Source organism: Apodemus sylvaticus, chromosome 8 (genome assembly GCF_947179515.1).
Source record: "Apodemus sylvaticus chromosome 8, mApoSyl1.1, whole genome shotgun sequence".
Taxonomy (NCBI): domain Eukaryota; kingdom Metazoa; phylum Chordata; class Mammalia; order Rodentia; family Muridae; genus Apodemus; species Apodemus sylvaticus.
The window spans coordinates 56,594,206-56,711,671 of NC_067479.1; the positions used below are offsets into that span (position 1 = coordinate 56,594,206).

Consider the following 117,466-nt stretch of genomic DNA (forward strand, 5'->3'; position numbering starts at 1 on the left):
GAGACAAACAACATTGCTCCCATGATGTACAGAACATTGAACTCATGAACACAGACCTCAAACCCCCACTGTAGGCTTCCTCAGACCTTCAACCTGGTCTGGTACTGCAAGACCAGAGACTTGATGAGTCAGGAGCCAACAGAAAGCTGACATCCAGGCTCTTGTCTGAGTAGAACCACCCATAACAGATGTTTCTTCAGCAACTGGGGAAGCATTGAGATGCAGCTTCAGATTTGCCTCAGTCTTGGCATAGAGAACATGAACTATGGTAGCTTTGCAGACAGACATATTCCCTGGATGAGGAGTGTTCTGGAACCAGTAGCTAAGGAAGCTAATGTTATGATGTCTAGTGGATGAGGTAAGCACACAGGGATCTAGGACACCAGATAATCTCAAAGCAACTTAAAATCACTCTCTGGGTCCTTCTGCCTGGCCCTGGTCCCAGCCTCTATCTCAATGCCCAGGCTCCAGCATTCTTTCGATGGGCTCTGCTTCCTGCTCCAGCCTTCTTTAGATCCCCTTCCAATTCTGTGAGGCCCCCATCTTCCAGAGCCTTCAGGACGTCCCTTGTAAACCTTTTTAGTCTTTGCTGTCACTCTTTGCTTAGACTCAATATGAACATGGGTCTCAGACCCAAGTAAAAGAAAGCTCTTATGTGGGCAAGCTCGGGAGCCCACCAGAGTGTTCCGTGCACACGTCCAACTCACGTCTCCCCAGCCCCACTCAATAGCCCTTCTCCCCAAGAGAGACCCACCAAATAGACCCACAAAATAATTCAAAAACAAACAAACAAAAAAAGCCAACAGAGGCTCATTTCTCTTTGACTTCAAGATTCCTGGCATGAAGGAAGAAGAACCATGTATTCACAACTGGCCATCATAGCAATGCAGAGGTGGCTGGGAAGATGGCTGGCTGGCTGGTTGTCCTTCCTCCAGGCTGAAGCTGAAACATAGCATGCCAGTGCCACCATTGTGAACAGATGTCACTAACATGGGTACAAATCAATAAGAGCCATTCGAGCAGAACCAGGACTGAGAAACTGAAAATAGATGTCACCCAACTGGGTGACAAGGCAGGATCATGGCAGCCCTAAAGACATAAGCTAGTCTTTCTGTCTCCATCCTACTGATCTTATGAACATACATATGTATATATGTGTACACACACACACACACACATACACACACACAGAATCCCAGTATTCAACTAGGACCTTGTGGCAAATGAAGAAAGATGGACAAAAGGGATAGAAAGAAAGAGAAAAAAGCCTGCTTGCTCTTTAGGACCCCAATCCCAAAACACTAAAAATATCTTTCTGTGGTAAGACTCAAGGATTAAAGTTCCTGTCACACACACTTCAGGTAGACTAGAAATCCTAAGGAGACCCCATTCCATTACATATAAGGTAGACAGGACCACCCAGACTGCTTAAAAATAGATGTATAACCCAAGACTGAGGTCAGGGTCTCCCTCAATTCTCCCACCCCACTACTGTCTCCACTCTCTTGCAATCACCCAGCCACAGACATCAGTGCTGACTGGGAGGGTGAGGCAGGAGGGGACAAGACCCCCATAGACGCAATATGAACATGGGTCTCAGACCCAAGTAAAAGAAAGCTCTTATGTGAGTTCCATCCACCATTCACACCCTGACATGTGGTTCAGACACACCAGTACATGTACATGTGCCAGTACACACATACACAAATATACAAACATCCCACAGCTGAGCAAGACCCTCAGATAAGCATTCAGTAGGTGGTGCTGGGCCAAGAACAAAACATTGGCAAAGACACACAGGAATGAAGCACAGGGCAACTCTCTTCCTAGTACGTTTATTGGAGCTTGGTTAAGAGTGAATGCAATCGGGAGTCCCCGGCCACAGCCCCATCAGCCCAACTGGACCAGAGCTCAGGGGTCCTGGTACCTTTCTTCCCATCATAGACAACATTATTAAAAAAAATAAACTTTACAATAATACATTTTCGCTCATCTGTAGGGTATTATTTCCATAGTTTTGTTTCTTTAAAAAAATGAAAGAAAAAAATCACAGGATATATGGATATGGATATAAACATATGCTGAGAAAGGAGGTGCAGTATGTACAGACAGTGCATGAATGTCTCAGACATGAAGAGAGAGAAAGCAGAAACAAGGAGAAGAGCGAAGGGGCAAGCTCGGGAGCCCACCAGAGTGTTCCGTGCACACGTCCAACTCACGTCTCCCCAGCCCCACTCAATAGCCCTTCTCCCCAAGAGAGACCCGCCAAATAGACCCACAAAATAATTCAAAAACAAACAAACAAAAAAAGCCAACAGAGGCTCATTTCTCTTTGACTTCAAGATTCCTGGCATGAAGGAAGAAGGCGCCTCTTGGAGCTGGTGCCAACCAAGGCTTGCTCAGTCCCCAGAGAAGCTTCTTCCTGTGACAGCTCCCATCCCCACCTATGCTACAGGAACCTCAGCCTGGAGCAGCCACTGGGGTTTCTACTCCAGACTCAGACCCACTAGGCCATATAAGGGCTAGGAATGGCAGCAAACCATTTCCATCTTTGAAGCCAAGAGGAAGGGGTGACAAAGTCCTTGTGGCCAGCCCTGCTTCCTTGCTGACTGAGACACTCTGTGAAGCCTTGGGTAGGTCCCCAGAGTAGGCAGCTGCAATTGTCCTTTCCCCAGTCCACACCAGGCACGGCAAAGTCCCTTCCACAGCAGGGTCTCATCTGGTCCAGAGAGAAAACACCGGTGAAGAGAAGAGTCTCTCAAGCGCCTGAGCCCTCATTGGTGCTGGATGTCCCTGGTAGGGGACTTCTGGACAGACTTCTGACTGCCCGCCTGCTTGTCTGTTTGGTTTAGAAAAACTTCTCCAGAGAAGAAACTTGGGAGGAGAAAGGTTCAGAGACAATGTAGGGGGGACAAAAGTGTTTTTGCAAGGGGAGTGTGTGTGTGTGTGTGTGTGTGTGTGTGTGTGTGTGTACACATGGGTGTGTGCGTTTGTGTACACATGTGTGTGTGTGTGTGTGTGTGTGTGTGTGTTTCCATTCTGTCAGGCGGGAGTTCGTATCTGGGTTGCTTGAAGAACTTTTGTGCTGGGTTCCAAAGGCCTACAAGGCCAAGGTCAGCATCAGGAGTGGGAGGGCAGTCAAGGCAGCCGACAGTCTGGCTCTGCTGGAGCCTGAGTAAAGTTTGATCACCTTTTTACTCCCTGGGCTGATATTTGTCGTGAGCTGATCCACAGCAGGCAGAGAAGGAGACACATACAAAGAAAACAGAAATCTGTCAGTAGGGCTCTGGTCAGACAAAGAAATAGACAACCCCAGAAAACTGTCCGCTCTGAGCCTGCCTCTCTAGGCATGCAGAGACCCTCCCTTGCTTCTCCCTGGCACTCTGAAGGCAGAGAGCTGTGTCTCCAGGGAACTGGGCAGGACAGGAGTAAATGTTAGATGCTGTCTCTTCTAAGCCTTAAGGCCATGGGCAGCCATCTCAGTAAATGGAGGGGTGTACACGCACACACACACACACACACACACACACATTGGGAATAGGGCTGTGTGCCCCAGGGAAAAATAGGAAAATAGGCATGGTGGCACAAGCTTGTAAACCCAGTATTCGGGAAATGGGGATAGGAAAATCATAAGTTCAAGGCAAGCCCTTGGGTACAAAGTGAGTTCAATGCCAGTAAGGACCATAAGGTAAGATTATATTTCAAAATCAGTAAACAAAGAAAAAAGATTCCAAAGAGTTGAAGCTTCACGGTTCATAAGGGTGTGGTTATTGACAGGGAAGGAGAAGGTCACCTTCACCCTGAGCCTCGTTGCTAGGATGTTCTTCCTCCACAATCCCCTCACCCTGCACATCTGACAGAGCTTCTCCCTCACCCTCCTGCAGAATCTTGCACCACCATTCTCTCACCTAAGTTATTATCCTGGGTCTATGAGTCAGTCCTATACCCTGGGCAAGGGGCTCCTTCAAGAGTCAGGGTCTTTCTCTACTTCTTGTGCCCTGTAACCATCACAGAACTAGGACCAAGCAAGTACTCAACCCATTTGTCTTAGAGGAAACTGGGTGTGTGGGGCTCAGCTCAGAGTAGCTACTTGTTACCCACAAGGAGACACCCACACCACCCCAGAAGAGTGAGTTCTCACTCAGGCCCAAGTTGGGTCAGAAGTTCCGCTGACCCAAGGGCTCTGAGTTCAAAGTTCACTAAATAACAGTTCCTCTGGACCAGCCTCAAGTGCCCATCCCCCCATCCCCACCTACCCACCCACCTCCACCCACCTCCCACTCTCCCTATCCCCACACACCGTGCCCCTACTCACCTCTGTGAAGCACATGCTTAACTCTTTGGAGTTGTTGGCCTTCAGCCCTTGCTCCTAGGGAAAGAAAGCAGGACAGCTTAGCAGGCTGTTTGGGTCCAGGTTTTATCCAGTGTTGTCATTTACTACTGGCACCCTTCAGCACAGGGTCCATACCAGACAGCAATGACTGAGTCCCATGCAGTCCAAAGCACCCTCCTCACTCTGGAACACTCCACATTTTTATCCTGGCTCCTATGAGCTCCTGGAGAAAACTTTGATCTCAGGTGTGTAGTATTCTGTGGTCACCATCCATCCATCCTCATCTCCAAATACTACTCGCTGCTGCCCAAAGACAGAGAGCATGCCTTTGCCTTGCACTGAGCGATGCTTGGCTCCTAACAGCAACTCAGCAAATGTCTTATTAAGTACATGCAAGTGCAAAATGAAGAAATGTCACCGAGACAAATGGCTGCCGGGGGCCAGCGTGTCACTTGCCATTGCTGCTGGAGAGCTGTGGTGGAAAAGATTATGAGCCCTCATCTGAGTTCAGGAGAGAAGAGAGATGTGATTGATTAGTGATGCCTGTCACTGATGTTAGGGATGTGGCAACTGTGCTTAGTCATTTCCACCCCCAACAGATGTGTACACCTGGGCAATATGCGGATGAGGGGGGAATGAGAAGAAAAAAAGCACGTTCGGTAATTCTCCAGAATTCTCTACCTTGACTTAACTACTTGGCAGCAGAACCAAAGGATATTCCCAATCAACAGTTCTCTGATACCAGCACAGACCCAAGAGAACAAACTGAGGACATGAAGCATCTTTTTGGCTTCAAAAAGCTTGGTTCTCACAGCAATTGTGGGGATACTCTGGCCACTAGAAGCACCTCGGAAGCCCAGGAAATTATGCAGAAGTCACTGTTTTTGGCCAGAATTATCAATAATCCCTTGGACACAATAGACAACTGATCATCCTGGGCATCTGGTCAATTGAGTGCAGCCCCAGCTGTCACTTAAACCCAAGCCAAGAAAGTGTGGTGATAATCCAGTCTGGAGGACCAAGGGGAACCAGACCCGGGAAGAGCCTGCTTAAGAGCACAGAACCGGGGTCCCCAGGTGACAAGCTCCGGCCCAGTCAAGCCACCCACTGCTGTTCTCTTTAGAGGGCCCTGGGCTCTAGGCCCTTGAGTCCCCAAAGATGGGCTTCTCTTTTTCAAGGCCAGTGCCATTCTAGTGGCTCTGGACGGCCACTGCAGCGAGAACATGTCATCCCACCTCTGCAGCTGTGTACTGTCTTCACAGGTACCATAGTAGGCACCTTCCCCTACTCTAATCCTCGCCATGTCACATCTGTCCTTCCTGTGTATCACCAGGAATCCACTTGCACCCGTCATCGCTTTCTATTTTAATTACCAGGTGTGGCAAGCCTGGCCTGCCTTCAGGGGTTCCCTGGCAGTCCTGTGTCCTCTCCCCCCCCTTTCAATGTTTGATAAATATGGAACCCCTATAACTCAGAGTCACAGAGCTCCATGGGATTCAAGGTCCTGGTCTCATTCCAACTAAAGGCATCCCGCGTTTGTTTCATTAATGTATGCATAAAATCATTTTTAAATAGTCTATTACCTTAAGAAAAAATCTGAGAGAACAACTCAACTAAACAATTACTGAAGGTGTTAGGTCACAACACTGTGACTGGACAGATGCTCTGGTAGCCCATGCAGGCTCTTAGACTTGAACACTGGTGGCCATACAGGATTCTAGACCAGGATCAAGCCACAAAGAAAAGGCAAGAATGTTCCCAGGCCCCGAGCCAGAATCCTGTTCTCCAGCTTTACCAGAAATGAAGAGATAGGATTTGAACACACATGTTTTCCAGGGTCCCTGACCTAAGCCTGCATTCCTCCACAGAGTGATCAGAGCCCAACAAATTATCCCAACCAGAGAGAAAAGTCATTCAGAGCTTAAGGACAGTAGACTCCAGGGTTGTGAGAGGCCACACCCACGAAGTGAGGATTACCTGTCAGATCTGCCCACACTGCCCATGTGCTATAAGACTTAGTTCTAGAACCTCTACCTGCCTAGTCCTCTTCATTGCCCACACCTCAAGACCTAAATCCTTGGTCCAAGGTAGTCTGGAACAGAGTAAGAAGCAAGGACCCAAGAAGACAGAGTCCTGCACTAAAAACTTGGTTGCTCATAGCCTAAGACAAATTTACTGAGTCCAGTTTTTCCAGCTATAAAATAGCCTAGACATATGTGCACATCTCACTAAGCTACTGTGGCATTCATGTGAGATAAGTGAGACGGGCATGGGTGACCCACAGATCTCAAAATTGCCTGCTTGTAGCACAAAGCATGAAGCAGGACAAAGCAGTTTTGTATCCAGAAGCGGAACCCAAGAGCCGAGTGCCCAAGTGACAGGGAAGGAGCCTTAAGGTCAGCAGGTGCAGCCCAAGTAAGCCTGCAGTCTGGAGTCACTGAGCAATGGGTAACACAGGGCAGCATCCTGCTCACTCCAAGAACTCCTCTACCCTCTCCACACAATGACAACTCTGAAGGCAAAAGGCTAGAAAAACCTCTGCCCTCCTGATTTCAGAAAACAGTAGAGAACAAGAGACTGCAGTGGCCTCCAACAGCTGACCCTAGGCCCCTCCACCCAGTCCTAGTCACACAAAACAGCAGGGGCGAGGGGCCCAGCCTGGCTTTTCTAAAAGTGGCACATGGGTAGGGGGAGTGCAGAGATAGAGGCTCTACTACCCAACACCAGAGCACAGAGGCCCAGATTCACTGCTTCCCTCCCTAACTGGATGTGGCTGCTCCCTTCTCTTCTTAAGGATCTCAGACCCAGGACTGATGAGGTAAGGGTGCTTGCCACAAAGTCTAATAACCTGAGTGTGCTCCCCCAAACCCCATGGTAGAAAGAGAGAACAGACTCTTACAAGTTGTCTCTGAGGTCTACATTCGTGACATGGCATGAATACGTACACATAAAAATAAATAAAAGCAAATAAAAGAGAATATCATCCCTGTCTCAAGGGACTTACACAGAATCAGAAAAATAAGCTTATACACAAGGGTCTGAGAGCAGACTCAATCCCAGGGGCCCATCCTCCCCCAATCCTGCTCACACATACATAAGCACACACACACACACACACACACACACACACACAGGCGCGCCATTTCTCTGTCCACTGAGGCTGCTCTGAGTTCTGATCCTGCCCTGCTCAGAACCTCTCATAGGGCAGGATCAGGGCCTGTAGATGTTGAATGTCCCAGAGGACACAGGTCCAGGCTGCTAGGACAGACAGACATAGCACTTCCAATAACTACTCTTATTACCTGAAGGTGGGACAGAGGGGCTTTGTGGGAAAAGCTAACTCCTGAAGGCCACCAGAAGCATGGGGGGATTAGATGGGGGGAAGCAGGTGCCAGTGACACAGGGAAGGAGTCACACACATGCAAGTTTCATCCTTCTAGAACTTTCTCCCAGGGAGGTCCTTTTTGCCCAGGAAGTCCCCAGGCTACCTCCCAAAGTCAAGTCTTGAATCCCATGAGTGTCTCTGGCTTGACCCAGATACTGGTGACTAAGGCCCAGTGTCAGCCTGCTATGCAAGCAGAGCCAGCTCTTTCCTGTTCTCCCACTCCTGTTCTAGGCCCTTGGCTTTGCTCTCACTTATACATTCTCTCTTTTCAAGCCTGTGAATATGAGTATCACAAGAATCTCTCCCTTGCCAAATGATCTCCACACACGGTCAGATTAACTCCTGTAATCTTGGCTCTGAGCAGATCCCACACACACCCTTGGCCAAAGTTTGCCAAGACCTCACTGTTCACTACGTTTTGCCTACACCAAGTGTACAAGATCCACCCCTCCCAACACAGTACTACCTGTCCTGACAAACTATCATTTTTTGAGATCAAAGCCATAAGTCTGTAAATGTTTTCAGTAAACAGCCAGTGGCAACCAGTTTAGGCTTTGCGGACAGAATGACTGTCACAACTTCCTACAGTGCTGCCTATGGCACAGAGACAACACCCAAATACCCTAAGGAATCAGCTCAGCTCTTCCCTCTGCCTGCCACACCCTTGTTTACTCCAAACTATGAACTCAATGCCCATCTAACTTCTCCAGCCCTGGCAGCAGGTTCCCCTCATGGGCTAGTCCCCAGCTTTCACTGCTACACAAGGCAAGCCCTTCAACCCTAAGTCCAAGTAGATCACTCATCTGAATGGGACTCCTGTCTATCCCACTGTTATGAGGAACAGGGTGCTGACTAAAGTTCTCAGACTCAGGAGTCAGTATAGAGTTAGCGTTTCTATTGAACAAATGAAGACATGTGCTGATGGGTCCCCAGTCCCATGCTCCAGTCAATGGGCCTGGGGAAGAGAGCCATACAGTAAGAGTATAGGATGAGTAAAGACAGACATGCTGCTCGAAAGGCTCACTTCAGGCATCAGGTGAGGGTCTTACAACAGTCATTTAGTCCTCTTTTCAACTGTCCAAGATAATTGTGAAAGGGCAGCCTCCTGCCTTAGACTTCAAAAACAAAGACTTTGATTATCTAAGACTGGCCTGTCTCCCAGCCAGAGACCCCAGTGGAAGAGGGAGGAAAGGCGAGGACAATCACACAGGGTTCAGATATGGACAGATCTTGAGACTGGAGACCACCTCAGAACATAACAGAAGCTCTCAAAGTCCCAGAGCCAGAGCGCCATATAAAAGGGGCCAGAGTCAGATTGTTTCTAAGAAACAACCTGAGGCTACATCAAAGACAAAGTACCAACTCAGGGATCCCTGTGCTATGTAACATTCCTGCGTGCCTATCTAGCAGGCCTTCAAATAGAAAATGACATTTCAACCCCATATCAATCTGCAGAGCAGACTTGAGAGGAAGGATGCATAAGGCAACTAGAGTCCTGGCCCTGCCCAACCACCAAGTGGCCATGAAGTCACAAACATGTTTTGCCCACCATAGGACCCTCTAGTTTGGGGACGAAATGTTAAAGGATCCATGCAGGTTTAACACCTAGACACACCTTCAAGCTGCTATCTCTAAGGGCCCCTTAAATTTCCCCCAAGGAAAGAAAGATAGATGAGGGGAGATAGGAAACAATCTTGCCTCTCCCAAGCTGTATTTTGGAGTACACAGGTTCCCCAACCCTACCTGAGCTTCCTGCTCTGCCCCCATTCGGGAACTCGTTCCATAGTCATATATTACTGAACTCTCAAGTTCATTAAGACCACCTAGAGTCATAGATCAAAGATGTCGTACATTAGCAGAGTGGTAGACATAAGAGGGGTATAGAATGGGAAGAAGTAGAGCCCCCAGCCCAGCCCCCAGCTGAGGCAGAACAAAGCAGCCTGGCATGGGTGGAAGGGGGTTCCCTAAAATAGATGGTAATCAGAGATTCAGAGGTGCTCCCCTTGCATTTCTGAGAAGGAATTTAGGGAGAAATAGTATGCAAGTGTCTCCTAAGTACCTAATTCTCTTCCTTGTCTTCTAGAATGATTGTCCCTGGTATCCTGTGAGTGACTTAGTCAGTCAACAGGTGCCAGGTTGATGATCCCTGGGGCTATGCCTGAAAGAACCACCTGGTAAGCTTCCCACTCCTCCCCCCAAGCCCCAGGGCTTCCTAATTCTTGCCTTTGGGCAGCAAGCCTCAGTATACACTGCATTTTCACATCATCTCCCATACAGCTTGGCCATCATCTCCTCTAGAATGAAATCAGGATTAAGACAAGGCTCCCCAAACTAGAGCCTGCAAAAGTCCATGTTTTAGGTGGAAAAAAATACTAAGTAAGGAAGCTTTAGCAATCTAAAACAAAACAAACAATGAATGGGGATCCAGGAGATGGTATAGCTAGTAAAGGTGAAAACCTAACAACCTGAGTTAGAGCCCAAAAAACTCACACAGTGGTAGGAGAGAATCTATTCCACAAAGGTATTCTCTGACCTCTACATATGTGCTATGGCATGTGCACCTGTGTATACACATCATACACAGATATCATTAATTAATTGATTGATCAATATGTGAGAGTTAATTTTTCTAAGAAGAAATAATGAGACATGGAGTTATTAGGCACTGAAGAGTCTTGGGTGAAAGCTCATCTCACAGCACAGAACTCCATGCCTACAAGGGATCACAAGGAAGGTATAAGAACACCATCTTTGGGCCAGTGTAGCTCCTCCACAGGTGAGTTTTCCCCAAAAAAGCTTGGGATCAAGGATACCTTCTGGAGTCATGTAAAGCATAGAAGGTCAGAAGAATCCTGCCTGAGCCTGGTCACCTGGCTCAACTCTGACCAACCTAACCATCTATCATGTTAGCATGAAATTGAGCTGACAGCTGTCTATGGAGTGGGAACCTGAACCCTTCCCCAGGCAGGCATTCAGGTAGGCCCAGTGTGATTAAGAGGAAGCAAAGATGGCATGGGTACGTGCACCCAAATCAGGGAGGGTGGCTTAATGGAGGAAGTAAATAACAAAAACACTCCAATTGAAAGCATTTAAAGGTGACTGTTGCTAAACTCCCACAAGGAGCAAAAGAAACAGTGGTTTTCCTAACCATGAGGGTCTCTAGAACAGAGCTGTGATTGATGAGTACCCACGAGGAACTTATTCAAGTTCTCATCCTAGTGCTATGAATGTTAGGTTCTACTGGCCAGAGTAGTCCACCACCAACTATCTCAGGTCCTCCCAAACCTTCTCACAGGCTGTGTCGTGTCACTGCTCATGTTCCAGATCCCGCAATGCATTCAGCCAGTCACTGTCAACTCCTGTACCCTCCACCCACACCTCACTGTTTTTTTTGCATTTGTTTGTGGATTCTGGACTAGATTTTTTCCAAACATTTTGTTCTAGATGTTCTAGATGATCCAGTATGTACTGGGTCTATAAACCACAGTGCATGGATGGGTGGATGGATGGATGGATGGATGGATGGATGAATAGATGGATGGATGAACACTGTAAGTCTTGAGTCAAATGAAGGTTTGAAAATTCAGGTCACCAACAATCAGCATAGGTATAACATCTACCTCTGGATTACTCTCCTGAATATTGAACAGGAGTGTTATCACCTCATTGTAAATTCAGTGAGACGAGAATTATCAACATACTAGCTGATAGTTCCCCGACAGAAGTTGTATAGTCACTATGCATTTCTCTTGTGTCCCAGTATGTCTAATACCATACTGTTAGGTAACAGGTGCTTTCATATTATCAAAGAAAATGCATAAATTAACAAGGAGGTGAATAAAGTTCTTTCCTAACTCCCTATCCCTTGGGCTCCTAAACTCAAGGAACCCCCAATGTTCCTTCTGTGGCATCAGGTGAGTGGTTTCCCATATCATATCTGACACCATGATGTATTCTGGATCTTAGGCCATCCCAAGCTTCATCCTCAAGTTTCAGAGGCATATCTCTCACCTGGATAGATGTGCAGGTGGTGATGACACTGGTCCCCAGGCTGGTGCTGTCACTGAGGTCATCTGGCAGTGAAGGAGTCTTCTCCACCCGAGGGGCCTGGGTAGCTGGAAATGAGGGGCCTTTGGGAGACATGTTCACATCTGTGCCATTGCCGAAGGCCTGAATGGCATTCCCTTGAGAGAGGACAAATAGAAACAGCAAAATCAGAACCAGAACCCACTTCCTTTCCTAACTTATTCCTAGAAACAGCAAAATCAGAACCAGAACCCACTTCCTTTCCTAACTTATTCCTAGCCACTGCCCTCCCAAAAGTGCCCAGAAACTGAAGACATAATAGTAGGGTATTAGAATTTGACTTTGCTAAGGTTCCTTTCAGACTTAAAATCTCCCAGTTTGTGAGGAAAATAGAAGAAAGCTAGACAAGGCTCTCTGCTCTGCAGTCTCCTCAGTCTATGTTCTTCTAGGGAGCCCTGGAACCCTGTCAAAGTAGACCATCCTCTGTTTCTTGCCTTTTCAACTGACCCAGTTGTCCTCAAGAAATACAGCCTCTGAGAAGCCTTGAGTCCTCTCTTGTCCAGGAGGACTTGGGTGTCTGAACTCTGACACCACAGAGAACTGTACCCTATAACATCCATCTGTGCTGGGGTCACAGGTTACTCCTCAGTTTACCTCCATCTAGCTATACATCCTCTAATGACAGGCACTCATTCCTGAATCTATCTCTGACTTCCTGAACATACAGGAAAGGAGAGAAAAAGACATGAGCAGAAGGAAGAAAGGAGAGAGGCGGGTGGGGGAGGGGAGATGCACTGGTGGAATACTCAGCAAGGGATATCAGGCTGTAAAGAAACAAAGGCAGGCTGTATTAGATTGGGACCTCTTCTCCATGCAGCCTTTAGACCACTAGTTAAATGGCTTTCTTTTTTAAGTCCTCGGTTCCAATGGCCACTACATGGAGAGTATGCCTGTGGTCCTCAAGAGAAGACTCAGTCTCCAAGAGAAACTGGCTGATGCTGTCAGGACAGCCAACTGAAGTCTTTCTTTATTGATCTTCCATGGGCATAGGGTCTCTGACAGTAGACTTGGGCAGTCCGCTGACACTTCTAGTATGAAATCTCTAAGAGATCAAAACTATAGAAAGCCCTATATGGTGCAGAAACCCCACAGGTATCACTGGCCATCCTAACATGGTGAGAGAAAAATGATCAGGGCAGGCAGCTCTAGGTTCCTTCCCAGGTAGCAGAAATGTATGCTGGGTAGGGGACAGAAGGGACATAAAGGCATGGGAAAGTTTTCTCAGACTTACGGAGGCATGGGTTTTCTGTGAAGTCCCTGAGGAACTTCTCACACTCTTCTTCCATGTTCCCACTACCACGGCAATTGCACCAGGGAGACACCACGATGCCCGTGGGGTTGGAGTCCACATAATTTGGCGTCATATCAAACCCTGGGAGGGAAAAAGAGAAGGAAAAAAAGATGAATAGGCATAGTAGGACAAAGGTTTCCCACCTGCCCAACCCCCCAAAAAACATAGATAGCCTAACTTACAGTCCTAACTCTGGTGACTATGAGGTCACTGGAAACAGAAAGGCCAAAGGCCCAGAGAACCACCAGACTCTGTGTCATCTTCTCAGAAAGGCAGAAAAGATTCCAGTAGCTCCTGCCCAGCTTTCAGTCTTCCTTTCTATCTACCTCACAAATATGCAGAGTGATTCTTCTAGAATCAAGGAGTTGAAGGCTCCCATTCTAGGTTGTATCTCAGTGTTAGCATTTGCCAACTAAGTGATCCTGGTCAAAGGAACTTGGTTTCTCTTAAGCATCAGTTTTCTTGTCTGGGAAATAGAAACATCAACCAGCTCTTTAGTGGGAGCTCCACGCTGACTCGTTAGCAGTACCTAGAAGGCTGTAGTTAATTTCCAAAGCCCTGTTACAAAGACACAGGGCCCCTCCTGTTAAGGAGGTGGTCTCCCTCTCCTCTAGATACTCTGCCTGAATCTGCCACAGGCAAGGTTATGCTGTCAGTTTCTTCCAACAGCCTTGGGCTAGGCTGCAGTAACCCCACCCCAGTGAAATTGGGAGTGGGAGTGAGAGAAGAAACCACTGAAAGCACAGAAAACATAAGCAGGGCTTACCGATCATGCCAGCATAGGAGCCCAGACATGCCTGGTAGTTGTCCGCAGGGCAGCTGGTGATTGTCCGGTAGGAGGCTCGACAGTTGGCGTGGAAGTCTGCCAGGCGGGACCTGGTGTCGGGAAAAGACCCAAGGAGGAAACAGTTTAGTCTGGCAGCCTGCTCCAGCCTCCTCCACACTGCCTGGGGCTCCACACTGCAGATCCTAGAACCTGAGGAAGCCAGGAAAGGGGGGGAGTAGAAAATGAAGGGAGACCTATAGAGTCGGGCATAGTGCAATTTAAAAGCCCGAGCCATGTACCTGTAATACCAGCTAAAAAGGGAGGCTTTGAGGCCAACCGGGGCTACATAGTGAGTTCCAAGCCAGCCTAGGACAGGGCACAAGGTTCTACTTCCTGACAACTAGAGCCTTGAAGAATGTTGTCCATCTCCTGGAACACAGTGCTCTTCCCAACCCAAAGTGGATCTAATGATCCCTACCCTTGCCTGTAGCTCAAAGAAGCCAGAACTCAGAGGGAAGGCAGGGTCTCCTTAGTGTGAGCTAATTCTCACCTGGACTCTTCTGCATCGTCACGGAGCAGACCCCTCCCTACCTCCCCGGCTCACCAGGCATAGCCTACCTTTTAAATGCTTCTCTTCATGACCTAGCAAGCCATCACCCACTGTCATCAGTACCTGTGACATGACTTTGTAACCACCTGTGCACAATTCAGTCATACTCATCCAGGATCAGGTCCAAGCCTGTTCTCTAACCCCAGCCTCAGAGCTGAACATGACACAAAGTCACACCCTTGGTTAGCTCCCTCTTGCCCTCTTGCCCTTCTGCTCTGGCAACAGAGGTTTCAATCAGCCTAGACTGAGGAGGAGGCTTCTCCCTTATGCTGTCTAAGACAACCATCACCCCCTACAGGGCAGTGTCCTGCCTGTGTGACCCCGTTGATCAGCCCCCCTCAGTCTCTGAGAGCAAAAAGAAAGAATGGTCCCACTGACACTTCAGCCTCAGACTTCTGGCTTCTACAACTGTAAGAAGAGTCTATTTCTGCCATAAGCTGCCAGGTCTCTGGCACTCTGGTACATCCCTGGGAGACACTATAGGGTTTTCGAAGACTCCACTTTGGCCAAATCTCTCTCCTGAAGGAAGCAATAGGAAAAGATAAAGGCAGAATGAAAATCCTGTATAATCCTATATTGTGAGCAACTACTGTTTACCATCTTCTATATGAAGTTGTTTAAACATCTTCTCTATGGGTTATTTAAACACACCCTCTAACTGGAATGCAAGCATCCATTTCAATCCCATGTGGGCATGTATAGATCCTATCTCCCACTTCCTGTGTCCCCAAAGCCACCAAAACCTTTCATACTGAGGCATTTTCCCATGATCATGTGGATTGGTCCTTTTTCTCAGTGCAGCTACACAAAAAGTCTAGACTGGGCAACTTAACAGCACAGAGATTTGCTGGCATGGCTTTGTTTGATCTTCCCAATAAAAATATCCATTGCTAACAAGGCAACTTTGTTTCATTCTTCATCTATATCCTCCAAGACCCTGTTAATCATGGATGGTAGATATTCCTCATCTTTGTTCCAACTTGGAGCATGTGACTAGCATGTGACTGACAGAGCCAAGATGGGAACGGTAAGCATGCCAATATGGAATCAGAAGGGAGCCTCAGCAACATGGCCAAGGCAGCATGCTCCCCACACCACTGATTATAGAGCAGGGATTTGGTGAAATGTTACTGTCCTCTCAGTTCCTTGCAACATGATCTGACCAGAACTGAGCTGAGGGTTCCAGCTAGACCTGTAGCTACTGGAAGCCTCTTGAACTGCTCCCATCGCCACCAGCATCCAGAGCAGCCTTCACCTCTCTAACAAGTTTGGCTCCAAGATCACGCGACACTAGGAACCCTGCATATCTTTTGTCTGGCTTCAAAGCACAAGGTGCCTCTCAAAATCACCAACTCAAAGGCTGAAGAAGTAGAAGCATAAGTGGGAGGAAATGACAAAATGTCGTCTGAGAGATCTGGGACATTTCACTAGCAAACGAGAGATCAGCCAGGCTCTGGAGGAGAAGTGGGGATGAGGATGCAAGTCAGAGAACAGAAGGTGAAGGAGTGCAGACCCCTCCAAGGGCGGTAGCCAGAGGGGCTCCTGAGCTGGCCATAAGGATGCTGGTCCAGCTGCTGGGAGAGCCATCTGTCACATGATGGTGCTCAAGCCCTTGTTCTGTTGTATGACCTGCGGCTCACTGGCTTTGTCTCCGGTACTCAGTGTCCCCACTTAAATAGAAAGCTATGCTTGCCCAGAGCTTCAATAAAGCAGTGAGAGATACTAGACAAAGCAGTTCCCCACCGACGTAGATCGGAATCATCTTCTTTGCTGCCTTCTCCCCCGGCACTCTGCCTGGCAAGTGCAAACAGGAAATGACTATTCATGACCCACAGAGAACAGAAACACACCACTTTATCCTGCGTGGGCACCATGAGTACGTCATGGGAAGGGCGGGCTCCAGAGGCAGCTTGCTGGAACCCAGGAAGACCCTGCCCTCCTGAAACCACTGATGCTTCCCATGCCACGATGAATGCAGGGGGAAAAGTAGAGGCTCTGGAAACTAGGAACTATGCACAGAGCCCCCATAGCCAGGTCCCCCGGGCTAATGTAGAGGGGAAAACACCATCTTAGACTCGTGTGGCTCCAGCCTACTGCCCTCAAAGAAGTCTGGTGGTTAGTGCCAGGAACCCCAGACGTGCCACTGTGGATTTGGACCACCGGTTGGCGAGGGGATGGGACGGGAGGGAAGCAGCTAGGCCTTCTGCTGTCATCTTCGCCACTCTCAGCAGCAAGGCAGCTTGGCAGGCAAATGGGACAAATGGGGCCATTTAGGTGGTTGCCAAGTCCAAGCCTCCAGAAGGCCTCCGATTGCTCAAGTTTCTCTCTGCCTCTCAATCTGTGAGAAACCCCCAGCAGCGAGCTTCCCCTGCCACAACAAGAGACCAAGTGGAGTCAGTTTCCTTCAGGGCCTTTACATACTCCAACTCCAGCACAATGAAAACCAACCCCACAAGCACTCCAGCCCGAACCATTATATGTGGGGTGCCAGTTGGCAATCGCCACCTCCTCTAGGCAAAATGTCACTCATCCCCCAGACCCTGGGATATCACCAGTCTCTTGGATTCTGTTTCTGCTCCCAAGAGCTGATCTTTACTGGATCAGTCCCCCACTTCACAGATTTAAGACCCCGCAGAAAAGAGATGGTGTAAAGAAATCATTGATAGGAAAAAAAACAAAAAACGGACAAGCAGAGAGAAAACTGCCGAGAGCCAGTGAAAGCCAAAATCACACAAACTAAATTCCTCTCGCCTGAGCTCAGGGGAGCAGGTGGATTGCCCCAAAACCACAAGCCGTCTCTGGGCCTGGCTCATCAACAGCTGTGGCCTTCAATCACATGGAAGCAGCAGGGAAGAGACACTCGACCCTAATTTGATGAAAAGGTGGCCATATTAGACGCAGCATGTTCATTTCATTTGAATTTCAGATAAATGTTGTCATTATTGCCATTAGTTTACATCTCAGACATACTTACACTAGAAAAAAAGTTTTTTTGAATCTGGAATTCAAATTTTACTGGACATCCTGTCTCTTTAATCTGCTACCACAGGTGCCCTGGTTGAAGGAGAAAGAACCGAGCTGGGATGCAGAAAGTAACCCACACAGCACACTTCTCAAAGTGATTCTCAAAGTGTAGTACACAGACTACCAGCACTGTCATTGGCCAGGAATTGCTATGCATGCAAATTTTCTAGGCTCCACCCCAAACATATCCTGCCTAAAATTGCTGCAGTGGAGCTGGGAGCCTCACCACCAAGCCTCCAGATGCTAGAATGGCAGTTCCTGTGTCTGAAGGGTAGCAATCTGCACGGGCTACAGAGTTGGGCTTGTGGACGCCTTTCAGATCTTGCCTTCTGACCTCAGCTTTAAATACTCCTGCTTTATGCCCCAGACATGGAAGAAAGAAAACCCTAGGAGGATCATAGTTGCATGCAGAATATCCATGCTCCTATACACATGTATACATTTGTGTGTGTGCAAATACACACACACACACACACACCTGCATCCAAAGAAATACATAGTACACAGTTTTAGGGAAATGCTCTTCTGACTGCTTTGTATGTGGTGTTATCCAAAAGAAAGGACACAGGTTCGTGTCTTTTATTAGTGACATTCTGTCTTGGCCCAGGCTACCACACCTTTACAAGTCTGCTTAGGAGGGCTACATTTGGATCTGAAGGGTCCCCACACACCTGTGCGTTGGGCACAAGTTCCCCAGCTACTGGTGCTATCTAAAGAGACTGTGGAGCCTTAGGATGTGGAACCTAGCAGCCAATTTGAAGTGGGGCTTTGAAGGTTTTAGCCTCGTTCCCTAATTCTGGCCACTCTCTGCTTCCTGTGATGTGAGAAGCTTCTACCACATGCAGTCACCCAATGAATTCTGCCCCACCCTCCCTTCCATAATAGCAGAGACCCTCACAATTCATGAGTGAAAATAAAGCCTTCTTCATATCAACTATTTCTAGCAGGTAATTTGTCTGAGTATCACAGAGAAACTGGCACAGGAGGTGAATTTCTCCGTTGGATCCCCAGACCGTTCCAATGCTGGCCGATGCAAGGCTTCTGGTTTGCAGTTCTTTCGACTATCAAGTTGTAGCTCCTAGGTGGCTAGAATGGAAGCCAACAAGCCCCAGCTTGTAGCTGTACGCCATGGCCAGGGGCCTGCCAATCAGAATGGTATCATCACCAGTACCGGTAACTGCCAATGACACCACATACAAACATTTCGTGGAAGGGTAAAGTGTTCCCAAGAAGAGAAAACGGCTCAGGATAGACTGTATAAACAACATCTTCCAGAACCTGGAGATGCCTGGCCCAGATTGGATCAAATGTGAAAGCCTTTCTCTTGGCCATTATGGTCCAAAAGGAGCCCCTGCCTAAGCGTCTCCTTCCTGATGGCACAGGCAAGAAGGAGCACTATTTGTTTCCTGGTTGTCCAGGCCTGAGCACAAACCTACCAGGTGCACAGTTATCGGAACCCTTACATAGCAATCTGAATAAAGAAAAGGAGGAGGAGAGGGAAATGGAAACAGAGGAATGGAGAGAGGAAAAGAGAGAAAGGAGAAAGGAAAAGGGGAGGAGGTTTCCTCCCCCGCTCCCTGGGATACACTATCACTTCTATGTTTAATTTTATAAACCAATCAATCATTTTATTTTTAACCTAGCAGGGTCTCTGATAGTTAAAATTTTAAAAAATGACTACTACTTAACTTCATTCTCTGATATTAAAAGGCTTTCTCTAGCCAAGCTTGAAACAATGAGAAAAAAATAGCACACTATGAAAAGGTTACACAGAAGACCAAGGAGATGGCTCAGTGGGCAAAGTGCGTGCTTGCCTCACTAAGGAGGACCTGCTTCCAATCCCCAGCACCCACCCACAACACACACACACCCACAACACACACCCACCCACACACATACACACACACACATACATACACACATACAACAAGGCATCAAGGCATGACATCACCTGCTTGAAATTCTAGGGCTGAGAAGACAGAGGCAGGAGGATTCCTAGAGCTCATTGGAAAGCCAAAACTCCAGGCCAGTGAGAGACCCTTTCTCAGATGAAGGGACCAGCATCCCTGAGAATGACACCTGAGCTCATTCTCTGACTTCCACACGTACACATTTTCTCCACCCCCAGAGACCCCCAAACACGTGCTTCTCCCCCAGCTAACCCTCAAACACATTGCTCTCACCCCCACCCAGGCCCCCAAATACATGCCACCCTCCCAAAGACACACATTCAAAGTAATATTAATAAATTCCAAAAACCTGCTTTGGGAGCCCACACCAGCCAAACTACCACACATAGCCCAACCTGGAATATCAGACTGGCAACCCCTCAACCCTACACACCTGCAGCTTTTCCTCAGGAGCACTCTCCAAGCCAGTATTCAAATACAGCCCGGCTTAAAGCTTTGCCCTTCCCCCATCCCAGAAGCGTCCTCCAACAGAACTTACTACACAGGATACAACCCAGCAGGAACCAGACAAGCTGCTTCCCACCCGCTGCTGCAAGTGTGTACAACTGCCAACACCTGCTTAGAGTACTCTGCTACAGAACCAACACAAACTGGCCTGGCCTGGCCTGGCCCAGATCCAGATCCAGACTGCAAGTACTCCCCCAACTGACCAGCTTTGAGCAGCTCTGCCAGCAAGGACCAGAGAAGCACACCCCCATCTTATTACCTGTTCCTTCTCTGCCTAGGAGTCTCCTCTAAGTTCCTCAGTCCTCTGGTCACCTCCAGGCTCCAGCTTTGTGGGTAGAAAACACTTAGCAAAACACATCAAACAACCTAACTTCAGATTTCCAGGTCTCATCAGAAAAACACAAGCAATAAATGAAATTAAAAACAAAAAAACAACCAACCCCCCCCCCAAAAAAAACAGTCCACAAGAAGAATTATTTAAATGAAATTGAAGAACAATTATAAATAACTTCAAAGAAGTCAGAGAATTTAAAGAGAGTACAAACAGTTGAATGAACTCCAAACAGGAATAAACTGAATAGAGTCCAAGTAAACACAAGAAAATATCTTAATGAAATAAGGGAGTTCATTCAGAATATGAAAATAGAAGTCAATGAAGAAGCAGGAATACCAAGGAAAAGTCAACCTGAAATAAAGCTAGAAATGGAATTCTCAACTAGTGCAATGAAAAGTACAGTGGATGGTTTCACAGACCAGACGGATCGCAGGGAACACAGAATATCAGGGCTTAAGGACAAGTTAGAGGAACTGAACCATTCAACCAAAGTAAATGGAAAAATCAAATTTTAATGCACAAACAGACCATGCAGGGTCTGTGAGACTCCCTCAAAGACCAAATCTATTAATTACAAGTGTAGAGAAAAGGAGAAGAATTCCAAGTCAAAGGCTTAGAAAGTATTTTCAATAAAATATAAAATAAAAATTTCCAACCTTGAGAAAATATGTCCATACAGGTATAAGAACCCCAGAGAACTCCAAACAGACAAGACCAGAAAAGAATATTTATCCACACATGATGGTTAGAATATATTTAAAACAAACAAACAAAAAAAAAAAAACAAAAAACAAAAAAACACCACAACAGGACATTGAAAGCTCCGAGAGAGAAAGAAGCTCTAAGAAAGGTCAAGACACTAAAAGACAAGTCCATTTGAATAGCATCTGATTACTCAGAGAAACTTTTAAAGTCAGAAGATCTAGGGAAGATATATTCCAAGCTCTGAAAGATCATAACTGCCAACTCAGAATATTAAACTCAGGAATGCTATCTTTTATAAGTAAAGGAGAAATAAAAACTTTCTGTGATAAAAAACAAACTAAAGGAATTTATGACCATTAAGCCTTCTCTACAGAGGATGCTGGAAAGAACACTTGGGACTGAAACGGAAAATAAATACATCCAAGAGACTATAGAGGAAAATATACAATACTAGGACAATTCATCACAGAAACCAAGGAAACATCACAAAGTCATCAAAACTACAGAAATTAATATACACCTTTCAGTAATAACTCTGAATATTAATGGTCTCAGCTCCCCAATAAAAAAAAAATTGCAGACTAGCAAACTGGATTAAAACCCAAGATCTTTTTTTTTTCTGCTCCAAGAAACATACCTTACCATCAAGGGAGATACCACTTGGAATAAAGTTATTGAATGGAAAAAGGTACTACAAGAAAATGGTACTAGGAAACAAGCAAACATAGTTATTCTGATATCTTAGAAAATAGACTTCAAACCAAAGCTGGTCACAAGAAATAAAGAAAGACACTGCATACTTACCAAGAGGACAGTCAATTAATTATGAGGATATCAATTCTAAGAATATATGCACTGAACACAGGTGCACTCAAGGTTATAAAACAGGGGCTACTAGAAGTAAAACAACAAACTAACCCTGCGCGGTGACTGTGGGGAACTGGATACAGCAATCTCATCAACAGGTCACTCAAACAAAACTTAGATACATAAATATTGGAATTCAGAGGCACCATAATCAAATGGACCTGATAGACATCTCTAAGACATTCCACCAAAACAGCAACTAATACATGTTCTTCTTAGTGGCACATAGAATGGTCTCTAAAACAGACCACAATTTAGGACACAAAGCAAGCCTTAACAAATATAAGAAAATGGAAATAACTTCCTGTATTTGGTCTGAACACAATGGAATACTCAAAAACAGAATTCCAGATCACCTGAAAAAGATCACCCATCATGATTGAGTTAGGTTTGGTCCAGTAATGCAGAGATAGGTCAGCATCCCTAAATCAATGAATATGAATTCACAGAAGTACTGCAAACCAAAACTATGACTGAAGCTTTTAGGCCCCAGGAAAGAATCCACTACTGCTTAGCTAAACTGACATGGAAGCAAATCATCTTCTAAATGTATGGGTTTGCACCTACAGTCAAAGGATACCCTTGTCCTTCTCAGAGAAGCCTTCCTTTGCAATGAATGGAGATGGATGCAGAGACCGTTGGCTGCACAAGATGCTGATAATAAAAGATGGCTGAGGGCTCAGCCCTGGGTGAGCTTTTAATTCTCTCTTGGTTAGCCTTAATTACTAACTTCACATAGACTAGAGTCACCTGAAAGAGAGAGACTCAGTTGAGGGACTGACCAGATCAGATTGGCCTGTGGACTCTTTGGCCCACTCTCTCAGGGAAGAGCTACCCAGAAAGCCCTGAATACTGAGGAAAGATGCATCACTATCAAAAATAACCAGGATGTGAGCTGTGTCTGTATTTAAATTTTTAAATATGAAATCATGCTAATAAATTAAGAAGCAACCGCCAGCAAGGTTGGTGGCCCCTGGTTACAAACAGGGAAAATGGTACACTGAACACTGAGGGAATCCATAAGGGAATTTCAAAAGACAGAACTCTTTGTATTCTCTTTTACTAAACTTGCTTAGAAGTCATAATTATTTCTTGAAGTTTAATTGAATGAAGCCTTGGGAATCCTGCCTTATTATAAACAATAATTTTTCTAGGCCTTGTATTAGAGAAAATGTCCTCGATTCTGAAAGTATCAGCAAAGTCAAACCATTCTGTCTTGTGATGAAGAGACAGAGAAAAGCCCCAGTCTTGAGAAGACCCGCTCTTCACTCTGGCAGCCCCAGTTCCTGGGAGTGGCCTTGTTGGGGAGAAACTTGATGCTGGCCTGCGGAAGGCTGCCAAAGCAGTCTGAGCAGGAGCTGCCAAGAACCTCCCTCTTCTTCTCTAGAGCCTCTGTGGAAGAATCCAGTCAAGCACCCAGTCACTGCCATGACCATCTGCTGGGTTTGAACCTTGGCTGAGTTTAGTCTGAATAACCTACTCAGGTCATTCAATGAGGCCCTGTCTTCCTCTCCTGCTAAATGGAGGTAGCAATGACACTGAGCTTGTGTGGCCCTTAGGAGGATTCAATGAACTATCTGATGTGGGTGTGGAAGCATCTAGACAGATTCTAGCACAACCAGTACCCTGGCAGGATTCGCTCTTATGAGGACGAATATGATAGGTGCCACCAAGCTCCAAACCCAGTAAGTTTTTCCTTGCTGTGCAGGCCAGAACTTTCCCACTTTCCCCAGCTCCTCACTTCTACCCTACAACAGTCTCAAACCACGGAAACATAGTTCTCTTCTGGGGCAAAACCAGAAAATAACTAGGTGCCACCTTCCTCCTTTCCCATCATCCAGTCTGGAGTGCACACCATCTCTCCTCCAGGTGAGCCAAGACAGTGCCCATGGCAAATAATGACCCGGAAGTGGTTGTAGTTACAGCCACTGGACCCCAGCTAACCAGAAGCAATCAATCAGACCTAGTCTACCACAGGAAGACCTGTATGCCAACCCCAGTAAGGGAACCACACCCTTCTCTTGGAAAGAGCCAGCAGGACCAAGGTAGGGCAAAGGAGACCCAAGCCCTCCTGGATCTCCACAAGGAGAGGCCCAGGTACAGCCCTCAGGCAACTTCTTTCTCCAAGAGATTGTCACTGGATACACCCTGTTGTGTCCTCCCAAAACACATCCTTGTTTTTCCACTTCTTCTCCATCCCTTCACCTGTGCTCCAAATCTATTATTACTGGGTAAGAGGAGAAAGGAATTAAATGTATGCATCATTTGATTTTAATTGAAGGACTGTTCTATTTCATTGAACTGCTAAGTAAGCTGAACAGGAGATTGTGTTTACATAAGCAAACCCCAAGTCACTATAGACTTGCTGTCACATTAAGTCAATACTTATGAAGGCTCTCTATTTAATTATTCAGTGAGGATTGACTTATTATTGTGTTAAGAGTGTGGTTAGCCTTGAGCTAGGTAGCCAGCCAGCTGAAAGATTTCTTTCAACTTTCTCTGAATGCTGATATGGTTCTTGCTAGTGGTGTTAACTTACATTTCTTCCTTTCTCCCTCCCAACCCCTGCCTCCCTCCAGCCTCACAGCAAGGCACTTCAAGTCCATCTCTCTTCAGCTTGGGGGCAGCAGGTGATCCTGCGTGGTTGACCTTTCAAATGGTCTTTCTAGGATGAGTAATTTGCCCTAAGAACCTTAACATTGGAATTCTCACCCAATCAATTCCCCTCTCCTTAGTATAATAAGCCCAGGCTTTATTCTTCCCATTTCTGACTCTGAGGTCCTCCTACTAAAAGCCCCAAAGCCTTCACCTGCCTTGTTATTCCTAGCAGTTTCCCTCCCTCAGAATATGTTTCTCCATCTTTGCATCCCAAACAAATGGCATCACTCCACAGCATATTGTCTTAAAGGTATAAAGATTTGGCCATGTTCTTACAACAAACTTAACAAAGGAAGGCAAATCCAGATTGGAAAATTCACCTTAACTTCAGGCCAACTAGAGAAGCAGAATGATACAGTAACTAGGAGTGGCTCAAATCCAAGTCACCTTCATTCAAATGCCAGCTGTTGGTCACAAAGGTACATCTTGGATTCTGCACTCATACACCGTTCAGTAAGCACCACATTCATGAAAGGATAGTGGATTCTGGAAAGAGTAACAGAGATTACCAGAGAGCATCTAGGACTAATGCTTAGCATGCCCTAGCTTTCAAGAGTAGCCTCTGTGATTTGAGAGTAATACTCCCAGATAGGAGAAACCCTGGACTTCTATAGCCAAACATACACCACCATGACCTTCAACCATAACTGGAGTAATCTCCATCATCTTCTGTATCCTCAACCCCTCCCCACTCCCACCCCAAAGCCAAGTAGCAACATAGAGGTCCATTTCCCAACCTTGTTTCATAAATCTCCTTTATCACTCCACTTGCTAAAAATACCTTCCTCCAGCCATGTCCTCCTTTAAAACTCTTCTAGTTCCAAAAAGTCTAAATTCAGGTCAGTTACATACCATCTCTTCCAGAAAGCCTGAATACCTTTATCTATCTCTGAACGTGTTCCAAAAATTTCAGTCATGGCTTGTATCCTCTATCATAATTTACATTTTTTCCTACGTAGCCAAGGCTGCCCTCAAACTCCTGACTCTCCTGCCTCTACTTCGCAAGTAATAGCCCATTATTTTTTGCCATGTTTCACTTACTAAACTATGGATTCTCTCCGAACAGAAACTGTTTCATCCATGTTAGAATCTTCAGTGCCCAGAGGTATATCTGCCGCGCGGTGATGACTCATTAGCCACTAATGGAGGGCTAGATGAAATAATGAACGGATGAACTGGTAGACAGAAGGATGGGTAGGTAGGGATATAGATGTAAGTGGACAGATGATGGGTGAGTGAGTCGGTGGGAGATGGACTGATTAATGAGGGCTGTGCTTGAAAGAATGGAGACCTTTCCTCTAAGCAGCAAGAAACCTGAGAACCCTGCTTCCCTTGAGAAATAAAACTGCAGGCAGATCCTAGCTGTCAGCATAGCAAAGTGTGTCAATGCTGCACATACTTGGGGACAAGCATAGCTTAGGCCCCAAACACTCCCTACACTGACTTTTGTATTTTCACCTCCCTGTGATCCTGCCTGGTGGTTGTTAAGACTTAGAAATGTCTCTCTGCCATCTCTGGTAATAGCCATCCACTAAAGGAGACCCCGGTGGCCTACAAGAATTAACACGCGTCCTTAAGCACCACTTTTAACATGAAGAAGTGCCTTGGGGACCTACAGAAGGGAAGCCAATGTGTCCCTGTGGGGAAGAAAGGGTAGTTAAAGTATCCATTCTCCAACCAGCAGAAGAGCTAAGGGGCTACTGATGGAGCGGAGTATTGGGGTCAAACACCTGCGCTTTCATACCACAAACACTCAAAGCATCACTGCACCCTTTTAGTGCCTGGTAGCTGTGACACAAATGCCCAGAATATACACTGGGGTATAAGACACAGCCATATACTAAAGTACTTCTACAAAGTGAAATGTACTGTGCACACACAGACCACACTTTTCTTCTAGGAGCAATAAAAAGGGAATATTCAGTTCAATTCTTGTCCTAGCCTGACTGGACAGACAAGATCCCTGTGCAGGAGCTGGAGGGAGGGGAAGGGACAGGTGAGGGTGGAGCATAGGAGAAGCCTGTGTGTCACAGCCTGGAGCCACCAGGAAGCAGGAGAGAGCACGAATGGCTGGGGTCTGCTCTGAGGGGGTACAGGAACCCTTGGACCTCCAGCCCCCGCCTCTCAGACCTCCATTCGGGCCTTTTAAAATGGACCGCATAAACAAATATTTTCCAATCAGGCAAATATCCGGGCAGCTATGGCACCGCTAGTCGTCCTTCTCATTATATAGACTAATGAGAACACTGTGCTTCTCGGAGCAATTTATCAAGGCTACATCCATTATAAATGACATTTTTTTTCCTGAACTAACAAAGGATACGAGGCTAGAGAAACTGGTTAAAAGGAAATGTTTAGCTGATTCCAGAAACCATTTAGAAATTAATTACCAGTCCCTTTGCTAGCCAGTACTTTCTCCTCTCTGTGCTGTTTTTCTGCCTTGGACCTCCTACCCTGTCCACCCACCTCCAGGCACCTAAGTCAGGAGCCTGGGAAAAGGAGTGTTGCTTCCTCCTGAGAGAGTGCTGCCTTTTGGGAGGGCAAGGTCTTAAGCAGTACGGCCAGAGCATAGAAGACCAGATTATTTGTGGTCCCAACTTGCTGATGCAAGAAGAAAAATACAGCAAACTGCTGCTGCTGAACTCAGCTTTTTTTTTTCTTTTTCTTCCTTCTTTCTCCTTCGCTGAGGTTAGTGTTTTACAAAAAGGGGGGCTTTGAAACAAAATAAAATCTATAAACTAGGGGTTTCCAACCTGTCAGCATAAGGTCAGCACACAGACATGCAGGATAGAGAACAGGTTCTTCAGCTTACCTGCACACAGGAAGTGCTCTCTCTCTCTCTCTCTCTCTCTCTCTCTCTCTCTCTCTCTCTCATACAACACATGCACACACACACACACACACACACACACACACACACAGAGAGAGAGAGAGAGAGAGAGAGAGAGAGAGAGAGAGAGATGTCTACTTGCAACATGTGCCCTGCTACCAACCCCTTAGAGATCCAAGGTCACTTACCCTTCTTACCCTTAGATCAAAAGCCCTCAGCCCACCCCACCATACCACACCATACAGCAATCAGAAGCCCTTTCCCTAAGTCCTGCATCTCAAGTCCTCTCTCCAGCTCTCCCTTTAGCTCTCTCCTTCTGGGATCACAGGAAACCCCATGGGCTGTGTGCATAGTGATGACTGTATAGGACTAGCAAGAGCCTGGAAACTAATGGTCAGCTCCCATCAGAGAGTGGACCAGATGCAGATCAGAGGGGACACAGCAGACCACTCAGGCCAGGACAGCAAGTAGTCACTAAGACCCAATAAATTAAGCGTTTGTTATGTTAGTGTTCTTGTGATTGTGATGAAACCCTGACAGAATCATATTGAGGGAGGAAGGGTTTATTTGGTTCACAACTCAGAAAACAGTCAATCATGGCAGGGATGGTATGGTGGCTGGAATATGTCAGTCCATGACATCAAAAAGTTATGGCATGGTTTTGCCCATATGTTATTAAACAGGAAGCAGAGAACTAGACCAGAAGCTGGGCAGACTATAATCCTCAAATCCCATCCCTTTGGTCCTGAGTCCATCACGATACTATATACATAAGATTTCACAACTCCCAACGCTTCCTCTTGTTGGAGATCAATGGTTCAAGCATATCTGGAGGACATTTCACGTTCAAACTAAAACCTATGTCCTCTAGTAAGCATCAGTTCCCTGGCGCTTATAATTACACAATGGAGTACTACTTAGCTATTAAAAACAATGAATTCATGAAATTCTTAGGCAAATGGATGGAGTTAGAAACTATCATCCTAAGTGAGGTAACCCAATCACAAAAGAACACACTTGGTATGCACTCACTGATAAGTGGATATTAGCCCCAAAGCTTGGAATACCCAAGATACAACTCACAGGCCACATGAAGCTCAAGATGAAGGAAGGCCAAAGTGTGGATACTTTCCTTGATCCTTATTGGAAAGTGGATCAAAACAGCCATGGCTCACAGCCAACCCAATAGAATGAGAATAGGGTCCCCAGTGGAGCAGCTCAAGAGAGGATCCAAGGAGGTGAAGAGGTTTGCAGCTCCACAGGAGAAACAATAATAAGAACCAACCAGTACCCCCAGCGCTCCCAGGGACTAAATCACCAACCAAAGAGTGCACAAGGAGGGTCCCACAGCTCCAGCTACATATGTAGCAAAAGATGACCACTTCAGACATCAGTGAGAAGAGAGAGAGGCCATTGGTCCTATGAAAACTCTATTCCCCAGAATGGGGGAATGCAAGTCAGGAAATTGGGGGGGGGGGGTGGTGGCAGGTGGAGGGGAGATGGTATAGGGGGTTTGGGGTGGGGTAACTTGGAAAGGGGTTAATATTTGAAATGTAAATAAAGCAAATATCTAATAAAAAATGAATAAATAAAAAATAAAACATCTAGCTTCATCCAAGCAGGCTTCAACCAAAGATGTTGACAGCTGAGTGATAACATAACCTGTGCAAGGCAGAGCAAGGAGGCAATTCTTCAGCCTATTAAGTATTTTCATACATTTGTCTTAATGCTTTCACATTCAAGTAGTTCGCAAACTCCTCAAGTCTACTGACGCCCTTCATACATGCCACATAGGACCATGACATGGCTAAGGCTCAAGGGATAGATGCAGGACATAAGAACAAGGTACAAATGAAAGAAAATCCAGAGTGGAAACTGAGGCATGAGTGGGTGTGGGGCCCCAGCAAGGCCAAAGGTACTAGAGAGAGTTGGAAACTGATCAGGCAATGGGCAAGTATGGTGGGGTGGGTCCTGAAAAGAGAATCAGAAGATGCTGCAGATGATGCAGAAGCCTTTCCAGGCCAGCTAGGCTCCAACACTCAGGAAGCCCCTGAGAGCCCACCACCAACCTTTCATTCTCTCCAAGAACATAAGTAGTAGGGAATCTCTGGGTCAACTCGGAAAGCCTTAGGTCCCAGTAGAAACTTTCCCTCAGAAGGTACATCCCAAGACTGCTCACTGCATGCTTTTCTCTGTCACCTGACAAAAGGCCAAGCTCAGTACTAAATGGACATTGGTACTTCCTGTCAAACAAAGCAGTTCCTCCATCCCACCTCTGAAAAGGGATCTGAGATAAGAAATGGCATTTTAGTGTATGATCCAGGGTGAAGTCCCTGACGGGGCAGAAAGCAGGGGCTGATTCAACAAACAGCCTCAGCAGAGAATGCCAAACAAGGCAGAAGAAACATGGGTGGGTGGAGCAAAATGGGTAGAAAGCCAGAAACCACAGCCAAGGACTGGGAAATGAGAGAGTGGCCTACACAGATGGACTACATCTTCAACATCACAGGGGCAATGGGTGGGCGCGGGGAGTAAATCATGCTGATAACCTCTGACCTCAGGCCCCAAGGAAGAATCCTCCTACCTCCTACACAGGAAGTGAGCCTAACCCTGCAGATGGTCCTCTATAGGACCTAAGCATTTCTTAAAGTTCCCTCTTACTATTCCTGACTAAGCCTTCTCTGTATATTCTAATAGGAAGTCTGCATTTATACAGATATTTCTGGAAGTGGTCTTATAGGAAAGCAAGAATAGAATTGAGTGATCATCATTCTGGCTTGGAGGGCAATGACCTCTGATATGCAAAAATCTACAGCAGTGAGGAAGGTAGCGAGTCACATGGCCAACCGGAGGACTCATCTTTGAATAGCTTATACAATCCCCTGCAAGTGGGCTGATGCAAGTGGTCCATCTGCAAGTAATGGGCTGATGAACATATTGCCGGAAGCCTTAAACTCTTGAGCCCTTCTCAACTGTAGGACAAACCTGATGTGACACATCAAGACCAGGTACCTGCTGGTCTGCATGCTACCTGGTGGCATCTGTAATGGGTTGGTATTGTATCAAGGCAGATCTGTGTACACATAATGGAACATAAATGAAATCAAGAATAATGGTGTCTGGGCACTTAGGAATTAATAAATCTGGTTACTCTCTCTCAAAACACACCTCTAACTGTGACTCAAAAACCAATGCATGTATAATAGTATCAGAGAGAGAGAGAGAGAGAGAGAGAGAGAGAGAGAGAGAGAGACTGACTATAGGATACTTTTGATGGCTCAACAAGGCTATGGCAATACCACATGGCCCCAAGCATAAACCTAGACCACTGACTTTTCAAAGTAAGATTTGCCCCACTTAAGTCTGCATGAGTTACTTTTCTGTTACTGTGGTAAGATGGCCCCAACCAAGCAACTTAAAAAAAGAGTTTATTTTGGCCCACAATTCCAGGGTTCAGTTCATCTTGGTGGGAAAGTTATGGCTGCAGGAGCTTGAGGCCATCTATGTCAGGAAACATGGATGGAGTTGGTAATGAATGCTGTACAGAACTCACTTTCTCTTTTTTGTACAGCTCAAGATTTAATCCCAGGAAACAATGCCCCTCCCAATGAGTGGGTCTTCCTACCTAATCAAGATAATCCCCTATCAGGCATGTCCAGAGGCCTGGCTCCCAAGGGACTATAGATTTTAGGTTGAAAATGGTGAGTATTAGTATCATATTGTTATACCTTAAACCTTTGAAAATTCATCATTCCTGATTGGTTCTACTCCAAAAGAGAACAGAGGAGGGGCTGTATATCCACTACATCTATCCAGTCTAAAGATGTCAAACAGATAGAGATTAGTATCCACTGATAGCCAAGAAAATTCTAGAGTTCTTCCCAAAATTCAGCTCTGACTATAAATCAATGGGCTGCTGGGGTCAATGACAGGAGATCGAGTGGCTTCAAGAGAGAAGAAGACCAGATCAGAAGCCCTACAGGGAAGCCTAGTGCCCAATACCAGGCATGGGATAGGGCCAGGAGGAGCCAGCCCAGGTACTTGAACTAAAACCTGTACTTTGCACACTGACACTTTTATACTGTTTATGTTTTCTATAATTATTTCTTTATAGCCCTGCCTTTGCATTTGCTGAGAGCCCTACCAAACTAATAATAAATAATCATAGCTAACAATTTTGAGTGTTTACTATATTTTGCTAAGCACTTCTAAAAGCATTAATATGTGTAATACTAGTAAACACCCTGAGATAGACAGGCATTGCAAAGTGCCCCTGTTGACAGAGAAGAAAAGTGAAACTTGCAGTTTCTCACTGACTCACAGATCCACTGCAAAGTGCTGGAGCTGGACCAGAACCCTGCTCTACGGGCACAGCAGGGGCAAGGTTGTGTCCTCCTTCAGAGGGATGGAGAGGGTAGTCTGCTACTGTTCAACATCCATCAAGCATTGCCTTTGAGGTAGGGAACAGGATAGTGATACCAGAATCCTACTGAGATACTAGGATGGGGCTAATAGTCCCAAAGGCAGAGCCACAGCTGCCTGACCTTGAACATCATAGCCCTTCCCTTGGGCCACATCTGAACTCCACCCAGGGGCTTCTGAGACTTTTTTATCATGAAGAAAGTGACTTACAGTGACAGTGCACAACCATTCTCTAGATCTCTGCCCTCAAAAATGACGCTTCCTCTAGCCATTTCCTCCGCCTAGGATACTCCGCTAGGAATCCCTCCTCTCCAGCACCCGTTCGTGGGAAAGCCTTCCCCAGCTCTCTAGCAACGCCTATGCTTATCTACACCCATCCCAGGAGCCCTTGGAGCCATAGTCGTTATTAGGTCTGCCATGTTCCATCTTAAGGGAAAGAACACACAGAGCCAACCATTCATTATTCTCTGGCTGGAGACTCCCATAAAGTATGGGATTACCTACCCCACTGTACAAACCTAAAGAATTACCATGAAGTGTGCAGCTTGAGATGACAGTTCCTGGTCCTCTCTTAACTTGGGAGACTAGATGTTCAAGCTCCTTTTGAAGGTCTGGCCCCCTTTGTTGGTTCCCTGGTGGATCCTTCCCATCTCCAGCTGCAGGTTTCTTGGTTTTTGGTGTCATCTCTCCAATCTCTGTTGCCAGAGACTTTTCTCCTGTGTCCCTACATCTTCCCTTCTCCCAACAATGCCACCAGCCATTGGATTTGGGGCCCATTCTACAGCAGGATACCCTCACCCTAACTGATTCTGTCCAAAAAGTTTGTTTACAGATAAGGCAAGTTCTGAAATTCTGGATAGACATGAATTTGGGGAGAGGCTACCCAACCTGCCACCTTCATGGATCCCCTCCTAATCCCAGCAGACCTTTGACATCCTACTCCCAACCCATCTTGAATCAGACCTAAGTTTAGACTTCTGTGTTCACAGCCTCCACCAGGACCAGAGTTTCAATTCTCCAAGGGTCCCAGTCTCTGCTGCCCATTTGTGACTGGGCCCTGATAAGGACCACCTTAACAGCTCTAGGTGATACCCTGGGGAGTGAATTCTACTTTGATTTCCCACTTCTCTGAGTTCTTCCAGGAAGGCTGTGTGAGAATCTGACCTTTAGACTCCCTCCACAACACCTGAAGAGACAAAGCAAAAAAAGGCACCGTGTATACCTCTCATGTTCCTGCACTCTGATTCTAACTCCCTAAGGTTAGCAGTGTTCGTTCCCACGCAGGACAAGGGTAATGGCCAGCCAGAGAAGAAAGGCAGATATTGCTAAGGCCTGCCTGGCCACAGACTGAAGCCTCCATGCTGGTTCTTGCTCAGTCTTTGAGAGCCCATCTGTTCTGAACACAACACAGTTAATCGCAGTGACATTCCATTTCCAAGGTCTGTCTAGACTCACAGAAAATATTTTGATTTGTTTTCTCAGGGATATGCTAATGAGGTTATTTGAACAATAAGAAAAAAAAACTTGAACTGGATGATTAAAACACGTCTGGATAGTGCATAAAGGTGGGGAAATCTGGGCCACACTGCAACCCAGGTACACTTCATCTCCCATGGGCAGACTTGAAGAAAATTCAGACAGGACAAAGTTAACCACAAGCAGATCAAGGGACATGAACTAACTTGCTGGGTTCCCTAAGCCACTGGGAACTTCCTTCCCACCCTGGGTAAAGAACTGACCCCAGAAACAAGACCTGAAGCTTATAATGTTCTCAGCCTTCTCCAACAAAAAGAAAAAGAGCCAGAAAGCATGGGGCAAAAATGGATTCCTTAGCCCAATAACCCAAGATGTTGTTTCCATAAGTTTTTAGGAGAAACTAGAATCAGGGATTTATTAAGCTCCTCAACCGACTGATGTGTGAGGTTAATGGACTTTGCCTAGGGAAAGGGTGGAGGTTATGAGGCTCCTGAGCCTGTTCAGATTTCTTTTCCGCCTTGTAACTATGTACCGTGATGGTAGTCAGCAGCCGGCTGGAAGACTTCCCACATCGCCCAGCACTTAGAGCAAATCAAGGCCCAACAGGTAGATCTGCCAGCCCCAGGGAGCAAGCGAGACCTTGTGACAGGGCTGTATCAGGATATGGCAGCCACTCTATCACCTCATCTCCTGCACCTTGATATAGCAACAAATTAGCCTCTCCGGCTATTCTGGTTATACCCTGGGGCATTTTGGACAGGCGTTCCTTCATAGATGCCTACATACTCCACTTCAACTCCATGGGGAGTTCCTATGGTATCTGTAAGCCATCCTTAAGTTGGGGAAAGATCCTAGAAGATAAAACTGAGGTCTAAGAAACCACTACCCTTATTCCTCCTTCCAGACTTTCTGTTTCTATAACCAAAGAGGATCACTGCTTCAGTATAGAGATGCATTTTACAGTAATGTTTGAGTCAACACTTGACAGCACTTAATCCCAACAAGATTCCATTACTCAGTGACATCACAGCATCTTTGTCTGAGTGGCTGTGCTCCAAGATGTTCACATGACAACAAAATTGCCTAGTAGCACACTTTTCAGGAGGATTCTCACCATTAAGAGGAATGTGAGTGTGATTATTAAATACGTGGCCATTTCCTTACAGGTAACACCTATAATTCATAGACACTTTGGGAAGACACTGGCAAATCTATAGACATACTTGCACAGATAACCTCTCTCATGAACTATACACTCTGGTTCTCTTAGGACAGTGACCTCACAATGGGCTTCATGAACATAAGTGGGATCACCAGAAAACCTCTCTCTGATCTTCCAGTCCAAAAGACTTAGGGATCGCATCTCTCCCTAACCTGCATGGACCTATGTTTCAGGGCTTACACAGAAGGTGGCCCCAGTACCTGCTGTTAAATATGTGAAATCTAGTCAACTCAGAGATGCAAAACCCAGGATGCCCTAGAAAGGTTACCTGTCATGACTAAGTTACCCCAGAAAGTCTAAAAAAAAAAAATAGAGGAGCTGCAGAAACGCCCTCAGCCACAAGAAAGATGGGGTACAAAGAAGCTTCCTGGGGTCCTTAGTGTTTCAGCTAAGAAGGAACATATGAGATCAGTTAGCAGTCCCTCATTCCATTAATGAAGAAGCAATGTCCAGAAGGGAAGTGGCCAACCCAAGGTCTCCATTGCAGTTCTGCCCTGCACTTGAGTCAGGCAAGGGCAAGAGCATGCATGAACGCTGAGTATGAAGTCTTTTCCTCAGTTTGTCTCCTGAAGCACTGTCCCCATATCCATGTTTTCCTTGGTGTGCACACCACTGTTCATGAGAGTGCACCTGTGTGTGTGTGTGTGTGTGTATGTGTGTGTGCATACACAGACACAGATAAACACACAAAGACACACATACACTCAAAGACACACATACACACATGCACACACACATATGCACTCAGACACATAGACACACACACGGATGCACACACACACCAACACATATACACTGACACACACTCACATTGACATACATACATATACACACAGACACATAGACACAAATATACACACAGACACACAGATACATACACATAAAGACATACATACACACCTGCGCACACATACACATACGCACCCAGATGCATAGACATACACACAGACACACCGACATACTCAAGATACACATAGACACACACAGACATATAAATACACACATATACATACACAGACACACACAGAGAGAGAAAGAGATAGACACACACATAGTACTAACAAACACATGCTATCCTACACAAATTTCCAGAATCACAAAGCACACAGAATGGTGATGAGATTCAGAAGTCCTCACTTTTCTACCTGACTGGGTAGGAAGAAAAAAGACCTTATAACTTCAGTTCTAAACCCATGATTCTCCTCAGATCCTGTGATGATTAACCATCAATCTTCATTGTCCACTTAACTGGCTTGAGACTCACCTGGGAGACTCATCTGTATTTAACTGAAGGAAAAAGGACCCAACCTTCAGGTAAGTGGTATCATCCCATGATATGGGATCCCAGACCGAATAATGAAGGGGAGAAGAGAAAGTCAACTGAACACCAATATTCTCTTTATTCTGTCCTGATCCACCAAGATGTGAGGAGCCCCATCGTCATGTTCATTGATTGAGTCCACCATGATTGATTCCACCAGGTCTTTCCTTCCATGGCAGGCACTGCTCTCTCAAGCCATGAGCCCAAAGAAACCCCCATCCTATAAGTTGCTTTTGGCCAGGTATTTAGTCATAGAAATGAGACTCTGTGTTCACTCATTTGAACTCCGAAATTCAAGTCTTCATTCAGGAGATATCGAATATGTATTATCTGATTCCAACTCTCTGTTGTTGAACAAGGACTGAGAGGTGGTATGCATTTATTCCCTTCGATGTTTAACTGAGGTGCACATCAACAGATGATCGGATAATGAAAATTTGATATATGCATATAAAATGGGATACTACTCAGCTCTAAAGACAAAGGGTTTTAAAAGTGTAAGAAATGGATAGGCTTGGACTATATCATGTCAAGTGGGGTCATGCAGGCTCAGAAAGAGAAAATCTGCATGCTCTACCAACATATGCAGAATCTAGCCCACAATATAAGTATATAGTTACACAAATGTACGTATGAATACAGCAGAACAAGGCGAAACCAGGCCAGGAGAGGCTGAAGTAAATAAATGAGGATGCAGGTAAGGGATCTGACTTGTAACGAGAACACAAGCTACTTGATTTTCTTGTTCTAATTCTGTCATGGGATTTCTGTTCTGGGTAGTAGCAGAGAACATAAAATATATTCAACACTGAAAGTGTAAAACTTAACGTGATCCTCCACAAGATTCATTCAGAAAGACTATTCTAACTGTATAGAAGGTCACTGAGTCATAAAGACTTTGGGTCTGATCAATTTTGGTCTATGATGTTTTTATTTATTTGAAAAACATTATAATAAAGTATAATTTTAAAAAATACTTTAAGGCTTCAGATGGTCAGGTTTAGGCTCAGGTAGAACCTGACAGTTCTGACCCAGCCTCTTCTCTTCCGACACTGCTGGCCCTCACTCTGCCCACACTTCAGTCATCTGCAATGGGAAGTTTCATGGTGCAGCATCTCTGGTGACACCCTGGTGCCCCTGAGTAGAATAGGTGTTATTGTCATCCTCACCCACACCCAGGCATCATTTGGCAAGGCAACAATCAATGATCTGTGCTGACATCACCATTCCACACAATGAGATCAAAACTATCTTCACTCTGACTCCTGGACCCACAGAGGGTGAGCAAAGGACAGAGTAACTTATCCTAGTACTGGGCACCTGGGGACACTAAGGACACTGTCATCCTACGGAAGGAGGCATGAAGGGAATCCGAGAAATCCACTAACCTGATGCATCCTAATGGCCAAATCTGCTTCCCTCCCACAAGATTCCCTTCCAGAGATCTCTCTAGTCCCTTTCCAAAGTCATCTTAAAATATGTTTTTTAATAGAAAAGGGCTCTACCGTACAGCACATTTGTAGGTCACTCATCTGGCAGCTTTCCAAGCACAAGGAAGTCGCCTGAATAAGCAAGACGAAGTTTGTCCACTAAAAGAGATCTTTTGCTCCTAGGAAAATTGGTTCTCCCTCCACTGACAACCTCAAGCCCTCAGTGCACACTCAATTCCCACACCCTCCGTTATCTGGTTCTCTGTTCCTTGGAAAACGTACAAAGGGGAAAGGTGACAGAAGGGAGCGCAAAGGGGCTGACAAAACCTCCAGTAAAAATGGCAGCAAGCACAGAGAAAACAAAAATCAACAGAAAAGCAAACAACTGAGCAGCTCCAGCTATGGCAATAACCATAGTAATCTATAATATGCAATATGTAATCTATAGCATGTTTATAATAATCTACAGACATCAGATGCACCAAATATGCCACTCACCATCTGCACACCTTACTCGGTCACTCAGGCTGATCCCATGTTGTCAGGAAAAGCTTAGGATGCCTGCTGCAGTCTCTATTTTAGGAGACAGAGCACTGAAGTGTTCACTGCACGCATGTCGCAACAGGCCACCATACCACCAAGCCACCAAGCCACCAGGTCCAGAGCTCTTGGTGACACCATGGGGAGAGTCCCATTTGGGCAGCCAACATGGCAAAAACAGTTGACTCTTACCATCCCCAGGGTACAGCAGAGGGAGGAGTGTGGAGAAAAAAAATTTTCCTTTCTTCCTATCCCTGCCCCACCCCACCACTGTTACATAGCCATTCCAGGAGGCATGTAAGATTTTGAGACTAGAAGGCTTGGGTGCCCAAAAGGCTAAAACAAAGGATTTTTTTTTTGAAGACTCCAAGAAGGCAGGTCAAAAGCTAGAGATAATCAGGGCTTGCTAAGTGTACTGACTGGTCCTCAGTGTGGGACAGGAAGCTCAAGGTTGTATTGTCCTGAGTCCCACTGCCCTAGAATATAGATGAAAGGTACTGTAGCACAGGGGCTCATGCTCCTGAGAGAACTCACTAGAGGAGAGGTAGAAGGGAATGTTCCTGGGCAAATGTTATGCCAGTAGTTGTTACAGCCATGGCACATTGGCTGTAACATCACCTAGGGCAGAATATTCAACATAAACTGACAGTTCCATGGGGGGGGGGGGGGCAACCCCATGAGGCTGGCCAGAGGAGCAGAAGCTCAGACTGAAATCGAACTCCCGTTTCTAAGAGTCCTGCAGGCCTGCAGTCCAGACCCAAAGCCTCTACACATGGGTCTGCATTCCCTACAGGAGGCAGAAGAGAGAGCCAGCTGCGGCAGAGTCAAAAACATCAGGAAACACAAGCTGTCCCCAGAGCATTGTAGGGCAAAGTCCACACGCTCAAGAACTGGGAAGTCCCTAAGAACAGCTCTGAAGGGACCGGAGCACATCAGTACAGCAGTGCAGGAAATGGAGAAGGCAACTTCCTGGAAAAGACGCGCAAAGAGGAGCTGACCACAAAGAACCTCTAATATGATTAGTCACCCCTTACTGCGACAGCAGGACATTCAGACAAGGGGTCCTGCACCTGCAAGAGCCCAGACACAGGAAGTGAAGTGGGCTACATATTCAGGGAGAAACAGACAGCAGTAGGCATGAGGGGCCTCCAGGCCCCAGATTCTTCTGGAACTTGCATTGAAGGCCCTGGGATTGGCGTGTGGTGAGGGAGTGAAAATCCATTCAACAAACATGCCCAATGGTTGCTCACTGCCAGACTATGTAATTGCAAAATCCATTTCCAGATGGCATGCTTGTCTGAGACACTATAGGCACCATGCACCCTGCAGGAGCTCTGGTGCTCCTATCCCAGGTGCCAGCTTCCCCAGCCTGTAGGTCATACCTGCTCTACCAGGCTCCCCACAGGTAAGCAGGCGCTCCAGCATACCCTCCCCTGGCCTCTCAGAAGCCCAGGATCCTGCAGGGGGAGGCTGTTTTCCACCCATCTGGGCATTATTACAACTTTCCACACCTACCCACTATATCCCATTAATACCCACCGACCCCACCCTGAGGATCTGCCCATCTGAATCTCCAAGGAGAGGGGACTGATCGAGAAACAGCCCAGCCACACCTGCATTTTGTGCACCTGGCAGGTTATCCCAGGTCCAGCAGGCCCCACAGCTGAGCTGGGCCCACTGGAAACCGAGCTCTAGTTAAAATACATCTATCTGCAGCATTCAGAAAATAGCCGTCCACAGTATTGCTTTCAGCTATAATGGAAAACTGATGGCTTTTATCTCCCCAACTTTATGACTATTGATGGGATAGAGGCTGAGGTTTGATGACCATTTAATAGCCGACCCTGCGCAGTTAGAGGAGCATCAGAAAGCAATGAAAGCGCTGCGATGATTGTCTGGCAGAGAATTCGCCACCGAGGTCCAGGAAGCAAAACAACCGCCCTCCCCAGGCTCCGACACAAGAAGGGAAAAATCAAAGCCATCATCATTTCACTTCCCCCCCCCCCCCCCCCCCCCCCCCCCCCGCTTCTGCCATTGACCTCTGGGGTTTGATCCAAAGGGGAGAGGAATGGGTGTGGACTAAAGGAGGCCTGAGCCCTCACGGACAAACGAAGGGGACTGAGGGCTGGAGACCCCTGGCTAATGGGTTCCTGGAGATTCCCCCAGCTCTCCCCACACAGTCTTCAGCACCACCGTGGGTTAGGCGGCTTCTGGAAGTATTGTGAGGACCTGGAAAGGTCTGCCAGATTCACTTGGCTACAGGAGAAAAAAAAGAGGTTTCCCCTTTGCCAGGCCCAGGCTGACGTGAGGTCCAACTGGTCTTCAACCTCCTGTCCACAGCAAAAAAACAAATGTCACCTTGAGAACTCTGTGTGTAGCCAAACGCCAAGATGCTCTCTCTATTCTGCCTGCTTCTACCCAACCTGCCGCCCTCTGTACCCCCTCCCATCCCCACTAGGATGGAGCAGGGTCTGCAGGCCAGCCAGAGGGCTGGGCACTTGACGTGTTTAAACTCTGCCACATTCTAACCTGGAGAGACGGTTCCATGAGTGCTCATTGTAACAAGCATGGGGACCAGGGCTGGGACCCACAGCACACATGTAGAAGGCAAGTATTCTGAGTAACCACAGAAACGGGAAGGTACAGGGACCCATGGGCTGGGGCTCTACAGAGCAGAAGAGCAAGATACACAAGATTTGAAACAGGAAATGGGCAAAATGAGGGAGTGCTGTAATTTGGAAGATGCTACATAAGCTTCCTAGGGAGGACAGCAACTGATAAGTTCTTCCCAGCTATAATATCTACGAACTACAATGACCAGAGATACATGATAACCCTTAGGGTACAATAATGGTACTCACAACTTGGCAGTGACTAACAGCTCTGTAATTACACTTAAGATCCACTCAATAGGAGGGAAATCATGCCTGGTACTAGAAACATAGCCAGCTACCTGGGGGTGGTGAGGCCAAGGAGCTTCAAGTAGAGCCTACCACACCCACTATACTAAACCAGCATAATCCACACCTGCATCCTAAACCATCTCCTTACACCCATAGAGACGTGTAACTCCTACCACTCATGAAAGAAACTTCTCTTAACAACAGGAGATCTAGAGAAAACCACTACTCGAAGAGCAGAAAACAAATGATTGTGAGGTACACGGCCCAAGCTGATATACCTGCCACACAACTTCTACACCTAAGGCTCAGGGAACATAGCAGAAGATGAGTCAGGAAAGTTTTAAAAACCAGAGGACCAAGAAGTCTGCAGTGGGAATGTGTCTCCTAGAAATGACAGGGAAGCTACATTCATACCTCAACAATATGGCTGCCTAGGCAAAAACCAAACAATGATAACAATAATAGGGATGCTAACAGGGAAGAGGGAAAACTCATGAAATATCACCCCTAGGCGGAGAAACACAGGCAAAGGAGTAATGTTGAGATAGTGGGGGAAACTATCTTCCTCGGGGGTGTGCCACCTAGCTTATTATGCAATACCAAAGGGGCAGAACTGAAATAATGCACACACAAGTAATATTAATGGACTGAGGAAGTACTTATATATTTAGGCATACATGTGTGTATGTGTGTGTGTGTGTGTACATATACATATACATATACATATGCATTAAAGAAAAAAGACACCATGATTTTTGAGAAGGAGCAAGAGGGTACCTGGAAGAAGGTGTACAGGAAAGGGGAGGCCATAGCTTAGTAACTACAACTCTTGCCTAGAGCCTTCCAAGCTCAGGACTTATCACACTTGGTGGCTACTACTTCTTGGTGTCTTGGGGATTTCAAATTGTCCCTGAAGAAACTAGGGGAGAGTTATCCAAAAAAAAATAAAAAATAAAAGTCAATCATCCTTATTCATTTAAAATTCCCCCAGTGCCGGTGATGGGGGCAGGGCTCACAGGGACCTCAGAACCATATTTTTTTCTTTTTTTTTTTTTGTATTCGATATATTTTTTTATTTACATTTCAAATCTTTTCTGGCCCCCCACTCCCCAAAAGTCACATAAACCCCCTTCCCTCCCCCTGTTCTCCCACCCACCCCTTCCCACTTCCCTGTTCTGGTTTTGCCTTATACTACTACACTGAGTCTTTCCATAACCAGGGGCCACTCCTTCGTTCTTCTTGTACCTCATTTGATGTGTGGATTATGTTTTGGGTATTCCAGTTTTCCAGGCTAATATCCACGTATTAGTGAGTGCATACCCATGATTGATCTTTTGAGACTGGGTTACCTCACTTAGTATGATGTTCTCCAGCTCCATCCATTTGCCTAAGAATTTCATGAATTCATTGTTTCTAATGGCTGAATAGTACTCCATTGTGTAGATATACCACATTTTTTGCATCCACTCTTCTATTGAGGGATACCTGGGTTCTTTCCAGCTTCTGACTATTATAAACAGGGCTGCTATGAACATAGTGGAGCATATATCCTTATTACATGGTGGGGAATCCTCTGGGTATATGCCCAGGAGTGGTATAGCAGGATCTTTTGGGAGTGACATGCCCAGTTTTCTGTGGAACCGCCAGACTGATTTCCAGAGTGGTTGTACCAATTTGCAACCCCCCCAGCAGTGGAGGAGTGTTCCTCTTTCTCCACATCCTCACCAACACCTGCTGTCTCCTGAGTTTTTAATCCTAGCCATTCTGACTGGTGTGAGGTGAAATCTCAGTCAGAACCATAATTTTAACGCTTGGGAAGCCGAAGCAGGAGGACTGTCATGAGTTCAAGGCTAGCCTGGACTATACAGTATGCTCCAGGTTAGCTTGGGCTATAAAGTGAGACATTCAAAAGGCATAATAATAATAATAATAATTTCAAAAATAAATGAGATACCCCAAGAGAAGCAAAATCCTTAAGGAAACAGAATAAAAAAAGGGTACACCTCAGACCTCAGAGGCCCAGTATGATCAACATGCTCTCATACCTTTGAATATGTCTCTCATCAGCCCCTTTCTGACACCGCTAGCCAGTTGGTGACAGTGATATCAACACAAAGATCTATTTCTCACCTATTCTGCTCTGGGCATTATCTCTCCTAAAGTCTCAGGATGATGGCTAAAAAGGTCTCTGCATCTTTCTAAAGATGCTCGGACCAGTCCCGGCGAGCACCGCCACAGTCAGAGGGAAGCAAACTCTGCCCTCCGCAATGACCACTGAGCAGAGAGCAAGCCCAGCAACAAACAGGAAAAGCTCCTGCTGCTGTAAAGACAATGGCAGCTGCTTAGTCAAAGCCGCCCTTCACCTGGGGAAGCAGCACACCAGTCCCAAGAATTCTGAGGATATTCTGCGCATCCTCTCTCCCCAGAGGGCCTAGAATATGGCTGTCCCCTACTGTCTAACCCAGATACACATTCCTTAGATGCTAGCAGTGTACAAACAAGGAGGCAGACAAGCTGTGAAAGCCATTCATGGAGACATAGTTCGCACGGGAAAAACAGCATACTGTACCGACTGCGGAAAATGTGGACCCCATATTTAGAGAACACAAAATAGCTTAAAGAACAGCACACATGACACCATTTTTTTTAATGTATGAACATTCTTTTAAAAATAGTCTGAGAGTATGCATTTCCCCGAAGTGGCATCCAAAGTTTATTTCAGGGCATTTGTATTAAGAATAATTTATACCTGTGTCTGGCCTGAATGACCTTTCATGATGATGATGATGATGGTGATGATGATGGTGATGATGATGATGATGGTGATGGTAATGGTGGTGATGGTGATGATGGTGATGGTGATGATGGTGATGGTGATGGTTATGGTAAAGTTACTGTTGTTTGTTTGTCTGTTTGTTATTTTGGGTTTGAGACAAGATCTCCAGGTAGTCCACACTACCTGACCTGGAATTCATGATTCTCCTGCCTCCACCCCATAAGTGCTGGATTTATAGATGTGAAGCACCACACCCAGCTTTCAATTATTCCTTACAGTGAACTTATAGTAAACCTTTATAAAAACAAAAACTAACTGAATCTCCTTTTGAGGATTAAAGAGGAAAACAATAGGCGAGAGGGGAGAAGCAGGCACCGCCCTGAGACACACAGTTGGCTCCTTGCCACTGCCCAGAAAGACAGGAGATGGGAGTATTAGACAGCCTTGGAAAGGACTAAAACATATCTCTGACCCCACAGTCATCTAAGGCTGAGAGGGGCCTCTGTCTCTTTTTCTACATCTCTGAGGACAGGGGCTGAACACCTAAAAAAGCAACTTGTTCTAATTTCTCAGTGTCACCACATCAGCTATAAGAGGGTCCCTATAGGTGTCCCTCAGGGTCACCAGGAAATCAGCTCCAAGACATCCAAGGATATCGAAAAAAACAAAGTACAAAAACAAAAACAATACTCAATCATTTGAATAAAATGGTAATAGATTCTGCATTTAATCTATATAATATATGATCTCATATATATGAGTATTTATATATATATATATATATATATATATATATATATATATATATATATTCATTCCATCTATGCGTGACTGAATCAATGGCTATGGAATTTAGATGTAGACACAGAGTGCCAAATTGACTAATTAGGATTTAGTGTAACTCCCAAGTTATACTTGGGCCTGGTCCACCTGGCTTCTTTGTCCTCCTTTCAGGCAACAAGCTGAGGGCTTCCTTAACCTGCTGACAGGTAAGAGGCCTAGCATTAGGGGAGGGGAGCTCACCTTTTAAAGGTTCCCCCAGGTCATCTCAAAGCCACAGCCCCAAACCTTCCCTCCCTCCCTCCACAGCAAGCTCTCCTCATTCTATTGACCCTTTCTCTTCTGTGCAGGAGAGCGACTGTACACACACACACACACACACACACAGAGAGAGAGAGAGAGAGAGAGAGAGAGAGAGAGAGAGAGAGAAAGGCATAGGCCCACACTAGCCATGCCCTTCATCCTCTTCAGTGCCTCTCTCCCTGAAGCCCCTGCCCTAAGGGGCTTCCTCCCTCCTTCCTGGCCCTGCTACTGGACCCACTCTCCTCAGCCTCCGCCCTCCTTGGCTCTCCAGGGCTTGCCTGCAGCATGCAGTTTAATCCTCACAACTCTTAATTAAACCAGGCCTCCTCTTCATGGCTGCTCGTTCACAGGGGCGAGCCCTGCCTCCCCAAATGAGCTTAGAGCTCTTTGAAGGAGTGCATGTTCTCTACGTGCCCGTGTGCCAGGCTGCTGCTCACAGCCTTTCATGAGTTATTTCCCTTAATCCCACCATCTCCACCCAAGCGCTTGCCTCTTCGCTGAACTCCCAGATAACAAATACCTTTTGTATTTGACATTGACACTTACACATTCAAAGGTTTTCAAGCCACAGCTCTGAAACCCAAACATCATCCCCACCCCCATCCCTGCCATTGCTTAGCAAACTCCTTTTTCTCCTCCTCCCTTCACACAGTAATGGCTTTACCAACCAGTCAACTGCCACACTAGAGATCTTGATAGCCTCCTGGATTCCCTTTCACTGTCTGCCTCCAGTAAATCCTCAGAAACTGGCCCTCAAAGGACCTTATGTCATCCCTATGACCAGTTTCTCTTTGTTCACAATCTGTCTTTCCTGTGTCGCAAACTCACTACAGTATTGGACTCTATGTCTCCAGCCTCCAACTATTCTATCCATAGTAGCATCTTTCTAAAATAGCAGTTTGGGTCATGTTGTCCTGCTTAACTACTTCATGACTCCTCATTGTCTTCCAGAGAAAATCAAACTTGCTAGCAAAGTACAGACGGACTGGGATAAGCTGGTGCCCTTGCCTCTTCTATAATAGTCCTCTGTGATACATTCTCTCTGCAAGAAACAGAAGGGTCACCTCAGAATACAAAACTACTTCTCCTTCAAACTAAGGACATAAGTCACTTCCAAGAGGGCTTCTCTAGTGACCCTGCCAGCTGTGAGGGCTAGCCTTCCACCTATAGGCCTAACAAGTCTGGCGGCACCTTTGAATACCCAGAGAGAAATCCAAATCCCCGAATCCATTTCCAAAATGAGCTACCAAGCCACTGTACTTAGAAACATAAGCTCTTAAGTCAATGTAAAAAGAAATGTCTGCATACTCATACAGCTCACGATCAAGACCCAGGGCTGTTGAACACAAGATACAGCTCTCTGATTCTTTTCTTAAGCACATCCTGGTGACCAAAGTCCAGCCTTCCAAGGACAGAAAGTAGGACTCACTGGCTCAGGAAGACATGAGCCAGACAGGATGGGGGCAGGTATTGCAAACATCTCTCTATGAGCAGTCATATGAATGGGGACTCACATAGACTCGTATAGAGTCCCCATTTATCAGTAGGCAAGTGGGAGTCACTGGCAGCCTAAGATGTTCAGCCAAATCATAGAACTTTCCATAGAAGCACTACTATGAGAGGCCTCAGAGTCTTGCAAGACAGGCCTTAAAAGCACTCTGTCATGGTTTGACTCTAAAACTACTTCCATAGTCCCGTGTTTTTTTTTTTCAAAGCATTTTCACCAATTGCTAGTCTTATTTTGGGAGGCTCTGGGTCACATGGGGTAGGCCTTTGAGTGTAATATTATATTCCTTGGTTCCTGCCATACTCCGCTTCTTGGTCTACCATGAGATAAACAGCCTGTGCCACATGTTCCCATCATCATGAACTAGTCTGTCATACCATCCTCACCATGGTGGACCATGAGCCAAACAAATCATTCTCCTGTTTCTGTCAAGTATTACATCATGACAATGTGAAAGCAACTGACAGGCCATGAAGCCAGCATGTAGCTCAAGGACAACACAACTCACAGTACTCATGAGGTGAAGGCTACCTAAATTCTACTGAACAGAAAGGCAAAGCCCCCGGTGTTGGGCACAGGAAAATCCTTGGAGAAAATCTCATCAAAGGAGCCCCAAGCACCCTTCAGAGTCCTTCGATAAAACACTAAATGCCTCCTGTGGAAGACCAGCAGAGCTAAAAAAAAAAAAAAAAAAAAAAAAGCGAGAGTAGCTCCTGCCTCCTATGCTGCTCCCGAAGCAGTGGCCCAGCAACAGATCTCTTCCACAGTTGAAGGACTCGGGCCTGGAGCTGGAGAGGCAAAGTCATTGATGACCATATCAAGGACCTCCAGAGCCAGGTGGGGATGTGCTGGAGACCGAATTACAGCATGAGTGCTCTTCAACTTAAAATATAGCCGTATCTCCATAAACCCATCATAGGATAGAAATATCAAAAGTCAAACCATATTTCGAACCATATCCTCCATATCTCTTCTCCCACCAGAGTCTTCCCAAGAGGGACTCATCCCCCCCTCAGTTTAAAATACCACCACCCTGTTAATGACACCCCCAAATTTACAAACCCAGTCAACAGCCCAGCGCTGTCCTGAAGGGCCATAGAAGTACTACTGTGTCCCAAATAGAATTCCTGATCTACCTTCAACTCAAGCTCTTGCCCATCTGAGAAAAATGGCTCCATGCCACTGTGTATTTACCCCTTGAGTCATCCTGGAGTATCTCCATCACATTCCCAAACCCATCTCTAAAACCTCCCTCCCTACCTTATCCACGGATCACCCTGCTCACTGCAGTATTCTATTAAGGCTGGGTATACCTTATCCAAAATGCCTGGGACAAGAATTGGTTCAGCTTTCAGATCTGGGAAATTTGTATGTAGATACTAAGAAATCATGAGAAAGGGACTCAAGTACAAAAGGGAAAATTGTTTTTGTTTCATGTACATGCTAAACAGACATCCTGGAGATATTTTGTGTGGTATTTTTAGCACACTGGTGTTTGGACTGCAGCCCATCTCCTGAGGTCAAGTATGAAATGTTCTGCTTGTAGAGTCACATTGCTCTTCAGAGAGATCTCAATTGTGGAGCATCTGGCAATTCAGATTTCCAGACATGGGATGCTCAGCCTGGATAAACCTGTCTGCTTACCTATCCACTGTCTCCTACAACAGACTGTTCCAAAGAGATGTGGTCATCCCCACTGTGGTCTCCACAGTACCTCCAGGGTCTAACACGGTGCCTGAGGCAGAACAGGAGTGCCTGGATGAGACAGGCTTGACAAAGGGTGAGTTGAAGTGCAAACTATAAACCCCAGCGTGCACTTTGTAGAGGTAAATGTTGGGGATGAGCAGTGTTAAAGGCCATGAGGGTAGGCACTGCTCATGATAGGATTAGTTATCTAAAAGAAAAGAAAATTCTCTCTCTCTCTCTCTCTCTCTCTCTCTCTCTCTCTCTCTCTCTCTCTCTGTCTCTCTGTCTCTGTCTCTGTCTCTGTCTCTGTCTCTGTGTGTGTGTGTGTGTGTGTGTGTGTGTGTGCGCGCACACACACACCAAGGACAAGACTACAGGAGAGCATAACCAAGAAGACTGTCTCCCTAGGATATGAAGAATACACTGGCATCCTGATCAGAGACTTCCAACCTCCCAAACTGGTAGAAAACAGCATGGTTTAAGTCATGTAGTCTGTAGTACCCTGATAGCATCCAAAAGTGTCTAAAACACCAGGCAGGGTACTCACACCAAATGAGAGTAGAAACAATCATAGATACAATGGAAACAACTTGAAGCCAAGATAGCTAAAGGCTTAGGCTGTCACTGTGAGTAGACACAGATGGGCACACACACATGCATGCACATGCAGACACACACACACTCACACACACACACACCTACAGTAGAGGCTCTGGTAAGAACAGACCATTTGGGCTTGTATCCTGCCAATCTCTACATCCCCAGCATCCCCAAGTGGACCCTCTTCCTCCACCCACCGAGATGAGCAGGACCTTAATCACAGCTCTTCAGTGCGAGCCTTCCTCATCAGTGCTGGGTGGGAGTTTTGTGGGGTCCAAGTGTCTGGAATGTGGGATTGGATGAATGGGGAAGGCTAAAGACACCCCCCTCTCCACAATGCTGCTTTGCCGAAAGCAGCCACAGCAGGAAGTCACACAGACTTTATCATATAATCTACGGATCTAAACTGGAGCATCAGTGAGTTGATATCCCCAGGCCTTTGGAAAGTAATATTCAACATTCCTTCCCTGTGTCAACATAGCAGAGGAAGTTCCAGGAAGAGCCCTTCCCTTGACCCGGAATGAAGAAGAGCGGGGGCTCCGTGAGAGTGACATGGGTCAGGTGGGGGCAAAGCTGCTGGGCAAAGGGGACACACACACTGCAAGCCCGCAGCTCCTCCCTCCTCAGGAAATCTCAGCAGTGAAGCTCTTCTATGATCCAGGCCAGGAAGGCCCTCAAATGAGGCTAGATCCCACCATCCCTAGAAGTGGATCCCTGGGTCCACTTCTGGTGGTCCTCTCCAGCACCACCAGAGTGGACCCATGAGGTAGCAGCAAACAATGGGAGTCTCCAGAAAAGCCTAGTGAGTAATACCTTCACCTAAAGATGGAGGTCCCTACTGTCTCTGCAGAGCTAGCCAATTGAGTGACTCCATAAGACTCTGAGGACCTCCAGTTCCCTGGTCATGAACTCTCCAACTCTAAAACAATTCCAGGCCCATATAGATGATCAACAGAGTCTTATAAAGGGAATGTAGACTGTTCACAAGCCCCCCCCCTCCAATTCTCCCTGCTAGAGGCAATTGATTGCCTTATGCATGAATGGCTGGATCCCAGCCAAGACCTATCCTAGCTTCCCAGGCCGTTGGTAGACATCGCTAGTCAGTAACGGCTAGCGATGCTTTCATATCAAGGGGGGAACTTGGTATCCATCCCTAGGGAACTGGTGGTGTTACCAGAGAAGATAGAGATTCTAAAGCTCTAGGAGGCCTAAGAACCTTTCCAGATTGTAATGAACACAGTAAGGTTCTCTCTAAAATGTGCACCTAAAACTTGGTATATTATTACATCAAGATATACTGGGGCTTCTTTAAAAAATAAACAAATAAAAGTTTGGAAGCCCTTAGCCTCCCTACTGCTTAGCGAAGTAAGTCTTTTGTTAACTGTTTAGAGATGATCTGCTGAAAACATCAGCCAACCGGTCCTATAGAGTCAAAGAGAAGCACATGCCAAGACGTCAAGAATCAAACCCCAGTTCTGGGCAGCCTGAGAGAAGGAGGCTACCTCCCTCCACTCCTTATCCCAGCCATCTTCTCCTTTAGGACAAAGACAGCAGCCACAGCACAAGAGTGGCCCAGGACTACTGGGATAGCCCCAGGCTGGAGTCTATTTATGTACATCCTCAGCACCCAGAGGTTAAATCACAGCTCTGTAGATGGCATGGGTCCAGCAAGAGGTTATTTATAGTCTTCTGGCAGATCAGGAAGAACAGAGAAGTTCAGGAGCCATTTCCAAAGGCAGCCTGCCAGAGATAGTTAGTAAAGCAGCAGTTGTCCTCCCCACAACTTCACAGCCACTACAACACACACACTCACAAACACACACATACACATGTACACACACACAAGCCTCCACACCATGCACACATACACACACACACACACACACAAGCCTCCACACCATGCACACATACACCACACACACACACACACAAATACATGCACACACGTATGCAACTGAGCACATCCTTACAGTGGATACAAGCTGAGAAGATATAAAGACTTGTGTTCGAAATGTAAAAGTAGCTCATGACCCACTGGAACCTGGACAAAATCAGATTTTATCAGATTCCACAGACCTGTTCCAAAAAGCTCCCATCTCTCTAGGCTCCCTATCAGATGCTTCTAAGGGACATATCTCCCCCTGCTCATCCTTAGATCTTCAGTGAGCTTAAGTCCACAGCCCTGAAGCCTAGGGTGGGAATGGGACAAAAGCATGGCCTGGACTCTTAAGGTTGGCCTCCCAGCCAGATACACTGTGAGTACAGCAGGGTGTTTCTACTCACAGAAGGTCCAGCTACCCAGGTCAGAAGAGCAGCAGGAGGATTCTGAAGTGTGTCCAATGACTGCAAGGCCCAGCTAGCAGATAGCCCTGATTAGCCAAAGCTTCTCCAAATGCTAGATCAAAAGTCTCACTGGTAGTGATGCTTAACAAGACAGTGCGGCAGGATCTACTGTGCCTCACACAGGTGACGTTCCAGGCTGCGACTAGTCCAGCCTCCCCGCTAGTCAACAGACCAACTCTCATGTCATACCACCTAGGCTTTGGCAAAGCTGCTTCCTTCCACTCTAGAACTCCTGGGTCAAGACTGATTCAACAAGAAGCCTGGAGGTACCTGGGCCCCTCCACAGAAGAGGAGCTGGACTGGCTAGGTCGGGACCGAATGCTGCGGAAGTGGAGGAGTGTGTGGAAGAGGAATGCGGAGGGAGGCTGCAGGGGACTCCTAAGGATGGAAACTCCATTCCCAGAGATGCAATCCCCAAAGATGTTTTTCCATTGTCCCCCTCTACCCAGCTTAATTAATATACCCAAGAAAGAGAGGGTCTTCTGCTTCTATTTCAAGCCCCCATGACATTTGTCACCACGATTTTCATAAGACTTCTACCTGTGTGCCCATTCTGGAAGGCAGAAACCTGGAAAAGGCCAAGCCAGAGGAAGGAAGGGCACAGAAGGAAGGGCCTTTCTGGGCACAGTGCAGAGTCAAAGCCCAACTTGATGTTCTCCAGATGCCCTTTCAAGCCATCTTTAACCTCACAGAGCTGAGCTTAGCACCAACAGGACCCCCAGGGTCTGCTGGGCAGTGATACATGGTTCAGAGGTCAAAACTGTGGGACCTAGATAGAAGATAGTGTCCTCTTCCTTTCTAGGCCCCTCCTGGGAAGATCCTGGGGAGAAAGCCCTTGATGCTAGTCCCAGGAAAAACAAGAAATGCCTGGGAACTAACTGGAAAGACTATAGCTCAACAGATGCAGGCACTGAGAAAAGATCCCAATAGATGTCTTAGATAAGTGTCTTTGCTTGATCAGTGGAGAAACCAAGGGCCCAGGAAAAACATGGCTCACTAGATAGCTGTTCAGAAGACCACAGGAAGGGCTCCAACTTGGAGTGCCACCCACTACCTCCACCACCTGCCTGTCATTCCACAGCTCCGTCTCTGGGTTCTCCTCAGCACATGTCTCCCAGAACACCTCAGCTCTGACTTGAGGGCCATGCAGGGAAATGGACTGTGCTATGACATCCCCCAACTGCTCTGTCAGACCCACCCAAGATGCTTTTTCCTCATTTCCACCCTTCTTTCTCTGGGAGCCCATGTGACATCTGCATACTGGAGGATATGGAGATGGGACAGGCAAAGACAGGCTCAAGAAACATCCTGGTTGGAAAAACGCTCACATGACCTCATCTTGGGGCAAGATGAACTTCCTACTGAAAGTCTGACAAATCAGGGCATGTCCCCTAAGTCAATAATTTGGCTGCAGTGTTGTCTATGGATTCCTATAGATAGCAGTCCTTGAAGTCCACATCCCAATGCAAGGGGTTTATTTTCTTGGTTCATTTCTTCATTCCTCAGAGTCTTCCATCTAAACCTTCACAATGCTTAATGGTATCTAAACATCTGTTCTGACTCCACAGTGGGCTGTTTCCCATAAACTTCTCCTGATTATGACTGCCCCATCTCCAGAAAAAATAAGCAAACAAAAAATTTTCTGTTTCCTTAAGCCACCAAAACACTCCAGTCACATGAAACACCACTGGAGCCAAATATGGATATCCATCATTTCTCAAATAAAGAAATAATACTGACAAGTGGGCACAAAGTCCTGTCATTTGTCTGCTGGGGATATCTGATTAGCTTGACCCTAAGCACCTACCTTCATAGGAACCCTACAGCCTGCTGGCTTTGTGGACGTGCCTGGCCCACCTGTAGGCATAGGGTCCTGAGCCTGGACTCTTGCTGCTCTGACCAGCTCTTTCAAGGCTCTGATATTCATGTGTTCTGTTGTTACAAGTTGCTGTGTATGACAGAGTCTGGCAAGCTCAGGTAAGCATTTAGCCCACAGGGGATACTATGTCTCTACCCAAGAATTAGCATAGTCTCTTCCATGGTGTTTTAAGAATTATATGGCCCATCCAGCTTCCCCTTAATCCAAGTTACCAGGAAGCTCAGAACTAATATTCAGAGCTCTGCCAGCCTATGCCGTGAGGGCTTTTGCTTGCTCCTGCCTTCTAGGGTTTTCGGTTGCTCCTACCAACCTCTCTATTGTAGTAGGCACAAGCCTATTTCAAATTGCTTTATTGGTTGTATCTAAATGCATGCTTTTTTAAAAAGCAAATGCAAAAAGTCTTTCTTCACAAGGCTTTTCCCGGAGCCTACAGCTAGCTCTATGCTCAATCCCTTCTCTAAACACTGTGAGAGCTTGTTTTCCAAACCAAATAAAAGTGAAACCTCCCACTCCAGCTGTACACTGGCCCAGTTCGCCAGGGTCCAAAAGATACTCTCTTCCATCCTCTATCCTCCTGAAGACTCTGACTTCAGCCCTCTGCCTTCTGAATAGAAAAGTTTGGACCCAGTGCCTCCTCTTCTAGCTCTTCACTAAGCCCAGGCCACAGCATTTGACTTTCAACATACACAGACACAGGCATGCATACCATCTGGCTTGGCAGATCCCACCCTCTTGAAACCCCTTCCCTCTGCATTCTGAGTCACTACTTCCTTGTTTTCCTGTAACTTCCTCAGCCTCCCTGTCTTCTGTTGTACTCTTTGTCCCTCTCTTGGGTATGCACGGGTATTCCCTGTAGGGTCAACCTGCTTCCCACACCAATGGCTCCGCTTCTCTACTGACCATTGAAGATGTCCCAGTCAGTGGGCACCTCCAGTCTGGACTCCTTCATGAGCCCCGTTAACCTTCCTCATCACATGACTGGGCTTTACTCATAACCAAGCATCCAAGAACACCTATACCCATCTCTTCTCTCCAGCTTCATGACTGAGTTCAGTAGTCATCAGTGGAAACACCCCAGACGCTGCCAGGACTGGAAGGTAATAGTCACCCTGGTCGCTCAAACACTGCATTTACAACACTGTCCCCACAGAATAACTACAATATCCCATCATTATTCAACTAGGAAATAAGCAATTGCCAACCACACAGCCATCCAATTAGTGTGTTGTTGAGTATCCCCCATGGCCCCATTCTCAATGCAGGAAGAGGTGCAGAGGCAAGTCTTCTTACCAGCATTAGTGATACAATCCACTTTATCCCTACAGCCACTACCTCAGTCCAAGGTAATATGCCTGCTGTCATTCGAGCCACACACTTTAACAGCCAAAGTAGCAAGAAAGAGTCTAAAACAAACCCAGCTATAAAATATCTGTCATGTGACCCGGGCAAGAGTCTTCCTTCCTCGATCTGTTTCCTTCCCTTCAAAAATGGCAGCAAGGCCTACATCAGAGACTTCCTGCAGGGTTAGTGGGTTACAAGGACGAAGCCTTCAGAACAGTGTCCAGAACACAGTAGACAACTGAGACAACTGCAATCGTCCTTTCTCCAGCAGCCCCCCATCACCAACTGCTGAATTTCCCCGTAAGCCCAAGCTCTCCCTCAAGTCTCTCCTGATGCCTGGACTCTCTCCTCAGTTCTCAAGCCTCCATCAGCTCAGTGACTTTCCTCAGGACTTCCAGATTCAGGCAGATGACCCTCCCCTGTCCCCCCTTTTCTAGGATCCCCAGCCGTGTTCCCCTGAATTGGGATCACATCTCCTTAAAGTCACACAGCTTGTCAAATTTGAACCTAGTCAAAGTCAGGATTTGAACCTAGCACCGTCAGACACCAGAACCTAGTCCTCACTCAGCCAGCTTGGCCTTGCACTCAGTGAACAACGAACCTGCTCTTAGGTGACATTCCTCTGATGGGACAAAGGCTCAGACCTCCCTTAAAAGTGGAACAAAAACTTCTGATGGTCCTTTCCTCTGTTAGAAATCCATGATTTGAAATGGTAAGTTCCTTGGGTGGTCTGTTTTGTCTTCCCTTGAATTACTTAGCATGAAGCTGAGCGCAGAAGACAAATAATAAACCCATGATGAATGGACTAACTGGGTGAGGGACAGATAGATAGATACGTGCACTATAAGTGGACAGATAAACAGATACATGAAATGACTTTGCCCATTATCAATCATTGTTAACCCTTTCAGCGCCTTCTGCTGGGCTTATTCATGGTCATAATCCATGTGACCCTGTAACAGAGGCCAACCACATGAGCACCCCTAGTAGACATCCGTAGCTTCAGCCACTCTTACCGGCACAAGTGGTCCGTACGACACAGGCTGCGTAGGTCCAGGCAGTTGGGCTTCTCCTTCTCCTCGTAGGAACAGCTAGGCAGGATGGTTTGCCGGCGGCGCTCAGCACATGCCTGGTCCTGACAGGAGCAGAAGAGCATGCGGTAGGTATACTCGCTGGGCACACGGTCAAAGAACTGGCGCAGGGCCTTGTGGCACTTGCGGCGGTTGCAGCGTTCGGTGGGAGAGATCTCGCGGTTGCAGATGGAGATGTAGGAGGAGCGAAGTTTCTTGCAGTTGTCATTCAGGTTGCAGGCCTTGGCGGCATCCAGGCAGTGGTTACTCTTGGCACTGACCACCGGGTCTGCCCCTGTCCCTGGAGGGCAAGGGGGAACTCGAGTCAGAGATACACATGGACACAAGGAAAGGACACACATGAGCACTCAAGACTGGTATGCTCCCTTAAGCCCACTCTGTGCCTCAGTCTCCTTGTCTTGGAATAAGGACCATTGCCAAGAACATATGACTGCAGGGACCATTGAAGATATTGATATGCCCAGAGTACATGAGGGTTTCAGGCAAGGGGTCCGTGGCAAGGACAAGGAGATTCAGAAGAAGACTCTAGATACAGAGTCTTAAACTAACCCAGCTTCATATACTTGGAAGTGACTGTTTGCTTCAAAAACATGGAAGTGTGTGTCACAGTCCTATTTATGGGGGGACAAGAAATAATGTGTCTGGCTCCAAGTCACATAACTTGGGTCCCCTATTGCTTGTCCCCTAGCAGTTCAGCAGGACTTCAGGGAAATGGCACCACTGGCATCTGGAGTAAGGAACATTCATCATTGAGTGTTGTCAACAAGGATGTACCCCTACCCTTGTAACTACCACTGCTCGTCTGTACCCGAAGGGTGTAGCTGCTGCTGCCACCACTGAAAGGGAAGCACAGTCCTGTAAGTGTGAAGGGAAGGCTGCCCCAAGTTGAACTCTGACACTGCTGGATGTGTGATCAGCCATGAGACAGACAGGCTGGGTCTCTTGCCCTAATGTTGTGGATTTTTATTGACTACAGTGTGAGAAAATGTCTGAGGTACACAGTAGTGTTCCCAGGAATCACAAGGTACCTCCTCTATAATGGTTGTCCCAACCACACAGATCTTAGCTGTACCATAGTGATACCTATCATAGAAACCATCTGACTCCATAGCCAGCCAGGTCCCACCATAAAGTTTCTCTTGTCCCACTTGATAATTGGCATAGGGAAGGGTAGGGCCCCAATCTTCCCACGCCCAGCTGAGATCTTCTGAAGAGTCAGGTGAGTGATCAATCCAACCTAACCTGTGTTTTACAGATAAAGAAAATGAATTCTGGATGAGTCTCAGCACTGCCACGGCCATCCAGAACACTGACAGAACACTAGAGCCAGAGAAGCTGAGCACTCAGCACCACCATATGCCAGGGAGAACAATCAGCCTAGGCCAGGGGTGATCTCTCCTCCTCCCCACTCCCCTAGTCTTCCCAGTGTATCTCTCTAAGTACAAGAACCTGCCGTGGTGTATAGAAGAATCAATACCAGGCTTGTAGAGACTATGAGCCCTCTATGGCTATCCCTGGTGACTCCATACACAGTCCCTAGTCCTCTGATTACTTGTTCATTAAATATCTATAAAGTCCCAGCTCTGCACAGTCCTCTGCTGGGTGCCATGCTGTATGTAAAAGTACTAAGAAGAAGCCCCAACTAAAGAGCTGACCACTCCAAAGAGGAAAGCAAGAGACAGACCAAGGCCAAGGACTAGGTCTTGTAGAACTGAGCCTGCCTTCAAGTTCTGGCTCAGCTACTCATCAGGAGTGTGGACACACTTTTTTTGTCTCGGCCTCTTTATCTGCAGAATAGGACCTATCGCCAAGCAACTTTGCAAACATGAGAAATTACACATAATTTTCCCTCCTTTGCATTGTGACTTTTCCTTGACTTCTAGAACATTTGCATTGGCTATATGAGGAGGTATCCTTTTTTTTTTTTTAATTTTTTTATTCGATATAATTTATTTACATTTCAAATGATTTCCCCTTTTCTAGCCCCCCACTCCCCAAAAGTCCCGTAAGCCCCCCTCTCTTCCCCTGTCCTCCCTCCCACCCCTTCCCAGTTCCCCGTTCTGGTTTTGCCGAATACTGCTTCACTGAGTCTTTCCAGAACCAGGGACCACTCCTCCCTTCTTCTTGTATCTCATTTGATGTGTGGATTATGTTTTGGGTATTCCAGTTTTCTAGGTTAATAACCACTTATTAGTGAGTGCATACCATGATTCACCTTTTGAGTCTGGGTTACCTCACTTAGTATGATGTTCTCTAGCTCCATCCATTTGCCTAAGAATTTCATGAATTCATTGTTTCTAATGGCTGAATAGTACTCCATTGTGTAGATATACCACATTTTTTGCATCCACTCTTCTGTTGAGGGATACCTGGGTTCTTTCCAGCATCTGGCAATTATAAATAGGGCTGCTATGAACATAGTAGAGCATGTATCCTTATTACATGGTGGGGAATCCTCTGGGTATATGCCCAGGAGTGGTATAGCAGAATCTTCTGGAAGTGAGGTGCCCAGTTTTCGGAGGAACCGCCAGACTGATTTCCAGAGTGGTTGTACCAATTTGCAACCCCACCAGCAGTGGAGGAGTGTTCCATGAGGAGGTATCCTTAATTGAGAGGGTGGTCTCTTCATGGTCATGTTATTCCCTTAAGCAGCTGCCCCATTTTCTGTTTCCCTTTAAACAAACCACTATTTATCTCCGTCGTCTGTGTCTTGTTCTGCATTGTCTCTCAGACTTATATTAGCCTGGCAGCCACTCTTCTTCCTCATCACTGATAGGAACCCAGAGGCCCAGCCTTTCCCAGTGTCTCACTCTATCTACCTAAACCTACCTCCTCACTTGCTGTCATTCTGGCTTCCCTGATACCTCCCTGTGCAGACTGCTTTGTTGGTTCTTGTCTGTGCTCCCCAGGACCCAGCACCTGAGGCTATCATCTCATTGATATCAAACAGCTTCTATATCCTGAGACCTCTCTTAAAAACCCCAGACTCGTCTGGAGAGATGGTTCAGCAGTTAAGAGCACTGACAGTTCTTCCAAAGGTCCTGAGTTCAGTTCCCAGCAACCACATGGTGGCTTACAACCATCCGTAAAAACCACAGACTCATCTGTTTGCCTCTACTTAACACTAGTACCTGAAAACCCAACACCCTTGTGACAAACCCAGACCTCAGTGGCTCAACTGACAGCCAACTTAATCCTTCTGTAAGAAGCCACACAATGCAACTCCATCAATACCTGTACTCAATCCTTGACTCCTCTCTCATTCACAAAGCACATTAGAAAAATCAGGAAGTCTATGTCCCAAACATTCCCAGAATACATTTCTCACTACCATTACCAGTTTCCTTCAAGCTTGTCAGCACCATGCCCTACCCCCAAGTTTTCACAGCGCCCCACAATAATCTTCTCTCATCACCACAACTGGTGTAGATTTTTGAGAACCTAAAACACAGAGATGTAATGCCAATGTTCCAGAATAGCCACTGGCTTCACTCCATGGCTTTAGCATGAGCACTGTCCAGAATGGTAGCCATTGGACATTGATCTGGAAGATTAGGAAACACACACCAGATTCTAAAAACTTATTAAGCAAATTATGTATCTCAGTAATAATTTCTTTGCTTTGATTACATGTTGAATGAATAATATTTTGGACATGAAGTGTTAAACATAGTGTCAAAATTAATTCCACCTGTCTTGTGTTTTCTGTTAATGTGGGTACCAGAACATTCAGAATTCCATGTACATAGCATGTTTCCTTTAAGCACCATCGCTCTGTCTAACCTTGCTCCTCCTCCTCCTCCTCCTCCTCCTCCTCCTCCTCCTCCTCCTCCTTCTCCTCCTCCTCCCTATTAGTCACTCTATGCCAGTACTAGCTGCCAATGGTGGCCTGACCTTGGGGCCTCTGCACTTGGTATGTCCATGGTCTACAAGGCTCTCCTCTCCATAATCATAGAGCAATATGGATTAGTTGATTCATGCTCAAAGGGTTCTTTGAGTTCTCACCCACCGGTCCAAAATACTCCCTATATTACATTTATCCTAAAATGTAATTCCCCCTCAGCACACATCAACAGCAACCACAGGGTAGATACTTAACTCATTTCTTGTATCAAATTAAAGTAGACATCATGTTACAAGAATACCCAGTAAAGATTCCAAATAAAGAAAGAACAAATATAACAAGAACAATGCTCAGTTTACAGTAAATACTTAAAAGTTTGTTTATGCAAAACTGGCATAAACCAGGTAACAGTAGACAAGACTACATTTATTCATGTCTTAATGGTGGCCTGGGAAAGAAGGGATCAGAAGGCGGGCGTGGAAGAGCTCAAAGGTGGACCATTCACTTTAGCACTGCTTTGCCATCAGCAACCTTGTAATAGTGGGAAGAGCAATGTTCCCTCTCTTCATGGTGAAATAAAGAGGAAGGGAGTACAGGCAACAGAAGATTATTTGGTGATAAAAGGAAATGAGCTGTCACACCATGAGAAACTCACGAAAGCAGCAGGGCATAAGATACCAGGAACATGACATTTTGGGAGAAAAAAAACAATAGAGACAGGGGAAAAGATCAGTGGCTATCAGAAGTTGGGGGAGGGAACGATGAGCAGAGAAAACATGGGATATTTTCAAGGCAATGAAACACTCTACATGATATTGCAATGGTCAGAGGATATAACACATGTATCCAGACCCAAGGAGTATACCAAGAGTAGATCCTGATACCATCAGCTATAAACTCTAGGGGTAGCAGTATCATTGCTGTTGGCTGTAGCAGAGTACCACCTGGAGTAGGGCAGTGGGAAGGGTGGGAAGCAGGGGCTATAGGATCCTTACGTCTTCCTTCAATCATGCCTGAGGGTGAACCTCCCCCCCCCCTAAAAACATTGAATCTCTTTAAAATGTGTGTTGGCCCACTTCTGTAGCCTCAGCACTCAGGAGGTTGAGGCAAGATGGTTGCCATGAGTTCAAGGTCAACCTCAGCTATATAGTGAGTTCCATGCACTCCTAGGTTACAGAGGGACACTCTGTCTCAACAAAAGGCATGGGGTGGGGAGAAGGAAGGAAAAGAGAGGAGATATAAAAGAGAAAAGAAATAGGTTGCAGTCAACTTAAGGCAGAAAGGAATCATGATTCATTTTCCTATTTTATTCCCCCCTCAAAAAAAAAACAAAAAAACAAAACAGCTTTTGGCTGAGGAAATGCAGGTAAAATAGGTAAAGTATCTGGTACACAAACATGAAGACCTGAGTTTGGATGCCCAGGACCCCTGGAGGGAGAGGGAGGAGGAAAGGCCCTGAAGCACATTGCAGACAGACTCCAGAGTCCAAGGGAGATCTTGTCTTAAAAAATAAAGTGAAGACATAATTGAGGATGACTCTGGATGCTGATCTGGCCTTTATATGTACATGCACTTGAGTATAGTGTGTACACGCACATAGTGAAAACATATACACCACTCATACACATGCACTACATACAAATGTAAGTAAATTCATACAAAATGCGTACAGGAATACAAACATATATACAGACAGATAGAGACAGACAGACGGATGGATGGATGGACAGACAGACAGACCAGGTACTTCCCCAGCCAACAGCTGGGGACAGAAGTGCCACCCATCTGTGTAAATGCTAATGCTGAGTTCTCCTAGAGGAGATTAGAGCAAAGAGAAAAGGACCCATCTAGAGTTGGGGGGGGAGGACATGGACATAATGATTTTCATTACCAAAACTGGCAAAATGTGTCGGAGGAAGTAGGAAGTGGGGTCCCAGACAGAAGGGACAGTCAAACAAAGGCTGAGAAGAAGAGAAGAAAACTCAGGCCTAGAAATGGGAAAAGGAGCAAGTGCTGGTCAGCTGGGCAGTAGACTCGGCCATGCTGGAGCCTTGGCCTCTGCGGCAGTCCTCTGAGCTGCTAGTCAACCATTCCGGAAGCAGGCTGTGCAAGGGCCCAAGGATGTCTGCCAGCACAAGGGCTGGTGTGGCCTGCCTCTGTGGGTGTGTTCTCCTCTACCAGACAGTCCTCCCTGTGCTTGTTAGATGCCTGCTGGCTGGCAGGAGCAAAAGAGAGAGTGGCCTGGGGCTAGGGAGGAGGGGGATGGGTGGGTCGTGCTGCGGAGAAACAGTTGACAACTGCTAACAGAGCAACAGCTAATTTAGGCCTGCGGCTGCATCTAGGTTTCCCCCAGGTGCTCTGTTCCCCTCCACGCAGTAGTGTTCATAGCTAATGCCAGTGTAATTATAGCCCCAGTAGCTTCCGTTTGGAGCTTGAATAGTCAAAGTGTTTGCTATGGGGTGGGACATGTAAACCCCTGGGCCTCAACTTGGTAAATTTCCTAGAAGAAAAATCAAGAAATGCAGCAGTGTGAACAACAACTGCCTGGATGTGAGGAAGATGCCCCGCCCTGAGTCCACAGGGGGCAAAGAGATGGGGGGCGCTCCACTATGGAGAAAGCCACCCCCTCAGAACTAGCCCAGCCATCTACTTGAGCATCTGTCATGTGCAAAGAATGGGGCTCAGCACACAGCCAGATGCATGCAGGCCTACGTGACAGGTTTGTGGCACAGGCTGCCTCTTTCCTGCCTACTAAATTTCATCCTACCCCATGGCCTCTCTCCTAACGCCTGGAAAGTTAAGTCCCCACTGAGAAAGAAGTGGAAGGATTCCACACACAAATTTCTTCCTCCAGAGTCCTTCAACCTCAGCCTACAGCTAACAAAAGAAAAGAAAGGAAAAGAAAAGGTACAGTAGACAGAGATGAAGATTCTGGAAGCTTAGGTCCTCTTGGTCTCCACCCATTCCACTGTGCAGATAGCATAGACCACACAGACCACGTCAGAGGCTTGGAAACTAAAAATGAATGCCAGGCTCTCTGACCCAGGACTGCCCATCTCTGATAGATGCTGCCACTCATGTCCTATATGGGTCCCCTGGGCCTGTAGAGAGAGGAACATAGACGGACCAAGATGTACATGGTGCACAGCTGCCCAGGGGAGAGGGAGGCAGGATTCAATTGCACTTGGCACTTTCCAAAACCTCAATAAATCTCTCCTACAGCAACTTGAGCCCCCCAGAGACTTATCTTGGCTTCTTTATTCCTTTTCTTGTTCCTCCCTCTGCAAAGGATGAGAAAGGATGTGTAATGAACCTCACCACAAAAGACCTGACACCAGCCTCCCACACCCCAGCCTTGGTTCTCTTTCCTTGCCAGGAGCACTGTTGAGCTGGTCTATCTGCAGCATCAGGCTGTCCCCAGATAGCACAGCACCGTCCCTTTATGTCACAGCACTGGTGTTCCCTAAATCGCTGTTCTGTATTTAATACAGAGTTGAGTTTGCCAAACCAGTCACCCAGCCCACCAAATTTTAGCTCTGTTAACAGTATAGCTTTGGAGAAAATTTAATTATATTTTTTCCTTAAGGGTGTGGGGGGAGTCACAGTGCTTTGAGTGAGTGTTCTACCACTAAGCTACTCCACCAGCCATTTTTACTGTTATTCAAACTGACCTTGAATTCATTTTATGGTCAGAGACCCCTTGAACATGTGATCCTCCTGCCTCAGCCTCCCACACTGTTGGGATTACAATCCTAAACTACTAAACCTGGCCAACTCCCTTAATTCCTAAGTGAATTTTTTTAAGTTTTTCTTTAATTGATTCAATCTTTAAATTCTTCAGTTCTTATAGCTTACATGGTAATATCTCCATTAATTCTGGAGCTGACATAGTAAAGCCAATAGTTTTCCATTTTAATTGTGTATCATACACAAGTCATATTCCAATGGCACTGTGTTTGCACTCAGAAGCAGGAGACTAGCTGTGAGCAGAGGTACTCAGACTTCATAATCTCATGTATCCAAAGACCCACTAAGCCACAGGCTTCATGGCTGGCACTTGGATTTTGTACCTACCCCATGATTCTGATTTGTTTTCCAAAGTTTGAGCCCAACCTAGAGACAAGGCCCAGGTGCTAGTGCCCACTAGCACCTAACACACACTCATGGACATGCAGACACATGCGCCTAGTACCCCTAGCTCACCACTGAGCAGTGCCACCTGAGCAGAAGGTCACATGTAGCTCTGTTGTCACCTGAGGACAATTCTCAGACATGTTTTGTTCCTCCTATCGCCTCCCTACCCCCAAACATCAATGCAGACTTTCCAACCACAAACATGTGACAAACACAAGAATCCCAGCCTTCTGGGAAACTTACAACTCACAGGGACATAGAAACTTCAGCTTCCCTTCTTGCCCACGGGTCATTTGTGTACAGCCTCATTTATACCTATGTGCACACAAAGGCTCTCCACCAACAGCACCATAGCCTGGTTGTCAGCAATCACTCAAACAAACAAATATTTTCAGGAACTGACTACACACCAAGACCTTGAAAGATTGAGTCCCTGTTCTCCAGGGCCTTTCATTCCAGTGACAGAAAAACTGGTAATACAATACATACACATAAAACAATTTAATGGACTGGCAAATGCACCAAAGGAAAGAGGAAACTTCAGAAAAGAATGATAAAGAGATGAGATGCAGAATGTTTGCCTGGAGGTCAATTTGAGAATAGTGACCAGGAGGGCAGCCCACATGAAAATCCAAGGTCAGGGAGTTACAAGCAAAAGGAAGGTCACATGCCTGGAGACAGGCATGGGTATGTATAGCATGTTCCCAATTAAAGAAGAAGGAACTGGAGGAAGAGGAGAGGAGGAGGAGGAGGAGGAGGAGGAGGGAGAAGGAGAAAGGAGAAGGAGGAGAAAAAGAGGAGGAGGAAGAAGAGGAGAAGGAGGAGGAGAAGGACAAGGAGAAGGAGGTGGAGGAGGAGGAGGAGGAGGAGGAGGAGGAGGAGGAGGAGGAGGAGGAGGAGAAGGAGAAGGAGAAGGAGAAGGAGAAGGAGAAGGAGAAGGAGAAGGAGAAGGAAGGAGGAGAAGAAGAAGAAGAAGAAGAAGAAGAAGAAGAAGAAGAAGAAGAAGAAGAAGAAGAAGAAGAAGAAGAAGAAGAAGAAAGAACAAGAACAAGAAGAACAAGAAGAAGAACAAGAACAAGAAGACAAGAAGAACAAGAACAAGAAGAACAAGAACAAGAACAAGAAGAACAAGAAGAAGAACAAGAAGAAGAAGAACAAAAAGAAGAAGAACAAGAAGAAGAAGAAGAACAAGAACAAGAAGAACAAGAACAAGAACAAGAACAAGAAGAAGAACAAGAAGAACAAGAAGAAGAAGAACAAGAACAAGAGCAAGAACAAGAACAAGAAGAACAAGAACAACAAGAACAAGAACAAGAAGAACAAGAAGAACAAGAAGAACAAGAACAAGAACAAGAAGAACAAGAAGAACAAGAAGACCAAGAACAGGAACAAGAAGAACAAGAACAGGAACAAGAACAAGAAGAACAAGAACAACAAGAAGAACAACAAGAAGAACAAGAAGAACAAGAACAACAAGAAGAACAACAAGAAGAACAACAAGAACAAGAACAAGAAGAACAAGAACAAGAAAAATAAGAACAAGAAAAACAAGAACAAGAAAAACAAGAACAAGAGCAACAACAAGAACAAGAAGAGGAATGGAGTGGCTGAAGCTTCCTGTAGGACAGGATAAGAACTTCAGGCTTTATTCTAAAAGGATAAGCACTGGAAGGAGACTCATTCACCAATACATGGAAGGAGCATACTAAGCATGCTTTTGGTATACTAAGAGAGGATAAGGGTGAAACTGGCTAATAATGCCAGGCTATGCGAGTTGTACTCCAGAGAGGGTAGGGTTTGGGAGGGTAGTCACTGCAGCCCATTTTCATTCTGCACATTCAGTGGAGAATAATGGCAGAATGGGACTGGCTAGATTTTGAGGGGCAGGAGGGAGAAGACTAGCGTTTCAAATGCCAGGTCAATAGTGATGATTCATTAGACAAAGTATACTAGGGAGAAAGGAGGAGGGCAGAATTGTTTTAGGATGAAACCTGGTTCCTACAGGAGAATTTGTAAGTGCCCAAATGGAAGTGGTGACAAGACTGAAAGATCAGAGAGCCATCTGGGCTAGAGACAGCAAACTAGTCATAACTAACATGGGGGTAGCCTAACTCAATGAGACTCCCTAGGTTGAGCATGAGAATAGAGATTAAAGGGGAAGTGGGCAGAACCATGGGTGCCCATGTTTAGTACAGACTAAGAAGCAATGGAACCTGAATAGGAAGAAATCAAGAGGGTCTCATTTCATGAAATCAAGAGTTTTGAATATGAAGCAGTATCGGGTGGATGATCAACAGACATCAAGCAAATAGCACTGTGTGCTAACAATGAGATAAAAAATAAACAAACTCTACAGGGTGATTGACTGGAAAGACAGGGAGGAGAAGGCAGGAGAATAGACCAAAGCGGGGAGCCCATGCTATAACCTAACTGTCATCTCTTGTCCTCAAGAGGCCATCCAGGTGCAGCTTCAGTGTTGCAGCCACGAGTCTCTGAACTCTCTCCTACCACAGGTCAAGGACCGCTGGAGTCATAACAGCACTAACCTGAGAAGGCTCCCAGCAGCCTGGAGCTCGAAGACCAGAGCAGAGGAGATGAGGATCTCAGACAGACAAAGCTTTCCTTGACTTCCTAGGCTTCATGCTCTGTCTCTGCTTTTTGTTAAGAGGAAAAGACCATACAGAGACTGCCCCACCTGGGGATCCATCCCATATATAGTTACAAAACCCAGACACTATTGTGGATGCCAACAAGTGCTTGCTGACAGGAGCCTTATATAACTGTCACCTGGGAGGCTCTGCCAGCGCATGACAAATACGGAGGGGGAACACTCTCAGCCAACCATTGAACTGAGTGCTCAAGGGGTTTCAGCGCCATAGGAGGAACAACAATATGAACCACCCAGTACCTCCAGAGCTCCCAGGGACTAAATCATCAACCAAAGAGTACACATGGAGGGGCCCTTGGCTCTAGATGCATGTGCAGCAGAGGATGGCCTTGTTGTACATCAAAGGGAGGAGAGGCTCTTGGTCCTGAGAAGGCTCGATGCCCCAGGATAGGGAAATGCCAGGACAGGGAAGCAGGAGTGGATGGATTAGTGAGCAAGGGGAAGGGGGATGGGTTAGGGGATTTTCGGGGGCTTTGAACCAGGAAAGGGGACAACATTTGAAATGTAAAAAGAATATGTCTAATTAAAAAAAAAAGAGTGGGCATTCTGGCTCAGAAGTAGTATGGGAGGTGAAACTATCTAGACATAGGCTACTGACTAGGAGAAAAAGTGTGCAGAGGTTATAGGAACCTCTCTGTGCCTCATTTGTCTCATCTGCAATATGGGGCCACAATGCTCATCCTTTAGACACCAAGGTAATGTCCAAGGTAAAACAGAATGATGATGACTAAAATATCCACTGTGGTTTGAATGTAATTTGCATGTCCTCTAAGGGCCCATGGGTTGAAATTTTGGTTAATACCCTGCTACTAGGAGATGACAGAACCTTTGGAGGTGGGGGGTTACTGGGAGGTCTCTTCTTTGTTGAGTATGTGCTTTTGAAAAGTAGCACACATGGATTAGTGGTTCAAGAGAGAGGGAGGATTGTCATAAAATCCTGAGTTTGGCATCATCCTCTCTACTCAGGCTCAAGATGTAACCATTTGTCCCCATCCATGCCCCTCATAAAGAACTACTGCTGTCTGCTCTCCAGTCTTGGACTTGGACCCGCCCAAACTCTACACTAAATGAGTTTCTTTTCTTGTATTATCATCTGCTGCTAGTGTTTTTCTTATAGTAATGAAAAGCTCATTACTAATGGCCCTCAGAGTCTCCAATTCATAGCATATAAGCAACAAGAGCCTGCTTAAAAATAAGATCCCCAGCTGGACAGTACTTCTTCCCGTCTCTCCACTTTTGTAACATCCATCGCACCTTGCCAATGGAAAAGGTCCGACCCATGTGCTCTTGCCTCTATACACTGTGCTCCAAGAAAAGAAGGTCCCTCAGTGTCCCCTCCATGAACAAAAAAGGCCATCGCCAGAGCTCTTCTCAATACAGAAAATCTGCCAAGGCTGGACCTCAGACCCTTTCCCGCATCTGTCCCCCATCCCTGAAACACCTAATCAACCTTCGGAAATGGCACCTCAGTTTTCCCCCAAGAGACAACAGGACCAATTCCAACACGCCCAACATGCCACCTCCCATTCCTTTCAGTTGTCATCCAAAGTCCAGAGACCTGAGAGGACCTGAATCCCCATCCTCCCCTACTCTGTATGTCCAGAGCACAGCTCCCCCCACCCAGACATGCCCTGGGAGTCCTAATGCAAGCCCAGTGACCACAACACAAAACCACGACCACCTGAGTACTCTTTAGAGGAGGCAGACATTTTGAAATCAGGCCAGCCCACCAGAAGTCAACTTGATAAATGGCAAAAAGCAGTGGAAATCAACAACAAAAATCTATTGAATGCTTTGGAATATCATCTTACCTCTTCCCACTCCTCTGCTCCTCACCGCCACAGGCATGCCCCAGCCTTGTTTGCACTGGTATCTGTACCAACATTCCAACCCTGAATCACCATCTTCCCACCTCCACAGCTTTCTTTCAGGAATTCCTACTCTAGCAAAATTTGTCACCCACCCTGAGACTTGATCATTGTCCTGACAACTCCGTCCACCATCCCACCCCATTCCTCAAACATTGCTTTTACAGGCTGAACTTCTAGGATAAATACATCATCTCATTGGCTCCCATCCAACACACTAATCTGGAGGGAAGCAAGGCCGCCTTTCATTTCCATGGTGGTCCAGCAGCCAAGTGTCTCTCAGAGACACACCATCCAAAATGGCTGTTCTCACTTGAAATTCCTATACTCCAGTCTCAGATATCCTATTAAAAATAAAAAATTAAAAAATGCCACTCCTGGGCATATACCCAGAGGATTCCCCAGCATGTAATAAGGATACATGCCCCACTATGTTCATAGCAGCCCTATTTATAATAGCCAGAAGCTGGAAAAACTCCAGGTGTCCCTCAGCGGAGAAATGGATACAAAAAATGTGGTATATATACACAATGGAGTACTATTCAGCCATTAGAAACAATGAATTCATGAAATTCTTAGACAAATGGATGGAACTGGAAAACATCATCCTAAGGGAGGTAACCCAGTCTCAAAAGAACACTCATGCTATGCACTCACTGATAAACGGATATTAGCCTAAACACTTGGAATACCCAAGACACAATTCACATATCAAATGATGCCCAAGAAGAAGGAAGGAGTGACCCCTGGTCCTGGAAAGACTCAGTGCAGCAGTGTAGGAGAATACCAGGACAGGGAAGTGGGAAGGGGTGGATGGGGGAACAGGGGGAGGGAAGAGAGTTTATGGGACTTTTGGGGAGGGAGGAGCCAGAAAAGGGGAAATCATTTGAAATGTAAATAAAGAATATATCAAATAAAAAAATCTTCAAGTTTATCAGAAAAAAAAGAAAAGAACTTTATGGCTGGGCATAATCACAGCATTAACTGTATTAAAGGGTCACAACATTATGAAGGTTGAGAACCACTGTCCTAGAAATAAAGAGTTTTAAAGAAAAAAATCTATCTCACAGCTTCTCCTGACTCAGTCTTCCTGGGCTGTTGTTTCTTCTCCCTTTATTCTAATCTGACAACACTGTGATTTTTTTTTGTGTGTATTCAGGATGCTACAAAGGAAAAAATTACAGATCAGGTGGCCAGTAAGTAACAGAATTCCCTTCTGGAGGCTGGAAAGTCTAGGATGTCTAGCAAGCACTCACTGTCAGCTCACAGACAATCATATCTCCCTATGCCATTGTTTGTCCAATGGCACAGAGTTCTCTGGGCAATCTTTTACAAGAATATTAGTTCAAGTCAAGGAGACCTACCCCTCATTGCCCAGTTCCCTCTGGAATCCTATGACCTCTCCTGGACTCCACAGGTTCCTTCACATACATGGTGCACATAAAATCATGCAGACACACATATACACAAACACAAAATGATAAGTGAAAGCCCTCTGAATAACGTCACCTTCAGAATTAAGATTTCAGCGTAGGACCTGGGTGGGAGGCCGGGCATCCTCGAGCATTCAGAGCACCGAACTTTGCCTGCTATTTTATAAGTAAACAGAAGAAGTCAACAGAAACTCCCTCACCTTCCTTCCCTGGCAACAACCAGACTATCTCACCTGCAACCCAGCTTTGCCTTCTGTTACTACGGAGGCAGAAGTGTCCCTGCCAGAGGCCACCTGGCCTCCTGCGCTCGTGTGTGCCATGTGGCTCACATCCCTCCTTCCTGCTCAAGGACACCCCTCTTGCCCCTCTCCATTCCCATCCTGTGTCCTCCAAGTTCTCCCCATCACATTCTATCCAGTGCAGAGAACAAGCAGATGCCAATACTACCAGTCCTCAAACAGAACAAAACCTCACTTTGGCCACCAGTCTCTGTCTTAAACTGTTCTTCTTTATCATAAAGCCTGAGAGGGTGATGTCCCCCAAATCCATCCACCCATCTGGTGGGTTCAGCAGAATATTGGAGTAGCTCCATGTGGCTGGGGGAGGTGGTCATGTCTCCAAGCCTCTCTTGCTTGACGTTGGCCACACCTGGTAATCTTCACTTCCTTTCTTTAACTAGCTTCCACCCCATCCCCAACTCCCATGTGATTCTCCTCTTCTGTGGCCTGCATCTTAGCCCTTTGCTATTTAGATCTCTCTCTCTCTCTCTCTCTCTCTCTCTCTCTCTCTCTCTCTCTCTCTCTCTCTCTCTCTCTTTCTCTCTCTCTCTCAACTTTTTGCTTCCACCATTCCAAATGCCTTCTGTATACCAACATCTCTCTACACATTGCCCCTGATGTTGGCATTTCCTGGTGCAGGTCTACCTGACATCTCAATCCCAACATAGACTAAACTGAATTCTTGATTTCTACCCACTCCACCCCACTCTGTCCTTTCCTTCATCGTTACCATTCTAATAAATGGCAGCATCACTGATGTACAGGCCCAAAATGTGATTGGGCCATAATTCTAACTCCATATACCCACGCAATCCATTGCAAGCCCATGTGTTTGCACCAGTCTCCTGTGACTGTCTGTCCCAGACCTGGACTCCAGCAGTAACATCTTGACTGGTCCCATGATTGCCCACAGCCCTGCATCCTCCTCACCATTCACTCTCCCATTGAGCAAGAGTAGCTTTCATAGCATTACATACCATAATGTGATGTTTGTTCAAGCATCTAAAATCCTCCTGATGGCTCCCCATCACTTTTCAATTAAAACTCCAACCCCTAACTACCTGATCTGCTGACTTACAGTGCCACCTACCCCAGCATTTCCCTCCCATAACACCACTCTCCGCTGTACTCTGGGCTGTAGCTACTTGGCCTTTTGCAGGTCCCACCCCCACACATGTTCCCCACTGGGGTCTTTTCCTTCCTGTCTCAAACCTGCCATTTCCCTGATCTCTCCCATGCTGGGTTCTTTCTAGGAGTCATAACTGGGTGTTCATAATAATCTCATTCAGCATCTGATTTTAGTGTCAGCTTAGCAATTGTCACAATTATATTTTTCCTGTTATAATTTGCTCCTTGGCCTGTTTCTGTTTTTCCCTATCTATAGTACCTCAGTTCCGTAAATACAGAGAATCTTTGGTTCAAGTTATAGGTACATCCTCTATACCTAAATAAGGACATTCCCATGGGGTTTCTCGAAATATTTGGGAACAAATGCTTCCAGAAGAGGGCTACTGGAAACAGCCCCCAGGTAAGAATGCCCCAAATTGTATACACTCTTAAAGCTAGTTGTTTTTTTTTTCTTTTTTGTTTGTTTGTTTTTGTAGATCAGACCAAAATGCCTTCCTATTTTCTAAATATCTCCAGTGTTTGTCTCTAAACCATATTCTCAGAACTTTCCAGAAAGACAAGAAAGCGGGCAGGGGCTGCTCCCTAAGGGGAGGCAGTTTGGATTCTGTCCTGACCTGGAGAGTCATGTCTCCAGCCTCTATCTTTCTACTACCCTGGCTCTAGCCCATCCCTCTCTTTCATTTTCTATCTACAGGCAGAAAGCCGCTGACCCAAATTTACAGCCACTCCCATACACACCACTACACACACACTGACATGCCATGTTAAACACACCCAACACGCCATACACATCACCACACAAACACATAAGACATAATTAAACTAGCATGCAAAACCACACAAACAACCCAACATATTAACTCACACACATACAACTACACACTTTATATACATAATGCACAGACAACCTACTCACTGCACATACACACACATGCTAGCATACATTACATGCATGCCATCCCACATACACAAGCCACACCACATACCACATCCACAGACTAACTTACACAGCCTATACACATATACTGTAAACACACACATAAGCAACCCCATAAACACATATCACCACACATCCATATCACCACATACACATAATAAACACATACACAAACCACACCATAAACACATCTCACCACACATTCTCACACACTCATATATAACTACACACACTTATGTATACATACATACTAGGTACATGCCATTCATGCATCCTGACACACATATCTATGTACACACAAAAGGCTAACACACGTACACACCACCAAACAAACACACTCACATACACACATTACCTGAATCAATACACATCAGCCCAGATATATGACCTAATGTATGTACACAGATACATACATGTATGCCACACGTACTTACACTGCCCAGTTTCTCAGCCCACCCTGTGTCACCCTACTGTTGTCCTTTCTCTGTACTCCCTGCTGGCGCAGGAGCATATGGATGGATGGATGTGGTAGGGAGGAGTGTATCCAGTGTGGGAACTCACATCACTCACACCTGACTGCTATCAGGATAAACTGGACTAAGTGCAGTTAGTGGCTGACGCCGGGGCTAACTGCAGAGTACAGAATCCCAAGAAAGCCACTCAGGAGCTGATGATGGCATAAAGTGTCCAGCCAAGAGCCACCTCACATGCCAGCAGAACCCATCATGCACAAAAGAAGCAATCAGGTGGCTGCCTACGCAATGAAGAACCAAAAGAAAAATACCTTCACCTGCAAAAAAGGCCCACGCAAGCCACAGCCCCTGGAGGTCTACCATTAAAAAGCATGCCTTTAGGTTAAATTTCTTCTCTGATGATGCTTTTTTTTCCCCAGAAATTTCTCCCTTGAACACAAAGGCAGCCAGAGATGAAGTCACCAACATCCTGATCACACCTCAGTGCCAGCAAATCCTTTCACCCACTGACAGGAGACTGAAGTCGCCCACCTTTTACAGAAACGAGAAAATGGAAAGGGAAGAGAGGCATACAGATCTCTATAGCACCAGTATTCCTAGGTGGAGACACTGGCTCACTCTCTGATAGTCCCAGCCACCCATCAGCATGGTCACAGCCATGGATCACTGGCCACCACCAAGACACCCTTCCTCTCCCTGGCTGGCAGACTTCTCTGTAAAAGTGGGGAAACAGAAGGGGTGACAGAGCTACAGCTAAAGCCCAATTTCCATTGACACTCAGAGTCCCTGACAGCTGTTAGAAGAAGAATGGGATTTTGTAATTTAAATAACACACTTCTGCATTCCGCTCAGGGAGACAACCTGAGGGTAAGCAGTTTATCTTGAACCTCCATGAAGGGGGCAGGGAGGGGCTACGCCCCTCCAGCTCCTCCAGCCCACCCACCTGCTGACATCCTCCATTCTGTGCCTATCTGGCAGGAGTCTCATACAGCCTGGCTGCTGGACAATAAAGCTGAACCTTTCATCACTGTGCGTAGCCCAGGCTGTAAGGCCCATCTATGCCTGCCCCGGTGGGCTAAGGAAATAAGGAACTAGAAGAAGCAGGCCAGCATGACAGGGGCTTCCTGGGCATACAGCAGGGTCCAGCCTTCCCACTGGGATGCTCTTCAAAGTGTATTGACTCTGGAGCCTAGGGATACATCCCTTCTCCCAAGGATAGCCCAGCCCACCTCCCTAGGGCTGATCCTTCTTGCCCAAGCAGCTACTTCAAATACTGTTATGTAACAGTCAGTATCCAATGTCCCCTAAGCTCATCGGGCTCAGAAAACACAGGGTCTCCCCTATTCACAAGCTTAGCCAGGCTTCCCAGCCATAATGCTGTCAGAAATGGAGGTGCTAGAGAGAAAGACCCGTCAGCAGTCCTTACTACCCAAGCATGAAACCCTGAGTCCAAACCACAGGACAACTGTGAAAAATCCAGGCACAGTGGCACGTACTTGTAATCCCAATGCGAGAGGAGACAAAGACAAGCAGATCCCTGAACTCATTGGCTCCGCAGCCTCGCCTACTCAGCAAGCTCCAGGACAAAAAGCAAGTATACCTATGTCAACACCTGAGGTTGGCCTTGATACACAGGTATACACAAGGGTATGCATACATGAACACCACACACACTTATAAACATGCATATATGTATATATACATATACATATCTAAGTATACATATATATACATATACATACACACACTCACACATACACACACACAAGAAAGAAAAAGGAAATGTCACTCCCAGGTTCCCCATTCCCCTTTCTCATCTACTAAGCCTGATAGCCCCAGACACTGCTGATCTCTGCTTCCCCTGAAATCCTGAGCCAGCATTTGGTTTGGACCACATGGACAAAGAACTGCCTATAGGGTGTCTCAGCTGAGTGGACACTCCCTTGTACACCGAGGGCACAGGTCTCACCTTGTACAACAGTGGACTCCATGGACTCTCCAGTACACACTCCATATGGACTGAATCAAATGATATTCATTTTATGACCCACCTTGACACCACCTTGTCTGTAAACATTTCTTGTGCCCCAGCAAGGTACACCTCATCTCTGCACCTCAGAACTCCTAAGATCCAGCACACACAGAACATCTCAGAGTTGTTTGGAAACCTCGGTTACCTTTTCCTGGGCGGGTCTAGCACTCAGACTAAATCATTTCCTCCCTCCAATATCCAGACAGTGATCCCAATGGTCACCATCTAGGGTGCACCAGTGTGCAAAGGACCACGTGAAAAGCTGTCCTTACGTCACTACCATACCCAAGTCAACTGGCCTATTCTATCTACAGATGAGAAAAAGGAAATGCAGGAGAACCAAGTAGCCCAGAGGTCACACGGCTAATAGAGCAAGGCCAGGATTCCACGCAAAAACTAGCGGACCTCAAAGTCTTCATTCTCGGCTCTCAAGGGTTGCATAATAGGTGTAAAGTCCAGAGGTATGCACCCAGGAGGTATGAAGAAGAATGCACACATAGGAGACAGACATGTGCACGGGCGTGAAAGCTAAGGATGAGCACCACAATAAGAATGCACACATAGGAGACAGACATGTGCACGGGCGTGAAACCTAAGGATAAGCACCACGATGAAGCACTGTGCCGTGGAAGCAAGAACAGAGCAGTGCTCCCTCTCAGAAGCCTTACACAAGGCTTCCTGGGAGTGAGTTCTCTCCTATTCCACAACCCCAAAAAAGGAGACCACGAGGACCACCCACAAATATGTCCCTAACCCTCTCTGTGATCCATCCAAGCTAGATGACCAGTTAGAGTCGAACAGCTAACCTTCTACCCTCAAGTCACAGAAAGCCCCTGAGCTCAGGTCTCTCCCAAGTCATTACCTTTCCTAACTAGTTACTGGAAGGTGATCATTGTATAAAACTTCAACTAAGCCTTAGGGTACCACTGTCCTCTAAAACCATCACCCTGTCACCTCCATTCTCCAGCTCCCACAAGCTCTGTTTGCTGTTAGAGGGGAAATCATTTGAAATGTAAAAAAATTATATATATCGAATAAAAATTATATATATCGAATGTGATGCCAAGTCAACAAGAGGTCCACAGCAATTTCTCAAATGCTATCTAGACTGACCCTGCCACCATCTACCATCTGACCTTGGAGAAGCTACTCCCTGATCGTTTCTAAATAGCTAACATATTTCCATCAGCACTCCCGGCAAAGTGCTTACCTACGTTGTCTTATTTGGTCCTTATCCTAGAAGATGGGTGTTTCTGCTAGCCCATGCACATTTCTAAGGAGATGCTATGCAGAGCTCAAAGTGGATTTTAACCCTATTCTGTGTCCATCCCTTCTCTCTGAGTCTCAATTTTCATTATAGAAAACAGAGAGTGTGGCTGATTTGCAAATATGTTTTGAACCTATGTCTTTTTTTTTATTCGATATATATAATTTTTTTATATTTCAAATGATTTCCCCTTTTCTGGCTCCCCACTCCCCGAAAGTCCCATAGGCCCTCTTCCCTCCTCCTGTTCCCCATCCACCCCTTCCCACTTCCCTCTTCTGGTATTGCCCTATACTGCTGCACTGAGTCTTTCCAGAAGCAGGGGCTACTCCTCCGTTCTTCTTGGACATCATTTGATATGTGGATTATGTCTTGGGTATTCCAAGTTTCTAGGCTAATATTCACTTATCAGTGCATGCATACCATGATTGATCTTTTGAGACTGGGTTACCTCACTTAGTATGATTTGAACCTATGTCTTTAAGCAATGCTTTTATGGGATGTAGACCCTGGAGACTCCCCCAGGGATCTCACCCAGAATGCAGAGGCAGAGGCAGAGGCTAATGACGTAGCACCATCTACCAATCGCTTCTCTGTGTTCCTTAGTCATGGCCCCTTAGCTGTCAGAGACACCCTTGTTTGCCCACACCAGTCCTCCTTGTTCATTGAAACACAGCCACATCCTTCATCCTCCATTGGGCCCACACACCTGCTAGCTCCAGGTCATCTTCTTAGAATCTTTTTTCAGAGAAAGTCTCTGCTAAAAAGCTTTTGCTTTCTTCTCTACCTTTTCTACCCTCGCCTGTCTCCCCAGCTGCATTTAGGGAATCACAAAAGCCTGGGACAAGATGGTAGATTAATTTCCATACCCTGCATCCTGTCTAGACAACCTCTTACTGCCATTGCCCAGATCCGGCTGAGAAAAGATGACCAACTAGCAATCCCAATTTGGTCTCCAGGTGTAAAAGCTCCATCCCCTAACACGTTCTCACCAAAGCCTCTTTGCCACCCCTGAAGGTGTACAGCATATGCCCAGTTTACAGATGTAGCCACATCAGTGCAAAAAGACCACGGTGAGAGCCAAGAACACACAGTCTGCTATGACTGACATGTTAAAAGCCCAGATGTTGATCTCCAGTTAATGATGATGCTTGGAGCTGATAGAACCTTGAGATGATGGGGTCCAGAAGTAGGAAGTGAGTCCAGAGAGCATGCCCATAGAGTGGGTATTAGGACTGAGGCCCTTTCCAGCTATCATCAGGTAAGGAACTTCCTCCTACCACACACCTCCACCATGGTGTGCTACTGTTTACCACAAGCCCAATGCAACAGGGCCAAGCAACTGTGGACTGAAACCATGAGCCCAAATAAAGGAAGCTCCCTCCTTCCAGACTGTTGACCTCTCAGGTATTTTGTCTCAAGGATAGAAAACTGATTAACACATCAGCAACCAAGACAGGATTTGCTCCCAAGACTATCAGCCCATGTCCCCCATGCCCGTGATCCTTATGCCAGATACCTCTTCAAATGCTCTGGTGTATGTTTTCAAGGACAGCTTGGATTCAAAGAACAAAGCAAGCCCATCTTCTTCATGAAATCTCTCTTCTCATGTTAAAGTAAAGACTTCCAATGTTAGATGCTTCAACATCCCTATTGCTATTGGTCAGCCAGTCACAGCCACACTGCCCCTAGCTGGCCTTGGGATGGGACTGACTGGTCCATCATTGAACCCAGGCAGTGTTGCGTAAGACTATGAAGAAAGGAGGGGACAGACTAGGTTCTGCCCTCCCCAAGGCCTCAGGCATGCAAAGGGTATTGTAAGAATTCTGGCAGCCTTCCTTGTCAACTGAATCCCAGGAGTACTTTCCAAGAACCCTGAGAAATATGAATATAGTTCATGCTCCAAGAGTTCCTATAACAAATACAGCCTCAAACCTCAGAGAGGAAACGGTAAAAGATAAAGGCAAAAGGACTCCAACAGACAACAGCCTCCCTCTTTCCACAGGCTCCAGCTAGTAGTAGTAAACCAAGAGGGGGTCACCCAGAGTTGGTACTCCCCAACACAGGCACCTCAGAAAAAATGGTAGAGGAACTGTACACAGCCAAGCAAAGACACGTGGAAGTGAGGAGCCACTTCCTGTCAACTACATGTGTCACCCTACAGGGTAGCACCCACTAAGACCCAGTGCTCAGGTACAGGATCTCAGGCCACCCTGCCCAAAGACGCACCAATCCATGGAATCCATAGGTTCCATAGGCAGGGACCTATGACAGCCAGAGATCCAAGCTTGTGGGACAAAGGATGAGGGAACTCAAATTCATGTCTTCATCCCTTGAGGGGAAAAAAATACTCTCAGATCTGGAGCTAAGAAGCCATGTGTCCAAAGCCCTATAGGGGATTTGTGGCACATCATACAGGCATTTGGCTTCCTGATTCTGCTTCCGCTGAATGTCCCCATAAGGGCTTCCTTGGTCTTTTAGAGTAGGGCCAGTATGGAGTAGAGTCTTTTGGCCAGGGCCTCTTCTCCCTTGCTGCCTCTCCAGAGAGTGCTGCTCCCTCAAACAACTTCAAGGTTAGTCTCAGTGAACCTTCCTCAAGAGTGTTGACAAGACAAGTGAGGGGGTCAGTGGATTGCGACTTAGAGAGCTAGCATCTTGCCACCTGCTGCTTGGGGATAACTGGGCCAGATATGGCTCTAGATCTCTGTGTCATAGTCTACTGTCTGTCAAAAGAATCAACAGGACCGTGCATTAGTTATGTTTCTTGTTGTAGTGGCCAAATACCTGACAGAAGCCATGCAAGGGAAGACAGGTTTGTCTTCCTTTAGCTTGTGGTTTAAAGGGATACAGTCCACCATGACATGGAATGCACGGGGGCTTTAGTGGGTTGGTCTATGAAAACGGAAGCTTGAAGGAACGTGTTCCACATAGCATGGGTCAGGAATCTGGAAGCCAGGGCCAGAAGCAGGGCTAGATTTTAAGGTCTACTTAGACTAACCTACCTCCACCAGGTAACCCACACAAACACAAGGCACCACAAAAAGCACAACCAGGCTTCGAACACATTATCCTGCAGGGAACATGTCACACCCAAACTAAAATGCAGTACCCCAGCCTCTATCCCTGGTCCTGATGGTGGGCAGTGAACTGGAACATGGAGTCCCAGAGCCACACATGAGTCAGTTATCACTAAGCAGCAGAGCCATTAGTAAACTTCTGGCTCTGTAAGCTGCACATCCGGTGATCTTCTCGTTTGTCTTGTCAATAGCCTTGTCCCACGGAGTGCCAAGTGTCTATTACATAGAGATTTGTCTGCTAGAAGATACTTAAGGCTTGAATCCAGGAAGCAACAGGAGCTGGGGTTAAGGTGAGGGCCACAGGCCTCCAGCATTCACAGATCAAACCCAAAAGCACCTGTCTACACTATAGAAATCAGCTAGCATCTGACCAATGGGTAGCAGGTACACTGGATACATGTAGACTCCCAATATGCTCCCACTACAGCGGACAAGGGCTAACAAGGTCCTCATCCTGCATATGAGCCTCGGAGCACAGTCTCAGAAAGGCCAACCCATGGAGGATTTACGCTCCAAACTAATCAGAAATGGAGACTTAGAATGCCAGTTGGAAGGGGCTCTGGTCAGTCAATCATATAATCCAGCCACATGGGATGGGCAAAATTATAAAACTGTTATCAGCATCACCCACAGTCAGAGCCAGAAGGAAGCCTGTCCTAAGCCCAAAGCTACTGATTGGTACTGTAAGAGCCTATAGCAGCGGGAACTAAAGTCCGGGTGGTGTAACTGGCCAGCTTATAGATCTTCATCTCTACCATCCGCCACCACAACAAGGACTCAAGGCTATGTCTAGATGGCCACTCTCCAGCTACTACAGCTTGAATATTTTGTTTGTTTTGTTTTTGTTGACATGGGTCTTATTCTGTTAGCCTAGGATGTCCTTAAACCTACTATGTTGATCAGGCTGGCCTCAAACTAGCAATTCTTCTCCTCTGTCTTAAGGCATGTGCCATTGTGCCTAGCTCTGTAGTTTTTTAACTTTAAATAGCCCCAAGCGCTCATATATGAAGGGCCTGGTCCCCAGGCTGACACTATAGAAGAAGTAGAAGCTTTACAAAGTGGAACCTAGTGGGAGGTCTTTAGGTCATTGAGAGTGTGCCCTCAGAGGGACTACAGTGTCCTGCTCTCTTTCTCTTCTTATGTTTCATTTCCCAGGCATGATAGGAGCAGTTAGCTCCATGTCACAGCCACATGCATCCCAACATACTATAATGGGTGCCCAGCAGCATGTGAACTGGTGTGATCTAAAACCTCAGACCCTGTGAGCTGGAGTGAACCTTTCCTCAGTGACCTAGTGACATCCATATTTTGTGTAGTAATAGGACTTAACCAACACACCTGCTGAGACCTTCCTCTGAGAATCCAGGATCTCTCCTACCAGGAACACAGATGCCACTCTCAGGATCATCTAAAGGAGGCATCGTCAGTGGATGGAAACTTAGCAGGTCAAAAATAATTTGGTCCTTGGATGAACAAAAATAAATGGGCATTCCAAGTGGCTGATAGTCATCCAAATCTCAACCCTATGACACAAACTTAATCCCTCTACCTGAAGGAATTACTCTGGCCTCCTTAGAGAGGAAATAATAAAGATAATTGAGAAGCACTGTTCTAGAGACTAGGAAACCTTGCCTAACAGTTTGGAACAGTGCTTCTTAACAAGTAATGGCTCTGCCCCACAGGGAAGATTTGACAGTATCTGGAGACATTTGTGCTCTTCACACCTTGGGATGTATAAATGCATCCATAGACAACTCTGGGGATAATGCTAAATATTCTACAATGCACAAGAAGATGCTGGCAAAGCCAAAATGTCCCTATTGCTTCAATTAAGAACCAGAGGTAACAAGAGAACCAGAGGTAATCAGAGTAACAAGAGCCTTAGAAAGTTCCCAAGGCTGCAGCCCAGATCCTTGTGTTCAGCAACTTGGAGAACAAGTGCTAGGCTAGCCACTGGAGCATAAGAGCCTAACATACACACACACACACACACACACACACATATGAGAGAGAGAGACAGACAGACAGACAGAGACAGATACACACAGAAAGAAAACCTGTAGGAACTGAGCTGAATACATACACACAATCACACATACACAGCCTATAAGAACTGACCAGAGAGGGGGTAGAGACAGAGAGACAGAGAGACAGAGATACACAGAGGCAGAGAGAGAGATGGAAAGAGAGAGAGAACCAGTAAGAACTGAGCTAAACACATACATACACACACACACACAGTCTATAAGAGTTGACCATACAGAGAGACAGAGAGAGAACCTGTAAGAGCTGAACACACACAATCACAATACACAGAGAGACACACAATCACACAGAGAGACAGAGAGTACAGTTCTAAGATGAAGCATGCCAGCCCTGGTGCCTCCCAAATCCCAGAGGGAATATCAAGAAGAGTCACAAGCCCCATATAGCTCTTTTTTCCAATATTTTTAATGTGTATGTGTGTGCACAAACATTTGTGTATGTACAGATATGTGCATGTGTGTTCATATATGTACAGATATATGTGCATATACGCCAGAGGATAGCATTAGAACCACCTTCTTGGGGACAGGGTGGGCAGGGTCTCTTGCTGGACTGAAGCTCACCAAACAAGCTAGGCTGGCAGGCCAGCAAGCCCCAGGGATCCTCCTGCCTCCACCTCTCCAGCACCGGGACTTGAAGTTTGCCCAGCGGTCCATGCTCAGCAGTTTCACACGGGGGCTGGGAATCAAACACAGGTCCTCATGCTTGCAAAGCCAGTGCTTTATTGGCTAAATCTCTCCTCTCCTTCTTAAGCATGGACCCAAGAAGGGAATGTGAGAGCCCAGCATGGGATTTCTCATTCCTCGAGGGAATCACCCAGGGGTAGAAGATCCCTACCTCTGGTGGCTCAGGCGATGGAAAGAAAACTCCAAGCAGACTGGATAGTGGTGACACAAAGTTAGCAGAGCATCCCTTACCTGAGCTGCTAAGGACCAGGCGTGCTCAGTATTTCACATGGTTACCAGTTTGGGGATATTTGCATATACATAATGTCACAGAGATGGGACCCAAACACAAAATGATACTGTTTCATGCATACGTGATACGTACAACCTGAAGGGACTCTTACATAACTTCAGTACACCTGCCTTTTCACTATGTCCCATCATATATAGTCATTTGTAGAGTTTGCCCTTGTGGCATTGTCTCAGTACTCAACATATTTTAAAATTTAGAGCATTTCCGATTTGGATGCTTAAGATCAAACACCTTAAATCTATACCAACAAACACGACCAGTATTTCCAGAACACAGAGTCCTCTGCCTACCATGTGCTTTACAGTCCGCTGACTCAGTGCTAACCCAAGCAGATGGGGGCTTCCTCACTTCACAAAGGGGGAAACTGAGGCACAACGAAGATGATGAGCAACATAGCCTAAGAAAGTGCCAAACTGAGGAGCCAGAGAAGCAGAAACAGAAGCAGGGGTGAGACGCCAACAAGCCATCAGAAAGACCGGCACTGGGTTTCAGACCTACCCATGAGCACCAAGGAACCAGGCAAACACTAACTCCAGGCACCACTGCAGGAAGGAGGCCACAAGGCTTCCGAGAAGCCAGGAGCCAACGCAAGGTGAAGCATAGAGCCAACAGAAGAGGGCAAAGCCCCTGAGCCCAAGAGATGAATGGGCCACACCCCAGGGGTGAGAGGAAATGGAACACCCACCAGCAAGGGTCACTTACCTGAGAAGATTGAAGCGAGCCTGAAGATGTCGGAGAGGCGTGAGGTCACAGGCTCATAGGGGGAGGCTTCGTAGAACTCCTCACCTGGAAGAAAGGTGGACGTGAGACACAGGCTTCCCTGGGGCAAGGCACTCCCACCAGACAGCAACTCTACATAAGAAAGTTCCACGAACACACCCCAGGACGTGAAAGGGGACAGCCCTTGCCAAGGTGGAAAATACGCTGCTGGCGAGTTAGGGGTGAGAGTTCATTTTGTGCAGTCAAGTTATTTCTCACCAACTAGAGCAGATATGACGGCCTGCCATGTGGCCTCCCTGCAGGACCAACCCTCTTTAAAGGAGTCCGGGAAGAACACTAGCCTCAAAAGGGCGAGTACAAATCATAGAATCTGGAGACAGGAGTCTTAGTAAGATTTTTTTAGTTCACTTTCCTTGTTTCACAAGAGAGGGCTCTGGGGTAAGCCAGAAATGTTTACCTTGGGGGTGGAAGTGTTTCCTGGGGACCCACACTCAGAATTTCCCCTTTACCTCACATCATGCCATCAGAGAGAGGCTAGCAGGGAACATTAAAAGTCACTCGGTAAAGGGTCTGACCCCATGCTCCTATCTGCCTGGCCTCTAACACACACGCTTCTAACCTCTCCTCTACCTGTTAGCTCATGCACCTCCTCAGAGCTTCAGAGGACATCAGAAGCTTATAGTAGAAAAGCAAGTGAATGACAGGAAATAAATGGCCCGGGAAGCCCAGGAGACCCCCCCACCACATTATCAAGAATCCCATGCCCTCTGCAAACACCTTGCAAGAAAGGGAAATATCCTCAGGAGACCTGACCAGTGAGGAGAAATCAATGCAAACTCACTCAGACTGTGTGTGTGGTGATGGGGAGGGGCAGACAGGGGGTGACCCACAGCCTCACGCATTGATTTCCTATCGGGCAGGGCCTGGCACCACAGGCAGGCAGGCACCCTTGCCTACAGAGAGCCTGAGCAAGCATTATCTATGCAGGATGTCCCTACCAGAGGGAGCAGAGACGACCTCTGCAAGAGGTCCCTTCACCTAGCCCAAGAGAACCACGACTAGAGATCCAGCTAGCTCTGGAATGCTTCCTAGCTGCTAAGTACTTTCCTCACTGCCAAAGGTAGCTGCAACCTTGGTCACAGACACCCAAAGCACAGGGAAGAAGCTTACTCCCTCCTGACAAGAGGAATTCTAGCCTGCATTTTGCCTCATGAGAAATGCTGTGTGCCAGGTAGCACCCAGCATACACAGTATGGCCCTGTAGAATCGAAACTTGATCCGTTGCCTCTCATGGTCTAAGTGCTGTCCATTGTACCCACCAAGGCTTAACTTACTCCCCTAGGACAGTCCTAAGGGTGGGGCCCCAGGCACTGCCTTGTCTTTAAGCCAAACAATATAAGAGCTTGGTGGTTGTTGTAAGGACTAAAAAAATAATAAAGTTGTGTTGCATGTTCTGCACACCAAACATATTTCAGACACACTAACTTATCTCTTCTTCGCTATCTTGTGAGCTAGGCTCTATAGCTGGCCCCTGTGCTGACAAAGAGCAAGGAGCACAGAGTAAGTAACTTGCTCCAAAGAGATTCAGTTTCATCGCTTAGTAAGCAGCAGAGCCTGGCTGTGAACCCAGGGTGTTGGCCCTAGAGCACAGGTTCTCTCCCTTTATGCCACTCTCCAAAATATTGTGTGGCTCTTCAATAGACCCTACGGTCAGAGCTCTGCTGCGCCTGGACTCTTCCCCAGCCCTTTGCCCAGCTAGAGGAAGCACAGCCTTGTGTCTGGTTGTAGGACAGTCCACACCATTGGCTAACCAGGGGTTCATCCTCTCTAAACGCACTGCCGTTTAAATGGTCTGGTCCTTGCAGCTGAGTGTACCAGGAAATGTCAGGCCTGGGCCACTAAAGCCAGATCCAGGATGTAGATTCTGGGAACTGTTACTTTGGGAGGGCCTTTGCTCTTTGTGGTCTAAAGATTAGGGGCCCTGAACCTCAGAGTCACCTTTGGAGCAGCCATTGGTCATTTCCACCAAGGCCATACACAGTTGTAGTGACAGGAGAAAAGAGACCCCCACACCACTGTCCTGGCCACGGGATCACCCTCAACACAACTTGAAACCTTGATATGGTCTAAGGCCCCTGAATTCAGCCACCAACTTGCTATAAACCCTGGACAGCCATTCTGTCCCTGTGCCTCAGCTCCCTTGACAACCAAGATTAATGTATCACAGTTCTGACTCCCTAAACTCAGTGGCCACCACTTCAGAGGTCATATGCCTGATACATCGGCTCCCCTTCCTCCATTGCAACCTCAGCTCCTACTACCAGTGTAGGTCCTAGCCTTGGGTGAGGGAAGCAAAAACCTGGGCAAGTCCCATTCACCTCAGGGTCAGAGAGAAACCAAGAATTGGATTTCCAATCTCTCCTCCAATCATCTCACCCTTCTCTCTCCTCCCCTCCCTTCCCCTCTCCTCCTCTCCCCTCCCCTCTCCTCTCTTCCTCTCCTCTCTTCTCCTCCCCTCCCCTCTCCTCCCCTCCCCTCCCCTCTCTTCCCCTCTCCTCTCTTCCCCTCTCCTCTCCTCCCCTCTCCTCTCCTCTCCTTTCCTCTCCTCCCCTCTCTTCTCTCAATGGGTCTTACCTCCCCTTGGCCCCAGCCCAACTACTAAGTATTACTAATGTGCAGGGAGAAGGTATCTACAGCCTCCTCTAGGGAAATGACTCAACCATATCATGAATAACTAATTCTTGGGTAGACCTTATCACTCACAGGTTCAAAGACCTCCTGGCTTCTCCTGATGGAGAATCTCCATCCCTGAGATCTAGGAGAAGTGGTAATCTCTTAGAGAGGAAAAAGCACGCTTCTGTAGAAATGGGAAAGATGAGACGTATTTCTGGAATCCTCACTGGAGATATAGGTACTACAGTTTCTGTGGGGCCAATACCCTCCGAGGTATACAGTAAGTAGTGTTAACAGGTGGTCATTGGGAGAATTAACTCAAAAATCACCTCAAGACACGGAAGCAGAGAGAGAGAGGTAGGGTGAGGGACTTCAGGTCCTAAGGGACCTTGAAGACCAAATCCACAAGCACTGTGCTCACTGCTGCCACCACAGAGAAATGCCTCATCTCCCCTGTTTCTAATCACAGGTTGTCCTGAGCAATGCCATCCAAGGGGTAGCACTGGTCCTGCCGAGAAAGCCAACCAGCCCGGGGCACTGCTAGTTACCTCTTCTGTCATCTGTCCCGTCTCCTACTATGCAGACCAGGCTAGCCCACCTCGACTGGCTGTCTGAAGACCTAAGTTCAGTTCCCAGCAGGCTCACAACTGTCTGAAACTCTTTTAACTCCAGAGAATCTGGCTTCCATGGGCACCTGTACTCATGTGCTCATAACTATACGCAGACATACACACCTGCACATAATTAAAAATAATAAAAAAATAAATGCCTCTTAAGAGCTCTGAAAATGAAAACAAAAGGCAGAGCTACCCATTTCCAAAAGCAGGAGGCTTCACAATGTGCATGCCGGAGGGAGACCATTAGGGAAAAGGATCCTTGTATCATGTATGCAGACGTACATGTGTGTTCAGACAGCCTTACCTTCCTCGGTGCTTTTAGCTCTTGGAATGGAGTTGCTAGGGAGAAGTGGCCACCTAAAGCCACAGACCTACTCTGACCTTGATGGCAGTAATACCATTACTAAATACACACACTTCCTATTCACATGTTCAGAGCCTTTCTGAGCTGTCTTGCTGACTGCTGGAGTTCCCTCCCTCAGGACTCCGCTCCTCCTTTCATCCTTCCCATCTGGTACTCTGTAAGGAAACTCTCATCTTAGGTTAGTGGCCCAGCTCTGGCCCTGGACCTACCTCCTGTCCTCACCCCCAGAGGCACAAATATACAAAACCCTTCCTGACAACCCCCAGCCTCTCCATCCATCTTCCTCTGGGGTTTAGACATCTTTCAAAGAGAAAATAGGTCATCCTTCTGTCCCCTTCTCAAAAAATTTCTGGAAAAAGTTATCCATGTTGATCACGTCCAATCCTCTGCTTCCATTCCTTCCCTGACCAGGGCCCTGCCCTTAGAAGCCACCTAGGAGGCTTACCCAAGTGGCAGCAGGGATACGCAGGTCTTTCTCCTGCTTGGCCTGAAAGCGTGTGAGCTGTTGCTAAGAGCCTGCCTTTCCTGTTCCCTCAAAGGTCTTCCCAGTTCTCCTCCAACGTCCTCTCTGCACACCCCGCTCTCCGGCCTGGCCCTCAGTGGCAGTGCTCCAGGGTCACCTTCACTGCCCACTGCTCTGTGACCATGCCCACTGTCTTAGCTCCAGCTCCCACACATGGGCTGATGTGCACCCCAGAATCTCTCTAGAACCGTATCCTTCCCTACGCAGCATGCTTGCTTGTCTACAGGGCTTCACCAATGGCAGGCACAGAGCCCTGAAGAAACATCAAGTACCCCGCCCACTTCTACCTGGCAGGCACTGGAAGTTGGGTCCTCTTCCCTAGACACTCTCTCCCTTCCTGTCTCATAGCTGCCAAAACCTGCGGATTCTACCTTGTTAAGAAGCACTTAAACCCATCTTCCCCTTGGTTGCCCTGTCCTGTTCCCGCCGCCATTATTCCTGCCTGGAGCCACAATCCCTACAACTGGCTGTTGTCCCCAGAACTACATGGGTACTCTTCTGAAGCGTCGATCTGATCAGATCCCTTGATATCTGAATTAAAATCAGTCAGGCTTCCTATTGCCCACCAGATCTCTTTCCTCCTAGCCTCAAACCCTTCCAACCCATGCTCTAGATTGTGGAGATACTTACAGTTCTTCATGAAGATTCAATTCTCGGGCCTGACCCTGATGTGCCTCGCCCTCCATCTGCCCACTCTTAGTGTGTCCTTCCCCTGGGTAGTGTGATTCCAGCCTGGAGCCAGCATCTCCCCCACCCCCACCTCCACCCCCAACCCTGGAAGGCTCTTTAGATTTTTTAACAAGGGCTTAGATGTTCCTCTGAGGTTTCCCTACTACGCCCTGTGACTTTCCATCAAAACACTATGCCTTTAAATGGCAAGTGCCACCTTACTTACCGAACCCCCTACCTCAGGCTGTAAGTTCCATGAAAACAAAGGCTACACCAGATCCTAGACTATTCCAGTAACACACAGCAACAGTGCACGTGCAAGACACGTTTGCTGAACTGGTAAATGAACATCTTGCCAAACTGACCGACCAATCATCCTGAAGTCTATGCGTTCTCAAGCCCCTGTCTGGACTGAGGAGGATTGAAGAGGTGTCGCTGGGGGAGGGGCTCTCAGGTTCTGCCTTGGACAGGCTTCAAGAAAGCTTGCCTAGAGTCGTAGAACCTGTTGCTCATGTCCAGTCCTGAGATCCTAAGCTCTGTATAAAGTGCCTAGGTCAGCCATTGGAAGGAAGAAAGACTTGACTCCGGGCTCCGCTCCAGGGAACAGGGCATCAGAGTGGCAGGGGCGATACCTCCTGTTCTCACTTATATGTCTGCCTTGTGTCTCTCTCCTCTCATGGGCAGTTTCGTGCTGCCCTTGCTTGCAGCCCCTCATCGGGCTCATCCTCCACCCTTGGCATTACCCTTTCTCCATCACCGCTGACCTCCTAGGAGCGGTGGCTACTTTCTCCGGATTCAAAATAGAGAGCAAGTCAAGTCACCCTTTTACCAAGTTCTTGCTTCCTTCTGAATCCCTGGCCAGACACATCCCCTTACCCATCACCACCCTTCCTCGGAGCCCATCCAGGCTTACCCTCTGTCAGCCCCAGATGGATGCTCCAGTAGATCTGCAGACACTGCAGCTCCTTCTTCATACCCCGCTTGCAGCGGCAGTCATACAGTGGGCTTTCCTGCAAGACCTCCAGGGCCGCCTGGCACTCCTTATTGGCCAGCATGGTATTGCGATCCCGGCCCGCCAGGCACTGCCGAAGGGTGCGGTACCTGGAGCTGCAGTTGGATTCAGCCGCACACAGTTCATTGGCCCGGACACAGTCCACTTGGGGGCGCCAGCCGCGGAGCTCAGAGCCCTGCAGGGAGGAAGGGCTGGCCAAAGAGCGGAGGGTTTCGTCTGGGTAGTGGGGGAGGGAAGACAAGCATGAATGAGGGCCACCACACGCTCTGACCCCAGTGTAGGCCTAAGGTTTGAAGGAACTTCTCACCCACTTCATACCAAAGTACACCAAGACCAAGGTCAACACAGACCCAACCTAGTCAGCCATGCTCCCCTACAACAATGGTTCACATTCATGTCCTCTTGAGCACAATCCTAGGCAGTGGAACAGAGCATGATAAATCCAGGAAGGCCTTCACTGAAACTGCTGGGAGGCTAAGATGCCAATAGTCCAGAGAGAATGACGTGGCCTCCACATGGAGGGGCAAGGGTTATGCAGAGGGCTATTGTCTTGACTCCCACTGGACAAACCTCCACTCCATCCAAGGTAGTGGCTTGAAGGCTCCAAAACTCAGTTAACCCTCAGAGCCTGTCTGGGCCTTAGGAAGAACTCAATCAACATCATATTCCAGGGAAGTTCGGGTCCAACGAAGGGAGATAACTCAAGATCACACACAGAGAAGCAGAACGCCCCCTCCAGCCCTCAGCCTCGCCATTCCATATCATCAGGCCTTTAGAAGACAACCGGAAACAAGCCTAGCTCAATCCAGGAGGCCCAGGAGAGAGAAGCAGAGACTCCTTTCAGGCCTTGCCTTCCCATATCTGCCAACTTCACACCACACAGAGGCCTGACAAAGTGTCTGCATGGCCAAGTTCCTCCCAGGCCCCTGCAAAAGAGACCACATTAGGCCGAGCTCAGGAGCAAATCCACTCCCCAATGCTCCTTCCCCATTGCCTCTCCCACCCCCCCCCATCATCTCCTGCTTCCTGTCTCCCAAGGATTCTGTTCTCAACAGACCTCACCACCTTTTCCTTTTAAATGTGCTCTCTCACCCGTTTTCTCTCTATCTATCTATCTCTCTCTCTCTTTCCCTTCCTACACTATTCTGAAATTCCTCTCTCTTTTTTTTTCTTCCTTCCAAAAGCAAAATAATAAATCAACTATAGAAAGAATTCTGCTCCTTCAGGCCCTGCCTTCTAGCCTGAGTATGTCTTCAGCCCGTCCCCTCTTATCTGCCTCCCACAGTGTCCCCAGAAGGGAGGGGCCTGAGGACTGGACATGAAGGGCAGAGAGAAGCTGGCAGGACCCTTTCAAAGGCAAGCTTCCAAAATGGTTTCTTCCAGATATGGATGACATCTTCCTGTCTCCCTGTCCTTCCTAAAGCCCTAACTCTAGACCCTGCCCCCTCAAAAAGCCACATATCTCTGTCAGAGCAAAGACTGTCTTCTGCAAGACCCAAAGAATAATTTGAGAAGCTTCCTCCACTCCCTTCCACCCCAAAACAGAATAAAATTCTAGGCCAGTCTCGTCCTTTCCTCAGAACACTGCAGAGTCCCCCCCACCCCATCCTCATCCAGAGCCGGCTTGCTCAGGCCTTCTCCCTAGGAGGCCCTGCTCACGGGGGAGCTACTGCAAGGAGACAGCGACACCTACAGGTAGAGCTGCACACAGCAAGCTTGTCAGTCCCCCAAAGCTGGGGGGGGGGGGAGCTGGGAGGGGGGCGGGGGAGGCATCATTCCCAGTAGGAAACAGCAAAGGAGATGAAAGGGAGTTGGACTCCCGATGGAGGAGGCTCCAGTTACAGCAAAGGAAAATTTCTTCTCTCGCTGACCATACCTCCTGCCCGAGAACAGAAAGAGCGGAAGAATGTAACCACACTGAAACAAGACGAGTGGTAGAAACCTGTACAAAGTGGGAGTTGCTGAAAGCAAGGTCTGCCCAGGCACTAGCCTGAGATGTGTCCTCCACAACAGCTGAGGTAGCAGCTTTCTTTCAAGGCTTCAGCAGATTCCTGCATCCCTTTACAGGACTCTAGTGCCTCTGGGCCACCCAGGAACAGCTGAACTACCACACCCCCAACTTGCACCTGTCAGCTGCTCTCAGTCAGCCAGCCAGCTCTGCATTCTCTCTGACTTTGTCCCAGGGTTCCCTAGGACTTCACCTTCCACCTGATTGAGCTAAAGGTTTAACTGTCCAAGGGGAACACAGAATAAGACACGGGGGCTCAGAATGGGACACAGGGGTACCCTGGGCCTTCCAGGGGTTCAGAACTCACACAAGTGTAAAGTCCGTCTTGGCCTGCCCTGCATCTGTTATCCTTAATGCAAGCATGCCAGCCTCAAGGGCTTCCTCATTCTGTCAACTGGTGTTCACAAAGAGCAAGGATGTGTTCTGCAGAGGACCAGGACATCCTTCCAGTGACTGTCCCTATCTCTGGGGACTCAGCTTCAAAACTCCCAGAAGTCACCAAGCCCAACCAGAGAAGGAAATCACAGCAACCTGGAGAGGCTAGCCAAGAATCAGAAGAAAAGGCTACCTTTGTAGCCTGGGGAAAGAAAACCTGGAATTATCACAAATAGACAGTGTGGACCAGTTCCAGGGAGTGCTGGGGAACAGGAGGGAGAGGTCTAGATTGCATCTACAGTCCCCTCCACCGCAGGATGTGTGACAGAATACCACTGGGGGCTCAGTGCTCTGCTCACTCCGTCCGCTCTCTCCATTGCATTCTTTGCCAACATTGGAAATCTGGATGGTTGGGCTAAAAGGACCTTTCTCTCCACTGCAGTCCTCTGACACTAGATCTCACTCAGAATCTTTGTGAGAGGCATCCGAAGGGGGCGGGGCACACTTCACCATGGCCCCAGCCAAACTGCTGACTTGAGACTGAAATGCCAACCTGCTAAGGAACCTCCACACTAAACAGACTTTCCAAGTGGTTCCCAACTATAGTCTTCTAGCCTGGAAAAGGCCTTTGGATTTAAGTTTCCTTCACGCCATTCATCCGGCCCCATCAGAGCTTTCCAGAATCCCCTGGCCTATCATTCCCTTGAGCCCTTTGCCCAGCCTTGGAGAGGGACTTCTCAAGGGATAGGGAACTGAAGGGTCATAACTCAAGGAGGTGTCAGGCAACCCTCTCCTCCTCCACTTTCCCTCTCAGCCCCTGGAGAGCAGGCAGTGGTGGACATCCCTGCTCTCTGTTCATACTTTCTACACATACGTGCACATACGTGTACATATTCATTATGGGCAGGATGCCCACTGCCACCTCTGAGGAGAGCTGACTCCTCCGCTAGGATCACCCGATGTGCAACATGGGGTCTGATACTGGAGGGGTCTGTGCTCATCCACCACTGCCCCTCAGAGGGGACCCCTAGACCTAGACCTTATGAGGGAGGGGTGCAACTCAACAGCAGGCAATCTGGCTGGTTCTGCCTGGAATGCAGTGTTTTCTGCTTGGCTCGATCATTCTAAGACCCTAGAAAGCCCATGTTTTCAGACCACTGATGAAGAAAAGGTCAAATCTTGTGACAGTTCATTCAGAAGGAGAGTTCACTTCCCCGAGGCTGCTGGAAAGGGCTGCAGGATGAAAGTGAGCCCAGAGCCTCTTCTACCCTGCCCTTCCTACCCACAGGGTTAGTGACACATGGAGAAAGCAAGTATGGTGAAGGCCACACCCCAGGGCAGGGCCATGTCCCCTGGGAATGCACAGCTGGGAGGTAGAAAGTCTGTGAGTAGGCAAAGAGCCCAAGATACAGCCAATATTGACTCTCCCTGACTAGGAATCCGCAGGACCAGTCTGGAGAGCACTTCTTAGAGCATACACATCTTCCATAGCAAAGTCTACTTCCCTGCCTGAGCTATCTATCCAGAGCCCTTTTCTGCTGAAGGTAAAGGTGATCTCTTGATCTCTGCTTGGTAGCCAGCTCTCTCTGGACTGCCAGCAAGCAGAACAGCACCTGTACTGAAAGCAGATGTCACACACACACACACACACACACACACACACACATTTTCCAGAATTCCCTAACAGTAAACTTGCCTGGGGACCCTGGGTCCACACATAGCCTTGCAAACATCTTTTTTTCATCTGTATGAGAGGAAATCGCTATCTATCCCTAGACCTCACTTCCCAAGCAGCTGAGATTTTACAAAGTATCAGGGGAGGGGGGAGGCTCGGCTGGAGCTCAGAGCCACTGGGCAGCCCCTCCTCCCTGTCACAGAGGGAGGGGGCTTACCCAGTGAGCAGGAAGTGGTCTTTGTTAAGATCTGCCCCCTCCCCTTTTACTGCATTCCCCTCACCATCTTCTTCTTTCCAAGGAGCAAACTTTGGCCTCCTCTTTCCCAAGCCACTAACCCTAGGCCCCAGGGTTGATGCTCTGAAGGCCTTGAACACCCATTTGCAAGCCTGAGCTCCACCTACCCATCTGGCTTGGAAAGGGAGGCAGTGGGTAGGAAGAAACTTGCAAAGTGCCACCGAGAGTGGAGTGAAAGGGTGCGTTCCTGAGACTGATTGGCAGGCAGGAGGTGACTACAAGGACTCCCCGCAAAGGTCCAAACCAGGACCTCCTGCCGAAACCCACCGACTCCGAGAGCGGTCCAGAAAGGAGGGGCAGGCTTGATAGCTCCCCGACAGCCTCTCCCCCTCCCGCCTTTCTGTCACACCAAGAGTTGCATTTTTTTTTCCTTCCTAAGTTGTTGCAAATTGAACCCATTATTTTGAGAGAAATGAGCGCTATCACGGCCTGCAAGTAAGAGTGTGAGTCGGTGTGTGCGCGCGCGGCGCGGGAGTGCGTGCGGAGATGGTTTGAATGTTGGAAGTCTCCTTCCCAGTCCTCCGCGGAACCTGCTAGCCTCTGCACAGCTCCCTCCTCCAGAGCCTCCCTGGCAGGTCGCCTCCCAGGAGCCCCAGGCCCCGGTTCCCAGCTCGGCGCGCTCTCCCGGTGTCTCCCGCGGCGCCCTGTTCGCAGCCCCCTGCCCCACCCCCGCATGCCCAGCTTCCAGTGGGCGACTGAACGCACGCAGCCCCTTGTGGCCCCCAGACTCGCCACCTGCAGGTACTTACCTAAAAAGAAGAAGAGGCAGAAGGCGTTTGCCAAGATCATGTTAAATAAATCCCACAGTTTTGTGTGTATGTGTCTTTCTCCCTTAGGTTTAAAAAATAAAAATAAAATAACAACGGTAATAATAACAGCCAAGCAATGATAACGACCCCCAAATCCAATGCAGAGATCCCGCCGGGCGGCCGCCGGTTGAAGACCCAGAGTCCTGGGATTCTCGCTGCTGGCTGGAGGGGGAGGGGTGGGAGGCGGGCAGTGGGCTGCCTCTCTCGACGTCCCCCCCCTTGCCACTGAAATCAAACACACGTAGCTATGTGTCTGGCTGCCTTCTAAGCCAACAGCCTGGTCCTGAGGTCAGCCCAGCCCTTGGCTCGCGCGTCCGGGAAGGCGTGAGTCCCCGTGGGTCCAATTCCCCTGCACTTCCCAGGAGGGGACTGGAGAGGTGGGGGCGAGGCGATCTGAAAGTGAAGGAAGAAAGCAGCGAGGGAGGTGGGGGTCAGAATAAATGCAAATGGGAAAGAAATCCACCGACGGAATGGGAGCAATCCAGTAGGAGCTTCTAGGACGAGAGACCAGAGTCGCTTCTTTGGCACCAAGATGAAGAAAAAGATTCAAAAAAATCTTCTCCCGCTCTCCCTTGCTCGGCTCACTTTTTTCTAATGGAATTCCGGTGCCGGTGTGCCTTTGCTTGCGTGTCTCTCCTCCCTCTCTCTCTCCCTCTCCTCTCCTCTCCCTCGCTCTCGCTCTTTGCTCAGGATCTCCGCTCTCCCTCACTCTCTTTTCCCCTCCCTACTCCCTCTCTCCCTGCTCCTCCCTCCGCCCGCCCGCCCGCTCCCTCCCCCTTCGCGGCTCCCTCGCCTAGGCTCTCGCGCCTCGCCCCTCTCCTCTGCTCGGGGGCTCAGCGCCCCGGCTCCCTGGCGGCTGGCGGCGCGGAGCGCGGGAGCGCGGCGGAGCATCTACACTCTGCAGCAGCTGTGGTAGCGACTCGGCGGTGATGGAAGCAACCCCGGAGTGGCGCTGGCGCCCGGGAACACTGGCCTAGGGGTGAGCTCCACCGCTGGCTCCCTCGGCTCAACTGCCCGCCCTTCCTGGGACCAGTCTGCTTGCTGTCTTGGCCGGAAACCGACTACATCCCCCCGGCCAGTGTCCACGCTCAAACCAACGAAGCCTCCCGCCCCCTCCTCTCCATACAATGTCTCATCCTGGCTAGGTGAAGGCTTGAGTTCTCCAAGTGCCTCTGCCACTGCACTGGACCCCCCAGGGCCATGAGATTTCGGAAGGCTGATCGAGGCTAGGGAGACACTGAGGCCCGGGTGCTGGGGCCATCCTCGAGGCGTGGGGGCAGGGCAGTAGAAAAACCCAGGCGTGGTGGTCCAGGTCTGGAAGAGAGAGCATGACTCTCTGTAAGCTGATGTATTCCTCGTGGGGAGCCGATCTGAGCGTCTCCCCCAAAGCACTAGGAAACCCAAAGACGCCCTACCAGACATAGGGAGCCAGCCCTACCTCCCTGCATCTAACCCCGCGCTCCTACACGTGTGTTCTGCATGCGGAGCTCAGGAACTTTTACCGCACACTGGTGCCTCGCTTGCCACCCCACCCCGCGCGCGCTCACACACACACACACACACACACATACTAGCTTTGAAGCCATTCCAGACATCTCTTCCCCAGTTGGTCTCTCCTCCCCAGGACCAGAAAGAAGGTTGTCTAGGGGTCCCAACTATCTCCTCCTCCAAGGCCAGTGAACCAGACAGAAACGCGCGGGAAGAATCCAGACCCCGTTGGCACCCCCACCCTACTGGGGCGCCCCAAGACAAGGGGCACTCAGGCCTCTGCTTTCCACCACTACCACCCCCCCCCCCCACAGAGGTCTCCACTATGGCCACTCTCGGTTCCCGAAGCTGCGGGTGGGGACCCTTCCGGATGGAGACTCCTCCCCAAGCCGGGAAGGGGGACAATTGATCCATCTGTCTTTGGGCCCAGTTCACCTGCGTAATTTAATCATAGAATTTACAATAAAAGCACAGAAGCCGCGAAAAAGAAGCGTCTGGCTGGAAAGGGGTTGAAGGCGAAGTGAGGTTGCTGACCGCGGTGGCAGGGCGGGCAGACCGGCAGTGCTCACGCCGCAGCGCTCTCGGGATCACACAGCCCATGCACACCGAGCACCCTAGTTGCACACTTCTCTGTGGCACACCTTCGGCTGCCCTGGCATTTCGCACTCCGATGTCTTGCATGCCGCTCCCGGGGCCAGGTTTAGGCGATGCTTTGTCAACTTTCCACACTGCGCCCCCTCCCCCAAAAAGCGGTCAACATCCCAAGCTTATTTGGGACTGTCTTCTGAAATACACTGTTAAATATTAGGGTGGTGGCATAGAGTAAGCGCTAGTGTACTTAGTGTGAAGAGAGAGGTCACTCAGAAGACCAGCAGCCTTAGCTGCTAGTGGGAAAGCTAGAGGGAGCACCTTCCATCTTGTGGATTTAGGCGGGAAGGCACAGAACAGGCGTCTAATCTGGCCATTGGGAGACAATGATCCTAGACCCTACATCCAATAATAGCACCACTGTGATAGCTGGAAAGGGGAGAGTTCCCACGGAAAGTACCAAAGCAGCAGAACCTGGCTTCTCTCTGTCCCTCCTCCAGGCCGCTGCTGTTTTTTTACTTCCCAGAATCTCCTAGGTTCTTTCCAAAAACTGGGGAACTTAAGAATCTGATGTCAGCCAAGTATAGGTTAAAAAGATGAAAGGCAATGAGCTATATCTCTAGAGACTCATTGCCCAGAGGCCAGAGGCTGGAAGCTTCGCCACTAAATAAATTAAGGCTCTTTTGCTCACTCACCTACTTCCGGGCCCTTCTGATGATCCAGGTATTACCCCTCCTCCTTAAAGGCCTCTCCTTCAAAATTACTGCTAAGCAATCCCTCCTTTACCCAGACCTTACCTCATTTAGCCCTAGCTGAATACTAGGGGGAGAGGGTTCTGAGAAAATAGCTAAGTGGGCTGAGAACACCATAGAAGACAGCCAAGGGTGAGCTCTGCTGAGTTCCCATGGGAACAGAGGTGGGGGATTCCGGTAGTAGGAGGTGGGTGACTTGTGATGCTTCAGGCCTTCAGGACCACCAGGCCTCACAAAGGACAATGGGAAATATTCACCACCACCATCTGCTCTGTTGACACTATGGGACATATTTACCTTGAACCCTCCCCCCTCCTATCTGCACCAAGATCTGCCACCCTCTGCCAACTGCCAATCTAAGCTGCTGTTTGATAGGGCAGACACTGCCCATTTGCCAAGATCTGCGGAGGAGAACCTATTAGACAGAGGGCAATTTAATCTCTGGGCCTCAATTAGCTCATGCAGAAAGTGGGGATGTTTCTCAAAACCAGGTTTGTAGAGATTAGACAGGACACTGCATCCAAAGCTCCTGACAGAATGCCTGGCTAACAGAATCCCTTTCCTCCTGCAAATGAGGTTACAGGATGCTACAGGACCTAAGAGCAAGGAGAAACAGAGATTAGACAATAGCCAGGTTTCAAGAGAATCAGAAAGTGCTTTCTAGAAGATGGGAGAAGCTCTTGCAAGAGTAAGTTTTGGGGGAGTGGGGTACCCTTTGGGAGGTAAGGCATGATGCACTTTCACACCTAAGACACCCTGTGTTCTTCTCTGCTTTCGTGCACCCCACCTTGCTGCACCTGTGCTCACACAGGGGCCACCCCCTGAACACAGACAGAGCATCATGACATGCAGGGGGAGGGAAAGAGGACACATGAAACTTAGAGCCTTCTATCCTTTGTCTTGTGGAGAAGATTCCCTCAAGAGCAAGGAGTAAGGGGAAGCACAGAGTAACTACCACATATAGTCCAAGATCTCTTCGTTTGGTGTAAGGAAGAAGGCTGGGGGCTCCCTTGCCCTCCAGAAGGAAAACAATCAGGAACTTTAAAAAAATAAGATGGCACCCCATCATTGCTAAAACACACAAGGAACTACAGAAGGGTACTCAACAAGACAGCAGCCTAGCCAGACTATTCACCATTCGCTACCCACAACAAGCCTGCCTTATCTGTCCTCAGAACTCTTCCAAAGGCTGTGGGAATAGAGCTGGGGTGTCTACCAGGGAAGCATTTGGAAATGGAATTAGTCATATCTCTATGAAATAAAAAATAAATAAATAAATAAATAAATAAACAGGGTGTGGGGGACAAGCCAAAGGCAAACCAGATCCCAGTGAGGAGAGGAAAGAAAATGTCACTGGATTTTGGGACAGCTGTCCAAAGGAATCTCACTGTTCACAGATGTGGGATCCCTCTGGATATGTGAGGCGATTTGGCTAAGGACATTTTGGGCATGAGACTTATGTGGAAGGCTACTGTGGTAAGGAAGGACTGAGGCATCCAGTCAGTGAGAGGAACCAAGGGCACAAGTAGAAGAGGCTCGGTGGGAGAAGATCTAATAGATCCAGATGGTAGATGCAGTAGAGGACCACATACCTCAGGCTTCAGACTTGAGCCCTCTGGGAGCCACCAAAGGGCTGAGCAGGTATGTGACATCATAATTTTAGTAATACTGATCTGACAAGTGTATGAAAGATGGAGACCAGTTAGGAGGCCCCTGTGACAGTCTTGGCCTGAGGTAATGAGGAGATGGCGGTGGGCAAGGGCAAGAGATGGCTGTCAGAGGCAGTGGATTCTGAGATGAGTCAGCAGGATGTTGGTGACAGCTTGGGCTAAGGTGGAGGGGAAGAGGGAAGGTGCCATCTACCCAAGAACCACCAGGCTGGAATGAAGACAACAGCTCTCATTTTGTGGTCTCTGTCATGGGAGGAAAAAAGAAACTAGTGGTTAACTTGATGGCGCGATACAACTTAACACTCCGTTAATTCTTACGATAAATCCATGGGTCAGACTCGTGGTTTAACTTATACAAAGTAGGATAAAGTCAAGCAGCTGGGATCTAGAGCCCCGTGTTAGTCAATCTGGGCACCATATGAATAAACAAAATGGCAGCAGCTCTGGGTCTACACATTCTGTGCCTGCATTAAGGACATCTCAGATAATCCCTTTCTCCCTACCTTGTCTGGAAAAAAAAAAGATTCATGAGAATTAAAACCCTTTTTGTTATTTATACTTTGGACCTGTCTGGTTTCATCCTTGGAGCTTGAGGCTAAGAAGGAACCTGTCCATGTAAAACAGTTCTTACAATAGCTAGTCCTGTGTCCTGCGCCGGATTATCCCTGAGCTTGTCCAGCCCTCTTCCAGCCCCTCTTACACTCTAAGGATGACAGAACCCCAACTGGTATCCTGAGGCATAGTCCTGAAAAAAGGTGCTAGCCTGGAGTTAACTAAACCTTCCGGTTCTCTCAGAGTGAGCAAGGCTTCACAGCAGGGTGACAGAGACCAGAATAGGAAGAGAGAGGCGCACCCGCACTTGTGGGCATTGATTTCTCTAATTGATGTCAGTCGGTGTTCTCAGTGCTTCGCATTCCTTGTAGAAGTGCAATCTTTTGCAAGACGTGGGACCTCTCTGCTCAGCCTCTTCCCAAGGCCCAGGGACTGTTCTAGGACCTCACCCGGCCCAAGGAGCTCCCCAAGAGAAAGAAAGAAGAGACTGCTTACTTCCAGGGAGGGGGGCAGGATGAAGCTGCAGCCTTATCCATGTGCCCTCTGATGGAGATGCACACAAACACCCTCCCATCCAGGTCTTAAGGCATCCCAGAGGAAGACATGACCAAAACTAGCCTCCCTTCAAAATGGGTCAACTTGGGTTGAAGACCGTCCACTGCATAGCTAAGGTCATGGCATAAGCCGGCAAACTTCAGCTCTGGGACCAGAAAGCAGGTCCTTCTCACCCTATGGTAAGGAGTGAACTCTCACTAAAGAAAAAAAAAAATCCAGCCTGCTACATTCAAGATTTTTTTTCCCCCAGGACAAGGTGACTGTTGTGGGAAGTGGACACAGAAAAAAGTGGCCAAGGCACTTTGTGACACGTCTTTATGTCACCCGAGACAAGCTGGGCACAGCTGGTGTTGATCTGAACTCCTTTCACCAGACTTTCCAAAAAAAAAAAAAAAAGACTGCACCCCAGTCCTTCAGTACGCTTACCCATCACAGCGTAAAAAAAAAAAAAAAAAGCCAGGAAGCCGCCCTTCTGCATAGCTATAGCAAGACAAAAACCCCAGACATCGCCTTGCTTTGCCTGTGGCCTTCACTGCTCTGCTGCCTGTGGATGGCGCATTTTTTACCACACCCGCCCTTGTGCTGGGACCAACAGTGTATTTGACAGCCCCCTCCCCCCACCACAGGTTGCCTGGAACAACCCCTCAGCCTCTCTCAGGCTCTGGCCATCTGCCAGGCTACTTGGCTAAGACAGATAGGGGCAGTAGCTGCTTCTGTCAAGACTCCTGAACAGCTCTTGCTTCCTGGCACCCCCAGGAGAGCTCTCAACCCCAGTGGCTCCCCACTGGGACCAGGTCTTTATTTAGCCGAGCCTGGCAAGGTAGGTGGAGCTCAGCACTGGGTCTGGGATGGACTGTCACTCAAAGGCCCTAGCTCTGCATCCAGGGCCTGAAAAGCAGCTCACGCGGGCTTTCGACACAAAGTGAGAACTGAGAGTGCTGCTTCCTACACAGAATGGTCTTCGCTCTGCCCAGAGTGGAGGCTCATCGGATGTGCACATTCATCTGCACGTCCACCCTGCCGCCCTGACCTCTTGTTCTGAGGCTTTCTTTTCCCATTATCCAGAAATTCTCTCCTTATGGCACTATTTCTCTGAACTTGTATTGTCTTGATATCTTATTGGGTTTCCTATGGTACAGAGACGTGAGAGCGAGTGTTTAAACACAAAAGAATGAATCATGAAGAACAGAATCGGGACCATCACCTGCACTCAGGCCCAAGGCTCTTAAGGTTGTAAGGAACAAGAATGATATCCACTGTGATAGCTGTGGCAGGCCTGGGAGCCTGTCTGACCTATATACCACCATTTGTTTTCAGTGAAGGTTACCTTATCACCTCCCATTCCAGGGTATAGTTACTATAAGGAAGTTACCACATTTACCGGAGGGGCCCCAGAATGGCAGTGTGGGCACTGTAAGAGTCTTCTTGCTGTCCCCCTCCTCCTAGAAGGGGAAGGGACTGGCTGGGCCATGGCCCTCACTCTGGTAACAACAGAAGCTCAGCATCCTGCAGTCTTCCAAGTAAACATGCTGAGTTGGCTCCAGTCCCTCTTCTTGCTGTCCCGAGACAACACCTAGCATCATGGAAAGAGTCCCACATTAAGGCCTGAGTTCTCCCTTGCTTCCAGCCCAGAGAGGAGGTCGGTACTATATGAGGGTAGCACAGTGCTCATAACTCAGTGAGTCCTCAGAAGGATTCCCCAGGAAAGGGAGGGGTGAGACTGACACATTCGTTCCCTTTGGGTCTACGCATTTGACCACCTGGTCCCCAAGTAGCGGCTCTATTTGGGTAGGCGGTGGAACCTTAAGACTGTGATCTAACTAGCAGAAATGTGTGGGGCAGGCTCCAGAGATGAGATGCACCTGTGGTAAACCTGATAAATGTGGTAACTTCCTTATAGTGACTACACCCTGGAATGGGAGGTGATGAGGTAACCTTCACTGAAAACACTAGCACAGCACCCTCTGCTTCTTGACCCAGCAAGGTGCAAACAAGGTTTACCACAAGTAACTGCCACCACAGCCAAACCTACCCCAAACACACCTTCCCCTTCCCAGCCATGACGGACCGGTACCCTCCCCCCAAACCCAGGAACTGTAAGGAATCCTTCCTTGTTCCGTCCAGTAGTTTCTGTCACAACAATGGAGGAGGGCTTGTGTGCTGAGAACCTCTGTCCTCTTGCCTATCCCTGCGTCTTGGGGCTCCACTCACCTTCCATCTAATTCGCCTGTGAAATGAGCCCGCGAGGTTTATCAGCAGCCAGCTCTGTTCCCAGCTGACCATGTGACCTTAGGTCCTCTGGAATTGCAGTTGCCTACCCAGTCAACCTAAGGCAGGATGATCAAGGGAGATGCTGAACACCGACATCGCTTTGAAGTGTATGAGACACCCTTCAGGGGCAAGCAAGCATGAAGGGTTTTTTTTTTTTTCCCACATCTTTGAGCAGTAAGTCCTGGGGCTCACCTTCCGGCATCTGTTTCAGGAATGAGTTTCCCATGCCCACGGCGCACGGGTCTCTGAGGAAGAGAAGGGGATCTCCTTGCACAGGTGGGGAGATGGAGGCTTTCTGGTCCCACTGTGGGTGACATCGTCTTAGCACTCCCCACATCATTTTGAAAGGGCTCATGGTTTTGTCTGCACCTCTTCAATCCAAAGCTCAATGTAGGCAGAACCTGCATCTTCATCACCATCATACCCTCAGAGGCCGGTCCATAAATGATCAAGAAGTGCTTAGATGTATGGTCCGACAGACAGACGGACAGATGAATGGATAGACTTACAATGCCTCTTCTGGGCCTGTCGCCACTTCCTATTTCCTGTCCTAGGGGTCTCTGGGATCTAAGTGACTCATACAATAAATGTATTTGCTTCCTCCTGTTCTGTTTTCTATAGGAAAAATTGATAAATCTGACCAGAGGATTTTTTTTTCCTTTTACTGTTTAAATTCTTTTAACTCAACTAGATTGGCTTATGCTCTTGACTTTAAAGTCTAATTCTATAAAGACTTAGCACATTAATGGGAGTCAAACCCTTTAGAATTCCTGTTTGACCCAATGAGCCTCCTCTTTCTTACACATTAGTGGGTATAATCTTCCTGCCTCTGTGCTCTGACCCAGGGACCTCAATAATTGTTCTTTTAAGTTGGAAGAAGAAAAAAGAAGCAGCAATGTAAATTCTGGGCCAGAGAGAGCCCCCCTCCCCCAACACAGATGAGAAGGGTACAGGACACAGAAAAACTGGCAAAAAGAAAACTGCAGAGAATTCTTGTTCCCTATAAAAGAATTCCCCTCCCCACACACACAGAGTGACCACAGCAATGGGGCAGAAAAGAAAGCAAGAATTAATGGAGTCAGTTTCTCCATTCATCTAATGGACCCCATTGCAGGGACCACTTGGCCAGGGGTCTCTTGAGTGCGAATGCCTCACCTTCTGTCACACTGATCACTGCCTGATTCTTCTCAGCCAGCTGCAGCTTTGCAAGTGGGTCTGGTAAACAGATCCTACATGAAGGGATAATCTATTTAGTTCAAGTTGCCCATGTGGCGTATGATCCAGAACCTGCAAAACTGATCAGGGCTGTTTTTTTTTCCCCCATCAATAGCAATCAATCACTGGATTCCTCGGTGCCTTCTTGTTATTTCTCTTCCTGAAACATGCTCACTTGGAAGAAATGTTAACGGAGTGGGAGTCTTAATGCAAGCTAATGGCTCTCTCGAAGGCAAACTCAGTCACCAGAAGAAAAGGGCTGGAATGAGAGGAAGAAGCGAATCCACAGCCTTCTTGGGCCACTCCCTCCCTTACTGCACACTTGAGGTTCATTGATCAAGCTGGGATTGCTCATAGCAGCTCATAAAACAGCTGCATTAGGCACATACAGCTTTCTTCTTTCACTCTCTTTGTCTGAGTGGCAGTTCCGTGAATCCTGAGTCACCATCCATCTGGGTCTTGCTGCGAGGTGGCCGTGCAGCAGTTCCCCGCATCGTTCAAAGGATACTCAAGCAAACCTGTGTTGTGCCTGTCCATCTACGTAAAAGAACAGTGAGGTTCTGCAATGCATGTCAGAAGGGAGGCACTTTCCCACGTCCTTAGGGATAAGAGGTAAGGGGTTTGTGGGCAGAGACCACCCCTATTGGACTCTCACTACTCATTACAAGAAATTCCTGCTAAGAAGCTTTGAGAGAACAGCTGTTTCCTCACAAGTTTGTCACTCGGGGCTCTGGTCACAAGGTCCATACCAGGTATTCCATCCACTATTCTGTTGAACTCAGATAAGGAAATGAGATCTTTCCTCTGACCACAGGGAACAGCCAGAAGTAAAAGACAGAAAGGCATGCTCGCTGCTACTGTACTTCTGATATACATTCTTGGGCGTGCTTACGTAGGCCACACAGGTGTGCCAGGGACTCTCTGAACAATATCACCTGCTCAGTAGCCAGCCCAGCCTTACTATTTTTGGAGAGCTTTGAGTCAAACAAAGCAGGCCCTGAGAGATCCACAGACCTTAGGAAGGAGACTTGGGCATGGTCTCCACGGCCAGCCGCCTCCTTCTCAGTCACCTCAGAGTTCAAACTAAAGCCCCCCTCCCAGCTGCCCTGCCCCACGCTCTCCTCTAAATGTTTCCGATAGAACAAGGTACTGCCTACTTGCTCAACTCCAGAAACACAGAGAGACAAAGCAATTGAACATATTGCCTCTGTGTTCAGTACGACAGGAGGCAGTGTCTTGGAAAGGAGATGCAGATAGACAAATAAGTATAATCCAATGTGTAAGTTTCAGTGCTTGAACCAGGGTCCAACAGGGAAAGAAGCTGATCAGAGAATGGCTAGAAATAAAAATGAGAGCTTTAGAGACATCTTTTTATAAACAAACAAACCTTACTAATATCTACACTTAGGGGACATTTTGGTTTTAAAATTAATTATTCTGAGCAGAGAAAAAGATGAGTGTGAAACTACTCGATAATAAGCTGAAGACAGATATAACAGAACAAAGTATTTATGGTGGTTTGAATACATATGGTCCCCCATAGACTCCTGTGCTTAAATGCTTGGTATTAGGGAATAGCACTATTAGGAGGTGTGGCCTTGTTGGAGTGGGTGTGGTCTTGTTGGAGTGGGTGTGGCCTTGTTGGAGTAGGTGTGACTTACTCCATAGAACACACAGAAAGTGTGTGCCTGTGGGGACAGGCTTTGAGGTCTCCTATGCTCAAGCTATGCTCAGTGTGGCACACAGCCTTTCCCTTCTGTACCTGTGGATCAAGATATAGAACTCTCAGCCCTAGCACTGTGTCTGCCTGCACACTGCCATGTCTCCCACCATGATGATAATGGACTAAACATCTGAAAACTGTAAGCCAGTTCCAATTAAATGTTTTTCTTTGTAAGAGTTGCCACGGTCATAGTGTCTCTTCACAGTAATAAAACCCTATCTAAGACAGAATTCATGTAAAATGTCTATCTCTGGCCAAGTTGTTAGGTTGGTTATGCTAATTTAAATTAGGTTTGTTACAACAAATGTGTGCTCAGTCTCAGAGTTTCCTGAGTGTGTACCATGTTCAGTGTATACTGGCAGACTCCTCTGATCCAGACTGTCACTCAGACATTTAGGCTGACGTATGCAAGGCCACGAGCACTCATCTACAGGAGTACCCAGGCTCCTCCATCACTGAGGCAGAGGAGGGTGAGCTAGAGGACAGACAGCAGGTCAGAGGTGCTATGTATGTTTGACATGAGATAAACCATGAGTCAGAGCCCACTACATAGGCACCTCCAGTAATACCAGGAGCAGTAGATATGAGGACACAGACGGTTATCTGATGGTGGGACCATCACAAGGGACCAGAGAAGGGTATTCTATGACCTGTAGAACGTGGGTGTTTGATTAAGCAGAGGAAGCTTTAAGGGTATCCAAATCTGACTCTCTTGAGGCCAAAATATTGCTGGGACCTCAGACTGAATACACATTCTTGCTAACTCCAGAGCAGCTGATTATGGCAGAGAACTGAAGAGGAACCACCAGACTCCAGTGACTTCTGAGAGTTATCACAGTAATCATAACTAAGAGTGATTGAGCATTTACTGAGCCAAACCCATATCACCTGTATTTGTTCATTTTAGCCACACAATAGCCTAAGGAGACCAACAATGTAGTGCAGACAGGCAGACAGTCATCTGATCTGTGGAAATACTAGAGGACAAGTGTTAGGTTCCTCACAGTCTTCAATTAGCATATATATGTGTATGTATATACACATACATACATGTAAGTCTTGTGTAAGTCTTGTTACCTCCCTGAACCTAAATTTCCTCATCCATTAAACACGGGCACTTGAAACATCTATTATTCATTCCCTTCACGGGCTTATAAGAAAAAAGTTTTGTTGCTTAAACTTCCATGCTATTTGTTACATGACACAAAAACTATACCTGCGAATCACATATCCCCTAGAGAGGAGGCAAGGATCTGAAGGCCTATCTAACACCTGTTAGGAATCAAAGCAGGACAGGTCTCTGGTCTCCTCAGACACACCTGAATGGACCCCTGCCCTCTTGACCTCCACCTGTCGGTTTTCCCTGAAGGGGTTTTTACAGCATCTCTGAGAAGGATGGCTATGTCACTAAGCTCCACCACATCACGGGTGTCACTGAAGAGAGAAGTGCCCAGCCTGAGCCTGAGGCTGAGGCTCCAGTCTCTCATTCCCTTCTCCTCCCCCTGCAGCCTGACTCTTGGTAGCACTTCCAGCACTTTCTCCTTTCTTCCAGCGTCTTACTTACATTCTGCTGCACAAGCTCAAGCCAGTCTGCCTGGTCCACAGATCTGTCCCCACAGTGACCATCACCCTCCTTTGGCTCCCATAACGGTTCACTTGTGACTCCTTTCCACCTAGAATAGCCTCCCATTATCTCTATCTGTCAAAACCCTCCCCAGGCACCCATGACAGTGTCAACAGCAGTCATCTGAGGGTGATAGGATTATAGATTATCTCTATCTTCTTCTTTCCAATTTCCTCTTTTTGCAGAACTGGGGGGAGATGAACACATGTTGTTTCTATTATCAGCATAAAACGCAATGAAGCCATGCTTTAAGTCCACATCCTCCTGTGACCTCCCCTCCCCCAGCCCTAGCTGACAGTACTCTTTCTACTGAGAAATGCTAAAGCTCCCAGCCCCATCATTGACTGCTTCACATTGTGTGAGACCGAGGAGATTATTCCATCAGTAAAATGCTTGTGCATAAATATGAATACTTGAGATTCAATTCTCAGATCCCACATTAAAAGATAGCTACAGTCCTAGCACAAGCAAGTCAAATACGAAGGGATCCATGGAACTTTCAAGCCAACCAGACTTGCCAAATCAATGAACTCCAGGTTCAATGAGAGACCACATCTCAAAAAGCAAATTGGGAAGGAAGCAATCAGTAATGTCTTTAGTCCCACCCTCCTTAGTCTTCATAGCACATTCCAAATTCCTTTGAAAATAATTTATTTGCAAGGGATCAGGGAGATAGCTTAGTCAGTAACATGCTTGTCTTGCAAGCATGAGACTTGAGTTCACTCCATAGAACTCACATTAAAAAACAAGCTGGGTGTGGCAAGATGTACTTGCTATCCCAGGACTGGGGGGATAAAGGCAACAATTTATCCAGCTGTGAACCTGACAAGATCAGTCTGCCAGGCAAGATGAACCCACTTGTGCTATTATAATAGTGGTGTGGCTGTTATGTGAGTAACCAATCACTCTGAGGTTTGGATCTGAGGCCCATTCCACAGGAAAGGATCCATGCCTGCTACTGTAAACCTAGTCAAAAACAATGGTGTGGAAGTCACAGACCTGAGAACATTGTTCTTTAGCTAAAATGACTGCCTCAAGCTGCCTTCTGAATACTTCCATTTATATTCCCAGACAAATGCTACTCTCAGACTTAATCAGCCAACTTTCTCTTTCCAATGGATGGTGTTGAATGCAGTGGCTGCAACAAGATGCTGAGCATAAGTGACAGATGAGTGATCAGCCCTAAACAAGACATTTATACCACTCACTTAGGCTCAAGGGAAGCTATGAAACAGAGGGAAGAGAGGATGTAAGATCTGGAAGATAAATAGGATGCAGCCCTTACAATCATCAACACCGAGCTGAGGAGGTCTAGATTGGGTATAAACAAGAATTGGGCTGTTATTAGCCAGGAGTGGATGGAGGAGAGTCTCAGGGGTCCTACCCCTCACTTCTGGACTATTTGCTACTGATAGATGAAGAGAGAGGAGGAGGCTTCTGTTGTGTACCCACCAGTGACCCTACCAGGCACCAATGAATAGTTTTAATTTAGTGGTCACACCAATGGCCCTGGTTAACTAAACAGGTCACACAATAAAAAGTCACACATCTGGAAAATTAACAGGTTGGGAGAAAAGGGAATTGATAGGGGTGGAGGGACAGTAACCAGAATGCATACAATAACTAAATAAACAAAAAAACTGAGAAAGGACAAACTCGGGCATATTGGCCTGTAATATTGGCCACACTTGTAATCCTAGTGCTCAGGAGAGAGAGAAAGCAGAGGCTCACTGACCAGCCAGCCTATCTGAGTGAGCTCCAGACAGTGAGAGACAATTTCTCAAAACAAACAAGGGCTGCCAAGATGGCACAGCAGGTAAAGGTGTTTGCCACCAAGCCTGACAGCCTAAGTTTGATCCCCAGAACTTAAAAGGTGGAAGAAAAATGCCAACTCCCAAAAGTTGCCCTCTAACTTTCATACATATGCTATGGCACATACATGTTCATATTCATATACACACAGACACACATAGAGACACATACATACACACATATGCATATATACATATACACACATGTACATATACATATATACACATACACATATACATATACACACATATATATACACATACACACATATACACACACATACTCATATTATATATATATACATACTCACACATATATATTATTAAAGATATATATGTTTATATATATAAACCTGTTTTAAACACATATATATAATAAACCATGTATTAATCACACACACATATTTGTTGTAAATAGCTCCTGAGAAATAACACTCAAGGCCCAACGTTGACCTCTGGCCTCCATACACATATGCTCTTACATGAACACACACATACACACATAATCACACATCACATATACACACATGTATACACATCATACATACACATATATATCACATCATATTATATGACTCTCTCTCTCTCTCTCTCACACACACACACACACACAAATTTTATCTGTAGTCTTTTGAAATAAATGGACATAGAAGCCAAGGACATAAAGGTCTGACTATGCTTGCCAGATGGGGAGTTATGGTGATGGCTCAGAAATAGCATAGAGTGGGTTGAGGGCTTTGGGTTTATATAATCCAATGTCCTACATGCATACAGACTGTTCCTGACACTCCATTTGCCCACTAATTGAGTTTTATTAGCCCTACTGCATGAGCAGTCAAATAAGAACTGGAAAGGGAAAGCTTCTTGACCCAAGAGACCAGAACCCGCACCGCCTGTCGCCCTGCCCAGTACCTTAACCACTAAACCACAACTGCCACTCCAAGACCTTATTAATAGCCATTTCTCTCCCCACTCAGAGGCTGGACATGGCTTGCCAGGTTAATAATTTGTTTATTAGGTATCTAATGAATTACTTGTTAATTGCTAACTTGATGAACAGCCAGCAGTCCCCATCTGCCTGGAAAAGCAGCAACAAATAACTGCAGAAGGGCCAGCCAGGCCCCAGCAACGGCACAGCAGCAGAGGGTGACTGCTCCCTAGAGTGGAAGTCTGTCGTAGACAGTCTCCTAGTGCATGGCCAAGAGCCCTAGAGTGCGCATCTTCCCTGAAGTCACTGCTTACTGGGCTTACACTGCCTTGAAACCTGAGTCTCCCCTGATTCTCTGACGCTCTCTTCACCACTCTGCCCCTTCCATGATCTTTGGCTTATATTTTCCCTAAGCTTCCATTTGAAGTCAAGACTACTCTAGGCAATATAAAGTCATCTTGTATTATACATGGACACATAATAAGGGGCCATCCTATTTCATTATGGTATTAATCCCAGCCCCACATCTAGAAGGAAGCCTCTGTCTTCCCTGGACTTCAGGCTTCCTGAGAGCAGAAATCCCATCATTCTGTATGTCCTTGACTTTTCCGTGTCCTAACTTAGTTACTAGAGGAGCAAAGGGGATGTTCATACTTTCCCGTCTGTCTGTCTATATCAGTCTACCCAAAGTGCCATAACAAAATAATACCATGGCCTACAGGGTTTACACAAGAAGCATTTATTTTCTTGAACTTTTGGAGTCTAGAAGTCTAAGACTTAGGTGTGGGTAGCGTTGGTTTTTCTTCAGATCTCTCTCCATGGCTTTTTGGTGCCATCCTCTCTGTATCTACATGTGCTCCATAGTTTAGTAGTAGTAGTAGTAGTAATAGTAGTAGTAGTAGTAGTAATAGTAGTAGTTGCTTGAGGGACAGGGTCTCTCTATGTAATTCAGGTTGGCCTGGAACTCAGTATGTAGCAGAGGGCCTCCAACTCTTGATTCCCCTGAGTCTGTCTCCTGGATGCTAGAATGACAGATACGTATCAGCATGCCTGATCTCACACACTCCTTCTCTATGCATGCATAGCCCCAGTATCTCTTGATGTGTCCAAAATCCCTAATCTTGTAGGGACAACAGCCACACTGAATTAGTGACCCACCTGCAACTCCAGTTTCGTTCTCATTACCATTCAGTCACATCTTTAAAGGTTTTATCTTCAAGTGCAGACGATCATAGCTCAACTTCTCCATGTACATGTGAGTTACATCATTCAGCCTGTAATGGGCTCTTACCCTATACTGCCAGTCTCAATGCTAGGCTCATTCCTTGCTCTGAAAGTGACAGGCATTCCGAGTTCTCCATAGGAAGGTTCAAATTTAATGGTCTGGATTTCCAGTCTTTGTAAAGAAACTGAAAAGCCCTGATGGGGTGTTTAGGAAAAAGCCTCTGGGTCATGTCTGCTCCGAATCCTCATGGCCCTGGGGATTTTAGAAATCACTTTTCAATTGTGCCGAAGACTGCTGGTGATTCCATGTATCTGCATAGCAATTTGTCTGAGAGGATCCTTCCAGCTCTGCTGGGGAGGAGAGAGTTGGGATCATTATGCCCATCTTATGAACTAAGAATTAAGGCAAGAAGAGATGAGGCATGCTCCTCAAGTCAAACCAAGCCTGGTCAGTGGCGCTCACCCCCAAGACTCCTTTGATCCCCTGGAGAAGAGACTCAGACATTTTAATTATCAGCATACAAGCGCCTAGCCCAGGGCCAGGTAGGGAGGTCATAGGCAGAAGAGACTGGACATTGCTGATAACGGAAAATGAAGGAAAGCTGCTAAGAGTCACAATTGACCACCCCCCAGTCAGCCACCCAAACCCCTAGGAGGCAACACCAGACCTCAGGCCTCGTAGCGAGGCAGCTTTGGGGTCTCAGATTCCCATAGGCCTGCTTTTCAGTTAGAGCCCCGAAGGCCAAGGTTAAGTTAGAAATGAGTTTGGGAATCGTCCTGTTATCTCTTCCACATGGCTATGAGTGACAATAAGAAAAACGTGCTTAGAGTACAATTGTGGATGATTTCATATAGTATTTATTTTTATCTCTTTCTATCACAGGTATTTTTAGAAGCGCCTCAAATGCATTGTGGAATGAAGCCGTGTATGAATTTTAAAAAGGCACTATCTTTCTTCCCCCTCAGAGAGATGCTTCAAAAGTGGTTAAGAAAGACATTATACCCATTTGGCAGATGAGTGAAAGGAGACGGGGAGGGGTCAGTATTTTCCAACACTATTCAGGGATGTTCAATGTAGTCTTTGCTCTTCATTCCCAGATTTGGAGACTAGAGGGACCCTGAAGACCCAGACCAGGAGAGATACCTTCAAGGTCCAGAGGAGGAGAAGAAAGCAGGCTCTATCTGCACATGTATTTCTTTGGGAAGACATCAAGTTTTGGAACAATTTGTTCCTGAACAATTTTGGATGACACACAATGTCCCTGTTCCATCCAGGTCCTATTACCAGGATTGGTACCCACATGTTAACATACTTGTTTAGACGTCAATAGCTTCTGAGTTTGTAGCCCATTAACCCAGGAAGTTCAGTATAGCAGCAACTTCCTTCGGAAGTCAAGAAGCATAGGGGTCTGGGGAACTAGAGGCCCACAATAGGCTTCCATGCACCCCGCCCCCAATCAGCAGCAGCACTTTGCCCCATCAGATGGAGTCTAGTGCCCCCAACCTCTAGTTGGTACTACCCCTAACTCCTCAGCCCAACTGGATCACATGTGCTGCTTTGACCCAGAGTCTGAACTAGACCACAGAAGTTAACCCTAGTTTCTTACCCCTTCAGCTCAACAAAGAGAATTCTGTGGCCCAGCTCTACACACTGACCGTGCTACTGATGTCTCACCTCTGCATTCTTCTGTGATGAGCACAGGTACCCCAAAGATAAACCCATCCCAATTCCATCCTGAACTCGGGGTGTGAAATGTCCCCCAACACACAATCCATTTCTATTCCCACAACGGGTCTCTAGCTCGGGTCTGGGCAGCCTGCCTTTCTTTGACTTTTCCCTCTAACTGAAGCATGATCCTCACATGATCCTCCAGCACATCCCTCCTTTTCCCTGGCAGAATCTTTTCTGGACACTTGCTGCCAGGAGAGATCAAAATAGACCAGCACATGGCACCAGCTCCTTGGCATTCTGAGCATTCAAAACAGCTGGGCCTTGGGACAATAGGACATAGCAGGTCTCAGCTAGAACCAAGAGAAATGGAAGTGCCTGCAGAGGGCATTGTCACATGGATACTGTCTCAACATGATTGAAAGAAGAGTGCAAGCCCAGGAGTCTGCAACTACAGAGTGGATTGTGGACTCACTGTGGAGGGCAACATGGTAACCAGAATGTCGGCTGTAGAACCTGAACCTTCAGGGACTCTCTAGAAAAGACAATGGGCAGGGGGAGGGGGAACATGGAGAGGTAGCCCAGTGGTTAAAGCACTTGTCACACAAGTGTAAGAACTGGAATTTGCATCTTCAGAACCCTAGAAAATGTCAGGTTGGTTTTAATTCCAGTGTTCAGGAGACAGAAACAAGTGAGCCCTTAAGTAAGCTGCCTGGCTACACAAGGCATGTTCATAAGCTCTAGGTCAGTTGAGAGATTCTACCTCAAGGAATAAAATGAAGAGGGAGGTTCATGGAGGAAGTGTCCCAAAGTCACCCTGGGACATCCACACTCATACACACAAGTGTGCACAGGCACATGCACACATAGGTGCATCCATATGCACACATAGGTTCATCCACATGCACACATAGGTGCATCCACAGACACAGGCACGCATAGGTACATCCACATGCACACATATGTGCATCCACAGGTACATGCACACAGAGGTGCATCTGTATGCACACATAGGTTCATCCACATGCACACATAGGTGCATCCACAGGCACAGGCACACATAGGTACATCCACATGCACACATATGTGCCTCCACAGGTACATGCACACATAGGTGCATCCATATGCACACATAGGTTCATCCACATGCACACATAGGTGCATCCACAGGCACAGGCACACATAGGTACATCCACATGCACACATAGGTACATCCACATGCACACATAGGTGCATCCACAGGCACATGCACACGTAGGTGCATCCACATGCACACATAGGTACATCCACATGCACACATATGTGCATCCACAGGTACATGCACACATAGGTGCATCCATATGCACACATAGGTTCATCCACATGCACACATAGGTGCATCCACAGGCACAGGCACACATAGGTGCATCCACATGCACACATATGTGCCTCCACAGGCACATGCACACGTAGGTGCCTCCACAGGCACAGGCTCGCATAGGTGCATCCACAGGCACAGGAACCCACACACACAACACTTGATAAAAAATAGACAGGGAGAAGGCCCCAGAATGTGCTGAGGGGTACATAGGTGAGATTCCAGCCCCAGGCCAATGCTGGGGCACTTATGAGAAGCCCCTCCTCTGATCCTTTAGCCCTATGAGAAGGGGAACTGGAAAGCATCCTGGCTCACAGTCAGGACATTAGGGGTGGGCTGCCTCTCCATCACCTGCAGAACTTTGCACTTCAGTTCCCTCTAGGAAACATACTTTCCAACTGTACTCATTTGGCAAACAGGCCTGTAGATGCTCCTTTCCAGGGCCTGGGCCTGTAGATGCTCCTTTCCAGGGCCTGTAGATGTTCCTTTCCAGGGATCAGGTAAGAAGGGAAACAAAACAACAGTCTACAGACAGAAAACCATGACCAGCTGGGTTAGAGCATAAGAAGGCACCATTCATTCATTCATTCATTCATAGCCAGTGCAGGCACGACTGGCAGCATCTTTCTATACTTTCTATCTTTTGCTGAACAGAAACAGAAGCAAGGCTTGGCCTCCCTGCAGGGAGACCTCCCAGCTGGTTTACCTCAGCCCATACAGCAGAAAGAGACCAAGATTTACAGGAGCCGCTTGCCTGGACACTGAACCCTACTGGGTTCCCAAGCCTAAACCTGAGCTTTGTCGTGACAGCTCTAAGAGAATGCCTGCAAAGCTTGCCCAGACTGAATCAGTCACTCCTAGGAATTACTCTCAAAGCATCTCTCCAAAAACCCTTTGGCAGCCAGAAGCCCAAGAATGTGTTCTACCTGCCTGGCACCTTCGGGTCTGTTTGGAAAACTACTCTTATCTCCTTCCTTTGTTGTTTGTTCATTTGTTTTTTGTTTGCCGATGTCATTGTTTAGGGTTTAGGATGGAAGGGGTCTCTTAGGATTTTTTGCTATGAAGAGATGCCATGGCCCCTGACAACTCTTATAAAGGAAAACATTTCATTGGGGCTGGCTTACAGTTTCAGGGTTTAGCCCCACTATTGTCTTGACAGAAAACATGGTGGGGTATAGGCAGACTTGTTGCTGGGAAGGTTAGCTAAGAATTCTATGTCCAGATCCACAGGCAACAGAAAGTGGACCTAGCTTGAGCATTTGAGACCTCAAAGCCAGGCCCTCAATAGCATCTCCCCCAACAAAGCCACACCTACTCCAACTAGGTCTTGCCTCCTAACAGTGCCACTCCCTACAATCCTGTAGGGGCCATTTTTATTCAAGCCACTATGAGGGGCTTGAAGAGAGCTGTTTGCTTGTGTCAGGTTTCATTATATAGTTTAGATCACTTGGAACTCACAGTGTTCTGGATGGCCTCATACATGAAAACCTCCTGCCTCAGTGTCCGGAATTCTAGTAATTACAAACATGGGCAACCATACCCAGCCTTCTTAGGGAACCTTCAGAGCCCTTATAGCCCAAGGCCCCTTTTAACAATTCTTCAAACACTTAGGAACCAGTGCGGGGATGGGGCCTGGATACAAACCTCCTGCCAGATTCCAGACTTCCCTGTCAGCTAGTTTTCCCCAGAAGAGAATGGAAGTCTATCCCCATTCCTACCCCACCCCCACACTCATTGCAAAGAAGGGCTTAGGTTTTGAAATTAAACATTAAAAACTACACAGATTCCCAAGTTGTAAAAATAGTACAAAGCAGTCTAGTGGACCCTTTGATCACATTCCTGGAATAGTAACAATTTATATAACTAAACTATAGTATCAGAACCAGGAATTAGCAATGATACAATGTATATGTGCCAGAGTACCTCCCATGCACATCCATGCACTCTCCCTCTCTACATCCTAATCTGTTTTTTCTACCTCTGTCATGGCATTATTTACAGTCTCTAACCCCATGGAACTTGTGGCCATTGAAAGTAATCTCACAGCCTGGGTTGAGTCCAGGCTGTCTGGGACAGAGTGACCCGCGGTGTAGGAATCTTGCCTCACTTGGAAGCAATCGCCCACATATACAAGCTGCAACCTAGTCCTTGCCTGCCCATCTCAGGTCTGCCAGATCACCTGTCCCATTCAGATCCCTTGTCCCTTGCTGCCCTAGACCTGTTCCTCATCTCCTGGCAATCCTGCAGTTTCAAAATCAGCCTGCTCTCTCTGCTGCCCCCGTCAGGCAATCTACGCTACAAACAGCCCAGCCATAGGATTTTAATTTGAAATTCTCCCAAGTCATACTTCCCCTGATAGTGTACCTACATAATTCATTTTTATTACCTAAATATAGGGCTTAATATTGGTCCCTGTTAAATTTCATCTTGTTTGTTTCAGGCTTCATTTCGGCTTGTCAGGATGTTTTCAAACACTCAGCTATCTCTCTGGACTTCAATTATCCCTTCTAACTGTCATCTAAAAATTTAATAATCCTGCTCTCTGTGCCTCCATCCACGTCACAGATGAAATCAAGAAATTGAATAGGGTCAGGGCAGCGAGCTACAAGGCGAGGGGCCCTTCTCGGTGGAGGGGATTGAGGTTTGAGGAGCAACCTTTAAAGGGAATTACTCTGTAGCTCTCTAGCCACTCAAGCCCGCTGCCAGCTGCACTTCCTATTTTCACTTATGCACAAGGCTGCCGGGAGTCATTTTTACACTGCCTGCTCATGGACAGACAAACCCAGATAGGCTCTGGAAGCTTGGGAAGCTTACAAAGGAGGTCTCCAGCCCTCTCATATCCAAGTCACAGTGGCTTTGGGTCCCCGTGTTTCCCTGATGACCTGATTCATGGATATTCTGAGGAATCCCTGGGCTTATACACCATTCCTCAATGCTACCTGACTCCTAGCCACAGAGAAAGCAGACATTCAGAGGTCAGCCTCAGTGTTTGCCTTTGTTATAAATTCCTGTTCAACTTGGGGTCAAAAAATGGCTCCCAACAGTGGGAAATTTGGGACATTAAATCTTCCCAGGACTCAAATATTATGTGCCTTTAATCAGATAGACATAGCTCTCTCCTCCCAACCCCTAGACCCACATAGAGTTCCACATAAGCCCTGGGTCACATTTCTCTCTGCCTAGTGCTAGAACCAACTCCCCTCCTCCCACTCTAAGCTACCTCATAGTGAGGACACAGCTCTTTCCTGCTATAAACCTCAGCCACAACCACTAATATGGTAGTAGCCCAGTGTAAGGATTGAGCCTACTTGTTAGTTTCCCAGAGACCCCCTCTGCTCCCAACTAAATTCAGAATAAAAATAGCAAACTAAGGGAGGGATGGCCCACAAGACCACCTGTGACCCTGAAGTGCATTGATAGCAGTCAGAGAGGCCTTCCACCCCAGCAGCCCCTGCAGAGTACAAGTTCCTGTCTCACTGATTTACCAATCAAGCAGCCATCAGAAGGAAGAAAAGGCACTGGGTTGATCTGCTTTGTTCTAAGTAACTCGTGCTGGCTTCTAGCAATCATCTTTCTTTTCCAAGAACTCACAAATCATTTGTTTCAATCCTGTTTTGGAATTTCGCCAAGAGTCCACATTGAAATTACTGCATAATCATTTGCCGAGTCAAAGAGGTAGCAGGCTATCTGGGCCAGTGGGTAGGTAAGGGTCTTATTAAGTGGCAGCCAGATACCCTAGTTTGCTTTCCGTTGCTGAGATACAACACTGACAAAAAAAAAACACCTGGGGAAGACGCATTTATTTCAACTTCTGGGTTCCAGTCCAGCATCCAGGGAAGCCAGGGCAGGAGCTCAAGTGGAAACCTGGAGGCAGGAACTGAAGCAGAGACCACAAAGGAGCAGAATGCTACTTACTGACTTACCCCAGGCTCTCACATCCAGATACCTTTGTTATACAGTCCAGGTCCTCTTGCCTAAGGATAACCAGTACCCACCCTACCACCAATCATCAGTCAAGAACCCTCAACAGCCATGTCCACAGGCCACCCTGATGGAGGCAAATCTTCAACTGAGGATCCTTCTTCCAAGATGTGTCAACCTGACAATCAAGATGAGCCTTCATACCAGGCGTCTCTAGATCTTACCAGTGTGACCTGCCCCTCTTGCTTGAAGTCATACTCTCTCTGTCACACACACATACACTAGAGATGTACACATACACACTCACACACACACACACACACTCTCTCTCACACACACACACACAACTCCCTAGAGATTACAGTCAGACAATTTCCAAGCCCCCTCTAACATAGACACAGAAATGACCAAAGCCAACATCCTGAGTATTTTCCAATCTGCCTTCTTTGTGCCTCTTTCAAAATCAATCTTCCCTACTTCTCCCTCCCTCTGCTCTCCCCACAGTGGGAACAGACAACATCTCCACAGCTATGTAATTGTGACTGTGGCTAAACAGTGAAGAGGTACCTGACACCAGGGAAGGTATTCACGTAGGCTGGGAGCCAAGCAGTAAACACACCTCAGTCTGTCAGTGTGGCCCTCCCTGCATGGTGAGTTAATGGAGTGTTGACTGCTGGTTTCCTAGTGTCCTTGCCTGTGGCTGCAGTAAAGACACAACCCCTCAGGGAGGAATTCTAAGACTTAGACTCGAATCTTCTCAGAATTATAGTAATTAAAACTGAGAAGAACAGAATACCAGGGCAGCCATCATTTCTAGGCTGGCAGCTGAAGAGGTCCAACTTCAAGGTCACTCTGTCCTGCTTTTAAGGTGCCTCCCTTTTCCCCTCCTTCTCCTCCTCTTCTTAGGACTTAGGCAGCTTGGAGCTCCTGCTTTCCCATTCATAAATGTGGAGTTCCCCCCACTCATTAGAGCCCCTTAGAAACATGAGTACTGGGGAACTCTAGTTCTTGGCATTTCAAGCTGAGTCTGGGAGAGAGCACAAGGAAGCGTTTCATCCAGACTTGTGGGGACAACAGCAGCCCTGGGACTCAAATCCCATCCAGATCTATCTGCTAATTCCTTGTATGAGAAAAATTGAGACTCTAGACAAGATGAGGCTGAGCCTTCCTTTCAGTCAAAAAGTCCCAAGCCAGGATAGGAACTCAGTTCTCCTGTCAATGGGTTTATTCCCCTACAGCAGGGCCGTTTACTCAAGCCAAGTATTGGGCTAAACATTTTACATAAACCATGT

General features: G+C 47.2%; 1 protein-coding gene across 2 annotated transcripts; it reads right to left on the bottom strand.

Annotated features, from left to right (window-relative positions):
* Window positions 1-1,819: 1,819 nt before the first annotated feature.
* Window positions 1,820-93,547, bottom strand: Gfra2 (GDNF family receptor alpha 2). Of its 2 annotated transcripts, XM_052190981.1 has the most exons (9): window positions 92,767-93,547; window positions 87,566-87,880; window positions 81,789-81,872; window positions 54,852-55,206; window positions 13,862-13,971; window positions 13,036-13,176; window positions 11,730-11,902; window positions 4,316-4,369; window positions 1,820-3,223 (listed from the first exon to the last, which is right to left on the bottom strand). In XM_052190981.1, the coding sequence occupies exons 1-9, from the start codon at window positions 92,804-92,806 to the stop codon at window positions 3,101-3,103; spliced, it is 1,395 nt and encodes a 464-aa protein (XP_052046941.1). In that variant the 5' UTR covers window positions 92,807-93,547; the 3' UTR covers window positions 1,820-3,100. The 2 variants fall into 2 exon arrangements, with proteins under 2 accessions (XP_052046941.1, XP_052046943.1); XM_052190983.1 differs by lacking the exons at window positions 81,789-81,872; window positions 87,566-87,880 and having other exon boundaries at window positions 92,767-93,546.
* Window positions 93,548-117,466: the final 23,919 nt, after the last annotated feature.

What these genes read in the sequence shown, in the direction of transcription:
- Gfra2 (XM_052190981.1), bottom strand. Translation starts at nt 92,806, where the DNA reads ATGATCTTGGCAAACGCCTTCTGCCTCTTCTTCTTTTTAG. An exon ending in CTCCTATGCTGGCATGATCG is followed by an intron (nt 13,177 to 13,861) that starts GTAAGCCCTGCT and finishes TTTCCCTCCCAG; the next exon opens with GGTTTGATATGACGCCAAAT. An exon ending in CACAGAAAACCCATGCCTCC is followed by an intron (nt 11,903 to 13,035) that starts GTAAGTCTGAGA and finishes TCCTCTCTCAAG; the next exon opens with GGAATGCCATTCAGGCCTTC.